The sequence below is a fragment of the Loxodonta africana genome, chromosome 15, assembly GCF_030014295.1.
Source record: "Loxodonta africana isolate mLoxAfr1 chromosome 15, mLoxAfr1.hap2, whole genome shotgun sequence".
Classification (NCBI taxonomy): Eukaryota; Metazoa; Chordata; class Mammalia; order Proboscidea; family Elephantidae; genus Loxodonta; species Loxodonta africana.
The window spans coordinates 68380024-68524202 of NC_087356.1; the positions used below are offsets into that span (position 1 = coordinate 68380024).

The 144179-nt window shown below is 39.0% G+C and overlaps 1 protein-coding gene and 1 pseudogene across 1 annotated transcript; both read right to left on the reverse strand.

The window, feature by feature from the left end:
* Positions 1 to 14079: 14079 nt before the first annotated feature.
* Positions 14080 to 15181, reverse strand: LOC135227748 (olfactory receptor 8G50-like). Its single transcript, XM_064268356.1, has one exon. The coding sequence runs from the start codon at positions 15070 to 15072 to the stop codon at positions 14122 to 14124; it is 951 nt and encodes a 316-aa protein (XP_064124426.1). The 5' UTR covers positions 15073 to 15181; the 3' UTR covers positions 14080 to 14121.
* Positions 15182 to 35555: 20374 nt separating this feature from the next.
* Positions 35556 to 88451, reverse strand: LOC135227820 (olfactory receptor 8G50-like; annotated as a pseudogene).
* Between the last annotated feature and the right edge of the window lie 55728 nt (positions 88452 to 144179).

A 144179-nucleotide genomic window follows, 5' to 3' on the forward strand; every position in this document is an offset into this window, starting at 1 on the left:
TTCCTGGGTTTTTTGTAACTGCTTCTCTCAGGCCAGGAGAATGGGTTAGGAAAAGACCAAAAAAAAAAAAAAGAAAGAAAGAAAGAAAAACCACAGTGCAGTTCACTGTCTGGCTCAGGAAATTCCAATGTTAGTGAAGCCGCCTGGTAAGGGGAGGGGAGGGTTCAGATAAATAGGAGAGAGTAGCACCCCGGAATATAGACAAAGTTACTTATGTTGCTTGGGATGACTTTTTCATCTGAGATTTCCGAGAGGCGCGTTGACCGTGTGTGTTGGCTGGATAGAGATTGCCACCGAGGGTCAGGCCTGCATCCCGTGCTTGTGCAGTCTCAGAAGCCACAGTTAGTTCCTCTGCTCCCAGTCCAAAGCCCAGCGCCAAGGTTCCCCAGCTAGGACACCGCACTCCTGACTCCAAAACCAGTCACTGCCTCCCGGTGACTTCTCCTCCTGTCAGCCACGTCGCTGTGCTGCCTGCGTGCACTGGCTGGGCTTCCCCTAAGATCAGTTCAGGGGGCTAGGGCTGCACCCTGTGTTTGCGCCATCACAGGATGCCGTGCTCAGCTCCCCTGTTCCCAGTCCAAGCCCGGCACCAAGGTTTCCTGACTGGGACGCTGCCTCCAGGCTCCGAAAACAGTTGCTGCTTCCCCGTGGTTGTTCGTTCTCAGTCTCTGTCACTCAGGTCAACTCTTTAGATCTGTGTTTGATGGTCAGGGTTCGTAGATTGTCATGTATGTGATCGATTCACTTGTTTTTCCAAGTCTTTGTTGCAAGAGGGATCCGAGGTAGCTTCTACCTAGTCAGCCATCTTGGCCCCGCCTTCAATTTCCTATTTCTTAATTGGCTGATAGATTCTGTGTCCTCATCTTGAATTGTTTCCTGATATTTTTAGTTCTCTAACCAGAGGTCTCCCTTTAATATTTATTGTAATTTTGGTCTGATTTTTAAAAATTCCCTTTATTTCTGTTTATCTAGAAATGAACTAATTTCACCATAGTATTTGAGAGACAATTTTGATGAATATATAATTCTTAGCTGACATTTTCTGCTTTTTTGTTTTTCCTTCAAGGTTTTCTATGTGTTATTCCATTGCTTTCTTGCTTGCATGGTTTCTGCTGAGTAGTCAGAGTTTAGTCTTATTGGTTCTCCTTTGCAGGTGACTTTTTGTTTATCCCTAGCCACTCTCAAGATTCTTTTTGTTTGGTTTTGGTAAGTTTGATTGTTATGTCTTGGTGATTTTCTTTCGGGGCCAACCCTATATATTGTCCTTGAGCTTCTTGGATAGATAGGGAAGTTTTCTGCCAGCAAGTCTTCAGCAATTGTCTTTGAGTTTTCTGTTATCCTCCCCTGTTCTGGTACCCCAACTTCTTGATAGTGTCCTACATAATTGTTAGGCTTTGTCCACTTTTTTTTTAAATTCTTTTTTCTGATTTTTCCTCAAACAAGTGGTGTTGAGGTATTTATCTTAAGTCTTACTAATTCTGACTTCCTTGCCTCAACTCTGCTCCTATGACATCGTATTGAGTCTTCTAATTCTGAAATTCAGTTGTTAATCTTTTGGATTTCTAGTTTCTGTCTCTGTATGGTTTCTAGCAACATGTTTATTCTGTTATTTTGTTCTTGTATTGCTTCCCTGAATTCTTCTATTGCTTTGTCTTTGTGTCCCTTGTCTTTGTTTTACCTGATCGCCTTCCTGGTCTTTGGAAAGCTCTGTATATTAGTCTTTTGAATTCATTATGAGGTAGTTCCATTGCCTTATCTTCATCTGGATAGTTTTCTGGTTCTTTATTTTGGTTGCTTCCTGGACCATGTTGTCCTGCTTCTTTATGTGGTTTGATATTGTCTGTTGTCTCTGCAGAAACCCTGGAGGCTTAGTGGTTAAGTGCCACAGCTGCTAAACAAAAGATTAGCAGATCAAAGTGTATGAACATATTTATTATTCTCAATTCTTTTCTAAAATTATTTTTCTAAAGAATGCACCAATATATTTTAAGACCTTGAGTGAATCATTCTACTTTATTCCTCTGTGCTTTCATTCACCTTGCTCACAGTGAAGTTTAATATTAATTTAAAGTTTCTCTCATTGTAATTTTTTTCCTAGTATAGCCCCTATTTTGATATAAATACCACTCTTCAATGCTCTCATAAAACCTGCCTGTTCCTATATCATTGCAATAATCTCCTTGAGGGCATAGCCACAATCTAATTCAATTCAAGACTCCAGTTCCTGTCACTATGCCTATTATAGAATAGATAATAAATAAAAGCTGAATGAATGCATGAATAAAGAAATGCTTCCAGGATTTATGAATGTCACAGGATTTCTGGAGCCTTTTTAATATGTATTTTGATCACTTAATATTATTTTGCTAATTGAGTAGTTATAAAATGGTACCATAGTATCACATTGTTCAGTATATTTAAAAAATATTAACAGTGAAGTTGAGCATCTATGTGCATTAACTATTTGAGTTTTCTCTTGTGTGAACTACATTATATTTCATTATATATTTGAAATTATTATATTGGTATGTTGCTTTTTTCTATTCAATTTTATCTATATGTAATTTTTATATTATCATCTGAAAAATTTGAAACATATTAAATTTTGTCTGCTTTTTTTTCTCCCACTATTCAATTCCTCTTCCTCCAATTATTGAGTTCCTTCTGTGAACCCAGCACATATTGTGAAGAGTAACATTCAGAAATCAGAAGCACACCTTTGACCCTCAGGAAACTCAGAAAGCACAATATAATGTACCATAAGTAATAGCATGGTATTCACCATCTACAATTAGAGCACAAAGGAAACACAGCCTGTGTATCTTGTGGGAAACAGGGCAGACAGGCTTTCTGCAGAGGAATTTTGACAGATGAAAATAGAGTAAATTGCATTCCAGAGATGGGGGCAGCATATCCAAAGACACTGACATGTGATAGATTCTGTTCTGGGGGAATGACAAATAAATTGGTAATTTAGGAGTGTAAGGAGGAAAGGAAAAATATAAAATGAGGTTGCCGTTTAGATTACATGCCACTCAGATTATAAAAATCATTGTATGTGTATTAGAATTTAGTTTTTACTCTAAAGGTAATAGGAAGACAGTGAAAGATTCTACAGCAAGGGAGTAACATCATATGTGCTTTGAAACGAATTGGTAAAACTGATTTTTAAAAACATATAACTTTATTCAGTAGCTTTAACACTCAAAGAAATAAAATTAATTTTATCAGATTACAAAAACAATCACACATAGTAATTATAAGCAATTCATTAAGTAATGTATATTAGAAGAAATGCCCACAATCCAACTAATTAGATATAACTGTTTTTTGTCATAAAGCCCTGAGGGCACAGTGGTTAAAGTGCTCCCCTGCTAACCAAAAGGTCGGTGGTTGGAACCCACCAGCTTCTCCAAGGAAGCAGTTAGCTTCCATAGAGATTTACACCCTTGGAAATCCAATGGGACATTTCTACTCTGTCCTGTGTTGTCGCTATGAGTAGGAATCCACTCCATGGCAGTGACTTTTTTTTAATATCATTGTTCAGTATTTCTATTGTTTCCTATTGTACAAATCTAATAAGTAACATAGTGATAAATGTCTGTGTACATAAATTTCTATGAAGATATTGTCATCTCTTCCAAATTCTCAAGTACCTTGCAAAACAAATTTCCTCCCCTACCCCCACCCATCCAAACACAAACACCGCCATGATCTCTAAAGCCAGGGCGAATCCTTACTCCTGGTGGCCTAGTGGTTAAGGGCTATGGCTGCTAACCAAAAGGTCGGCAGTTCAAATCCACCAGGTGCTGCTTCAAACTGTATGGGGCAGTGCTACTCTGTCCTATAGGGTCACTATGATTTGAAATCCACTCCACAGCAGTAGGTCCTGGTATGTACTAAGACTGAAGGTGATTTTACTTCCACCAGGGGGCAATACAGCACAGTTTGCAGATTACGAATAGTTGGAAGGAGAACTTTATTTTCACGCATCACTGACATAATTAGACTATACCACAGATCCAATATGCTGCCTCAATCTTTACTATTTGTAGAGCTGATATAGGCTAGGAAGAAGAAGAAGACAACCACACTGGCCATCTTAGTGCAGAGAAACAGATCAGAAGGGACAGACAGGGGAGATTTGAAGAGCCAAAAGAGATGTCCGTACACCTCGTTCTTTTAAAGTACAAGCCCAGAAAGCAAGACAATAAAAGTGAGTTCCTCATTCTTGGTCAGTCCTCCTTCCACCCTCCAGTCAGGTCAGGGCTTGCAATGGGGACTGCATGCACTGATTTGCTTTCGGTTTGGTGGTGTAGTTCACAAGTGGAGTCACTGTGACCATCCAGGCATCCACCTTTTCATTCCACAGTCACCTGTTGTGATAAAAAAAGGTTTATCTACATGCAGCCTGGAGGCACAGGGCCCAATGCAGTCATCGTCTTTCTCATATTACAGGAACCTGAGAAGCTAAAGAGAAAGAATCGGATTCCGTGACTGACACATCTGCCCGAGGGAAATTCTGTGTTCTCCAGCTCCTAGGGCTGCTAAAAATGGAAACATAAGAAAATGCTTTTATGACCACGGCTTGAAATTTAGTATAAATCTATCTCAGATTCAATATAAAATTAAAGTGTACTGTCTAAAATCTAAGATATTCCATATTTGTTACTTCTTTTACCTAAATACACAATCGTCAATGGAAAGTTAAGAAAACGCATGAGGCATTCAGTTTAGCCACACTGAATACAAACACTTTCCCGTGATGATCATTGGTTCCAAAATTGTCATGAACACTTTGTGCCAGTTACCAATAGTTTTCATGGCATCCTAAGTATAACCGCTTATCGGAACTTGTAGTGTAGCTCAAACTCTTCTCACAACTTGCTGAAGTTGAACATCAGATATACTGCTATAAGGGCCATTCTGATCTTATCTTAAATGAACTTCTTGATCTTAGTAGTACTTGGTTCCATTGTATATGGTAGAGATGATACCAAGACCCAGAGTCAACAGGGTCTTGGATCAGGCATAATGTGTGACACATAGACTAACATAGCAACAGAATATTTTAAGATAGAATTGTCCTGGGGAATCCAAGCTATATTGTTAAATTATTTTGGAGAATTATAAAGTAGTTTGGGTTGATCTGTGGAAAAGTCAAGTATGAAAAGGAAAATTTGTTTTTGCTATTAGATGCTGTTAAGTCGGTTCTGACTCATAGATACCCTATGTACAACAGTAAGGAAACACTGCCTGGCCCTGCATCATCCTCACAATCTTTGTTATGTTTGAGCCCATTGTTCCAGCCACTGTGTCAGTCCATCTAGTTGAGGGTTTTCCTCTTCCACTGACCCTCTACTTTACAAAGCATGATGTCCTTCTGCAGGGAATGGTCCCTGCTGATATCATGTCCAAAGTAGGTGAGACTAAGTCTAGCCATCCTGGCTTCGAAGGAGCATTCTTCAAAGACAAATTCATTTTCTTTGTTCTTCAGGGAGTCCCTGGTATATTCAGTGTTCTTTGCCAACTCCAAAACTCAAAGGCATCAATTCTTCTTCAGCCTTCTGTATTCATTGTCCAGCTTTTCCATACATATAAGGCAATTGAAAATACCATGGCTTTGTTCAGTCTCACTTTCTTAGCCCTCCCAGTGACACCTTTGCTTTTTTAAACACTTTAAAGAGGTCTTTTGTAGTAGATTAGCCCAATGCAACAAGTCAACTGATTTCTTGATTGCTGCTTCCCTGGGCATTGATTGTGGAACCAAGTTAAAAAAAAAAATCCTTGACAATTTCAATTTTTTCTCTCTTTATCATGATGTTGCTTATCGGTCCAGAAGTGAGGATTTTTCTGTCTTTATGCTAAGGTACAATCGCTACTGAAGGCTGTGATCTCTGATCTTTGTCAGTAAGTGTTTCCAGTCGTCTTCACTTTTAGAGAGTGAGGTTGTGCCACTGGATATCACAGGTTGTTAATGAATCTTCCTCCAATCCTAATGCCTCATTATTCTTCATATAGGCCAGCTTCTGGGGTTATTTGCTCAGCATACAGATGGAATAAGTATGGCGAAAGAATACAACACTGATGCATGCCTTTCCTGATTTTAAACCAGGCAGTTTCCCCTTATCCTGTTTGAAAGATTGCATCTTGGTCTATGTACAGGTTTCTTATTAGCACAATTAAGTATTCTGGAATTCTCATTATTTGCAATGTTATCCATAATTATTATCATCCACACAGTTGAATGCCTTTTCATAATCAATAAAACACAGATAAACCCCTTTCTGGTATTCTCTGCTTTCAGCCAGGATCCATCTCACATTAGCAATGATAACCGTGGTTCCACATGCTCTTCTGAATTCAACTTGAATTTCTGGTAGTTCCCTGTCAATGTACTGCTGAAGCCAGTTTTCAATGATCATCAGCAAGATTGATAATTTCTGCATTTGATTGGATCATCTTTCTTTGGAACAGGCACATATATGGATCGCTTTCTGCCAGCTGGCCAGGTAGCTCTCTTCCAAATTACTTGGCATAGATGAATGAGTACTTCCAGAGCTCCGTCTGCTTTTCGAAATGTCTCTAGTGGTATTTCGTCAATGCCTGGAGACTTGTTTTTTGCCAGTGTTTTCAGTGCAGCTTGAATTTCTTCCTTTGGTGCCATAGGTTCTTGATATATGCTACCTCGTGAAATGGTTGAGTGTTGACCAGTTCTTTTTGGTATAGTGACTCTGTGTATTCCTTCCATCTTCTCTTGATGTGTCCTGCATCATTCAGTATTTTGCCCATAAACACTCTCACTGTTGCAACTCAAGGCTTAAATTTTTTCCTCAGGTCTTTCATTTGAGAAATGCTACCCATGTTCTTTCCTTTTGGTTTTCAAACTCCAGGTCTTCACACATGTCATTATATTTCACTTTGTCTTCTTGAGCTGCCCTTTGAAATCTTCTGTTCAGCTCTTTTACTTCATCATTTCTTCCTTTTGCTTTAGCTACTCAATGTTCAAAAGCAAGTTTCAGAGTCTTTTCTAACATCCATTTTGGCCTTTTCTTTCTTTCTTGTCTTTTTAATGACCTCCAGGTATCATGTCCTTGGAGTCAGTCCTCAGCTTGTCTGATCCTCAGTCATTAGTGTTCAGTGCATCAAATCTATTCCTGAGATGGTCTCCAGATTCAGGTGGGATGTACTCAAGGTTGTGCTTTGGCTCTCCTGGACTTGCTCTAATTTTCTTCAGCTTCACCTTGAACTTGCATATGAGCAATTGATAGTCTATTCTGCAGTTGGCCCCTCACCTTGTTCTGACTGGTGATATTGAGCTTTTCCTTCTCCTCTTTCCGAAATGTAGCAGATTTGATTCCTCTGTATTCTGTCCAGCCAGGTCCGAATGTAGAGTCACCCTTTATGTTCCTCAAAAAAGGTATTTTCATTGAAGAAGTTGCTGGTCTTACAAAATTCTATCATGTGATTTCCAGCATCATTTCTATAACCAAGGCCATATTTCCCAACTACTGATCCTTCTTTGTTTCCAACTGTCAAATTCCAATCACCAGTAATTATTTGTGAATCCTGATTGCCTGTTTGATAAATTTCATATTGCAGAGCTTGGTAAAAATCTTCATTTCTTCATTTTTGGCCTTAGTGATTGGTGCATAAATTTGAAGAATAGCCTTATTAACTGGTCTTCCTTGTAGGCCTTTGAATACTATTGTATTACTGACAGCATTGTACTTCAGGATAGATCTCAAAATGTTCTTTTTCACAATGAAGTGAATGCTATTTTTCTTTGTCATCCTTGGCATAGCAGACCATATGATTGTGTGACTCAAAATGGCTAATACCAGTTCATTTCAGCTCACTAGTGCCTAGGATATTGATATTTATTTATCCCATTTCATTTTTAAATTTCTAATTTACAAAAGAAAGACCATAATCACAACATTGAACCTAATCACGAAAGTCTGTGTGATTATGAGAACTTTTTGCTTTCTTCCTTATGATTTCTCTATTTTCAAATTTCATGCATTAGTTTTCCCAACATAAATATAGAATAAAATTTGGAATTTGACAAAATATCAATTTTAGGTACAATATGATTATTTCCTATTTTTAAGAAAAATATAAAGAAGGGGGAAAAAACTACCGTTTTTCCATCACTACAATAAAACTCTTTTAAATATCCTTTCAGTATAATTTTAATTTTTCCATAATAAAAGAATTCAATTGTGAATCATATATTTCCCTTAATACAATATTATACATATGTATATCTTTTCTATATCCTGATACATTATTTCAATTCCTTAGTTAATGATATTGTTGCATATTTAATGTCCTTTTACTTTTCTATTGAATAAATAAATATGAATGCAACATCATTCACCCTGTAAGTCTGACTTGCACACCAAATGACATGGCAAGCCAAGCAGTATTTAATTCTGTTTATGGAAAACTTTCTTGAGCATTTTTACTTGCTACAGCACTGCTCCCATTCCATTCCTGTCATTGGTGGTTTCAGACTTTTGAATGTGGCAATTGACTCTGTACAGATTACAGCCTTGGAAACCCTATGGGGCACTTGTATTCTGTCATATAGTGTCACTAGGTGTCAAAATCGACTCTACAACAATTGACTTTTTGGTTTTTTGGACTTTTTTTTTTTACATGTCTTAAAAAGGTTGAAGTGAAACTAACTGCTGGAAACCATGGAGAGATAAATTTTGTTTCAACACAAGTGAGAACATTCTGGCAGTGAGACACACCCAGAAATACAATCAGATGCCTTAGTGTGCAGCCATGTACTCACAATTAGAACTGTTCAAGCATAGCCTGAGTTATCAGTTAGCACTTATATTGTTCAAGGACAAAAGCACTAGATGGAACATTAGATATATCATCTTCAATACCTCTTTCGATTCCAGTATTTCATGATTGTATAAATTTAATCTGACTATTGTTAGACGTACAACGGTTAAGAGCTCAGCTGCTAACCAAAAGGTCAGCAGTTTGAATCCAATGCAATCCCAACCCTTGGAAACCAGTTCTACTCTGTACTATACCGTTGCTATGACTTGGAATTGAATTGACAGCAACGGGTTATTGTTAGACAGTCTTGCATTCAAATCTCAGCATGTGCTTGCTCTGTAACCTTGGGCAAAGTATTATCACTCTCCAAACCTTTAGGAAAAAAAAAAGTAGATGTTAATATCTATGTCCTGGATGTGATGTGAAAGCTATATAAAGTGACACCTGGAAGATACTTAATACAGTTCCTGGCTATTGGCAAGAACTTCATAAATGTTAGCATTGTTTTAATTGCAATCTATTGAGTTTCTCTCTAAAACAGCTTTCATTTGCCCAACATTTTCGTTTCTGTAATCATGGTCATAATTTATTTTCTTAGCATCACTTTCCTGTTGGTCCTTTGTACACTAATACACATAATAATACAGAGATTTACAATTAATTTACTGATTATTAAACTCTTAAAAGTCATCAATATTCTCCATGGTCTATAAATAAAGTTCAGATCAATTTTCATGCCATTCAAAGATTACTTTTATTATAAACTTTTTATTTTATTTCCCAACAATATTGCATATTTTGGCTCTTCCACAAAAGGGTGTTTGGTAGGCTCTTGGTTTTGACTCATCATGGTTCCTTGACTTTCTTCTTCTTCCAACTCTTCTCCCTATAAAAACTAAAATAATATTTAAGGCACAGCAGAAGAACAGACTTAATAAGACCATTTTCTATATCGCCATGAATTTGTTTACATTTACAGTTAGCACTTAATCATTTAATTCTGTATTACTTACCATGATTTATTTACTGGTTTTTCTTCTTCTCTAGACTGTAAACTAAAAAAGTGCCTAGCACGATGACTTGCATATAAGCCTCAACAAAAATGTGCTAAATGAAATCTCTGAAAGAAGGTTAGAAGTAAGTTAACACAGACTAAGTATCAGTAAACAGAGATATATCTGTGCCTGAACTTAAATGTGCAAACAAAGAAATGTTTGCCATAATTTTATAATGGAGAGGACAGGGAGATGATAAGGAAACCTGTGTGTGAATATTAGAGTGAGGATGCCATGGATTGAACTATATCCTCCCAAAATACGTGTTATAACTCCTCACATCTATGTCTGTGGTTATAATCCTAGTCGGGGATGGATGGTCTTTGTTATGTTAATGAGGCAGGATTAGGGCAAGTTTATGTTGAATCAATCTCTTTTGAGATATAAAAGACATTAAACAAGCCAGAGGAGCAGAGATGGGGGGAGAGAGATGCCAAGTCTGAAGAAGACCGCCCTGGAGCAGAAGATCAGAAAAGACAAGAACAAAAGACAGAAAAAACCTTCCCCTAGGGCTGCCAGCCTGAATTTGGACTTTTAGCCTCTTAAACTGTGAGGAAATAAATTTCTGTTTGAATGAAATACCATCCATTTGTTCTATTTCTGTTATGCCAGCACTAGATAACTAAGACAGAGGACAAGTAGAGATACATAATTAGTTATGTTCATCATTAAGTGCATCGGGACGAAGGCTAGAGCAGAGGAATCTAATATTCTGAAAGTCAAAGACTGGGATTCAACATAAACCTCCTTCTTCCTAAAGAGTTCTGCTCTGTACATTTTTCTCCTCCTTTGTTCTGGAGAGGAAAATAATTCTGATGATCCTGTTGGATAGTTCTGAATACTAACCTTGCAGTACTCATTGATGATGTGTGACACATAACCTAATAAAGTCTCCTTTGGCAATTATTATGAGTCACTAGTCTTGATTTCACAATACTGATGCCCAAGGCCCTTTGCATTGGTTGGTTGATATAAGAGAGAGAATTTATTCTCTGGGTATAGATGCTATGTGTCTGATTAGAAATAAACAATCATAATGACCTCCCACTAGATTCATATCTCACAGGTATCAAATCTTGGGAAACTAAACAAGTAGAATTTCCCCTTTTGCCCATTGGCTCTCAAGTATTTAATATTCTCACATAAGTGTAATTTATTGTTCTTGTTTCATTCTGGATTTTAAAGATGTGACAGACATTGTTAGAGCTCCAGTGAGCTTCATGATAATCTATTTGTATTTTTAAACATTTAAAATTTCAGGAAATGTCGAAGACATGGATGAAATATATTTTCTAGATGGATTTCCCACCGAGAAAAGAAAACAACCTAAGATATAAGTTTTAAAAGACCTCCCCCATGATCTCTACTAACACTATTTAAACTTTAAGATGTACACATCAAACAATAATACTTGGAATATTTTAATTTGGAGGCTGAATGAAAGCATCTTGCATATATTGCTTTGAGTTCCTAACATGCCTACCATGGAGAGATAATGCTTTTTTTTATTTTAAAAGTAAAAGAAAATTGTTGTAAAAAACTGGAAACGTATGCATTATAAAGATTATTTAAATTATCTATAAAGACTGAATTACATTGCTAGGTATAAAATCTATATTTTTAAATATTCTTCAAAAGATTTATTAAGTGTTATCATATAATAATTACAATAAACAATAATAAATAGAGTGAATAATTTGCTTAATTGAGTTTAAATGTTTTAATTAATGATTGATGTGGCCTTTAATCTGCTTATTTTTATGTCATTTTTAAAAATTAGAGTGGGAAGGGCACACATTTAGTAACAATGTAATACATAAAACCGTGGAAAATTTTGCTATTAATAATTATACAAGGAGACTTGGTGGCACAATGGGTAAAGCACCAGACTACTAACAGAAAGGTCAGGGGTTTGAAGCCACTAAACATGAATAACTTATTCATATGATTTCAATGCACAGTCAAAAAATGTCATTTCTACATGTCTGATTCTATAATATGGACAAAAAGAAAAATATTTTAGAAACAGGGGAAAAAGAATACAGGAATCTCAGGGAAATGGAGGTGGCAGTAAAATACTAAAACTGTGTAGAAAAGCATGTTGTATAAAAACAAGTAAAAATACACATAACGTATTCAGCCCTGATTAGTCTATCAATCTCTTCCATCATAGAGTTACCATCTTGTTGGCAGGAATTATGTCTTATTATCTATCATCTGCTTCCATATTTCTTTTTTCTTTTTTTTGATATGTTGTTGAATTCTATGGGCTAGAATTTTGTTGAGGATTTTTGCATCTATGTTCATGAGGGATATAGGTCTGTAATTTTCTTTTTTTGTGGTGTCTTTACTCGGTTTTGGTATCAGGGATATGCTGGCATCATAGAATGAGTTTGGTAGTGTTCCATCCTTTTCTATGCTCTGAAATACCTTTAGTAGTAGTGGTGTTAACGCTTTTCTGAAAGTTTGGTAGAACTCTGAAGTGAAGCCATCAGGGCCAGGGCTTTTTGTTGTTGTTGTTGTTGGGAGTTTTTGGATTACCTTTTCAAACTCTTTTTTTGTTATGGGTCTATTTAGTTGTTCTACTTCTGATTGTGTTAGTTTAGGTAGGTAGTGTTTTTCTAGGAATTCATCCATTTCTTCTAGGTTTACAAATTTGTTAGAGTACAATTTTTTGTAATAATCTGATACGATTCTTTTGATTTCACTTGGGTCTGTTATGATATGGCCCATATCGTTTCTTATTCAGGTTATTTGTTTCCTTTCCCATATTTCTTTAGTCAGTCTGGCCAATGGTTTATCAATTCTGTTAATTTTTGCAAAGAAGCAACTTTTGGCTTTATTAATTCTTTCAATTTTTTTCTGTTCTCTAATTCATTTAGCTCAGCTCTAACTTTTATTATGTGTTTTCTTCTGGTGCCTAATGGATTCTTTTGTTGCTCGCTTTCTATTTGTTGAAGTTGTAGGGACAGTTCTCTGATTTTGGCTTTCTTCTTTATGTATGCGTGCATTTATCGATATAAATTGACCTCTGAGCACTGCTTTTGCTGTGTCCCAGAGGTTTTGATAGGAAGTGTTTGCATTGTCATTGCATTCTATGAATTTCTTTATTCCCTCTTTAATGTCTTCTATAACTCAGTCTTTTTTCAGCAGGGTATTGTTCAGTTTCCAAGTATTTGATTTCTATTTCCCGATTTTTCTGTTATTGATTTCCACTTTTATGGCCTTGTGGTCTGAGAAGATGCTTTGTAATATTTCGATGTTTTGGATTCTGCAAAGGTTTGTTTTATGACCTAATATGTGATCTATTCTACAGAATGTTCCATGTGCACTAGAAAAAAAAAGTATACTTTGCAGCTGTTGGATGGAGTGTTCTGTGTAAGTCTATGAGGTCAAGTTGGTTCATTGTAGCAAATTAGGTCTTCCGTATCTCTATTGAGCTTCTTAATGGAAGTCATATCCTTCTCCGAAAACAGTTGCTGCTTCCCCATGATTGGTTGTTCTCTCGTTAGCCCCGTCAGTGTGCAGCCTGCTTGTGCTGGCTCAGTCTCTGCCGAGGTTACCCCAGGGAGCTAGGGGTTAGGGCTGTGTCCCGTGCATGCCCCACTGCAGCAAGATGCAATCAGACCTGCCACTCGGCACTAGGGAACTCCGAGGGCTCAAGGCTGTGGCACCAGATGCCAGTTCCAGAGGCTGTTGCTGCTTCAGGATGCAGCTTTTCCTCACCTGTCACTCAGGTCAACTATTTAGACCTGTCTACCCCCATATTTCATAACACAGTTTTCTGCACTTAGTCATTAGTAGGTAATGAACTTTGTAGATTTGAAATGGTTAAGAATTATTTACCTTGGAGATCAATTTTTTCCTGAAAATTTTATTCGTACACTTATTAGAAACAAGGGCCAAAACACAAGCTATTCAGAAAATCAAAGGATATAGACCAAAGAGATCATTCTATGAATTATGATAGCTAAGCCTTACCAAAGTGCCAAATCCCATGTACGTAAATTATAGCCTCCCCACATGAAGGCCTTTGAAGATTAAAAAAAAAAAAGATTAGAGGTAATATGGATTACTAGGGGTGACATCCGGGCCTTCCTAGAATTGACATTGCCTGCCATGTGACAGACAGCTGTCCATATGACACTATGAATCCAGTCTTATCCTTGGGAACTGCCTTCCAAATAATCAAGTGATGGCAATATTTCTGTATCTATGTTGCAGTGTCTGGGCTTCTTTCATACTGAATATTTACCAAGATTTATAAACCTTTGTTAATGCAAAACAGCCTTTTCTCAATGATTTTATTGAGAGCAACTTTGACATCCTTATTCCTCAGGCTGTAGATCAGGGGGTTCAGCATTGGCACAATAATGGTGTAAAACAGAGAAGACACTTTACTTTGGTCCATGGAGCTGACATTTGATGGCTGCAGGTACATGAATGCTACAGAACCATAGAAGATTGTAACAGCCAAAATGTGGGAGCTACATGTCCTGAAGGCTTTGGACCTGCCTTCAGTGGAGCTAATTTGCAGGATGCTGGCAATGATGGAGGCATAGGAGCCAAGGACAGTCAAGGTCGGTGCAAGAGTATTAAACACACTGAAGCACAAAAGTACCACTACATTGATATAAGTGCTGGAGCAGGAGAGCTCCAGTAGTGGGAGAACATCACAGAAGTAATGGTTGATTATTTTAGCCTTGCAGAAAACCACTCTTAGCATGCAACCTGTGTGAGCTGCGGCACTAATCAAGCCCATCATGTATACCTCAACTACCAACCGGGAGCAGACCTGATAAGACATGGTGACTCTGTAAAGCAATGGATTACAGATGGCAACATAAGGATCATAAGCCATAACACCTAACATATGACATTCTGATACAATAAAAAAAATGAAGAAGTAGAGCTGAGTCAGGCATTCAGGGTAGGAGATTGTGTTCTTCTCGGTCACAAAGTTCACCAGCATTTTGGGGGTAATGACAGTGGAATAGCAGAGATCAATGAAGGACAAACTGCTGAGGAAATAGTACATGGGAGTGTGCAGGTGAGAACTGAGCCCAATCAGTGTAATCATGCCCAGGTTCCCCACCACTGTGACCACATAGGCTCCTAGGAAGAAAAGAAAGAGGGGCAGCTGGAGCTCTGGTTTGTCTGTTAGCCCAGCAAGGATGAACTCGGTCACTGTGGAGTGATTTCCTGCTGCCATTTTTCTCTGGGAAATCTACGCAGGAAGAGAAGAAGAAATTTGAGTTAGGTGTTTATTTATGCAGCATGAAACAGATGCAAGTCTTATCAATTAGGTATCTCCAGTTCTCTCTCCCTGTCCCTGCTCTATGCTAGAAGTTAAATACTCTGGGATTATGGGTCATGCACATAAACACCAGATGGAATTACATCTTTTTGCTTGTTTGTTTTTATTTCTGAACAGTCCCTGAACATCCAAAGACCTGTTCTGATAACTTAGAATATTGCGTGTTCTGACCCAGGTGGTACAATGGTTTAGCATTGGATTACTAACTGGAAGGCTGGCAGTTCAAAGCCACCCAGTAGCTCTGCTGGCGAAAGACCTGAAAATCTGCTAATGTACAGATTACACCCTAGAAGACTATACGGAGTAGTTCTACTCTGTCACATGGGATCGATAGGAGTTGAAAATGGACTCAGTGGCACCTAACAACAGCGACAACAACAAAGTACCTTCCATGCCTTATTTGAAATCCTCTCAACTCTTCTGCAGAACAATGCTACCAGGAAACAAGTACCTGTTACCATGAAGTTGATTCTGACTCATGTGGACCTCGTGTGTATCAGAGCAGAACTATGCTCCACAAGGTTTTCAAAGACTGATTTTTTGGAAGTAGATCAGCAGGACTTACTTCTGAGGCTCATTAACCATTTGCACTATGCAGGGATTCCACAACAATTACTAGTATACTTATTTTATATATTTGGCTCATGGTGACCACTAAAAAAAAAAAAAAAAATTTTTTTTAGAGGTCAAATATTTGCCCATAGGCATATTATAAACAAGTGATCGCTATATGATGGAAGACTTTTGTGGCTGTCTATGGGACCTTCACCATTTCACCTTCTGTTTCTTCTTTTAGCTAGTCATGTCTGCTCTCCAGTCTTATCTCTTTATCATTTCAGAGAAACACTTACTGCAATTAATGTGAGGTGAATATTAAAGTATAAAAATAATGTACTGATCACTGATGTAGGCTGGTTTCCCTTTAAAGAGTACCTTGTCTACTGGCAACAATTTAAAACTATAGAAATAGAGGCTCTGGGAAGTAACTGAATGGCTAGCATTAAGTATATTTCCAAACTGAGGCCCACATCCAGGAAGGAAGTGTGTTTTCTAATGAGGAGAAGTCAGAAGTTCCTATGACTGAAGGTAAAACTCATTCTTTCCCAAAACACCACGTGCTACATACTCTCGTGTAACCTGGCGTGGTCCATGACCCTTGGAGGTTTTGTTCCAGGGGACCATGGCTACAGGATGGAAAACTTACCTGGTGGTATTTTGACCATGTTGTCTTTGCATGTCATATGCATGTTGCATTGTATTTCACACTCACCTTTAGATCAGATCTTTTATCACTTCCTCAAGGGCATTAAAAAGCAGAAACAGTGTCTATATCTCTGAGACGTGAGTTTTGAAGGGAGTTGATAAGTCCCTGGATTGGGATACCATGATGACAGTTCTATGTTCAAAACAAAAAGATGATAAAGATATCATAAAAGATTGATGATTTATCAGAAACAAGGAAAAGAGTGTGGAGATAAGAATGAATGTGAGGATTATATTACTATTTATTATTTATATTAAATATTTTATAAAAAAATTTTTTTTAGGGTGGTATTATTCAGTGCTTACCATGTGATTAGAACTGTCTAGGCACTTCATAAATATTATTTAATATATTTTCCCCAGCAACCCTATATATTATAAGCTTATGATTCCCATTCCATAGATGAAAAAACTGAAACTTGAGAGTCTTATGTGAGTTATTCTAGGAGACAGTGGATTTTCAGTATAGTTGTGGATGGTGGTTTCCTAATAAAAAAAAAAAAAATTTCCTAATAGTACAGATAAATTTCACATAACTATGGGAAATAAAAGTAATAGTAAAAGACCTGTACTAACACTTATATCTCCTGGAAATACCAATTGGCTAAAAGCAAAGCATGTGCAAAATACACGCGACATTCAAAGAACATAAGAGCTGGAAAAATTATGATATTAATAATTAACATTCTTGTGTGATTCTAATTAGACAAGCATGTAGACTGAATCCCACAGTGGTGAATCTTACACTTGTCATCTATCCATGCTCAGATTGCTCAACGAACAGTGAATGGATAAAGGGACATAACTAAGTTCACAACTTGTAATTAATCAAAAAGCCATTATCTTTCTCAAATTGTCAATTTGGCAATAAATGTTTGCTGGAGGTATTTGTGCTTCCACTGTGCAAGTGATACATGAAAACAAGCAAATATAAAGCCAAAATTACATCTTCTGTGGACTCCTCTGCTTTCATGTTCCAAGATTATTCAAGTAAAACACTAATGACCAAGGTTATTACAATCTCAGTCTTTGCTATTAGAAATTTTCACGTTTACTACTTTGTGGATTATGATTAAAACTAAAGTCCTTGAAAATTTTAAATACATAGACTTTGAAAGTTTTTTTTTGTTTGTTAATAAGAAATAGTTTTGTTGTTGAAGCTTCTTATCTATAGGAGTAAAGTTTACCTATGATTGTGAAGGAAACTTTCTAGAGTGAAAGATTGTTAGTTTTAGATAATATCAGAACACTGCAAAATTATGATTTAAAAGTGATTTGTCCAGAGTTTTGAAATAGTACCAGGAAAAAATGTTTACCTTCTCAGGAACACAATTATTTGACTTGTTTTTGAAAAATAAAATGTGATTTGCTACCATTAAAAATGTTGCTAGCTTATCAGATGTGCTTCTGAGAACAATAAAAAATGATGTTAATTCTCCAATTAAAATGCCTTAGGGATTGGTAAATGTCTTTTATGGAGTTGTATCACTGCAGAGCTTCTCTTTGATACAATGAAGGCACTGATATGATGAATATATCATTATTTATAATCCTTAAGCTATCCTTAGATATGTCATACCTTAAACAGTATAATAAATTTAACATCAAATAATAATGCTTTTAAGACAAAAAATAAACTGTTTTATGGACTACAAAATTCTCAAAGCCACGTTTTTTTTTTTCTCTCTTTTTTAAATTCTATTTTAGATGAAGGTTTACAGAACGAACTAGCTTTTCATTAAACAATTAATGCAATATTGTTTTATGACTTTGCTTAACAATCCCACAGCTTGTCACCACTCTCCCTTCTTGACCTTGGGTTCTCTATTACCAGCTTCCCTGTCCCCTCTTGCTTTCTAGTCTTTGAGCCTGGGCCGCTGTGTCCCTTTCGTCTCATTTTGTTTCATGGGCCCATCTAATCTTTGGCTGAAGCGTGAACCTCAGGAGTGACCTCATTACTGAGTTAAAAGGGTATTTGGGGGCCATATTCTTGGGTTTCTCCAGTCTCTGTCAGGCCAGAAAGTCTGGTCTTTTTTTGAGTTAGAGTTTTGTTCTACATTTTTCTCCAGCTCTGTCTGGGACCCTCTATTGTAATTCCTGTCAGAGCAGTCAGTAGTGGTAGCCAGGTTCCACCTAGATGTACTGGACTCAGTCTGGTGGAGGCTGCAGTAGAGGTGGTCTATTAATCCTTTGGACTAATCTTTCCTTTGTGTCTTTAATTTTCTTTATGCTCCCTTGCTCCTGAAGGGGTCAGACCAATGGAGTATCTTAGATGGCCACTCACCAGCTTTTAAGACCCCAGATGCTACTCACCAAAAGAGAATGTAGAACATTTTCTTTATAAACTATGTTATGCCAATTGAGCTAGATGTTCCCCGAGGTCATCTCAAAGCCACTTTAGACTTAAAAATTGTAACTGTCATATTGCCAAATGTATCCTTAAAATAGTGGTAATGAAGTAGTAGATAACTTTCCAAAGAAAATGAATAAGTTAATTTCATTTCAAAATCATATACATGAGATAGTGCCGGTATACATAACATACAGTCCAAGCAATATTAAAGATTTAGTGTTTTGTTTTTTTGTCTTTCTAGATCCTGTAGTAAAACTTGAGTTTCTGTATTGTATATTAAATATGTAGCGTCTAAAAACCATGTGAAATTAAAATAATGCCTTTTGTAGTTTTTTTCACAAAGTCTTAAATCACTTGAATCATTTTTTACAAATTAATGCATTACATTTTAGATATTTCAGAATTCCATTTTGTTTTCAAAAAGATTTTTTAAAAATTCCAATAGCTAAGGAAAAATAAGCTTAAAAATTAGGAAGAATATGTGCTAAATAAATCTGAGCGGAGCAGAGCTTGAATTTTAAACAAAAAATGTGTGTACAATATACAACCCAAAACCTAAACCTACTGCCATCTAGTCAATTTTGACTCATACACAGTAAATAAATAAATAAATAGTCACTGTCAAATTTACTCTGACTCATGGCAACCCGATGTGTGTCAGAGTAGAACAGTGCTTCACAGGGTTTTCGATGTCTGACTTTTTAGAAATACATCACCAGGCCTTTCTTCTGAGGCATCTCTGAGAAGATTTAAACCTCAAATCTTTTAATTAGCAGCTGAATAGTTTCATCATTTGCATCACCCAGGGACACCAGGCACCCAGTAAAAAAAGCAAATCAAACCCTTCACTCTCAGGTCGATTCTGACACATAATGACCCTATAGAATAAAGCAGAACTGCTCCATATTGTTTCCAAGGAGCATCTGGTAGATTTGAACTGCTAACCTTTTGGTTAGTAACCGAGGTCTTTAAGCACATATACCCAGTAGTTACACTAAATTACTATTATATTGCATCATAAATAAATTTCAAAATGATTTTCAGATATTTTCAGTATGATAATGTAACTCACATGTCTCCAGAGCAGGTAATATCCTGGGAACCATTAAGAAAGATATTCAAATAAGATGAATCAAGTACAATTACACATATTAGCAGCATTTTGATCCTATGCTCCCTTCCACCTGGGCCATTATTCTTAAAACTGAGGAAAGGGTGCTTGGCTTATATCCTCTCCCGAGTCATTTCACACTACAGCCTGCTTCTCTGCTGTTACCTGGCACCTATCGTGGATAATAGCTCTATTGGTTCTTTCACACCTTGGATACTCACTATTTCCTGGAAGTACTAGGACTGCTTCTGCTATCCTTTGTTTTTTTCAGGCACCATTAACACATGACTGATGAATATAATGCAATTTTATTAAATGTTCCAGTATAAAAAGTTATTATACCATAGGCAGAATGCAACTGCTAACCAAGTGTTAGAAAGCCATGGCCATGAGGAATGTATCACTAACACTGTTGCTCCAGCAGTCTGAGTTTAGCTGCCATGTTCTCTTATCTTTCTACATCAACAATTGTAAACCACCGAACTTGGGAAGAAGTAGTCCAGTAGATATATATATATATATATATCCCCAACCCCATCCCTATAGATATTTTGGTAAAAGTCCTTTAGAAATGTATTTCAATTTAGAACCTTTCACAAAACAGGCACTTTTCAAATGAATAATCTCTGTCTTAACCCTTTATATATTTCTGTTACCTCCTTGATCCATATGGCATTCAAGTTTGTGACTCCTTGCTAGACCTTTTGTCTTGGATTGAATTGTGTCCCCCCAAAATATCTACCAGCTTGGCTAGGTCGTGATTCCCTTGTATGATTTCGTGATTGTCTACCATTTTATCATCTGATGTGATTTCCCTATGTGTTGTAAATCCTATCATTTTGATGTAATAAAGTGGATTAGCAGTAGTTATATTGATGAGATCTATAAGATTAGACACTGTCTTAAGCCAATCTCTTTGAGATATAAAAGAGAGAAGCTAGCAGAGAGACACGGGGACCTCATACCACCAAGAAAGCAGGGCTGTGAGCAGAGCAGATCCTTTGGACCTGAGGTTCCTGTGCTGAGATGTTCCCAGACCAAGGCAAGATTGATAACAAAGAACTTCCTCCAGAGCCGACAGAGACAGAAAGCCTTCCCCTGGAGCTAATGCTCTGAATTTGGACTTGTAGCCTACTAGACAGTGAGAGAATAAATTTCTCTTTGTTAAATCCATCCACTTGTGGAGTTTCTGTTAAAGCAGCACTAGATGACTAAGATAACTTTCTTCTAATTCTCTTGGAAACCAACTCCTCCTTGATGTGACAAATGGCAACCCTAAAATCCCCTTTTCTTAACATACTGCAAACTAACTTTTATTTTCGACAAGATTCCTCAAATATAAATGATTTTAAGTGTAAGCTAGATACAAGAAATTAGAATTTGATGATACAATATGATGTGTACATGCCCTGCTGAAAAACCTTTTATTCATAAAAACAAAAAACCCACAGCTAACATCATACATAATGCTGAAAGAATGAATACTTTCCTCCAAATATCAAGAATAAGAGAACAATGTTCTCTCTAGCCATTTCTATTGAATATTATAGTGGAGATTCAGGGCAGAGCAATCAGTCAGACAATGAAATAAAAGGTAACCATGTTGGAAAGGAAGAGATAAAACTATTCAAAGATTATATAAATTTGTGTATGGAAAATCCATAAAAAATATATTAGAGCTAACGTAAAGTTTCAGCAAAGTTGCAGCTTAACAATCAGCACAAAAAATTCAATTGCATTTCTATATATTAGCAATGTCGTTATGTGCAGTTCAGTCGGTTCCAACTCATAGCAACCCTATGTCTGACAAAACAAAACACTGCCTTGTCCTGTGCCATCCTCATAATTGTTGCTATGTTTGAGCCCATTGTTGCAGCCACTGTGTGACTCCATCTCACTGAGGGTCTTCCTCTATTTTGCTGACCCTCTGCTTTACCAAGCATGATGTCCTTCTCCAGGCACTGGTCCCACGTGATAACATGTCCAAAGCATCTCAGATGAAGTCTTGCCATTCACCCTTCTTAGGAGCATGCAAGACAGATTTGTTTGTTCTTCTGTCAATCCATGGTATATTAAATATTCTTCAACAAAGCCATAATTCAAATGCATCAATTCTTCTTTGGTCTCCCTTATTCATTGTCCAGCTTCCACATGCATATGAGGCAAATGAAAAGAAAATGGCTTGGGTTCACACCAGAAAATCTGCTTCCTTCTAGTTGATCCCAACTCATAGTGACCCTATAGGACAGAGTAAAACTTCCTTATCCAAGGAGCAGCTGGTGGGTTCAAACTGCCAGCCTCTATGATTAGCAGCCTAGCTCTTAACCACTGTACCACCAGGGCCTCAAGGTGACAGTTTTACTTTTTAACACCTTAAAGAGGCCTATTGGAGCAAATTTGCCCAATGCAGTATTTGGTTTGATTTCTGGTATTGGTCATTTTGAATTGAACTACCATATGGCATACTATGCCAGGAATGACAAATTGAAGAGGACTGGTATTGTGTTTGTCTTCAAAAAGAACATCTCAAGATCTATGCTGAAATAGAATGATGTCAGTGATGTTATCCTTATCTGTACAAGGAAGACCAGTTAATACACTATTATTCAAATTTATAAACCAACTACTAATATCAAAGATAAAAAAAAGTGAAGATTTTAACTAAGTTCTGCAGTCTGAAATGATCAAACTTGCAATCAAGATGCATTAATAATTTCTAGTGATTGGAAAGCAAAATTTGGAAACAAAGATGAAGGATTGTTAGTTGGAAAATATGGCCTTGGTATTAGAAACCACATGGGAGATCCCATGATATAATTTTACAAGACTAACAACTTACTCATTGGAAATACCTTTTTACAACAACGTAAACGGTGACTAAACAAATGGACCTCAAAAGATGGAATGCAGAGAAATGAAATCCTCTACATCTGTGGAAAGAGATGATGGAGAAGCTCAATATCATCAGTCAGAAAAAGGCCAGGGGTCGACTCCAGAACAGACCATCATTTGCTCATATGCAAGTTCAAACTGAAGCTGAAGAAAATTAAAACAAGTTCACGAGAGCCAAAGAATAACCTTGAGTGTATCCCACCTGAATTTAGAGACTGCCTCAAGAATAGATTTGATGTATTGAACAATAATGACTGGACTAGATGGCACCTAACCACAACAACATCTAGAATATGTTAAGAATTCTTACAAGTGACAACAAAAAGACAAACACACAACACAAATATGAGCAAGAGACTTGAACAGGCATTTGTCTAAAGAAAGTATATAAATGGCCTATAAACACATTAAAAGATACACAACATCACTAGTCAATAGAAGAATGGAAATCAAAATCACAACAAGACACCTTTTTACACCCACTAGGTTGACTATAATTCAAAAGACAGGCAATAACAAGGTTTGACAAGGATGAGGAGAAACTGGAATTATCATACATTGCTATGGCCTAAAGGGTCAAGAAGAGTCAGAATCAACTCCATGGCAATGGTTTGGTCTTGTTTTATTAATCATGAATTATTAATAAATTACATATATGGGGCAGGCATATATTCTATTTAAAACTTCCTCCTATATCTTTTATCAGAGAAAAAAATTGAGCAAATATAAAAATAAAATAAACATTACTTCAAACCAAACCAAACACACTGTCGTCGAGTCAGTTCCAACTCATAGTGATGCTGCAGGACAGGGTAGAACTGCCCCATAGGGTTTCTAAGGCTGTAAATCTTTACAGAAGCAGACTGCTGCATCTTTCTCCCCTTGGGCAGCTGGTGGGTTCAAACTGCCAACTCCCAGCAGACGTAAGTGAGGTATCCAGTAATGTGTTGCCTGACATCGGCTTTCCTCTGACTGCAAGATATTTTGCCATGTGCAGACAGCAACACTCCCAAGCTTTGGGTCGATTCTATACTTTCCTATGAGGAATATAAAAATGTCTAGAGGACAAGCAGTTTGTATTTGGTTATCAACTGAAAGGCTGGTGATTTAAACCCACTAAGTGGTGCCGTGGAAGAAGTGCTTGGCAATCTGTGTCCATAAAGATTATAGCCAGAAAAGTCTATGTACCTCAGTTCTATTCTGTAACACAGAGGGTTACCACAAAACACAATCAAATTGAGGGCAACAGGTTTACAGCATAAAACTGTCCATTCATGATCAAGTCCAGCTTGCTGCTGCTCTTTTAAACCCCTAAATTATGACTTACCAGTTACCCTTAATAAAATCTCAATTTTTTTTTTTTTTTTTGAATCAGTTCCTTTTTTTGACCTCTATTAAAGGAGCTGAGCTGCAGTATCCTCCCATTTCCCTGACTCTAATTCTTTGGCCAGTCGACTGTTTTTCCTGTATTCTTTGCCTCATGAGAACCCAGAAAACCAGTGCCATTGAGTCGGGCTGACCCATTAATAACAGCCCGCATCAGAGAAGCCCCAGTATCTATTGTGCAGTCTTGGTAACTCTCACTGCAGATGTGGGGCTGTGATCTATTCTCATATTTTTACATAAATAACAGGCACCTTCTACATTTTTTTGCCACCCATACCCTCCCCACCTCGAGGTATTTTAGTAACTATGTTACGCAAATTGACATGGAGGCACTTATGAAAATACCTTGGGGAAAGAGAGTGGCTGACAAACAAACATAAAAGGCACAAGTTATTTGTGTAAAAATACGGTACATGTGACCAGACCACTTGAGAACTGACCCTGGTACATGCTTTCAATTTCTGTTGCTTTCTGTTCTGCTGCCCTGTTTTTCACCACCTGTCTATTGGAATGCCCTGTGACTGCTATTTGTGGAGGATTCACCAAATCACCTACCCTGTGTCAGTGGTCTTAGCCTACGTTGACTTACTCACCTAGAGATCAATGAATCCTGAGCAAAATAGTTGAAATATGAAAAAAAAAAAAGATAGTTTTCTACCTTTGAATGCATTACAGGAAAAAATGAGTAACCATTGGACAGGTATCTTTATGAAATTCCAATATGGTTATAAGAAGCCTGAGACTTCATGAAGATTAAAAAGTTCTAGGACAGATGGGATTCAGATACCTTTTCCTGTGTGGAATGTTTAGCCAGGGTGCTCTGTATGCTCTAGACCTAGTGCCCTCTGAAGGAAATAGCTCTTAGTAATGTTGGGGGTGGCAGTTCAAAATAGAGACCCCTTGGTTCTCTTTTACTGAGGGCTCAGAATGCAGATGTCCGCTTCTGAGTTTCTCATGTAAATATTATGAATCAAAGTTGTGATTCCCTAGTGTAATTCCCTCATAGTGCTCCCTAAGACACTTGCCAAAGTGGCACGCTTTTATCTAGGGTTTCAATATACAAGAGGTCTCATCAAAAACATACAGATAGAAGGTCCCCCAAGATTTCTGTTCACCAGGGATGAGCTACTGGGAAAAAGGAGCAATTAAAACTTTCTTTTCTCATCTTTCTTATGATGCTCTCATTGGCTCCCTAGTGTATAATATTCTCTCTCGGTGTTGAAATAGTAGACAGTCGGTACCTTATTGACTCAAAATTAAGGTCTGGCAGACATTGTTCTAGGAGGTCCTTATGACAACAGCTTCCAAAATGAATATATTTTCTGAACTATTTGAAACCATAGTTTTAATTCTTTTTCTATTTGTTTAAGGTTCAGAGAAATGTTCACTGGATTTGTTGGTGTTGCTCTCTGTAGTTTTGAAGACTATCTTTTTGTGCATAAACTTTTGTTTATAATACCCAGGATTTACTGAACACTTACTATGAACCACACACACAATTCTAAACCTGTTACATTTAGTAATTTAATCCTCACACAGCCCAATGGGGAAGACAGTATTATATTGAATCAAGTAGCAATTTCATATGATTTAACTTCATATATTATGCCTAATTAAAGAACAATGGAACTGAGGCACAGAAAGGTAACTTGCATACACTTACCCAGATAGTCAGATGAACTTCAATTTTCTCATAAAATGATTACATTTAGTATGCTACATCTTTTTTAATAATTTTTATTGTGGTTTAAGTGAAAGTTTACAAATCAAGTCAGTCTGTCACATATAAACTTACATACACCTTACTACATACTCCCATTTACATTCGCCCTAATGAGTCAGCCCGCTCTCTCCTTCCAGTCTCCTTTCATGACCATTTTGTCAGTTTCTAGCCCTCTCTACCCTCCCATTTCCCCTCCGGACAGGAGATGCCAATACAGTATCAAGCGTCCACCTGATACAAGTAGCTCACTCTTCATCAGCATCTCTCTCCAACTCATTGTCCAGTCCCTTCCATTTCTGATAAGTTTTCTTTGGGAATGGTTCCAGTCCTGGGCCAACAGAAGGTATGGGGACCATGACCGCTGGGATTCTTCTAGTCTCAGTCAGACCATTAAGTCTGGTCTTTTTATGAGAATTTGGGGTCTGTGTCCCACTGTTCTCCTGCTCCCTCAGGGGTTCTCTGTTGTGCTCCCTGTCAGGGCAGTCATCGGTTGTGGCTGGGCACCATCTAGTTCTTCTGGTCTCAGGATGATGTAAGTCTCTAGTTCATGTGGCCTTTTCTGTCTCTTGGGCTCATAGTTATCATGTGACCTTGGTGTTTTACATTCTCCTTTGATCCAGGTGGGCTTAGACCAATTGATGCATCTTAGATGGCCACTTGTTAGCATTTAAGACCCCAGACGCCACACTTCAAAGTGGGATGTAGAATGTTTTCTTAAAAGAATTTTTTTTGCCAATTGACTTAGAAGTCCCCTTAAGCCATAGTCCCCAAACCCCCGCCTTTGCTCTGCTGACCTTTGAAGCATTCAGTCTATCCCGGAAACTTTTTTGCTTTCGGTCCAGTCCAGCTGAGCTAACCTTCCATGTATTGAGTATTATCCTTTCCTTCACCTAAAGTAGTTCTTATCTACTATCTAATCAGTCAATAACCCTCTCCCACCCTCCCTCCCTTCCCCCTCTTGTAACCACAAAAGAATGTGTTCTTCTCAGTTTATACTATTTCTCAAGAACTTATAATAGTGGTCTTATACAGTATTTGTCCTTTTCCATCTGACTAATTTCACTCAGCGTAATGCCTTCCACGTTCCTTCATGTTATGAAATGTTTCACAGATTTGTCACTGTTCTTTATCGATGCATAGTATTCCATTGTGTGAATATACCATAATTTATTTAACCATTCAACCGTTGATGGACACCTTGGTTGCTTCCAAGTATGCTACATTTTTAAAGCATTCATTCATTTAACAAATGGGCAAAACATCATTTTGCATGTTAGAATATCAAAAACCAGTTGCCGTCGAGTAGATGATCACTCATAGTGACCCTATGGGACAGAGTAGAACTGCCCCATATGGTTTCCGAGGAACAGCTGGTGGATTCGGACTGCCAAACTTTGGTTAGCAGCTGAGCTCTTGACCCCTATGCCATCAGGGCTCAGTGTGTTAGAATATACACTTAGAATACAAAACTGTATTTTTAAACAAATTTGTCTTCAGCTGAGCTTAATACATATTTGGGAAACAGTTACATAGCACTTACCCTGGTGGTGCAGTGGTTAAAGCAACCAACCGCTAACCAAAAGGTCAGTAGTTCTAAACCACCAGTTTCCAAGGGAGATAGATGTGACAGTCTGCTTCCTCAGAGATTAGGGCCATGAAAGAACTATGAGTCAGATCTACTTGATAGCAGTGAGTTTGGTTATATTGGTTTTATACATCAAATAATGTTTGAAGCACTCTACAGCTTTAGTCCTCACATGTTTATCTATCCTCTTTCATGAATGAGGAAAATGAAGCACAAAAAGGTTAATCAACTTTTCAGATTGTAGGCACTATCAATCAGTATTTTAAGACAACGGGTATAAACCAAAATTATGCATAATAAGCTGAGATACATGGTTCCCTATTTAGAAAAAGGAAACCCTGGTGGCGTAGTGTTTAAGAATTCAGTTGCCAACCAAAAAGGCAGTAGTTCTACTCCACCAGGTGTTCCTTGGAAGCCCTGTGGGGCAGTTCTACTCTATCTTATAGGGTCGCTATGAATCAGAATCGTCTCAATGGCAACAGATTTTATTTAGGAAAAAAAAGAAAATGAATTTATGTTATAGCTCAAAACTCATGAAATCATTCATTCATTTCCCCATTAAAATTATTTATTTTCCTTTTATGCACAAAGCTTTGTGATAGGTGCTAAAGTGATAATGGCAAAAAAACTAAACACAATATTTGTCCAGTACTGTGTGCTCTCCAATATGGCAACCACTAACTACGTGTGGCTATTTAAAATTTAACTAAATTAAATTAGGCTAAATATTTACTCTCACAGTCACACTAGCACAGTCTCAGGTGCTCAACAGCCACACATGACCAGTGGCTACTGTATCGGGAAATGCAGAGAGAACATTGCCATCACTGCTGGAAGTTCTATTGGTCAATGCTAGTCTAGTGGAAGAGAGAGAAATGATGAAATAATCAATTTAACATAAAATCATAACAGTGGTACTTGCTGTAGAAGACAGGTTCATTTTGGAATGAGACCCTACCATTTTTGGCTTCAAGCATCCAAGCATAGCTAGAGGACATCATTCAATTGATAGAACTCAGAAATTTTTTTAATTGTGCTTTACATGAAGGTTTTCAAAGCAAATTAATTTCTCTTCAAATGGTTAATGCACATATTGTTTTATGACCTTGGGTGCGATCCCAGAGACCTGTCAATACTCTCCCCTTCACGACCTTGAGTTCTCCATTCCTATTTGTCCAGCTTTCCTGTCCCTTTTTGCCTTCTCATCTTTTTCCCTGGCTGATGGACCCATCGAGTCTTGTGTGAATGGTTGAGCTATCTGTATTATTGTTTGTTTTACAGGCCTGTCTGATCTTTGGCTGACAGAAACCTGGTGGCGCAGTGGCTAAGAGCTCAGGCTGTTAACCAAAATCGGCAGTTCAAATCTATCAGGCGCTCAGTGGAAACCCTGTAAGGGCAGTTCTGTCCTGTAGGGTCACTATGATTCTAAATCAACTGGATCACAAGGGGTTTAGTTTTTGGTTTTGGTAATCTTTGTCTGAAGGGTAAACCACGGAAGTGACTTCAGTACTCAGTTAAGATGGTTTCTGGGGGCCATAATCTCAGCGTTTCTCTTGTCTCTGTTAGACGAGTCAGTCTGTTTGTGTGTGTGTGTGTCTGTGTGTGTTTGAAATTTTGTACTTTATTCTACATCTTTCTCCAGCTCTGTCCAAGGTCCCTTTATTGTGATTCTTGTCAGAGCAGTCAGTGGTAGTAGCCTAGATGTGCTAGACTCAGTCCAGTGCAGGCTGTGTTAGTTGTGGTTCATTAGCCCTTTGGCCTAATCTTTCCTTCGTGTCTTTGGTTTTCTTCATTCTCCCTTGCTCCAGGCTGGGTGGGACCAGTAGAGTATCTTAGATGGTCCCCATGAGCTTTAAAGAACCCGGATGCTACTCACTGAAGTAGGATGTAGAACATTTTCTTTATAAACTATGTTATGTCAATTGACCTAGGTGTCCAATGAGACTACTGTCCCCAGGCCCAAGCCCCAGCTACTCAGTCCCTCAAAGTGTTTAAATGTGTCTAGGAAACGTCTATCCTTTTGCTTTGGTCCAGTTGTGCTGGCTTGCCCTGTATTGTGTATTGTCCTTCACTTTGCCAAAATTGACACGTCTAATAAATCTAGTTAGTGATTTCCTGTCTCCTTCCCTCTCCACCCTCGTAACAATCAAAGAATGCTTTTTTCTGTGTGTAAACCTTTTCTTGAGTTCTTAGAATAGTGGTGTCACACAATATTTGTCATTTTGTGACAGACTTATTTCACTCAGTGTATTTTCCTCCGGATTCATCTATGTTGTGAGATGTTTCACAGATTCATCACTGTTCTTTATCATTGCTTAGTATTCCTTTGTGTGTATGTACCATAATTTTTTATCCATTCATATGTTGATGGGCATTTAGGTTGTTTCCATCTTTCTGATATTATGAATAGTGCTTCAGTGAACAGGGGTGTGAATATGTCTATTTGTGTGACGGCTCTTATTTCTCTGGGATGTATTCCTGGGAATGGGATAGCTGAATTGTTTGGTATTTCTGCTTTTAGCTTTTTAAGGAAGTGCCATATCGTTTTCCAAATTGGATGTACCATTTTACGTACGCACCAGCAGTGCGTAAGACTTCAAATCTGCCCACAACATTTCCCACATTTGTTACTTTATGTTTTTTGGATTAGTGTCAATATTGTTGGGGTGAGTTGGTATTTCAATATAGTTTTGATTTGTACTTTTATAATTGCTAACAATTGCAAGCAACTCCTCATGTATCTGTTTTCCACCAGAATGTCTTCCTTGGTGAAGTGCCTGTTCATATCATTTGACCAATTTTTAGTCAGATCGTTTGTCTTTTTGTTGTTGAGGTGTTGCAGTATCATGTAGATTTTAGAGATTAGACCCTTGTCAGATATATCATAGCCAAAAAATTATTCCCAGTGTAGGTTTTCATTTTACTCTTTTGGTGACTACTTTCGATGAGCGTAAGTGTTTGATTTTTAGGAGCTCTGACTTATCTAGTTTCTCTTTTGGTGTTTGTCCATTTTTAGTTATGGTTCGTGTACTGTTTATACCTTGTATTGGAGCCCCTAGCTTTGTCCTCATTTTTTCTTCCTTGATCTTTATTGTTTTAGTTTTTATATTTAGATCCTTGATCCATTTTGAGATAGTTTTTGTGTACAGTGTGAAGTATGGGTCCTGTTTCATTTTTTTGTAGATGTATATCCAGTTATGCCAGAACCATTTGTTAAAGAGACTGTCTTTTCCCCATGTAACAGACATCAGCCCTATGTCAAACATCAGCTACTCACAGATAGATGGATTTATGTCTGGGTTCTCAATTCTGTTCCACTGGTCTATGTGTCTGTTCTTGTAACAGTATCAAGCTGTTTTGACTACCATCATTGCATGACATGCTGTAAAATCAGGTAGTGTGAGCTCTCCCACTTTGTTCTTCTTCTTCAGTAATGGTTAAATTATCTGAGACCTCTTCCCTTTCCATATAAAGTTTGTGATTTGTTTCTCCATCTTCTTAAAAAGTACTATTGGAATTTGGAACGGTATTGCATTGTATCTGTAGATAGCTTTGAGCAGAACTGTCATTTTCACAATGTTGGGTCTTCCTATCCATGAACATGATATGGTTTTCCACTTACGTAGGTCTCTTTTGATTTCTTTCAGTAGTGTTTTGTACTTTTCTTTATATAGGATTTTTATGTCCCTGGTTAGAATCATCCCTAAGTACTTTATTTTCTTGGGGGTTTTTGTAACTGTATTGATTTGGAGATTTCCTTTTCGAAGTTCTCTTTGTTAATGTAGAAGAATCTTACTGACTTTTCTCTGTTAATCTTGTATCCTGCTTCTTTGCTCAAATCTTCTATTTGTTGCAGTAGTTTTCTTGTAGATTCTTTGGGGTTTTCTGTGTATAAGATCCTATCATCTTCAAATGGGAATATTTTTACCTCTTCATTGCCAATTTGGATGCCCTTTATTTCCTTTGCTTGCTTTATTGCTCTAGCTAGGACCTCCAGAACAATATTGAATAAGAGTAGTGATAAAGGCCATCCTTGTCTGGTTCCCATTCTCAAGGGGACTGTCTTCAGTCTCTCTCTGTTTACAGTGATATTGGCTTTGGCTTTATACAAATGTCCTCTATTTTGTTGAGGAATTTCCCTCTGTTCCTATTTTGCTGAGAGTTTTTATCAGGAGTCGGTGTTGGTCTTTGTCACAGGCGTTTTCTGTATCAATTAATAAGATCGTGTGGCTCTTTTGTCTTATTTATGTGGGTGATTATGTTGATTGATTTTCTAGTGTTGAACAGTCCCTGCATACCTGGTATTAATTCCCTTTGGTCATGATCTATGATTTTTTTTTTGATATGCTGTTGAATTGTATTTTCTAGAATTTTGTTGAGAGTTTTTGCATTGATATACCCAAGGTACATTGACCTGTAATTTTCTTTCTTTCTCTCTCTCTTTTTTTTTTTTTTTTTGAAGTGTCTTTGCCTGGCTTTGGTATCAGGGTTATACTGGCTTCAGAAAATGAGTTCGGGAGTCTTCCTTCCTTTTCTGTCCTCTGACATAGTAGTCTTGGTGTTTGCTCTTCTCTGAAAGTTTGGTAGAATTCTCCAGTGAAGCTGTCTGGGTCAAGATTTTTTTTGTTGTTTTGGTAATTTTTTTTTTCTTTAATCCCTTCCTTTCTTATAGGTTTGTTTAGTTTTCCTGCCTCAGTTTGTGTTAGTTTAGGTTGATAGTGTAATTCCAGAAATTTGTCCGTTTCCTCTAAAATGGGATCTATCCTGGAGAATGTTCCATGTGAGTTGAAAAAAATGTATAATTTGCTGCTGTTGAGTAGACAGTTCTGTATATGTCTATGGGTCAATTTGGTTGATTACAGCATTTAGATTTTCCATATTTTTATTGAATTTATTTCTAGATGTTCTGTCTTTCACTGAAAAGGGCACATTGGAAGTCTCCTACTGCTGTTATGGAACTGTTTATTCCTTTTGTAAGTGCTGTTAGAGTTTATGTATTTTGGAGCACTGTCATTGGGTGCTTGTATATTTATTATGGTTACGTCCTCCTGGTGTACTGACCCTTTAATGATTATATAGTGTCCTTCTTTACCTTTATGGAAGATTTTGCTTTAAAGTCCATTTTATCAGAGATTAATATTGCCATTGATGCTCTTTTTTGGTCGTTGTTTGCTTCATATATATTTTTTCCATCCATTCAGTTTTAGTTTGTGTCTAAACCGTGTCTCTTGTAGTCAGCATATAGACAGTGTTTTGTTTTTAACATATACATACATTCTGCCACTCTCTGTCTCCTTACTGGTGCATCTGAGGTATTTATATTTAGTATAATCATTGATAGGTATGAGTTTACTGCTGTCATGTTGATGGTTTTTTCTTTGGTGTTGACAGTTTTTTTGTCCTGCTTAATTTTCTGTGCTGAATTCTGTTTATGTATTTTCTTTTCATCTCTTTCATTATTGTTAATCTTGTGTTTGCTGAGTCTTTCTGTTTTTCTTCTTTTTTATTTTGGTGGTTAGGTTTGTTAGCTTCCTCTGTGGTTACCTTGAAGTTTACCCTTTCTTAAGTTTAAATCAGTCTTTTATTTCTTAATATCACCTTAACTTCCTCTCCACATAGAAGTTCTGTGACTACACTGTTTATTCCCCCTCTTTTTTTTGACATTGTCGTTGATTACATACTGATGTCTCTGGTTGCCTCTTTACAGTCTTTTAGCTTTGATTTGATTTTGTGATTTCCCTATCTTGGCTGATAACTGGATGATCTTCCTGTGTCCTGGTCTTGAATTGTTTCTTGATGTTGTTATTTCTCTAACCAGGGGATTCCACACTCTTGGCCCTGCCTTAAATGTTTTAATAATTCATAGATTGGGGGCTTTAATCTGCTTATTTTTAATTTTTTTTTTTCTTCTTGCAATTTGGAGTGAGAAGGGCACCAACTTAGAAACAGAATGATCCATAATCCCTGTGGAGAATTTTGCTGATCAATAATTATATAAGGAAACGTAGTAGCAAATTGGGTAAAGTGCTAGGCTGCTAACTGAAAGGTCAGCAGTTCAAATCCACCAGCCACTACAAGGGAGGAAAGGCCTTTCAGTCTGCTTCCATAAAGCTTACAGCCTGGGAAACTACATTGGGATAGAGTTCTACTCTGTCCTGTAGGGTCACTATGAGTCAGAATCTACTATATGGCACACACAACAACCATTATATAACTATAGACCAAGAAATCTGAAATAATGTAAAACATAGTTTTCTGTTCTCATGAATTTGATAATCTTCATAGAGATATCTACAAGCATTCATTAATAGTAAACAGTACCAGAAAGGACATTATTACCATAGAATGTGTGATGACCTAGAAAAGGGCCTAATGATACCCTGGAGTGGTCAAAAATGCATGGAGAAATAGACAGTTGACTTTTTCATTGAAAGGTGTGTACAATTTGGAAAGGCAAGATGGAATCAAGAGGCCATTTCAGGACCGAGAAGCAGCATGAATGAAGGCAAGGCCTAAGAAATAAGCTTTGTTGAGATTTCTATTAGCTACCCCATCCAGCATATTTTATACCTTTCTGGCAGATCTTAATAGCTATTAAAATATTAATACATTTTATTTATGCATTATGCATTTTATTTTAATCACACTATTTTATTATTCTTCTTAGACACAATGCTTAATCCAACTGTTAAACTCTTGAGAGATCACCAGAGTTTTCTGTGACTAAACACAAATTTTGTAAGGTGGGGCTGCAACTGCTAAATATCATTTATATTTATTCTTTCTTCCTCAATAATCAATGCCCTGGATCTTAGTTTGGCACATGGCCATATAGAATAATCATGGCATTTCTCAGGCTCCCTTGCATCTGATTCTTAACCACTGTGCCACAAGGGTTCCAATCCTAACTGATACAGAAGGTGAACATAAGCTCTGTCCCTGTAACACACTGGTGGTCCATGAAAATGCTAATTATTAATGAGGAATTGTTTTCTTTTACACAATAAAATATACTTGTGTCAGAAGGAATGAGAGACAAACTGAGTATGAGAACATTATCCAAGTCCATCATAGGGCTTAGTGGTTGAATTTATTTAATATATCATGTTCTTTCTTATTATTAAAACTTTCGATTACATGTACCCTTCTGTAATGGTACTGGGAGCTGTGGTTGTGCAGTGGTTAAGAGCCTGGCTGCTAACCAAAAGGTTGGCACTTCAAATCCACTAGGAAGCTGCTTCTTGGAAACCCTATTGGGCAGTTCTACTCTGTCCTATAGGGTCACTATGAGTCAAAATTGACTAGGTGGCAACAGGTTTGGTTTTGGTTTAGTAAGGGTACTTGACAAGCCCATGAATTTTTTCCTTTCTAATTTGTAAATTTTTTTTTCTCCTTCTCTCCCTCTGTGTTGTGGTAGAGCTTTATTTCCATTTTGGCATCTGTCTAATATCTACCCTAATATTTAAATAACATATTGTCTACCAGTCCTCAGAATAACTAGAGATGGCTCAAACACTTTTATCTAATTAACACCTTTAAGAACTTTTAATATATAAATAAATCCCCTTAAATACGAACAATTCTTATACACAGTCATTTCAACCTATCACTCATCAGGGCAAAAAAAATTTCCCAGTGGGTGTTGTTTGTTCAGTGCCTACATTAATACAATAAAAATTGCATATAACATAGCCCTTGTGAAACATATCCAAGCAGTATACGTATATGAATATAATTCACATACATATACATATATGTTACACATAAATATATACAAATATATGGAATCACATACATATAGAGATATACATATTTCTTTTTGCAGGATTAAGACATGAGATACGTAGATAAAGACTGATTAGTAAGTATGTAGAAGGCCAAGAAAGAAGTTTCTTTTTAGTTTCCAAAGAGGGAAATACCTTCACCTCTCTCATTACAACTTGTGATTTTATGTGGTGACGTAAGGGGTGATATCACATCAGTGTATTAATGTTTCCTATTTGATGGCAAGTTGTAAAGCAAGCACAGTTTTAGGCATGCCAGTCCAGTCAGATGATTTTAAAAATACACTTTAACCAGATGTAAATGTTCACGTTTGGTCTAAAAAGACCCAGTAGCCCTGTGCTCTGCATCTGGGCACAGCATTATAGAGATGAGCAGTCAAGAGGATCATGTTATTTGGAGATGTCCATGCTTGTTTCTCCTTAATACAATTGTTTCCGAAGCTTTGAATCTTAGAAGCATTAGAAAAAACACACCAATAGCTCTTATCTAGAAGTGGCTCTAAAAATAAAGTGAAATATCTGGTCTTTAAGAGTCTGAAGAAACTTTCTAGGGAGATATGGGGAAATATATCCAGATGCTCTACCACCAGCAAGAGAAGATGTGGGAGCTCAGCAACTGGCCAGAGGAGCTGGTGGTAACTGAGGCAACAAAAGCTACTGAGAGTTATTAATAGGAATCACACCATGGTAATGGGTTTATTTTTTGTTTGTTTTTAGTTTATTGCCTCTCAAGAGGATGAAAAAGAGTTTTCTGATTGCTATTCTAAAAAAGACCAATGGGATCTTATTTGGGAAAGGGGAAGAGGAGTCAATTTATTGATTAGAAGTCTTTGCAATATATCCTCTGAGTCACATTTTCTATTTTACACTCCTTCTTTGACAAGTAAGGAGTGAGATTACCAAATTTGTACTTGAAGCCTCAACAATTATTGAGTGTCCACAAAACAATTCTCCCAAATTTGTTTTCCTGAATAAACATTTAGTTTTGGGGGACGAAGGGCACAAGTAATTAGTCAGAAAACAAATTTTTCCAATTTTAACTTTTGCATGTGAATAAGTAATCCATCTGAGTTCAGTGCATAGTCAAAGAATGTCACTACTACATCTGTGATTCTCTAATATGGGTGCAAAGAAAAATCTATAGAAATAGTTGAAAATGAATATAGGATTCATAGGGAAATGGAGGTGACAGCGCAATACTAAAACTGGAAAAATAGAATGTTGCATAACCCTAATGAAAAATGGGCAAAGGATGTGAACAGGCACTTCACCAAAGAAGGCATTCAGGCAACTAACAGATACATGAGGAAATGTTCTCGATCATTAGCCATCAGAGAAATGCGAATCAAAACTACAGTGAGGTACCATCTCACCCCAACAAGGCTAGCATTAATGCAAAATAATAAACGTTGGAGAGGTTGTGGAGAGACCGGAACACTTATACACTGCTGGTGGGGATGTAAAATGCTACAACCACTTTGGAAATCAATTTGGTGCTTCCTTAAAAGACTAGAAATAGAACTACCATATGATCCAGCAATTGCACTCCTTGGAATATAGCCTAGAGAAATAAGAGCCTTTACATGAACATATGTGCACACCCCTGTTCATTGCAGCACTGTTTACAATAGCAAAAAGATGGAAGCAACCAAGGAGCCCATCAAAGGATGAATGGATAAACAAATTATGGCATATTCACACACAATGGAATACTACACAATGATAAAGAACAATGAATCCTTGAAACATCTCATAACATGGATGAATCTAGAAGGCATTATGCTGAGTGAAATTAGTTGAAAAGGAAAAATATTCTATGAGAACACTATTATAAGAACTCAAGAAAAGGTTTACGCACAGAAGAAAACATTCTATGGTGGTTACAAAGGTAGAAGGGAAAAAAGGGAGGGGGGTATTCACTAATTAGATAGTAGGCAAGAATTATTTTAGGTGATGGGAAGGACAAAACACAATACAGGGGAAGTCAGCACAACTGGACTAAGCCAAAAGCTAAGTAGTTTCCTGAATACGACCAAACACTTCAAAGGACAGAGTAACTGGGGTGGAGGTCTGGGGATCATGGTTTCAGGGGACATCTATGTCAATTGGCGTAACAAAGTATATTAAGAAAACGTTCTGCATCCCACTTTGGTGAGTGGCGTTTGGGGTCTTAAAAGCTATCAACTGGCCATCTAAGACACATCAATTGGTCTCAACCCACCTGGAGCAAATGAGAATGAAGAGCACCAAAGACAAGGAAAATGTTAGCCCAAGAGACAGAAAGGGCCACATAAACCAGAGACTCCATCAGCCTGAGATCAGAAGAACTAGATGGTGCCTGGCTACCTCTGACTACCCTGACAGGGAACACAACAGGGAATCCCCGATGGAGCAGGAGAAAAGTAGGATGCAGATCTCAAGTGCCAGTAAAAATATCATGGTTAATGGTCTTACTGAGATGTAAGAACCCCAGAGGACAGGGCCCCCAGGCTCTCTGTTAGCCCAAACTAAAACCATTCCCGAAGGCAAGTCTTCAGACAAAGATTGAACTGTACTATAAGCCATAAAGTGATACTCATTAGGAGTGTGCTTCTGAGCTCAAGTAGACACAGACTATGTGGGCAGCTCCTCTCCAGAGGTGAGACGAGAAGGCAGAAGGAGATAGGAGATGGCTGAATGGACATGGGAAATATGAGGTGGAGTGGAGGAGTGTGCTGTCACATTAGGGGGCGAGCAACTAAGGACACATAACAATGTGTGTATAAATTTTTGTATGAAAAACTGACTTGAAATGTACACTTTCACTTAAAGCACAGTAAAAAAAAGTTGCATAAAGAAATAAGTACAAATACATATAATGTATTTAGCCATGATTATTCTACCAGTCTCTTCCACCATATTGTTATAATCTTATGGGGAGTAATTATGTCTTGTAATTCACCATCTGCCCCATATTCCTTAATACAGTTCTCTGTACATAGTAGCTAGTAGGAATTGAATTTTGTAGATTTCAAATGATTAAAAATTATTTTGAGATCACTTTTCTCCAGAAGAGTGTGTTTGCACATTTATTAGTAATAAAGGTCAGATACACAAATTGTTAAGAAGATCAAAAGATACAATCCAAACAGATTATTCTATGAATTGAGATAAATAAATCTTTTTTAAACAAAGTGCTAAGTCCCATGTATATAAATTATAATATCCCCACCTGAAGTTCTTTGTAGATTTTTACAAAAGTGATTAGAGGTAATATGGGTTACTATGGGTGACGTCTGGGACTTCCTAGAATTGACCCTGTCCTCCATGTGACCCTATGAATCTAGTCTTATGCTTTAGATATTTCCTCCAAATAAGTAATGCAATAATCTCACTACTTCTGTATATATGTTGCTATCTCTACAATTCTTACTTACTAAATCTTCTCCAAGAATTAGAGGTCTTTGCCATTGCAAAATAGTCTTTTCTCAATGATTTTATTTAGAGCAACTTTGACATCCTTATTCCTCAGGCTGTAGATCAGCGAATTCAGCATTGGCACAACAATGGTATAAAATATAATAATAAAACATAAAATAAAAAAATAAAATATAAAATAAAAATAATGGTATAAAACTTTGCCTTGGTTCAGGGAGCAAACACTTGATGGCTGCAGGTGCATGAATGCTGCAGAACCATAGAAGATTGTAACAGCTGTGATGTGGGAGCTGCATGTGCTGAAGGCTTTGGACCTGCCCACAGTGGAGCAGATGAGCAGAATGCTGGCAATGATGGAGACATAGGAGGCAAGGATGGTCAAGATTGATGCAAGAATATTAAATGTACTGAAGCAAAAAATTACCACTTCATTGATATAAGTGCTGGAGCAGGACAGCTCCAGTAGTGGAAAAAGATCACAAAAGTAATGGTTGATTATTTTAGCCTTGCAGAAAACCACTTTAAGCATGCAAAATGTATGAGCTGTGGCACCAATCAAACCCATCATATATACCTCAACTACCAGCCAGGAGCAGACCTGATAAGACATAGTGACATTGTAAAGCAATAGACTACAGATGGCAACATAGCGATCATATGCCATCACAGCCAGCATACAGCCTTCTGATATAATAAAAAAATGCAAATAGGTAGAGCTGAGTCATGCATTCAAGGTAGGAGATGCTGTTCTTCTCTGTCACAAAGTTCACCAGCATTTTGGGGGTAATGACAGTGGAACAGCAGAGATCAGTGAAGGACAGACTGCTGAGGAAATAGTACATGGGGGTGTGCAGGTGAGAACTGAGCCCAATCAGTGTGATCATGCCCAGATTCGCCAGTGCTGTGACCACATAGACTCCTAGGAAGAAAAGAAAGAGAGACAACTGGAGCTCTTGCTTTTCTGTTAGCCCAGCGAGGAGGAACTCAGTCACTGTGGAGTCATTTCCTGCTGCCATTTTCCTCTGGGCAGTTTCTGGAGGAAGAGAAGAAGAAATTTGAGGTAGGTGTTTGTTTAAGCAGTATGAAAAAGATGCAAGTCTTATTCAGGTATCTCTGATTCTCTCTTCTGTCCCTGCTTTATGTTGGAAGTTAAGGACCCTGGGGTTCAAGTGTTATGGACCATGCAAATAAACATCAGGTGGAATTATATCTTCTTTTATTTCTGTGCTTTAAGAGTGGGTCATAGTACTGACCGGCCTCTGAACATTCAAAGAACTATTCTGATGACTTAGAATATTGAGTGTTCTGATCCCTGGTGGTACAATTGCTTAGCACTGGGCTGCTAACCAGAAGGTTGTCAGTGCAAACCCACCCAGTGACTCTGCTGGCAAAAGACCTGGAAGTCTGATTCTGTAAAGATTACAGCCTAGAAAACCATGTGGCTTGTTCTACTTTGTCACATGGGATCGATACAAGTTGAAAATTTACTCATTGGCACCTAACAGCAGTGACAACAACAAAGCACTTTCCATGCCTTATTTGCAATTCTCTCAACTCTTCTGTAGAACAAATCCTACCAGGAAACAGACAGGTTACCATCAAGTTGATTTTGACTAATTTCGACCCTATGCGTATCAGAGTAGAACTGTGCTCCACAGGATTTTCAACAGTTGATTTTTTGCAAGTAGATCAACAGGACTTTGTTCCAAGGCACATTAACCATTTGCACTATCCAGGGATTCCACAACAATTACTAGTATACTGATTTTATATATTAGTCTCATAGTGGTTAAATAATGCCCATAGTTAGGCATATTATAAACAAGTGATTGTGTATGAGAGAAGGCCTACTGTCTCTACATGGGTCCATCCCCTTTTCACCATCTGTTTCTTCTTTTAGCTCCTCATGTCTGCTCTCCTGTCTTATCTTTTTGTCATATCAGAGAAACCATTCACTTCAATTAATATAAGGAAAATATTAATTTAAAGTACAAAAATAATGTACTGACCACTCATGTAAGCTGGTTTCCCTTTAGAGAGAACCTTGTTTACTGGTAACAATTCAAAAGAATACAAAGAGTGGGTCTGGGAAGTAACTGAATGGCTAACATTATGTATATCACTCAAATTCAGCTGCACATTCTAGAAGGAAGTGCATTTTCTAATGAGGAGAATCTGGGCATGATCACCCTGGTTGGACTCACCTGCACACACCCATGTACTATTTCCTCAGTTTGTCCTTCATTGGTCTCTGTTATTTCACTGTCATTACCTCCAAAATGCTGGTGAACTTTGTGACAGAGAAGAATAGAATCTCCTACCCTGAATGCATGCCTCAGCTCTACCTCTTTGCCTTTTTTATTATATCAGAAAGTCATATGTTGGCTGTGATGGCATATTTAGTTCTCTATGACTAAATGTAAAACTCAGTCATTCCCCAAACACTATGTGCTGCATACTATTGCATAACTTGTCATGGTCCATGATCTTGGGGCTTTTGTTCTGGAGGAGCAAGGCTGGAAAATGGAAATCTTGCATGGTATTTAGACTGTGTTGTCCTTGCATGTCTTAGGCAGGTTTTCTTAGTGTATTTTGCACTCACTTTCAAACAGATCTTTTATCACTCCAACAATGCCTTAAGGAAACCCTAGTGGTGCAGTGGTTAAGTGCTACGTCTGTTAACCAAAAGGTCGGTAGTTCAAATATGCCAGGTGCTCCATGGAAACTCTATGGGGCAGTTCTACCCTGTTTCATAGGGTCGCTATGAGTTGGAATCGACTGGATGGCAGCAGGTTTTGTTTTGTTTGTTTGATGGCATTAAAGACCAAAGCAAAAAGAATGTGCGCATCTCTGAGATGCAAGTTGTGAAAAAAGTTGATGAGTTCCTGACACGGGATACTGTGATGACTGTTCAGTATTCAAAAGAAAGAGATCTAAAAGATATCATCAAAGATTGATGGTGTATCAAAAGCAAGGAAACGTGTTTGAGAAAAGAACTAATATGAGGGTGATATTACTAGTTATTATAGAATGATATTATTCAGTGTTTACCATGTGATTAGAACTGTCCAGGTACCTCATAAATAACATTTGATATATTTTCCCAGCAACCCTATATGGTATAAGCTTATTATTCTCACTTTGCAGATGAAAAAATTGAAACTGGAGAGACTTAAGTGAATTGTTCATGGTGACTCTGTGGATTTTTAATATAAAAGTCAAGGATGGTTTGCTAATAAAAAAAATAGTACAGATAAATTTGATATACTGATAGGAAATTAAAGTAATAATAAAAGACTTGGACTAATATTGATAACTCCTGGGGGTACCATTCTCCTAAAAGAAAAGCCTGTTGCAAAATACACGCTAGATTCAAAGAACATAAGAGCTGGAAAAATTGGGATAGCAGTAATTAATATTTTTGTGTTATTCCATTTAGACTAGCATCTGCCTAGATCCTACAGAGATGAGTCCTGCGCTTTTCATTTATCCCTGCTGAGATTGCTGTATGAATGGTGGATGGATAAAGGGACATAACGAAGTTCACAATTTGAAATAAGTCAAAGTCATTATCTTTCCCAAATCGTCAATTCCATCTAAAATTCTCCTATTATAAGAGCAAGGTGTCATTTTGCCACTAAAATGTTCACTGAAGGTATTTGTGCTCACACTCTGTGATAACTGAAAACAGTAAAAATAAAGCCAACTTTGCACCTTTTGTGGAGTCGTCTGCTTTCATGTTCCAAGATGTTTCAAGTACAATACTAAGGCAAAGGTTATTATAAAGTAATCACATGCTTTCTACTTTGTGGATTATTGCTCAAATTAAAGTCATCTAAAATTTTAAATAATTATATTTTGAAAGTTCTTTTTTTTGTATGTTAACAGGAAATCATTTCCTCTTGTTGAAGCTTCTTATCTATAGGAGTAGAGTTTACCCATGATTGTGAAGGAATCCTTCTAGAGTGAGGGCCTGCTAGTCTCTGGATAACATAAGAATGTTGCAAAATCATGATTTTAAAAGTGATTTGTCTAGAGTTTAGTCACAGTACCAAGAAAAACTGCTTACCTTCTCAGCTACACAATTCCTTGACTTGTTCTGAAAAATAAAGTGAGATTTGCAATCATTAAAAATGTTGCTAGCTTATTAGATATGCTTCTGAAAAAAACTAAAAAATGTCTTAAAAAAAATGTCTTAGGGATTGGTAAATGCTACAATTTCAACCTTTTATGGTGTTTATGTTTACTGGGTTTAAGGTGTTGTATCCCTGCAGAGCTTCATTTTGAGATACCATGAAGGCATTGACATGATGAACACAATATTATTTGTACATTTTAAGCTGTCCTTAGATATATCATACCTTAAACAGTATAATAAATGTAACATCAAATAATAAGATTTTTAGGGCTGAAAACAAACTGTTTTATGGATTACAAAATTCTCAAAGCCACTTTACATTGAAAAATTGTTAGCTATCACATTGCAAAATGAATACTGTCATAGTAATGAAGTATGGTAAACATTCAAAAGAAAATAATAATTCATTTCATTTCAAACACACACACATAAGATAGTGCAGGTACAACATAACATACAAATATTTTGAGCACTATTAAAATTTAAGTTTTTTAATCATTCTAGATCCTGTAGTAAAATTTGAGTTCTTTCTTATATATTATATCCTAGTGTATAAAAACCATCTAAAGTTAAAATAACATCTTTTGTAGATTATTTTTTCACAAAGAAAGTCCTAAATTAAGTCACTTGAATCATTTTTTAGAAATAAATAAATTATATTTTAGATATTTCAGAACTTCGTTTTGTTTTCAAAAAGATTTAAAAATCTACTAGCTAAGAAAAAGAAAGTTCTGAAATCAAGGAAAAACAAGTTTAAAAAGTTAAAACAATACCTCCTTAAGAAATCTGAGTGGTGCAGGGCATGAATTTTAAACAAAAAATGTGTTTACAATATAAAACCAAAAAACCTAACCTACAGTCAATACTGACTCAAATCTATTAAAAAAAAAAAAAAGTAGTAACTGTCGAGTTCACTCTGACTCATGGCAACCCCATGTGTGTCAGAGTAGAACAGTGCTCCACAGGGAATTCAATGGCTGACTTTTTTGGTAATAGATCTCCAGAAAACGTGGTGCCAAGATGACAGAGTAGTCAGAGGCTCACGGTGGTCCCTCTTACAAGAAAGACCCCCCCAAAAACAAGTGAATCAATTATATACGACAGTCCGGGAGTGCTGAACATAAAGCATGAAGTTGAGGCATTGTACTGAGCAGCAGGAGAAGGAAGAGACATTTTACAAGCAGTGTGGAGATGCCAGACCTGACCCTGCAAAAACCAGCACACTGCAGGCCAGATCCATTGGTGAGAATGTGGGGATGTGAGCAGTGGCATTCGGGACATGTTTTCCACAGTGGGAGAGACTGAGCGATGGAGAGTCCACTGATGCCTTCAGAGTCTGTGAAAGGCGGTACTCAAAGAGCAAAAGATAAGTATGTGTGTCTAATCTACTGTGTGGATAAAAAACACCCCTTTGGGAAAAAATTCTCCCATTTAACTGACCTCTCCCCAAACTGCATCAGGTCCCAAGCTGCCTTCAGTGATAGCTGCTTTCCCTGGGATGGAAGTAAGACCTGTCAAGTATCCTGAGCCATTCTTCTGCCTTGGAGAAGGAAACAATTAGCAAACAGGGAAAAAATAATTTGCTGTCTCCCCTAAACTGGGAACTCAGGGCAGAAGTAGCTCCTTTGCCTAGACACAGGCATAAGGGGCCCACAGATTCTGAATGCCTTTCACCACTACATAGACCTCTGTGGGGCCATTTCAACAGCATACATCCTCATTAGCACAGTATAACAGGGTATATACCTGAAATCCAACTTCAACTATTTCAGTTATATGGTGGAGAGGCAGGCATATGACATCTGACACTGCTGTACCTAGTAATCAGAGTCCTCAGCTATCCACACCAGGGGCCTGAGGACTGGTGGCTCCACCCATTCCACCTAGCCACCCAAGACAGAGTCCAAAGATAAGTGGTGCCTCCTAGTCCTTACAGTCAACAGCATTGAGTGTCCACATTCCAGCTGCAAAACCCATCCACCTACACACTCTAGGGAACAGGGACACCTGTTCCTCACAGACACACAAGGGCAGCTGTCAGATCCCTGCTTTGCTCTGCATGTGTCCCCCTACTGCAGCCAGATACCTGTGCCTGCACCAATCACACCTGCTTGTCTAAGAGTGTAGGTGAGATTATGCATTACACACTTGGTGTCTGACTACCTGGACAACTGAGCTGAATCCATACAAGAAAAGTAAACAGATTCCTGGGCTAATATACCTATAACAACTCTAACTACCTAGTAACAGGACATTACAGCTTCAAAGGCATTAATAAACAAACTAGCCCACAGGAGCAGCCTGTCTGGGCACATCAAAACAAAACAAAGCAAGAAGTTGGACATAGTAAGCATTCCAGAGGGTGGGGGCAGCATATCCAAAGACACTAACATGTGATAGATTCTGTTCTGGAGGAATAACAAATAAATTGGTAATCTGAGAGTGCAAGGAGGAAAGGAAAACTAGATAGAAAGTGAGGTTGCCATTTAGATATGATCAGATTATAAAAATCATTGTATATATATTAGAATTTAGACTTTAAAGTTAATAGGAAGTCAGTGAAAGATTTTACAGCAAGGGAGTAACATCATATTTGCTATCAAATAAATGGATAAAACTGATTTTTAAAAATATTTGACTTTATTCAGTGGCTTTACTACTCAAAGAAATAAAATTAATTTTAGAGATTCCAAAAATAATCACCCATATTAATTCCATATTAATTATAAGGAATTCATTAAAAACGCATATTAGAAGAAATGCTCACAATCCAACTAATTAGATGTTAACTATTTTTAACATACTGCCCTGGTGGCACAGTGGTTAACATGCTCAGCTGCCAAATAAAATGTTAGTGATTTGAGATATGAACCCCACCAGGTGCTCTGCAGGACAAAGATGTGGCTGTCTGCTTCCACAGAGATTTTACAGCCTTGGAAACCCTATGGGACATTTCTACTCTGTCTTATAGGGCGGCTATGATGCAGAATTCACTTGATGGCAGTGGGTTTGATTTTTTTTGTAAACATTTTTCAATATTTCTAAATCTTGTCAGTAACATAATGAAAAACATCTCTGTACATAAATATTTATGCAGATATTAATATCTCTTCCGAATTCTCAAGTACCTGGAAAAACAATTTTTCTTTCCCTTTCCCCACCCATCCAAACACAAACACCATCATGATCCTTAAAACCAGGGAGAATCCTTATTCCCATGTGCTAAGAATGAAGATGGCTTTACTTCCACCAGGGGGAAAACAGCACAGCTTCCAGACTACGAATAGGTGGAAGGAGAAATTTATTTTCACTAAAAAAAAAAAAAAATCCAAACACAAACACCATCATGATCCTTAAAACCAGGGAGAATCCTTATTCCCATGTGCTAAGAATGAAGATGGCTTTACTTCCACCAGGGGGAAAACAGCACAGCTTCCAGACTACGAATAGGTGGAAGGAGAAATTTATTTTCACTAGTTACTGACATATTAGGCTGTATCATGTGTCCCATATGCTGCCTGAATCTTTACTATCTGTAGAGCTAATATAGGCTAAGGTGGAGAAGAAGGCGACCATACTGGCCATCTTAGTGCAGGGAAACAGACCACAAGGGGCAAGGAAGATTTAGAGAACCAAAAGAGATGTCTGTATGTCTCATTTTTTAAAGTACAAGCCCAGAAAGCAAGAAGATAAAAGTGAGTTCCTCATCTTGATCAGTTCTCCTTCCACCCTCCAGTCAGCTCAGGGCTTGCAATGGGGACTGCACACACTGATTTGCTTTCAGTTTGGTGCGGTAGGTCACAAGTAGGGTAACCGTGACCATCCAGACATACATCCTTTTCATTCTTCATTCCCCTGTTGTGACAAAACAAAAAAAAAAAGGTTTTTCTAAATGCAACCTGAAGGCATGAAGCCCAATGTGGTCATCCTTTCTCTCATATTACAGGATCCTAAGACTCTAAAGACGAGGGATTAGATCCCATGACTGACATATCTGCCCATGGGAAGGTCCAAATTCCCCAGCTCCTAGCGTTCCTAGAAGCAAAACATAAGGAATATTTTTGTGATCAGGGCTTGAAGATTAGTACAAATCTTAGATTCAATATAAATTTAAAGTGTACTGTCTAAAATCTATCATATTCTGTATTTGTTACTTCCCTTTTTTTTTTAACTAAGTGGATAATCATAAATAGAACTTTAAGAAAACTTACGAAGGCTTTCTGTTCTCTAAAATGAGGCATTCAGTTTAGCCACAATGAATACAAGTACTTTCCAGTGATGACCACTGGTTCCGTAATTGTCATGAACACTGTGGGTCAGTTACCAACACATATCTTTAGTTTTCATGGCATCCTAAATATATAACTGCTTGTCAGAGTTTGTAGTGTACTTTAAACTCTTCTTACAATTTGCCAAAACTGAGCATCAGACATTCTGCTATAAGCACCATTCTGGTCTTACTTTATATGAACTTCTCGAACTTAGTAGAACTTGATTCCATTGTATATGGTAGGGATAATACCAAGACCCAGAATCACCATGGCGTTGGATCAAGCATAATGTGTGAAACATGGACTAACATAGCAACAGAATATTTTAAGTTAGGATTGTCATGGAGGATCCAAGCTATATTGTTACATTATTTTGGAGAATTTTAAAGTAGTTTGGGTTGACTTGTAGAAAAGTCAAGTATAAAAGGGGAATATTGTCATTGTTATTGTTAGGTGTCTTTGAGTCTGTTCTGACTCATAGGTACCCTATGTACAACACAATGAAACACTGCCTGGTCCTGTGCCATCCTCACAATCTTTGTTATGTTTGTTGTAGCCACCATGTCAATCCACCTCACTGAGGGCCTTCCTTTTGTCGTTAACCCTCTACTTTACCAAGCATGATGTCCTTCTCCAGAGACTTGTCCCTCCTGATAACATATCCAAAGTATGTGAGATGAAGTCTCGCCATCTTTGCTTCTAAGGAACACTCTGATAGTACTTCTTCCAAGACAGATTTGTTCATCCTTCTGGCAGTTCATGTATATTCAATGTTCTTTGTCAACACCATATTTCTAAGGTGCCAATTCTTCCTTGATCTTCCTTGTTCATTGTCCAGCTTTCACATGCATGTGAGGCAATTGAAAACATCATGGTTCTGTTCAGGCACACCTTAGTCCTCAAAGCGATATCTTTGCTTTTCAACACTTTAAATATGTCTTTTGCCGCTGATTTGCCCAATGCAATACATCATCTGATTTCTTGATTTCTGCTTCCATGGGTGTTGATTGTAGAGCCAAGTAAAATGAAGTTCTTGATAACTTCAATATTTTCTCTGTTTACCATGATATTGCTTATTGGTCTGGTTGTTTTTTTTTTTCTTTATGTTGAGGTGCAATTCATACTGAAGGCTATAGTCTTTGATCTTCCTCAGTAAGTACTTCAAGTTCCTCTTTGTAAAACACTATAATCCCAAGAAGGATGAAAAGAAAAATCTCACACATATCAGAGGGGAACTACTAAAAAAAGGAAAAAAAAAAAAACAGAGAAAATCATAAATGCACTAAGGAAATGATTATTTCATTTCTTAAATGATAAAGTCAGAAGACAATGGGAAAATATTTCTAAAGTGTTAAACAAAATAACAACCAACCTAAAATTCTACAGCCACTGCCAATGTACTTCAAAAGTTATGGTTGGAAAATAAAAGCATTTCCAGATGAATAAATATAATAATAATAATAATAATTGTCTCTATTAGGCACAAACTTCAAGAAATGTTAAGAGACATCTTCTGGCAAAAAGCAAACAAACTAAATGGAAATGTCTATGTACACAAAATAATAAAAAATGGCAAATATGTAGGGAAATATAAAAGCAATTTCTATCATCTTAAAAGCTCTTTAAAAGGTAAATACTAATGAATAATAATAAGAGTTTATTATGGATTTTATAACATATGTGGAAGTAAAATGGATAACAACAGTAGTACAGACCATGGGAGGAGCCAATGGAAAGTATACTGTAAATTTCTTACATTATACATGACATGGTATGGTATTATTTGAAGATAGACTGTGGTAACTTAAAGTGGTAAAACCTTTATCATTCACCAAAAATAAAAACAAAGGTATAACTGATAAGCCAATGTTCTATTATTGGTGTTAGGTGCCGTCAAGCTGATTCAACTCATATCAACCCCGTGACAGAGTAAAACAGCCCTACAGGGTTTTCTTGGCTATAATCTTTATGGAAGCATATCACCAGGTCCTTCTCCAGTGAAGCTGCTGGATGGGTTTAGCAGTTTTAAAGCCAAGCACTTAAACATTTGTGCCACCACAGCTCCATGATAAGCCAAAAAAAACAAAGGAAACCCATTGCCATTGAGTCGACTGCAACTCTTAGCGACACTATGGGACAGAGTAGAACTGCCCCATAGTGTCTCAAGGTGCGACTGGTGGATTCAAACTGCCAACCTTTTGGTCAGCAGCTGAGTTCTTAACCACTGGGCCACCAGGGCTCCTGAGAAAAAATGGAATACAAGAAAAATGAAGAAAGATTGTTTATTACAAATAGAAAACAAGCAGCAATGTGGTAAGTTTAAACCTAATCATATCAAAAATTAAATGTAGTCTAAACACTCCAATTAAAAAAAGGAGAATGTCAGGGAAGGAAAAAAAAACAGAAGAAATACATGTGGTCTAAAAAATAAAATAACCAACCAAAACAAAGAAACAAGCAAAAAAAAAAAAACCCACAAACTTCAAATGTAAAGGTACGGAGGTTAAAAAGTAAAAAGATAAAAACAAAAAAGACAAAGTTAAAAAAACAAAGCTAGAATAGCTATATTAATACCAGTGAAACTAGATATCAGAAAAAAGAAATCTACCAGGGGCAAAGAGTAATATTTTATGATGACAAAAGGTCGATTCATCAGTAATACATGAAAACTCACATATGTATTTACCTCATAACAGGGTTTCATGATAGACATGTCTATGTCTGTGAGGTCTCGCTCTTCAGATAGGCACGGCTATCATACTTTGTTTGAACACCAGCTTGCTACCTTGGAGTCAGGAAATTGTGTCCTGGCAGAGAACAAACAAGGTTGTGAGACCTAGATCACGAGTTTTTCTTTACTCAGTAATCATGGTTTTTGCAATACTTGTCCATTGCCTACAAACAGTTTATATATTTTGTCCAGTTTTTTGTATTGCCTTAGCAATCTAGTACCAATAACAGTGTCAAGATCCAAGTATATTTTAAACTTCCCAATTCCTATTATCTTCCCTCAATTTCAATCTAAAATGATGTAAGCCATCAGATCTAGAATGGTGAAAAAATCATCTTAAATTCCCTCAATATGCTGTCACACATTTTTAAAATGTTTTTCTTTCCTGCTTTTTTGAATCTGCTCCACTGAGGGTAAGGCCAGTCTTGAAAATCTTTGTCTCTCACCTTGCAGTCCTTTGTCTGTTTGGATGGCTCAAGCATCTTCCTGTATTTTTGACAGAACCCAACCCACCACCCAGGAGAAGACAGCCTGTGCTTTCCACCAGGGTGATCTTCATGCTCATTTCCCAGTTCTACAGTCTGAGGACAACAATGCTTCCAGTGCCCGAGACCACGCTGCAAACAGCCTAATTAAATACGGCTGTGATTTATTTCTGAGTCACTGGTTACTTTTAAGACAGTGTTTTATTAAAAAAAAAAAAATAGACATTATTAAATGTGTGTGTAAAAAGCTTTTGGTTGACCTTTATGCCTATTCCAACAGCCCAGTGCCTTCTCAGATCCCTAGCTTCCTAGAAGAAACAAAAAAAAATTTTTTTTAGAAGCCCCTGATAATTCAGTTCTTCTGACCCACTAATCCAGAGCAAGCTTCTCTGACCTATGTCCTGGAGTCAGTTCTGAAGGGTAAAACAAAAACAAACAAAACACGGGTCTGCACATTCACATTTAAAAAAGAAAGACTATTAACACAACATTGAACCTAATCATGAATGTCTATGGTGGGATTATGAGAACTTTTCCCTTTCTTCCTTATGATTTACCTCTTTTCAAACTTCATTCATTAGCTATACAATCATAAATTGCAATTTAAACACAAGACAAATTTTAGAGAAAATATAATCATTATTTTTGAAAAAAAATTTAAAGAAAAAAACTACCTTTTTACTATCACTACGTTAACTCTTTCAAATATCCTTTGAGTATAATGTTAGTTTTTCCATAAGTGAATTCAATTAATTGTGAATCATATATTTCCCTTAATATATTATATGTGTGTATTTCCTATATCCTGATACATTGCTCCAATTTCTTACTTAATGATTTTTTGCATATTTAATGTCCTTGGAGATTTCTATTGAATAAATAAATGTGAATATAACATCATTCACCTTGTAAGTCTGACTTGCATGCCAAGTGACTTAGCAAGCCAAGCAGTAGGCATTTAATTCTATTTATGCCAAAGTTTCTTGATCCATTTCTACTTGCTACAAAACTGCCCCATTCCATTACTGCCATTGTTGGTTCCAGACTTTGGAATGTGGCAGTCGACTCTGTGCAGATTACAGCCTTGGAAACCCCTATGGGGCACTTCTACTTTGACATATAGAGTCACTAGGAGATGAAATAGGCTCGACAGCAATGAAATTTTTCGATTATTTTTTTACTTTTTTTTTTTTTTTTTAATATGTCTTTAAGAGATTGAAGTAAAACTAACTGCTGGAAACCATGGAGCGACATATTTTGTTTCAAGACAAACAAGAACATTTTAGCAGTCAGACATCCAGAAATGAAACTAGCTGCCTTACTGTGCAGCCACATACCCAAATTAGAACTGTTCAAGCATAGCCTGAAAATCACTTAGCATTTATATTGTTCAAGGACAAAAGAACTGGATGGAACATTGGATATGTCATCTTTAATACCTCTCTCAATTCTAGCATTTCAAGATTTTATACATTTAATTGGACTACTGTTAGACACCTCAGTGGTTAACAGCTCAGCCGCTAACCAAAATGTCTGCAGTTCGAATTTACCAGGGGCTTCTTTAAAAAAAAAAAAAAATTTTTTTTTTTTTTTTCTTAGAAACCCTATGGGGCAGTTCTGTTCTGTCCTACAGGGTCTCTGTGAGTTGTAACTGACTCAGTGGAAAGGGGTTCTTGTTAGACAGTCCTGCATTCAAATCTCAGCTCAACACATACTTGCTGTGTGACCTTGGGCAAAGTATTATTACTCTCCAGACTTCTGGAAAAAAAAAAAAAAACAGAGATGTTAGTATCTATGCTCTGGAGGTGGTATGGAAAGAAACAATTAGAATTTCCCCTTTTCCTCATTGGTTCTCAAGTATTTACTACTCTCATATAAGTGTAATTTATTGCTCATATGTCACTGTAGATTTCAAACAAAGATGTGACAGATATCGTTGCAGCACCAGTGGGCTTCATGCTATTCTATTTAAATTTGTAAACATTCAAAATTTCAGGAAATTTTGAAGACATAGACGAAATACATTTTCTAAAGTGATTCCCCAACCTTGCTTGCTGAAAGTGAAGAGGACTTGAAGCACTTACTAATCAAGATTAAAGACCACAAAGATCATCACAAATGGACCAATGAGCAACATCATGATAAACGGAGAAAAGATTGAAGTTGTCAAGGAGTTCATTTTACTTGGATCCACAATCAACAGCCATGGAAGCAGCAGTCAAGAAATCAAAAGACACGTTGCATTGGGTAAATCTGCTGCAAAGGACCTCTTCAAAAGTGTTGAAGAGCTAAGATGTCACCTTGAAGACTAAGGTGTGCCTGACCTAAGCCATGTTATTTTCAATCGCATCATATGCATGTGAAAGCTGGAAAATGAATAAGGAAGACTGAAGAAGAATTGACACCTTTGAATTGTGGTGCTGGCGAAGAATATTAAATATACCATGGACTGCCAAAAGAACCAACAAATCTGTCTTCGAAGAAGTACAGCCAGAATGCTCCTTAGAGGCAAGGATGGCGAAACTGCGTCTTACATACTTTGGACGTGTTGTCAGCAGGGATCAGTCCCTGGAGAAGGACATCATGCTTGGCAGAGTACAGGGTCAGTAGAAAAGAGGAAGACCCTCAACGAGGTAGATTGACACAGTGGCTGCAACAATGAGCTCAAGCTTAACAACGATTGTAAGGATGGCTCAGGACCAGGCAGTGTTTCATTCTGCTGTGCATAGGGTCGCTATGAGTCGGAACCAACTCGACGGCACCTAACAACAAGAACAACAACAACAACAAAGCTATTCCCCATGGGGAAAATAAACAACCTAAAATATAAGACTTAAAAGTTTTTTTTTTTTTTCCAGTGATCTCTACTAACGCTATTTAGTCATTAAGATGTACATATAACAAGAGTACTTGGAATATTTTAATTTAATATTTTAATTTCAGTCAGCATATCTGCAAGATTCTGAATGAAAGCATCTTGCAAATATTGCCATTGAGTTCCTAACAAGCCTACCATAGAGAGATAATACCTTTTTTCTTTTAAAAGTAAAAGAGAATTGTATTTAAAAACCGGACATATATGCATTATAGAGATTATTTTAATTCTTTATAAAGACTGAACTACATTGTTATGTATAAAATTTATATTTTTAAATACCAATTAAAGTATTTGTTAAATATTATCTCATTATCATATAGTAATTACAATTAGTAAGTGCAATAATTGCAATAATTTGCTTAGTTGAGTTTACCTTAAATGTTTTAATTACTGATTGATGCAGGCTTTAATCTATTTATTTATTTATTTATATTGAACTTCAGATGAAGGTTTACAGAACAAACTAGCTTCTTATTAAATAGTACACATATTGTTTTATGTTGTTGCTTAACAACCTCAGGACATCTCAACACTCCCCTTCTCGACCTTGGGTTCCCTATTTCCTGTCCCCTCCTGCTTTCTAGTCCTTGCACCTGGGCTGTTGTGTCCCTTTAGTCTTGTTTCGTTTTACGAGCCTGTCTAATCTTTGGGCAAAGGATGAACCTTGTCCATGGAGCTTCCATGACCTTACCCTGAACAAGTTGTGCTGGCCTCCCCAGTATTGCATACTGTCTTACCCTTCCAACTTACCACTTATCTATTTGTTTATTTAGTGTTTTACATCCCTGCCCCTCCCCTCCTTCATACCCATCAAAGATTGTTTCTTTTTGTGTGTAAACCTATTCTGGGGTTTTTATAGTAGTGGTCTCATACAATATTTATCCTTTTGTGATTGACTTATTCCACTCAGCCCTCCAGATTCATCCATGTTGTGAGATGCTTCACAGATTCATTATTGTTATTTATCGTTGCATAATGTTCCATTGTGTGTATACCATGGTTTGTTTATCCATTCATCTGTTGATGAGCACCCAGGTTATTTCCACCATATTGTATTGCTATTGTGAAAAATGCGGCAATGAACATGGGTGTGCACAGGTGTCTATTCATGAAACAGCTTTTATTTCCCTAGGGTATATTCCTAGAAGTGGGATTGCTGGATCATATGGTGTTTCTATTTCTAGCTTTCTGAGGATGCACCATATCATTTTCCAAAATGGTTGTGCCATTTTGCATTTCCACCAGCAGTGCTAAGAGTTCCAATCTCCCTGCAGGCTCTCCAACATTTGTTATTTTCTGTTTTTTTTTTTTTTTGATTCTTGACAGTAATGCTGGAGTGATATGGTATCTCATTGTGGTTTAGATTTGCATTTGTTTAATGCCTAGTAATTGCAACCATTTCTTCATATGTCTGTTAGCCGCTTGAATGTCTTCTTTGCTGAAGTATCTGTTCGTTTCCTTTGCACATATTTAATTGAAATATTTGCCTTTTTATTGTAGAGGTGTCGGATTTTCCTGTAGATTTTAGAAATTAGACTTTTGTTGGATTCGTAATAGCCAATTTTTTTTCCTATCTGTAGGTTCTCTTTTTACTCTTTTGGTGAAGTCTTTTGATGGCATAAGTGTTTAGTTTTTAGAAGATCCCAGTTATCTAGCTTATCTTCTGGAGTTTGTATGTTGTCAGTTATGGTTTGTATCCTGTTAATGTCGTGTCATAGGATCTCTAGTGTTGATTGTTTTTTCTTCTATGATCTTTATAGTTTTTGATTTTATATTTAGGTCTTTGATCCATTTGGAATTAGTTTTTGGGTATGGTGTGAGGTATGGGCTCTGTTTCATTTTTTTTTTTTTTTGCAGATGGACATCCAATTTTGCCAGCACTATTTGTTAAAAAGACTGTCTTTCCCCATTTGATGGACTTTGGACCCTTGTGTCCATAGGTGGGTGGATTTACATCTGGGTTCTCGATTCTGTTCCATTGTTTGATGTATCTGTTTTACCAGTACCAGGCTGTTTGGACTACTATAGCTGTATACTAGGTTCTGAGATCCGGTAGTGCGAGTCCTTTTACTTTCTTCTTCTTCAGTAATGATCTACTTATACGCGGCCTCTGGCCTTTTTGTATAAAGTTAATGATTGTTTTTTTCATCTCTTTAAAGAATGTTGTTGTATTTGGATCAGGATTGCATTACATTTGTAGATTACTTTGGGTAGAATTGTCATTTTCAGAATGTTGAGTCTACCTATCCAGAGCCCGGTATGTTTTTCCTTTTTTGTAGATCTCTTTTGGTTTCTTGCAGTAGTGTTTTCTAGTTTCCTTTCTATATGTCTTTTACATCACTGGTTAGATTTATTCCTAAGTATTTTATTTTTTAGGGGCTGTTATAAATGGTATTGTTTTCCTGATTTCCTTTTCATCAGTCTCTTTAATGGTGTATAGGAATCCAACTGATTTTTTGTATATTTGTCTTGTATCATGCTAATCTGCTGAATCTTTCTATTAGTTCCAGCAGTTTTCTTGTGGAGTCTTTTCGGTTTTCTCTATATAGTATATATCATCTGCAAATAGGGACAGGTGTATTTCTTCATTATCAATTTGGATGCCCTTTATTTCTTTTTCTTGCCTTATTGCTCTAGCTAAGACTTCCAACACAACGTTAAATATGAGTGATGATGAAGGACATCCTTGTCTTCTTCCTGTTCTCAGGGGGAATGTTTTCAGCCTCTCTCTCTTAAGAATGATGTTGGCTGTTTGTTTTGTATCCGTGCCCTTTATTATGTTGAGAAATTTCCCTTTATACCTATTTAGTTGAGAGTTTTATCAGAAATGGTGTTGGAATTTGTTGAATGCCTTTTTTGTGTCCATTGAGGTGATCATGTGACTCTTTGTGTGGTGTATCACGTTGATTAACTTTCTAATATTGAACCATCCTTGCATGCCTGGTATGAATTCTACTTGGTCATGGAGTATTATTTTTTAGATATGATGCTGAATTCTATTAGAATTTTGTGGAGAATTTTTGCATCTATGTTCATGAGAGATATTGGTCTGCAATTTTCTTTTTTTGTGGTGTCTTTGCCTGGTTTTGGTATCAGGGTTTTGCTGGCTTCATCAGATGAATTTGGAAGTATCCTTCCTTTTCTCTGTTCTGAAATAATTTGAGTAGTATTGGTGTAAGTTCTCTGAATGTTTGGTAGAATTCTTCAGTGAAGCCATCTGGGCCAGGGCTTTGTTTGTATTTTTTTTTTTTTTTTAACCTTTTTGATCTCTTCTGTTGATATGGGTCTGTTCAGATTTTCAACATAGATTTGTGATAGTTTGGGTAAACAGTGTGTTTCTAGAAATTTGTCCATTTACTCTAGATTTTCAAATTTGTTGGAGTATGGTTTTTCATAATACTCTGTTAAAATTCTTTTAATTTCATTTGGGTCTGTTGTAATGTCCCCTGTTTCATTTCTTATTTGGGTTATTTGCATCCTCTCCTGTTTTTCTTTTGTCAGTTTGGCCAGTGGTTTGTTGATTTTGTTGTTCCTTTTGAAGAGCGAACTTCTAGTTTTGTTGATTCTTTCTATTGTTTTTCCATTCTCTATTTCATTTATTTCTGCTCTGATCTTTATTATTTCCTTACTTCTGGCTTCTTTGGCTGTCCTCTTTCTATTTGTTCAAGTTGTGTAGCTAATGCTTTGATTTTCTCCCTTTCTTCTTTTTTGTGATGTGTGCTCCTATTGCTATAAATTGACCTCTGATCACGGCCAAAGGTTTTCGTATGATGTGTTATCATTCTCATTTAATTCTAGAATTTTTTTATTCCATCTTTGACTTCTTCTATTACCAGTGGTTTTTAAGCACCTTGTTATTTAGTTTCCATGTAATGGATTTCTTTTACTTGATCTTCACGTTGTTACTTTCTACTTTGATGAAATTGCAATCTAAGAAGATACTTTGTATTATCTCAATGTTTTAGATTTTGTTGAGGGTTGTTCTGTGGTCTATTATGTTGTCTATTCTGAAGAATGTTCCATGTACGTTGGAAAAGAGTGTGTATTTTGCAGCTGATGGGTGGGCTGTTCTGTATATGTCTATGAGTTCAAGTTGGCTGATTGCAGCCTTTAGATCTTCTGTATCTTTGAGTGTCTTTCTAGATGTTCTGTTCTTTACCAAGATTGGTGTGTTGAAGTCTTCTGCTACTATAGTGGAACTGCTAAATTCTCTTTTCAATGATATTAGTTTGTTTTATGTATTTTGAAGCCCAGTCATTGAGTGTGTAGACATTTATTATGATTATGTTTTCATGATGGTTTGTCCGTTTAATCATTATATAGGGCCCTTATTTGCCTTCTGTGGTAGATTTTGTTTTAAAGTCTATTTTATCTGAGATTAGTATTGTACTCCTGCTCTTTTTTGGTGGCTCTTTGCTTGGTATATATTTTTTTCCAACCTTCATTTGTAATACATTTATGTCTTTGTTTCTACGGCATCTCTCTTGTAGACAGTATACAGATGGATGCTGGTTTATTTATTTATTTATTTAAATCCATTCTGTCACTCTCCATCTCCTTATGGGTGAATTTAGGCCATTTGGAAACCCTGATGGCATAGTGGTTAAGAGCTATGGCTGCTAATGAAAAGGTTAGCAGTTCAAATCCACCAGGTGGTCCTTAGAAACCCCATGAGGCAGTTCTATTCTGTCCTATAAGGTCGCTGTGAGTCGGAATCAACTTGACAGCAAAGAGTTTGGTTTGTTTTTAGGCCATTTATGTTCAGTGTAATAATTGATAGGTGTGAGTTTATTGTTGTCAGTTTGTAGTACTTTCTTTGTGGTGCTGAGGATTTCTTTGTTCCTCTCACACTCCTGCACTAAATTCCTTTTGTTTTTTTTTATTATTATTTTTATTGTGCTTTAAGTGAAAGTTTACAAATCAAGTCAGTCTCTCACAAAAAACTTACATACACCTTGCTACATACTCCCAATTGTTCTCCCCCAATGAGACAGCCTGCTCCCTCCCTCCACTCTCTCTTTATGTCCATTTCGCCAGCTTCTAACCCTCTCTGCTCTCTCATCTCCCCTCCAGGCAGGAGATGCCAACATAGTCTCAAGTGTCCACCTGACCCAAGAAGCTCACTCTTCACCAGCATCCCTCTCCAACCAAATGTCCAGTCTGATCCATGTCCGAACAGTTGGCTTTGGGAATGGTTCCTGTACTGGACCAACAGAAGGTCTGGGGGCCATGACCACCAGGGTCCTTCTAGTCTCAGCCAGACCATTAAGTCTGGTCTTTTTACAAGAATTTGGGGTCTGCATTCCACTGCTCTCCTGCTCCCTCAGGGCTTCTCTGTTTTGTTCCCTGTCAGGGCAGTCATCGGTTGTAGCCAGGCAACATCTAGTTCTTCTGGTCTCAGGCTGATGGAGTCTCTGGTTTATGTGGCCGTTTCTGTCTCTTGGGATTGTAATTAACTTGTGTCCTTGGTGTTCTTCATTCTCCTTTGATCCAGGTGGCTTGAGATCAATTGATGCATCTTAGATGGCTGCTTGCTAGCGTTTAAGACCCCAGACGACACTCTCCAAAGTGGGATGTAGAATGTTTTCTTAATAGATCATTCTGCCCAGTATTTTAGTCTTGGGATGATACCTGATATTATTGATTTTCTAACCAAAGAACTCCCTTAAGTATTTCTCGTAGTTTTGGTTTGGTTTTTAAGAATTCCCTAAACTCCTACTTATCTGGAAATATCCTAATTTCACCTTCATATTTGAGAGACAGTTTTGCTGGGTATAAGATTCTTGGTTGGCAATGTTTTTCATTCAGTTTTTTAGATAAGTCATCCCATTGCCTTCTTGCCTGCATGGTTTCTGCCAAGTAGTCCAAGCTTATTCTTAATGTTCTCCTTTGTAGGTAACTTTTCCTTTATCCCTAGCTGCTCTTAAAATTCTGTCTTTATCTTTGGTTTTGGCAAGTTTGATTATGATATGTCTTGGTGACTTTCTTTAAAATCTACCTTATGTGGAATTCAGTGAGCACCTTGGATAGATATTTTCTCCTCTTTCACGATATCAGGGATGTTTTCTGCCAACAAGTCATCAACAATTCTCTCTGTACTTTCTGTTCTCCCTCTCTGTTCTGCTACTCCAATCACCCGTAGGTTATTTCTCTTGATAGACTCCCACAAGATTCTTAAGGTTTCTTCAATTTTTCAAATTGTTTTATCTGATTTTTCTTCAAATATATTAGTGCCAAGTGCTTTATCTCCAAGTTCAGGAATTCTGCCTTCCACTTGCTCAATTCTGCTCCTCTGACCTCTATTGAGTTGTCTACTTCTGTAATTTTATTCTTAATCTTCTGAATTTCTGATTGCTATCTGTCTGTGGATTTTTCCAGCTTATTAAATTTTTCATTATGTTCCTGAATAACCTTTTTAATTTCTTCAATTGCTTGATCTGTGTGTTCCTTGGCTTGTTCTGTGTATTGCCTCATTTCCTTCCTGATGTCTTGAATGGTTCTGTATATTAATCTTTTGTATTCTGCCTCTGGTAATCCCAGGAAGGCACTTTCAGCTAGAAGATCCCTTGATTCTTTGTTTGTAGAGCTTGTTGAGGCGATCATGGTCTGTTTCTTTATGTGACTTGATATTGACTGTTGTCTCTGAGCCATCTATAAGTTATTGTATTAGTTTATTTTGTTTGCTTATGGTGTTGTAGCTTCCTGCTTTGTTTTGTTTTGATATGCCCAAATGGGTTGCTTGAGTGAGCTAGCTTGATTGTTTTCACCTTTGGCACTTTGATGTCCTGTTCCCAGATGGCTAGAGCTCTTATCAGGTGTATCAGTCTAGGAATCCATTCACTTTTCTTGTATGAATTCAGCTCAAGTGTCCAGGTAGCTGATCAACAAGTGTGTGGTACAGGCTCTGTCCTATAGACTTTAGAGGGGCAGGGGTGATTTGCATAGGTACCAGTATCTGGTTGTAGCAGGGGGACACACTCTGAAAAAGGCAGGGGGCTGAGAATCATCTCCCATATGTCTCTGAGCAAAATGTGTCTCTGTTCCCTAAAGCATGCAAATGGGTGGGTTCTGCAGATGGGTCACAGGCACACAAAATTTTTGGTTGTAAGCACTGGGAGGTACCAGTTATCCTTGGACCCCTGTCGCAGGTGACTGGGTGACCTGAGTGGAGCCACCAGGTCTTAGGCCCCTGAAGTGGGTAGGTGAGGACGCTGTTTAATAGGCAAAGTAACGTCAAACATCAAACACCCACCTCTCGGCCGCATAGCTGAAGTGGTTGGAGCCTGCCAACAAGGGCCTAGTCTCCTGAAATAGGCCCACACAGGTCCATGCAAGGGGAAAGGTACTCAAAGTCCACGGATCATTTATGCCTGGATCGGAGATGCTTCTGTCCTGAGCTCACCTGGTTAGTGGAGCGGACAAATTATCTTTTCCCTCAATTGAAATTTATTCCTTCTCCAAGGCCAGGAGGATGACTCTAGGCACTCAACAGGGCCTATCTCAGGCCTAGGGAAATCACCCCCTGACTCCGGCCTAGGAGCGGGGGGTGGGGAGTCATGGTAAAATATATGCATGTACTTAGCTTTTGCCAGGAGCGCCGTTCTTCTCTGGTTCCGGAGGTGTGAGTGGGCTGTGTGGCTGGCTGCTTCTGCCTGAGGAAACTGCAGCCAAATGCTAGTACCAGCCTGCTGCTGCCTCTCCCAGGAATGTTGACTGAGGGCACCCAGCAATTCAGGTCCAGTAAGTCCTCCCCCGCCCTTCAGCTCGTTTTCTACGCTTGCCTTTGATGTTCAGGGTTCCTAGCTTTTCATAAATATACTCATTTCACTTGTTTTTTTGGGTCTTTGTTGTAAGAGGGCTCTCCAGAAGCATCTGTCTATTCTGCCATCTTGGCTCCGCTTCTTGTATAGGTCTTTTACATCCCTGGATAGATTTATTCCTAAGTATTTTATTTTATCTTCTTGGGGGCTATTGTAGATGGTATTGATTTGGTGATTTCCTCTTCAACGTTCTCATTGTTGGTGTAGAGGAATCCAACTGACTTTTGTATGTTTATCTTGTATCCTAATACTCTCCTGAAATCTTTGTTTAGTTTCAGTAGTTTTCTTGAGGATTCCTTAGGGTTTTCTGTGTATAAGATCATATCATTTGCAAAAAGAGATACTTTTACTTCTTCCTTAACAATTTGGATGCCCTTTATTGCTTTTTCTAGCCTAATTGCTCTAGCTAGGACCTCCAGCACAATGTTGAATAAGAGTGGTGATACCAGCCTTCCTTGTCTGTTTCCCGTTCTCAAGGAGAATGCTTTCTCCATTTAGGATGATGCTGGCTGTTGTCTTTGCATAAATGCCCTTTATTACGTTGAGGAATTTCCCTTCTCTTCCTATTTTGCTGAGAGTTTTTATCATGCATGGGTGTTGGACTTTGTCAAATATCTGCTCTCTGCATCAATTGATAAGATCATGTGGTTTTTGGCTTTTGTTTTATTTATGTGATGGATCACATTGATTGTTTTTCTAATGCTAAACTATTCCTGCATACCTGGTATGAATTCCAATTGGTTATGGTGAATTTTTTTTTGATACATTGTTGAATTCTATTGGCTAGAATTTTGTTGACGATTTTTGTATCTAAGTTCATCAGGCATATCGGTCTGTAATTTTTTTTTTTTGTGGTGTCTTTCCTGGTTTTGGTGTCAGGGTTATGCTGTCTTCATAGATTGAGTTTGGGAGTATTCCATCCTTTTCTACGCTCTGAAATACCTTTAGTAGTAGTGGTGTTAAATCTTCTCTGAAATTTTGGTAGAATTCTCCAGAGAAGCTGTCAGGGCCAGGGCTTTTTCTGTTGTTGTTGTTGGGAGTTTTTTAATTACCTTTTCAATCTCTTCTTTCGTTATAGGTTTATTTTGTTGTTCTACCTGTTTGTGTTAATTTAGATAGGTATTGTGTTTCTAGAAATTTGTCCATTCCTTCTAGGTTTTCAGATTTGTCAGAGTAGAATTTTTCATACTATTCTGTTATACCAAAACCAAACCAAACCCATTGCCATCAAGTCATTTCTGACTCATAGCGACTCTATAGGATAGAACCACCCCACGGGGTTTCCAAGGAGCGCCTGGTGGATTTATACTGCCAACCTATTGGTTAGCAGCTGTAGCACTTAACCACTACGCCACAAGGGTTCCTACTATTCTGATTCTTTTCATTTCAGTTGTGTCTGTTGTGATATTGCCCATCTCATTTCTTCTTTGCATTATTTACTTCCTCTCCTGTTTTCTTTTGTCGGTTTGGCCAATGGTTTACTGGTTTTGTTGATCTTTTAAAAAAGAATCAGCTTTTGTTCTTGCTAATGCTTTCAATTGTTTTCTGTTCTCTGTTTCATTTAATTCTGCTCTAGATTTTATTATTTGCTTTCTTTTGGTGCCTGAGGGCTTCTTTTGCTGTTCTTTTTCTATTTGTTCGAGTTGTAGGGATAACTCTTTGATTTTGGCCAGTTCTCCTTTTGGATGTGTGCATTTATTGCTATAAATTGAGCTCTGAGCACTGCTTTTGCTGCGTCCAAAATGTTCTGGGAGGAAGTGTTTTCATTCTCATTTGATTCTATGAATTCCTTTATTCCATCCTTAATTTCTTCTATAAGCCAGTAGTTTTTGAGCAAAGTGTTTTTCAGTTTCCATGTGTTTGATTTTTTTTCCTTGCTTTTTCTATTATTGATTTCTACTTTTATGGCTTTATGTTCAGAGAAGATGCTTTGTAATATTTCCATTTTTTGAATTCTGTTAAGGCTTGCTTTGTGTCCTAATACGTGGTCCTTTTTGCAGAATGTTCCATGTGAGTTGGAAAAGAAAGTAAACTTGGCTGCTGTTGGGTGGAGTGTTCTGTATATATCTATGAGGTCAAGTTGGTTGATTGTGGCATTTAGATCTTCCATGTCTTTATTGAGCTTCTTTCTGGCTGTTCTGTCCTGCACCGAAAGTGGTGTGTTGACGTCTCCTACTATTATTGTGGAACTGTTGATCTCTCTTGTCAATGTGGTTAGTTTTTTTTTTTTTTTTTTAATGCAGTTTGGAGCCTTGTCATTGGGTGTGTAAATGTTTATTATGGTTATATCCTCCTGGTACATTGACTCTTTAATCATTCTATAGTGTCCTTCCTTATCCTTTGTGGTGGATTTTACTTTAAAGTCTATTTTGTCAGGAATTCATATTGCCATTCCTGCTCTTTTTTGATTGTTGTTTGCTTGATATATATTTTTTCCATCCTTTGAGTTTTTGTTTGTTTGTGTCTTTAAGACTAAGGTGTGCCTCTTGTAGGCAGCATATAAATGGATCGTGTTTTTATATACATTCTGCCACTCTCTGTCTCTTGATTGGTGCATTTAGTCCATTTATATTCAGCATACCTATTGATAGCTATGAGTTTGGTGCTGTCATTTTGATGTCTTTTGTGTGTGTGTGTGTTGTTGACAGTTTCTTTGTTCCGCTTAATGTTCTGTGCTGAGTAGTTCTTCATATATTGTCTTTTCTTCTTTTTCATTGTTGTTGCTTTTGTATTTGCTGAGTCTTTACGTTTTTCTTGTTTTTTATTTTTATCTGCAAGATTGTTAGTTTCCTTTGTGGTTACCTTAACATTTACCCCTATTTTTCTAAGTTTAAATCTAACTTTTATTTCTTTATATCACCTTGACTTCTTCTGCATATGGAAGATCTATGCCTACATTTCTCAGTCCCTCTTTATTGTTTTAATGCTGTCATCTCTTCATAATGACATCTCTGTTTTCTTGTTTTCAGCATTTTAGCTTTGATTTATTTTTGTGATTTCCCTATCTGGGTTGAGATCTGGTGGCTCTGTCCTGTGTTCTAGTCTTGTGTTGTTGTCTGATGTTATTGATTTTCTAACCAGGGGACTTGCCTTGTATTTCTTGTAATTTTGATTTGGTTTTTGCAAATTCCCTAAACTTCTCTTTATCTGCAAATGTCCTAATTTCACCTGCATATTTCCGAGACAGTTTTGCTGGATATATAACACTTGGCTGGCAATTTTTTCCTTCAAGGCTTTATGTATCTCATCTATTGCTTTCTTGCCTACATGGTTTCTGCTGAGTAGTCCAAGCTTAGTCTTAGTGACTCTCCTTTGTAGGTGACTTTTTGTTTATCCCTTGCTGCTCTTAAAATTTTCTCTTTCTCTTTGGTTTTGGCAAGGGTGATTATAATATCTCTTGGTGACTCTGCCTTGGTATTTACCTTGTGTGGGGTTCAATGAGCATCTTGGATAGGTATCTTCAATCATTCATGGTATCAGGGATGTTTTCTGCCAACATATCTCCAACAATTCTGTATAATCTATTGTCTCAACTCCCTGCCCCCCACCCATTCACTGATTCCAATCACTCATAGGTTGTTTCTCTTGATAAAATCCCACAAAATTCTTAGGGTTTCTTCATTTTAATTCTTTTATCTAGTTTTTCCTCCAATAAGTTGTTGTCAAGTGCTTTGTCTTCAGTCTCACTAATCTGACTTCCATTTCCTCAATTCTGCTCTTATGACTTCCTATTGAGTTGTCTAATCCTGAAATTTTATTGTTAATCTTCTGAATTTCTATTTGATGTCTCTCTATGGATTCTTGCTGCCTGTTAATTTGTCATTATGCTCTTCCCTAATCTTCTTCAATTCCTCTAATGCTATGTCCGTGTGTTCCTTGGCTTGTTCTGCATTTTGCTTGGTCTCCTTCCTGATCTCTTGAAGAGGTCTGTGTATTAATCTTCTGTGTTCTACCTCTGCTAGTCCCAGGAAGTTCTCTTCTTCCAGAATATTTCTTGATTCTTTGTGTTGGGAGCTTACTGAAGCCATCATGGTCTGCCTCTTTATGTGTTTTGATATTGACTGTTGTCTCCAAGCCATCAATAAGTTATCGTATTTACTTTATGTTTGCTTACTGAGTCCTAGCTTCATATGTTGTTTTGATAGGCCAAATAGGCTGCTCGAGTGAGTTAGTATGATTATTGGCACCTTTGAAGCTCTAATGTCCTGTCATCAGATGGTTAGAGCCATTACTATGTATATGAGCCCAGGAGTCCATTTACTTTTCTTGTATGGATTCAGCTCAGGTGTTGAGGTAGTTGGTATCAAATGTGTGGTGCAGGCTCTAACCTACAGTCTTAGACGAGTGAGGGTGATTGGTAAGGCACAGGTATGTGGCTTCAGTAGGGGGCCATGTACTGAGAAAGGCAGGGGACTGACAACCACCCCTGAGTGTGAGGAAAGCATGTCCCCGTTCCCTACAGCACCTAGGTGGGTGGGTTTGGCAAGCAATTATGGACACCCAATGCTGTTGGCTGTAAGGACTGGGAGTCACCACTTATCCTTGGATGACCCCTTTTGAGGGGGGCTAGGTGGCATGGGTGAAGCCACCAGTCCTCAGGCCCCTGATGTGGGAAGGTGAGGACCCTGCTTAACAGGCAGAGTGGTGTCAAACATCACAAATCTGCCTCTCCACCATATAGCTGAAACAGCTGACATTAGACTTCAGATATATACCCTGTTGTACTGTGCTAATGAAGGCCTACACTGTTGAAATGAGCCCACAGAGGTCTATGCAGGTGTGAGAGGCATTCAAAGTCTGTGGACCACTTATGCCTGTGCCTAGGCAAAGAAGCTATTTTGGCACTAAGTTCCCAGCTTAGGCGAGCTAACAGATTATTTTTTCCTGTTTGTAAATTTCTTCCATCTCCAAGGCTGGGAGGATGCCTCATGGCACACCATGGGTCCTACTTCCAGCACAGGGAAAGTGGTTATCATGGAAGCTGGATCAGGACCCAGTGCAGAGTGGGGAAGGGTCAGAAAATGGGGAACTTTTTCCAAAGGGGTGTTTTTTGGATTGCGCAGTAGATTAGACACTACTACTTATCCTATGTGGAGAGCACCGCTTTTCATTGATTTTGGAGGCCTGAGTGAAGTCTCTGTCACTTGCTCTGTTTCTCCTGATGTGGAAAACACGTCCCAAATGCCACTGCTTTTCTCATCATGCTCTCACCAGTGAATCCGGTCTGAGGGGTGCCAGCTCCTGCCAGGTCAGGTCTTGCAACTCCTCACCACTTCTGAACTGTCTCTTCCTCCCCCTGCTGCTCAGTCCAATTCTTTAACTTTGTCTTTGATGTTCACGGCTCCTAGATTGTCCTATATAATCGATGCACCTCTTTTTTGGGATCTTTGTTTTAAGAGGGACTAAGAGTCTGACTACTCCATAGTCTTGGCCCTGCTCCCCCAGGACTAGTTTTCTTAATATTTTAATTACCTTTAAAAGATAATCTTCTGTTTAAAGAAAAAATAACATAGCACTGTGGAATTTATAACATACGTAGATGTCAAAATATGGCAACAGTACCAAAAGGCTGGCACGAAGGTTCTTACATATGTGAAGTGGCATAATATCCCTTGAAGGTAAACAGTGATAGCTGGAACACACATCCAATGCATTCTCTAAAGCCAAAATCACCTGGATACTAAAACCAGACAAAGACATCACAAGAAAACTACAGACCGATATCCCTCACGTATATAGATGCAAAAATTCTTTTTCTAATTTATTTTGCTTTTGTCATTGTTAATGTACACAGCAGAACATACAGGAATTCAACAATTTCTACACGTACAATTCAGTGACACTGATTGCATTTTTCAGGTTGTGAAACCATTCTCTCTCTCTTTTCCAAGTTGTTTCTCCTCCATTAACATAAATTCAGTGCCCCCTAAGTATCCCACGTAATCTTTTGAGTTGCTGTTGTCAGTTTGATACCAGTGCTCAAGGCAGACATTCTTTACTATTGCTTGGTTTTAAGAATGCTTCAGGGGATATTTTTTGTTTTAGGTTTAAGGTCTAAAGATTATCTCAGGGCAAGAGTTTCAGGGGTCCATCCAGCCTTCATGGCTCCAAAAACTATGGATTCTATGAAAACTTGAAATGCTACCCTGCATTTCCGCCCCTTTGATCAAGATTCTTCTACAGAATATTTGATCAAAATGTTCAGTGATGGGGCGGGACCAAGACGGCTGACTAGGTAGAAGCTTCCGCTTATACCTCTCACAACAAAGACTCGAAGAAACAAGTGAATCGATTACATACAGGACAGTCTACGAACTCTGACCATCAAACACAGAACTAAGGAGTTGACATGAGTGACAGGAGAGCAAGATGCCACATGCTGAAGCAGCGACCACTTCCGGAGCTAGTGTGCCATGCCACAGCCTTGAGTCCTCGCAGTTCTCTGCTGCCAGAGTGGTGGGGCTGATTGTGGCTTACTGCGACGGGCACGCACGGATGCAGGCCTAACCCCTGGGAACAACCTCGGAGGAGACCCAGCCAGCGTACGCAGGCTGCACACCGATTCACCTGACAGGCAAACAAAAAACCATGGGGAAGCAGCATTTGTTTTGGAGCCTGGAGCACAGCGTCCCAGACAGTAAACCTTGGCACTGGGCTTGGACTAAGCGTGGAGGAGGTGATTGTGGCTTCCTGAGATGGTGCAAGCACAGGAAGCAGCCCTAACTCTCAGGGGCAGTCTCAGCAGGGATCCAGCCAGTGCACACAGGCTATAAACCCCTCTGGAATCTCAGGGAAAACAGTCCTCACCAAACAAGCTAAGTAACTTTGTCTATCTTGCCACATTACTCTCTACTGTCTATCTGATCCCTTCCCTCCCTGCCCCACCCGGCTTCATTAACATTGGAATTCCCTGGGCCAGAGAGTGAAGTGCACTGCTGTTTTTTTTTTTTCTTCTTCTTCTTTCTTTTCTAACCCATTCTCCTGCCCTGAGAAAAGCAGCATTTAACAATCAAAGGAAAAATCCTTCCCTGACTTCGTAAACTGGAATAACAATACAGAACCAGCTCCATCTAGGCATAAGAGACCCACAGTCTTTGGCTTTCATCCCTACAGGGAACTAGGTGGCTAGTATAATGCAAAGGCAATTCTGATAGAAATCTGACTGTAATTGTAATAGGTGAGCAGAGGAAAGGCAAGTTTTGGAGGTCAGATACCTCTCTACCTATTAAACAGAGCTCTCACTGATCCACATGAGGGAACTTAGGGCTGAGGCTCCACCCACACCACCTAGCCACCTTCTAAAGGAGGCTGAGGCTAGTGACGCCTACCAATCTATAGAGGTACAAGCATTGGGTGCCTAAGGTAGAGCTGCAGAGCCCACACACCAGAGCGCTCTAGAGAATAAAGCCACTCCTACCTCACTGACACTTGGGGGAAGGCTGTGAGCATCCTACCCTCCTTGGAATGTGACCCCTTCTGCTACTAGAAACTGGCACATACAACCATCAACACTACTCCTCTAAGTTAATAGGTGAGAGCCTACACCACACACTAGGTGACCTGCTATCAGGACACCTGAGCTAATTTTATTCAAGAACAGTGAATGGACTCATAGGCTTATATACCTGGTACCAGCACAGACCAGCTGATAACAGGACATAGGGATGCAAAAGCTACAGCAATCAAGATAATGCAATCTAGTAGCCCATCTGGGTGTACTGTAACAAAAGAAAACAAGAAGATAAGACTCAGTGAGCAAATAGAAAAGAAAATATTATAATATCTTATTGATGGCTCAGAGACAGCAGCCGGTATCAAATCAAATAAAGCAGCAGACCATGCTTCCTTCTACATACCTCCAAATCAAAGAATCAAATCATTCCCAGATGTAGATACATTCCTGGAATTGCCAGATGTAGAATACAAAAACTAATATGCAGAATGCTTCAAGACATCAGGGATGACCTCAGAAATGAAATAAGCCAATCTACAGAAAAAGCCAAGGAACACACAGATAAAGCAGTTGAAGAAATCAAAAAGATTACTGAAGAACATAGTGAAAAATTTAATAAGTTGCACGAATCCACAGAGAGGCAGCATTCAGAAATTCAAAAGATTAACAAATTACAGAATGAGACAACTCAATAGGATGTCAGAGGAGCAGAATCAAGCAATTGGAATGCAGAGTAGGGGAGACAGAGGATAAGGCCAATGTTACCAATACATTTGAAGATAAATCGGATAAAAGAGTTTTAAAAAAAGATGAAACCCTAACAATCATGTGGGACTCTATCAAGAAAAATATAACTCACGTGTGACTGGAGTTCCAGAACTGGAAGGGATAACAGAAAATACAGAGAGAATAGTTGAAGAGCTGTTGGCACTAAACTTCCCTGGCATTGCGAAAAATGAAAGGATATCTATCCAAGATGTTCATCAAACCCCATACAAGATAGATCCCTAAAGAAAATCACCAAGACATATTATCATCAAACTTGCCAAAACCAAAGATAAAGAGAATTTTCAAAGCAGCCAAGGATAAAGAAAAAGTCACCTACGAAGGACAGTCAATAAGTTCAGACTACTCAGCAGAAACCATGCAGGCAAGAAGGCAACGGGATGACCTATATAGAGCACTGAAAGAGAAAAGCTGCCAGCCAGGAATCATATATCCAGCAAAACTCTTAAACATGAGGGTGAAATTAAGACATTTAGAGATAAACACAAGCTTAGAGAATTTGCAAACACCAAACCAAAACTGCAAGAATTACTAAAGGAAATTCTATCGTCAGAAAATCAATAATATCATATACCAACATAACACAAGGTCACAGAACAAAACATCCTGATATCCACTCAGAAAGGGAAATCACAAAAACAAAATAAGATTAATTAAAAAAAAAAAATTGCTCAAAACAGGGAATCATTGATGTCATTATGTAAAAGATTATAGTAATCAAAAAAGAGGGACTAAATAGAGGAGGCATTGATTTTACGTATGGAGAAGAAACCAAGGCAATATAGGGAGATACAAGTTAGGTTTTTACTTAGTCAACTAAGGGTAAGTATTAAGGTAACCACAAAGAGGTCTAACGGTTCCATAATTCAAAATAAAAACCAAGATAAACATAACGATTCAGCAAAAATAAATTCAACTACTGTGAAAAGGAGGAACACACATTCTACAACGAAAAACTTCTCAGCACAAAAAAGTGGAAAATGAAATTGTCAACAACACACATAAAAAGGCATCAAAATGACAGCACTAAACTCATATTTATCTATAACTACACTGAATGTAAATGGATTAAATGCACCAGTACAGAGACAGAGAGTTGCAGACTAGATAAAAAAAACATGATCTGTCTATATGCTGCCTGCAAGAGACACACCTTAAACTTAGAGACACAAATAAACTAAAACTCAAACGATGGAAAACAATATACCAAGCAAACAACAATCAAAAAAGAGCAGGAGTGGCAATACTAATTTCTGACAAAATAGATTTTAAATTTAAATCCACCACAAAGGATAAAGAAGGACACTACATAATGATTAAGGGGACAATTTACTAGGAAGATATAACCATATTAAATATTTATGCACCCAATGACAGGGCTGCAAGATACATAAAACAAACTTTAACAGAATTGAAAAGTGAGATAGACACCTCCACAGTTATAGTAGGAGACTTCAACACACCACTTTCGGTGAAGGATACGACATCCAGTAAGAAGCTCAATAGAGACTTGGAAGACCTAATTGCTACAATCAACCAACTTGACCTCATAGACTTATACAGAACAATCCACCCAATAGCTGTAAAGTGTACTTTCTTTTCTAGTGCACATGGAACATTCTCTAGACTAGATCACATATTAGGTCATAAAACAAGCCTTGGCAGAATCCAAGACATCGAAATATTACAAAGCATCATCTCAGACCATAAGGCCGTAAAAGTAGAAATCAATAACAGAAAAACTAGGGAAAAGAAATCAAATACTTGGAAACTGAACAATATCCTGCTCAAAAAAGACTGGGTTATAGAAGACATGAAGGAGGAAATAAAGAAATTCATAGAATTCAACGAGATTGAAAACACTTTCCATCAAAACCTTTAGGACACAGCGAAATCAGTGCTCAGAGGTGAATCTATACCAATAAATGCACACATACCTAAAGAAAGAGCCAAAATCAAAGACCTGTCCCTACAACTTGAACAAAGAGAAAGAGAGCAACAAAAGACACCGTCAGGCACCAGAAAGAAACAAATAATACAAATTAGAGCAGAATTAAATGAATTAGAAAACAGAAAACAATTGAAAGAGTTAACAAGGCCAAAAGCTGATTCTTTGAAAAAATTAACAAAATTGATAAACCATTGGCCAGACTGACTAAAGAAATACAGGAAAAGAAACAGATAACCCGAATAAGAAATGAGATGGGCCATATCACAACAGATCCAACTGAAATTAAAAGAATTATATCACATTATAATGAAAAATTGTACTCGAACAAATTTGAAAACTAGAATTAGATGAATTCCTAGAAACACACTACCTACCTAAACTAACACAAACACAGGTAGAACAACGAAATAGACCCATAACAAAAAAAGAGATTGAAAAGGTAATCCAAAAACTCTCAACAAAAATAAAGCCCTGGCCCTGACGGCTTCACTGCAGAGTTCTACCAAACTTTCAGAGAAGAGTTAACATCACTACTACTGAAGATATTTCAAAGCATAGAAAAGGACGGTATGCTACCTAACTCATTCTATGAAGCCAGCATAACCTTGATACCAAAACCAGCTAAAGACAACACAAAAAAAGAAAATTACAGACCTATATCACTCATGAACATAGATGCAAAAATCCTCAACAAAATTCTAGCCAACAGAATTCCACAATGTAGCAAAAAAATAATCCACCATGACCAAGTGGGATTCATACCAGCTATGCAAGGATGGTTCAGTATTAGAAAAACAATTAAAGTAATCCACCACATAAATAAAACAAAAGACAGGAACCACATGATTTTATCCATTGATGCAGAAAAGGCATGTGACAAAGTCCAACACCCACTCATGATAAAAACTCTCAGCAAAACAGGAATAGAAGGAAAATTCCTCAACATAATAAATGGCATTTATACAAAGCCAACAGCGAACATCATCCTAAATGTTGAGAGAGTGAAAGCAGTCCCCTTGAGAACGGGAACCAGACAGGGATGCCCTTTATCCCCGCCCTTATTCAACATCGTGCTGGAAGTCTTAGCCAGAGCAATTAGGCTAGAAAAAGAAATAAAGGGCATCCGGATTGGCAAGGAAGAAGTCAAATTATCTCTATTTGCAGATGACATGATCTTATACACAGAAAACCCTAAGGAATCCTCCAGAAAACTACTGAAACTAATAGAAGACTTCAGCAGAGTTTCAGGTTACAAGATAAACATACAAAAACCACTTGGGTTCCTCTACATCAACAAAAAGAACATCGAAGAGGAAATCACCAAATCAATACCATTTACAGTAGCCCCCAAGAGATAAAATACTTAGGAATAAATCTTACCAAAGATGTAAAACACCTATACAAAGAAAACTGCAAGGTACTACTGCAAAAAAGCAAAAGGGACCTACATAAGTGGAAAAACATACCTTGCTCATGCATAGGAAGACTTAACATTGTAAAAATATCTATTCTACCAAAAGCCATCTATATATACAATGCACTTCTGATCCAAATTCGAACGACATTCTTTAATGAGATGGAGAAACAAATCACCAACTTCATATGGAAGAGAAAGAATCCCCAGATAAGTAAAGCATTACTAAAAAAGAACAACAAAGTGCGAGGACTCACTCTACCTGATTTTAGAACCTATTATACCGCCACAGTAGTCAAAACACCCTGGTACTGGTACAACAACAGACATAGAGACCAATGGAACAGAACTGAGAATCAAGATATAAATCCATCCACATATGTACAGATGATATTTGACAAAGGCCCAGTGCCAGTTAATTGGGGAAAAGATATTCTTTTCAACAAATGGCAGTGGCATAACTGGATATCCACCTGCAAAAAAAGGAAACAGGACCCATACCTCACACCATGCACAAAAATTAACTCCAAATTGATCAAAGACCTAAACATAAAATCTAAAAAAATAAAGATCATGGAAGAAAAAATAGGGACAACGTTAGGAGCCCTGATACGTGGCATAAACAGAATAAAAAATATTACTAAAAATGCCAAAGAGAAAGCAGATAACTGGGAGCTCCTAAAAATCAAACACCTAAGCTCATCTAAAGACTTCACCAAAAGAGTAAAAAGACCACCTAGAGACTGGAAAAAATTTCCAGCTACAACATCTGCGACCAGCGCCTGATCTCTAAAATCTACATGAATCTGCTAAAACTCAACCACAAAAAGACAAGCAAACCAATTGAAAAATGGGCAAAGGATATGAACAGGCATTGCACTAAAGAAGACATTTAGGTGGCTAACAGATACACGAGGAAATGCTCTCTATCATTAGCCATTAAAAAAAAATGCCATTAGAGAAAAGCAAATCAAAACTACAGTGAGATTCCATCTCACTCCAACAAGGCTGGCACTAATCCAAAAAACACAAAATAATAAATGTTGGAGAGGATGTGGAGCGATTGGAACACTTACACCCTGCTAGTGGGAATGTAAAATGGTACAACCACTTTGGAAATCAATTTGGTGCTTCCTTAAAATGCTAGAAATAGAACTTCCATAAGACCCAGCAATCCCACTCCTCTGAATATATCCTAGAGAAATAAGAGCCTTTACACGAACAGATATATGCACAACCATGTTTACCGCAGCAGTGTTTACAATAGCAAAAAGATGGAAAACAAGGTGCCCATCAATCGACGAATGGATAAATAAAATATGGTATATTCACACAATGGAATAATATGCATTGAAAAAGAACAGTGATGAATCTGTGAAACATTTCATAACATGGAGAAACATGGAAGGCATTATTCAGAGTGAAATTACTTAGTTGCAAAAGGACAAATATTGTATAAGACCACTATTATAAGATCTTGAGAAACAGTTTCAATTGAGAAGAACACTCTCTTTTGTGGTTATAACAGTGGGGAGGGAGGGAAGATGGGAGCAGGTATTTACTAAACAGATAGTAGACAAGGCCTGCTTTAGGTGAAGGGAAGGACAACACTCAACACAGTGGAGATCAGCACAACTGGACTAAACCAAAGCAAAGAAGTTTCCTGAATAAACTGAATGCTTCCGAGGTCAACGAAACAGGGGCAGAGGTTTGGGGACCGTGGTTTCAGGGGATATCTAAGTCAATTAGCATAATAAAATCTATTAAAAAACATTCCGCATCCCACTTTGAAGAGTGGCGTCTGGGGTCTTAAATGCTAGCAAGCGGCCATCTAAGATGCATCAATGAGTCTCAACCCACCTGGATCAAAGGAGAATGAACACCAACAACACAAGATAATAACGAGCCCAAGAGACAGAAAGGGCTACATGAACCAGAGACTACATCCTGAGACTATATCATCCAGAAGAACTAGTTGGTGCCTGGCCACAACTGATGACTGCCGTGACAGGGAACACAACAGAGAAGCCCTGAGGGAGCAGGAGAACAGTGTGGTGCAGACCCCAAATTCTCATAAAAAGACCAGACTTAATGGTCTGACTGAGGCTAGAAGGGCCGGGTGATCATGGCCCCTAGACCTTCTGTTGGCCCACGACAGTAACCACCCCCGAAGCCAACTCGTCAGACATGGATTGGACTGGACAATGGGTTGGAGAGGGATGCTGGTGAGCAGTGAGCTTCTTGGATCAGGTGGACACTTGAGACTATGTTGGCATGTCCTGCCTCGAGGGGAGATGGGAGAGTAGAGGGGCTTAGAAGCTAGCAAAAGGGTCACGAAAAGAGAAAGTGGAAGGAGCGAGCCGGTTGTCTCATGGTGGGGGTAGAGTAATTGGGAATATGTGCAAGTTGTATATAACTTTTTATGTGAGAGACTGGCTTGATTTGTAAACTTCCACTTGAAGCACAATAAAAATTATTTAAAAAAAAATGTTCAGTGATGGTAGCCAGACACCATCCAGTTCTTCTGATCTCATGGCAAAGGCGGCAGCTGTTGGACCTTATATGACTGATTGCAAGCTTTTAAGACTACAGGCACTATTCAGTGAACTTGGAAGTGCAACAGAAGCACTAACCACGTTATCAGGCCAATTAACTGAAATGTCCCATGAAACCAGGACCCTAAACCTCCAAACCAAGGAACCAAATCCCATGAGGTATATGGTTGTACCTAAGCAGCTCCAGCAGCTATACTTTTTTTTTTTTTTCCTGGTCATTGTTATAAATATATCTATCACTCAATTTTTGCCAATTTTACTTTTAACAGGTGTACAACTTAGTGATAGCAATTGCATTAATAGGTTGTGCAACCCGACTGTTGATGCAAAAATTTTTGACAAAATTTTAGCAAGTAAAATTATGACTAAACAAGTGTCTTAGGCTGTGTTCTCTAGGGAAGCTTTATACAAATAAAACATAAATACATACAGAGTGAGATTTTTATCAATTCACGTAGCCACATGGGCTGATGAATCCAAGACCGGCAGGTCAGAGAGAAGGGCTCTTGCTCACAAACGGCAAAGATAGACAAATCCCAAGACCAAAAGACAAGGCAGCAGAAAAGCAGCTAGCTCAAGTCCAGGAACCGAGGTCAGAAGAACAGGTGCCAGCTGCAGGATACAGAGCAAGCAAAAGCCCACGAGCTCCACCAGAATGTCTATGCAGGTCACAGGCCGAATGAACCTCCCTTTCAACTGACTGGCTACTCACAACAGATCCCATCAGATGTGATCACATTCTATCAACTCTCATCATGGAAGTCATCACAACATCATACAGCTGCCAAATCACTGAGAATCATGGCCTAGCCTAGTTGACACACAGCCTTAACCATCAAGACAAGGTTTATTGCAGAAATGCAGGTTGTTTTAACATTTGAAAATAAGCACTCACCATACCTGCTGGTGGAGGACTGGAGGCTAGAGGTAGAACAAATACCCTCTTCAGAGATTATCAGCCCAAGAATTGTTTGGCTGTCAGACCAGTCTCACTGAAAGGCCTTTTCAAGGAAACACAGAAATCCTGGGGTGTTACAAGCATATCACAATATCGAAAGAAGCCAAGCAGGTAACGTAAATGTGTAAAATAAGGGTAGACGGTAGAAACGCTGGGTCCTGGGACTGAATTGGAAAATGCCTACCTTGCCTAAAGATTTCCAGAATCCAGGTTGAAAAGAAAACAGCACAAAAAACTTCTCCAGTCAAACAGCATGCATCCAGAGTAGATGAGTAGATCTAACCACCAGCAACTAGGTTGTGGCCCTTAGTTGAAAGTGGCCACCAAGCCATCTCTGCAGGTGGTCATCTCCCTGAGGAGGCAAAGGCTGGAACATCTGTAAGGGCAGCTCTGGGAAACCAGGCCTTGGACAGGCCTCCAGAGGTGAGGCTCATTCCTCCGCCTCCATAGAAGTAGTGTTTACAATCTCTTCTCAGGCACACAGCCTGGAGGCATCCCTTTCTTGTTCCCACAATGTCATTTAAAGATACTGCTGCTTTGGTCTTTTCCTGTCACCTCAGCCTTGGTCCCCTTCCTGCACCTCTGATTACCAATCACCCATTACTTGTAACATCAAAGCTCTCCATTTCCAAGCCTTAACCTGACTCTGCCTGCCCTAACCTCTTGTGTACTTTCAGGTAAGTTTCTAGGACAAGTGAAGGAGCTGGTGGAGGGTCCTCTGCCCTGGCTACTCTTTCTTATAAGGGGCCCTGTGTGCTTAAACACTCAGTTTCTGGAGAGTTTCAGACTGTTGTAACAGAGAGAGCTGAGTCATCAGGCTGGTGTAAAGTGTGAACAGTGGAGAGAGAAGGGGAGCGTAGACACTGCCTGTGGCCTGGCCATGGCATCTTTAGTTGCAAGCTCTGAGACCCTCAGAGGTAACCCGATGCCCTCATCTACAGACTGAATCACCACATAAACTTCCCTAAGACAGCTACAGGGCTTTGATGCCACACCTGCTTTATGACACGGGAGGCCTTTGTGATGCAGTCGATGACAGTGAGGTGGAGCTGACAACGCCCAGTGCTGAGAATCATTAGGCACCAGTATCCTGGATGCCTAGATAGAGGGAGGACTGGTCTCCTCAATGTATTGAGGCAAGACCATGTTGTGCCCTACTTTCCTTTGGTGGCATGCTGGATATCCCTTATATAAATATGTCTCTGTTTTCTGCCTTATAATAAATATTTGGCAAATAAAAAAGAAATACCATGGATTCAGACTGGAATCTAACAGGAGTGCCCATGAGGTAGGGAAACACCTGAACACTATTGATCTGTTAAGTCTCAGACAAGAAGCTTTTAACCCCCAGTTTCTCTCCTTAGCCCTGCTTGAGAGTTTTTTTTTTTTTTTTTTAATCAAACCTTCAGTTATTCTTGTATAGTCATTTACTTCTTAGAGCCTAGAACAATCCCTTGCCAGCCCTCCATGTAATGTACTCTAATTGAAACGCCAAGGATATTAGCTGATTTAGGTTGAGGGGTCAAAGATATAAAGTCTACCTTACTGGACCTCCCAGTTTGGGTGATTTTTCTAGTTGGTGGTTCTTTAAGGCCTTTGTAAGCTGAAGCTTTTGGCTACTGGAGCCATTCGCCCTTTAATCTGTTCCACTCTTCCTCCTGTGTCATCCTAAGCCGCCCACAGAACTCCTAGAAATGGGGTATAAGGCATGGGGTCTGGAAGAGCCTAGAAGTGAGTCAAATAAGCAGAAAAGAGAAATGTTGGGGTAAAAAAGGGGGACTAAGGAAAGGAAATGTAGTAAAAGTATAAAATATAGAAAGGTATATAAAAGGGATTAGAAAATGTTTATTGGTTTTATCCCATTTTGGGCATGAAAAGAAATTTGTGTCAAAGCTTCACATTCTAACGCTTTTTGTCTTTAAGCAACACCAAAGGGTCAGCCAAAGGGCCAGAGATGCTCCAAAAAGAGGTAAGGTCCCAGTCTCTCCTCTGATTCCCCTTCACCGTGAGCGAGGTTCTCACGGATACTAACCCTATCCCTTGGTGCCAGGAGCAAGCTACTCTAACCACTAAAGGCTGAAGTTCCCCAAATTGACAATTTCTTATAGAAACTTCCTTGGATATGAAATCAGAGCCTGGACATGTCCAGATTTCTCTACCTTAACCTGCTGGGAATGAGGAAATAGGACAGAGGTCCTTAACTGTGTTATTTACTAGTTTTTATGACACTGTGGAAGTCATTCCATGTCTCAGTCTTATTATCCATAAAACAGGCATAACACTGATGATCTTGCTGCACTCACACTGTGATTGTGAACATCAAATGAGATTAGGAATGAGATACATAGTGTAAATGTTTAAGCTATACACACACATGCCTTGGAGCCTGACTCTTGAAGCCTTTAGTCTCCTTTACTGAGAGTCCAAGGCCTCACTACTAGCTTCCTATAGAATGCCCCTACCCTCTCCTGTCCATGTAACACTGTTTCCTGGTTCTTCAGCTAGGAGACCTTCCAAGGAAGAAGCTGAAAAGCTCCAAAAGGGTCTCGCTGTCCCAAAAAGGTGATCTCTTGCTCTCTGTCCTTTGTTGTCTCCCAAGTCCCAGCCTGGGCTGTGATGATTTCTCAGTTTGGCCAGGGACAAGGAAGAGGAGAGGGACAATGCATGGGAGGGAACCATACATGAGACAGGCTGGTTCACTGGTTGAGACAGTTGCCAGGACAAAAGTGGTCAGACATCACAGGAGAGAACAGTCTCCCAATCTGCTCTGTGCTAGAGTCACATTATTCCTGGATTTCAGGTCTGACTAGTAAGTAATTTATGAAAGATTCTACATGAAGTGGAACTCAGCAAGGAGACACGTTATTCGGCCTAGAGTCTGGATTTTGCATAATTAAGTCATCACTGTCATATTCCTTCGGCTTCTACATCCTTTCAAAGGCAGACTCCTCTGAGTCTGTCTTGGCCTGGAATCATAGGGAGGTCACTCACTAGGACAGTCTTCAGACAGAAGCCTGTCATCTTATCCTCCTAATAAGATCTCCAGAGGACAGGACTAGTCCCCAAGAGATGCTGTATATAGCACCAGGGACAATCCACAGTCCCTAGAATACAGTATTCGCACAAAGATGTCATTATCCACAAATATGGATAACAGACATTGTTTTCATAGCCCCAAATGAGACTGACTCTAGGTTATACTTGGTGATGTGCCTGGTGATGGCCATTCTGCTAACCACCTGACATCCTCACCTGCTTTGTTCCCTTCTAGTTCAGCTTCTCAACAGAGTTCAGCAGAGAATTCACCCTACCTCCCAGTCCTATCTGAGGGCCCTGCCCACCCAGCAGCTGTCTGAGACCTTGCCCAACAAGACCAAGAGCCTCAGCTCAGCCAGGCCTAACAAGCAAAGTGGGAGATTCCCAGGGGTAGGCCCAGGGCTTACAGGCCTAGGGGAAAGGAAAGGCCAATCCCCCAGACCGCACTCTTCCAAGGAGGCAGATGACACTGCATCAGTAACGGTTGCCATGCGTCCCTTTCCAGGCAGGCCTGGCTTCCTCGAGAAGGACGTGTGTTGCAGCTCCTATATGCAGACCTCTACTATCCGGTCTCCAATGCCATGGCTCTGGACATTCAACAATTGGTGACAGGTAAAAACACCCTGATCACCCTTACTTTGGCAGGGAACTCACAACACTCTTCTTGCCTAGAAATTCTGTCCATCTCTGGAGTGTCTAAGCAGAGTCTGCAACTGCGTTCCAGGAACTCCAGAGAACTTTTACCTGCATCCGTAACCTCCACACTGTTACAATTAATGGATCAGAAATCCTTAACCCAGACGGCTGCCCCAACAACCAGTGTGGTCATCATCCAAGATCACTGGGATGAACACCTGCAGCTAGGGAACGGATTTCAACTGCCAGATGTGCCCAGGAACCCAGGAACTATACCTTCTTCAAGCCTTGGGGAGACCAGAGTTCCTGTGAACCAGCAAGAGATGCTGTATAGAAACCACAAATTTTTCCATGGGAACCAAGGCCAGCAGCCCTTGAGATCCCATGTCTCTCTGCTGTTCCTGACCACAGGCCTCACGAATCTGACACATGCTATAGCCATGCATACAGTCACTATCTTTCCCGCCCACCTCCCATTACTCAGTCCTGAACTTCTCAGGTTTCTTGAGGTCCATGTAAAAAAATGGATGCATTTCCAGAGGTGGGGATGCCCCAGGCATCTGGAAGAGCCCCTGAGGCAGCTTATGAATGATAATTTGAATGCTTGTGTTGAAACAACTGGAACCATTTCCCACAAGACTTGGGGTTCCTGTATGCTCAGCCAGCCTACTCAGGCCTTCTGGCTTTTTAAATGCTCCATCAGGGACCAAGACCAAAGCTGCCACTGCCAGAAAACCCCAAGCTCTCTGGCTCTGGCCTTGCCCTCTCCAGCCCTTAAAGTTCTAAACAGCCTCTATCCACAGCCTGAGAGACAGGCTGAAGACTCAGGTGATCATCTGAAGCAGAAGCACAGCCAGCAATTCTGCAGCTTCTCTTGTCTAACCAGTGAGTCCCTGCTTGTCACTGACATTGATCGTCTGAAGCAGAAGCACAGCCAGCAATTCTGTAGCTTCTCTTGTCTAACCAGTGAGTCCCTGCTTGTCACTGACACTGAGTTTCGAGGGATTTCCACAAACAGGTACATACCCCAATTTCCCTTGAATGTTCTTTTTTTCTTCAATGAGCACTCCTTCCTCCCGCTCTTGCCTAATAATCCACCCCAGTCAGCTTCACCTTCTTCCACATCTGTCCCAAATTTGGTGTCTCCAACTGACCATCAACGAAACCAGATCAATATCCCATTTCGGGCTCTGGCCAAGTTCAAAGTGTTGGAGTGGAACCTGCTGCAGAGGCAGCTCCAGGTTAGGTGGGAATTGCCAGCTGCTTTCGAGAGATCTCAGTATGCCCAGAGTCTCATGCAATATAAGACCGGTGACACAACCCAGTCTCCAGAGACCCTGAGATCTTCCTGGTCCAGGAAGCCCATCTCACTCCTCAGGGGGGAACTACCCTTCTTCCCGGACCATGCCCAGAGGCTGCTGGAGTTCCACCTCCAAAAGCAGTTAATTCCCCAGCACGGTGGCATATCTCAGAGGATCAAGCTGTCCACTGCATTGCTCCTGTTCCCTGCTGACCAACAGCCTCTGCTCTTGAGCAGTGAAGCCTTGGACAATGTGAATGTTCCCTGGTCTGCAGCCCCAGAGGTCAGTGGGGTTAGTGACATGACCTCACTCACATTGGCCCCAGTGTTAGACTCCATGCCACGCTTGCTCACCCAGACCAAAGCAATACGGCAGAACCACATCGATTCCAAATGTTGGCAGACCCTCCAGGGCACTGTCACTGCCCATATATTTATCTGCCAGGACCGTGGAATTCTGGGGAGTATGGAGGTAGCTCAGTACCCCTGCATTCCAGAAAACAAGCTCTTAGAGCTGAAGGCAGCAACTGATCCTGAGATATATCAGAAAGTTATGCCCTCACAGACCTCACCAGGTGCTGTCATTGACCACACTAAGCTGTCCAGATCCCTGCCCAAGGGACCAATGGAGAAGCTGGGAACTAATTTACAGGACAAACATCTAGCCTTCCTGTCAGGGCTGCCTGATCTCTATTATTTGGCTCCCTCCAAGGCCACAGGCCTGCCAATCACTAGCCAATCTGAAATTGTGAGCTTTGATATTACAGCCCCCTGTCAACAGAGTGTGAGCTTTGATATTACAGCCCCCTGTCAACAGAGTCCTCAGTACTGTCCTCCGTTTAAGCTCCCAAAACTACCTCCAGGGGCTCTTGGAGGGAAAGATTCTGAGAAGAATGATGTGGAGGACAGTGAAAGCAACCTGAATGTCATTAAGGAACCAGGCAGGATTCCTGGGACTGCCCAGCCTGTGGTGCCCCAGGCTTCACAGGGCCGGTCTTCGCTGGGCCCACTAATTCAGGGTAAGCCTTTGCAGGACAAACCTTTGTGGAATGAGATTCCAGAGGAGGGAATGAGCCTAGCCCATACTCAGAAGAGCTCTGGCCTTCCAGAACCTGGCTTAAGAAATAAGGTGAAGTGCATTTTTAGCTGTATTCATTCCAAGACAGTAGATGAGAAATCCATGTTTTCCTCAGAGGAGAAAGTGACCAAAACGCGAAAAAATCGTCTTAAGAAGAGCCTGGCCCCAGCCAAAGGCCTGTGGGACAAGCTAAGACAGAGAAGACAACAAAGGATCCGAAGCCCAATTTCTCCCCACTGAGAAACAGGTGAGCCTGGCCTTCTCGGATGGCCTGGAGGCCCCAGACAATCAGCTCTGGCACTACTCTCATCATCTTTGCTCTGGCTCTATGCTGGGCCACCTCCACAGCTGCTTGGCACCATCCTCGAGAGGCTTGTGCCACCCAACCTGAGAACCCACCGTACGTCCTAACCCTTACTTCAGAGAAAAACACTGCTTTCTTCAAGAAGATCCAGTTCATTCAAATAGTCTGTAGGGTATCAAATCCCTGTATTGTCATTTTCTTTAATGTACAGGTTGTGCAAAGCATAGCCCAAATATATCCCTAGGCAAAGATACATGCCTGCTTGTTCCTTCTTGTCTCCTTGTGATATGTTAAAGGTTGAGCGGGAGGTATACAGTCTTTTCTATCAGAGAATAACCTTCAACCCACAGTTCAGATGTGTTAGCATTCCACGTAACTCCTCCCAGCCCTATCCTAGACTGTGGATAAAGGGACTTGAGTAGAGAAGGCAAGGCCCTTGTCTAAGGTACACTGAGGGTAAAGGTCAGGGTGGAGTTCAGTCAAAGCTTCCCATGATAATCTTGAACCCCATGACAACAGTACTGACAAGAAGGAGTGGTCTGGAAATCAATGCATTGTTTGCCCACCCATAGGCAAAAATCATTAATTGATGGCTGATATATATATATATGCCTGCAATCTGGAAGGTTTTTAGGAGAGTGCCACAGTGCTTCCTCCTTGAAGATGTGCTTTTGTGATTCGAAAAAGCAGTTTCTATGACAGAGGTCAAAACCAAAATACAGAATCTCCCCTCTCTGCTCCCTGGTTGGTACTAACAAGATCTTTCAAACAATCTGGGAGCCTGCTGTGGCCCTGTTGCCTGTTTCCCATCTCCAGTGCCTCTCAGCTACATGGAAGGAATGCCTCCTAGAATGAAGACCAGAGTAGAAGGTAGAGAGGTTTGTCCCCCAGCCCTAAGGCTGCCAGGGAAGGAAGCCAGTAGGGAAAGAATGTAAATGGTAGTATGAATACCTGGGACAGCACACCATGCTCCTGACCAGGGCATGATAATGGAGAAAAGCTGGGTTTTTCGGAATGAAAAAAAGTCCAGAGCCAGAAAGTCAACCCAAAGCCTAAGTGCTCTTGGTGGAGGGAGGTAAGCAAACTCTGAGATTTATGAGCCTGACAAAGAACATGGGCCTAGAGATGCAGAAAGAGGGCAGATGTGGCATCCTAGCCTTCAGTGACCAGTGAGGTTTGGGGCCAGGAAGAAAGAACTGGGAAACAAAAAGACAAAGAGGTTGCCCTAAGCATGTGGGATAAAGACTACTATTTTGGCCACCACCTAGTAGCCTTCAAAAGGTACCATCCCTGTGTCCTCCTCTGACCTACCACAGAGAAGCCAAGAGCTGGAGAAAGAGCAGGAAATGTGGCTTCTTGATGATGTGGTACAGGGGACTGTGGGATACCCCTGCCTCACTGGTTCCTAAGGAAAGCCAGGATCACTCACCATCCCATCAAACCAGGAGGAGGTGGTGGCTGCACTCACTTCCTCTATAGGATTCCAGTGCTTAGCACAAAGTGTCCACTGAGAGGATGCAGAAAAACCAGGATGGGAAGAAGCATGGATGTATCCCTGTTGAGAATGGTGATTCTGTGCCTAAAGCATGGGGACCCAGCTCCTATTGTGGCCACCAGAGGAGGCAGGCACAAGCCCTAGGCCCGCCATGCCAACATTTTCTACGTGTTTTACTAATGCATCCCCGAAGGAGATCAAAGGAGGTCTTGTGGCAGGTACATCCTCCCTGCCTGGTGGGAGTTGGATAGAGAGCCATGGAACAGAGAGAGAAACAGAGGAAGGCAAGAGTGAAGGGAAGTGACTCAAAAGGGTCAAAACAGCGTCAGGTGGGAAGCAAGGGTTAGTGTGCACACATCCTGACATACGGTGGAGCAGGTCCTTCCCGTGGTCCCCGCGGGCTCCTACCTGCCCCACCCCAGCATGGGCTCATGATGCTGACCAAAGTCCTGTGCCAAAGGGCTGGGCCAGAGAGATGAGCTGGAACCAATACCTGCAGGATTATGAGCTCTCAGCAAAACCAAGAGCTGAGAAGAGACAGGGTGAGAGCCTATGAACTCATGCAGGATGTTGTTGAGTGGATGTAGCTTTGCTCATCATATCCCACAACCCTTGCACAGCCCTTACCTTCCTCCTCCCCCCAGAGCTCGGGAGACTTAAAATAAGAGCAAAATAAATGCTTTAGGGCAGGGCACAAACTCCAAAAATGTAATATACCCCAGAAGGGGTGGTAGATGCTTGGAATACATCACTGCTTGCTCGGGATCTTTGGAGTTCACCACTGGGCCTTTGACGTACCATGGCATGGTGAACAGCCCTGACCTTCTACAGCCCTTCCTTTGGGCTTTCTGGGGGTCTGGGTGAGTACTTGAGAATTCTATAAATGTAACTTAGGGTACTGAGTAACAGCAGTAAGAGAAGTATGTCTTCTCCAAACATCATTCTGCCTGTGAATCACTGAGTCCTTGAGGACAGGGACCATGCCTGACTCATTTTGTACATGCTCACCCTGTCCCATCCAGGGAAGGACAAAAACACACAGCACAGGAGTGAGAGGGTAAGACCCCACTGAGATGCTATTTTCTGCACCATGAGAGAGGTCACTGGGCCTCTGCTCTTTTACTGGCCATCAAGCCCTAATGCTCTACCTGTGCTCAGGGGCCTATGGCATTAGCCAGGGCTATCATGAAAGAAAGGCCAAGAAGGTTCCTGTGTCCACCGTAGGGATAGGAAAGGAGGAAGGACAATCTTGAGCTAGAGTGGACAGATGGAGAAAGGGCACCATGCAGACAGGTAAGGTGCTGGGAGACAGTACCGAATCCCTGACACACCTGGCTGGGCTTGCAAAGAGATGTCCATTCCCATCCCCAGAGACACTGAGGTCAGGACCCTGAATACTTGGTCTGTATGTGAGCACAGGGGAAGAAGGGGCCCTGAGAAGGAGACAGAGAAAGATATCCATTCCAAGAAGGAGGGATAGGTTCTGCCAACAGCCTCCCTTCCCCGATTTGTATCTGTCCTCCACAGTAACTTCTCTGGGTCCATGGCCAGGCAAGGGGCATGCTGGGGGCTTTCCAGAATGTTTTACTTCCAAGGTCAAGCCTATACAGAGGCCACAGGGTCAGGACCCTGGGCAGACAGTCTTACCCGTGGGAATCCAGACCACGGAAAGGGAAACCTATCTTTGAGGTAAATATTACTGGCAGCTGCGGTACACTGGGGGGTGGGAAGGATGATTAAAGACACGTCAGACTAGGATCTCACTACACACAGTGAATAACACGTGGACACACAGACATCCAGTCACACATGTACATAAAGAGAAAGACACAGATTCAAAGATGCCACACAGAAATACTACAGAGTACGAAGAAACTTTGACTAGAAATACACATCTACACAGACCAGGGAACCCCCTGGGTCGGAAATACTCAAGTAGACACAGGCAGAAATTCACAAGCACATACAAAGCTGACTTGCACACATAACAAAAAGATACAGCCCATCTTGTAGACTCACAAACACATATGCAGTCCAAATTCATCCTTCAAAGCCCTTTTCCTCTATAAAGCCTCCTAGGCCACCTCAGAACCAGGCCTGCCTATCCCTCCTCTAAACTCTCCTTTGTAATTTCTGTTTCACTGCTTGTTCTTTAATAGAGACAGCAGTGAATTCACATGCATACCCCTGGTCTCACCAACTTCTCTGTGTGCTCTTAAAAAAATGTCAAGGGCTTGCAGTAGATCTACTGCCCTCATCCTTCACCTATGCACCCATCTCCACAAGGGCCAACAATTTACCACTGCCTCCATCCCTGCAGGGCCCTGCCCTCCAGCCCCTTCAACACAGCAGATAGACACACCTGCCAAGGGCACTCTCAAGGCACCATGAAGATGCAGGCCTTGGTTGCCCAGGAGGGAGGCCATGACACATGGCATGACTACATGTGTAGTTCTAACCCAAATTTTAATGTTAACCAGGATTCCACACCTGTCAACCCTACCCCCTACTCCAAACATATTTCCAGGGACAACTCTAAACCCGCAGTGCTTTTAAGTGCAAACTTTGGAACAACTGTACCTCAGGAAGGTAAGAAATGAATTCTTCCAAAAGCCTAAGTGAGCTTGGAAGTGGATTCTTCCACCTTCAAGCCTCCAGATGAGAACACATCCTAGTGAACACCTTGATTGCAGTCTTGTGAGACCATAAGCAAAGGACTAAGCTAAGCCCTGCCTATACTCCCGACTGCAAAAAATATGGCATAATAAATGGGTGTGGTTTTAAGCCACCAAGTTTGTGGTACGTTCTTACGCAGCAGGAGATAGGGAAAAAATAGGGAAAGAGAAGGCATCTAGGGAACCCTTCTCCTTCAGCTCTCTATAAAAATAAGTAGCTCTGGAGGGTCCACAGCCTTCCTAATAAGCCATGGCTCCCTTGTCCTGCATGTTAAATGGAAAGTAACCTTGAGTGCCTTCACCTGATAATTGATATGAGAGTGGCATATGTTGGAAAAAGCTAAAAACAACAGCAACAACAAAACTGACAGTGATCTTGCAGAAGAAGGTGGGAAGGTTTTCCCCAGCAGCAATAAAGGAACGAAAACTTGAAAAAAAAACAGTAGGTTTAACAGGTAGCTCCAGATTTTCTTTGAGCTCGGAAGGGAGGAACAATCTAAATGGGATCACAAGGAGAAAATGTTCAATAAATATTTGTTGAATAAATTTTGCAAAGATGATTGGAGAAAACAAAGTGCTTACTTGAGATCATAGTGCCAGTATCCCCAAAGGGGCTCATCAGACCAAATCTTCAGAACTTGTTTCTAGAAACTACACAGTCACCAGCTCATCATATGCACTCTGCTTCCTCAGAGGTGGAACCTAAGTTGTGAATCAAGGCTAGGAAGGATGAGAACAGGTAACCCATATGGGAGCTATAGGTGATTTCTCTGAGCATAGGAAGAGCTGCTAAGTTTTGGGATTTAGCCAGTTTCCACAACCACAATGATAAGAAGAGGTCAACATCACCTGCATTTATGCGATATCCTGTAGCACTCTGTCCTGGCACACAGAAAAGCAGCTGACCTAAAGGCACTGTTAGGGATTGAATTGTGTCCCCCAAAAATGTGCATCAACTTGGCTAGGCCATGATTCCCCGTATTGTGTGGTTGTCCTCCATTGCGTGATCTGATGTAATTACCTCTGTATGTGTTATAAATCCTAACCTCCATGATATTAATGAGGTAGGACACAATCTATAGGACTTGATCGTATCTTGAGTCAATCTCTTTTGAGATATAAAAGAGAGAAGCAAGCCCAGAGGAGGGGGACCTCATCACCATCAAGCAAGAAGAGCAGGAGGGAAGCACGTTCCTTGCATTTTTTTTTAGAAGGGTGCTTCTGACTTCCATGAGGCTGCAGTTCAGACATCCGCCAGGGCAGCAGTCATCTGAAAGCTTGACTGGAGCTACAGGGTCTGCTTCCAAGTTCACTCACATGGCTGAGGGCCAAAGGTTTTAGGACCCCAACACGTGAGCCTATCCATTGAGCAGATTGAATATCCTCACAACAGGGCACTCTCTTCCACAGAGGCAAGTCCAGAGGCCGCCCTTGGGGGTCCGTAGTTACACTGAGGAGCCCAGGGGGACAAATACAGAGAGACTCCTGGGGAGGCTCCGTTCACACAGGGGTGCTCCATGGGGGCGGCTCTCCAACCCTCCTCAGGAACTCTCTCGAGGGGCCAGAAGCAGCAGACACATAGGATCATTCTCCTACACAGGGGCACCTTGGGGGCGGCCCTCATACAAACACCTCAGAGTCCCCGGAGGGCCGCCCGCAGCCCTACCCCTTGGGGTGCCCGCCAGGTCCCGGTGTCCTCGCTCCCGCTTACCGGGATGGCCGGGTGCGGGACGCGGCTCCGGGGCTGACCGTCTCTACACCGCGGGCCCTCCGCCTTCATTGGCCGCTCGGCCGGCCTGCGCACTGGGTACCAACGCCGGGAGCAGAGGGCGCAGGCGGAGCTGCAGACTAAGTAGGCGGTGGCGTCAGGGCGCGCGCCCGCAGCACACCCACCCACCCCGCCCCCCGCCGCCAGCCGCTGCGGCGCGCGCGCCCGCCCCTCCCCGCCCAGCTGGCCACCGGCGCTGGGGAGCGAGGTGCTAAGGGACCGCTGGAGGGCGGCGGCCTGGCCGGGACTCGGCGTCGGGCTCCCATGAGCCCTCGGCCCAGGTGCCGATGGGCGTCCCCAGCCTGCGCCTGGCACTGCGGCGGGGGCACTGAGCCAGCCTGGCCGCCTGGGGCAAGGTCGGTGTGGGTCCCAAGGAGGCGGCCCAGGAGGGGGGCGCCGCAGGGGGCCGAGGCCGCTCACAACTCCTGCCCACGCCAAGGCTAGGGCCGGGGTCCGGTGTGTCCTGCCGCGGGCATCTGCCTGGGGGGAAAATGACTCTGTCAGCCGCCCAGGCCGGTGCCCTATTTCCCCCCCAGACTCTGCTGCCCACCCAGGCTTCTGGGCCACTGGTCATCGGGCGCTTATCTTCCAGAATGCCATCCGCCCCCCCATCCCGAATGCCAGTGCCCAAGAGTTCGCTGTTTTCTGAGACTGTTGGTCTTCCATCTCCAGCAATAAACCCATACCCTATTGTAACCCACTTTTTGCTGCAGCAACCTTGCCCCTCTGCAGTTCTGAGAGCTATAAAGTGCATTGCATTAAACTAGATGCTTTGAAAAAACTGAGAGTAAAAAAAAGGATGTTAAAAGTCTTAAGCCCCTAACACAAACTATAAAGCAGTAATTGAAGAAATACAAATATGCTGAGGACCTTTTTATTAAATTTATATTTTATGTATATTTAAAAAAAAATTGTTGTGCTTTAAGTGAAAGTTTACAAATCCAATCAGTCTCTCACGGAAAAACTTATGTACACCATGCTGTACAGACTCCCAATTGCTCTCCCCCTAATGAGACATCCCACTCCCTCCCTCCACTCTCTTTTGGTGTCCATTTTGCCAGCTTCTAAGTGCCTCTACCCTCTCATCTCCCCTCCAGGCAGGACATGCCAACATAGTCTCAAGTGTCCACCTGATCCAAGAAGCTCGCTCCTCACCGGCATCCTTCTCCAACCGACTGTCTAGTTCAATCCATGTCTGAAGAGTTGGCTTTGGGAATGGTTCCTGTCCTGGGCCAACAGGTCTGGGTGCCATGACCACCGGGATCCTTCTAGTCTCAGACCATTAAGTCTGATCTTTTCATGACAATTTGGGGTCTGCGTCCCACAGTTCTCCTGCTCCCTCAGGGGTTCTCTGTTGGGTTCCCTGTCAGGGCATTCATTGGTTGTAGTCTGGCACCATCTAGTTTTTCTGGTCTCAGGATGATATCGTCTCTGGTTTATGTGGCCTTTTCTGCCTCACAGGGTCGTAATTACCTCATGTCCTTGGTGTTCTTCATTCTCGTTTGATGGAGGTGGGTTGAAACCAATTGATGCATCTTAGATGGTGGCTTGCTAGTGTTTAAGACCCCAGAGGCCACACTCCAAAGTGGGATGCAGGATGTTTTCTTAATAGATTTTATTATGCCAATTGACTTAGATGTCCCCTGAAACCTTGGTCCCCAAACCCCGCCCTTGCCATGCTGACTTTCGAAGCACTCAGTTTATTCAGGGTACTTCTTTGCTTTTGGCTTAGTCCAGTTGTGCTGACCCCACCTGTATTGTGTGTTGTCCTTCCTGCCACCTAAAGTAGCTCTCATCTACCATCTAATTAGTACATGCTGCTCTCCCGTCCTCCCTTCTGCCCCCCTCTCATAACCATCAAACGATATTTTCTTCTCTGTTTAAACTATTTCTCGAGCTCTTATACTAATGGTCTTATACAATATTTGTCCTTTTGCAGCTGACTAATTTCACTCATCATTATACCTTCCAGATTCCTCCATGTTATGTAATGTTTCACAGATTCATCACTCTTCTGTATCGATGGTAATATTCCCTTCTGTGAATGTACCACAATTTATTTATCCATTCATCCGACGATGGGCACCCTGGTTGCTTCCATCTTTTTGCTATTGTAAACAGCGCTGTAATAAGCATGGGTGTGCATGTATCTGTTCGTGTAAAGGCTCTTATTTCTCTAGGATATATTCTAAGGAGTGGGATTGCTGGATCCCATGGTAGTTCTATTTCTAGCTTTTTAAGGAATCACCAAATCAGTTTCCAAAGTGGTTGTACCTTTTTACATCCCCACCAAAAAAAAAAAAACCACCAGGAGTGTATAAATGTACCAATCCCTCCACAGCCTCTCTAACATTTATTATTTTGTGTTTTTTAGATTTGCGCCAGCCTTGGAGTGAGGTGAAATTTCATTGTAGTTTTGGTTTGCTTTTCTCTAATGGCTAATGATCATGAGCATTTCCTCATGTGTCTGTTAGCTACCTGAATGTCTTCTTTAGTGAAGTGTCTGTTCATATCTTTTGCCCATTTTTTAGTTGGTTGTTTGTCTTTCTGTAGTTGAGTTTTTGCAGTATCATATAGATTTTAGACATCGAGTGTTGATTGGAAATGTCATAGCTAAAAACTTTTTCCCAGTCTGTAGGTAACCTTTTTACTTTTTTTGGTGAAGTCTTTTGATGAGCATAGGTGTTTGATTTTGAGGAGCTCCCAGTTGTCTAGTTTTTCTTCTACATTGTAAGGAATGTTTTGTGTACTGTTTATGCCATGTATTAGGGCTCTTAACGTTGTCCCTATTTTTTCTTCCATGATCTTTATTGTTTTAGATTTTACATTTAGGACTTTGATCCGTTTTGAGCTCGTTTTTTTGCATGGTGTGAGGTATGGGTCTTGTCTCATTTTTTTGCAGATGGATATCCAATTATGCCAGCACCATTGATTTAAAAGACTGTCTTTTCCCCCATTTAACTGTTCTGGGGCCTTTGTCAAATATCAGTTGCTCATATGTGGAATGATTTATATCTGAATTCTCAATTCTGTTCCATTGGTCTATGTGTCTGTTGTTGTACTAGTACCAGGCCGTTTTGACTACTGTGGCTGTATAATAGGTTCTAAAATCCGGTAGAATAAGGCCTCCCACTTCGTTCTTTTTCAGTAATGCTTTACTTATCAGGGGCCTCTTTTCCTTCGATATGAAGTTGGTGATTTGTTTCTCCATCTCATTAAAGAATGTTGTTGGAATTTGGATCAGAAGTGCATTAAATGTATAGATCGCTTTTGGTAGAATGGACATTATTATAATGTTAAGTTTTCCTATTCATGAGCAAGATACGTTTTTCCACTTATGTGCATCTCTTTTGGTTTCTGGCAGAAGTGTATTGTAGTTTTCTTTGTATAAGACTTTTACATCTCGGGTAAGATTTATTCCTAAGTATTTTATCTTCTTGGGGACTACTGTAAATGGTATTGATTTGGTGATTTCATCTTCGATGCTCTTTTTGTTGGTGTAGAGGAATCCAACTGATTTTTGTATTTTTATTTTGTATCCCCGATACTCTAGCTGAACTCTTCTATTAGTTTCAGTAGTTTTCTTGAGGATTCCTTAGGGTTTTCTGTGTCTAAGAGCATGTCATCTGCAAATAGAGATAATTTTACTTCTTCCTTGCCAATCTGGATGCCCTTATTTCTTTATCTAGCCTAATTGCTCTGGCTAGGACCTCCAGACCAATGTTGAATAAGAGTCATGATAAAGGGCATCCTTGTCTCATTCCCATTCTCAAGGGGAGTGCTTTCAGGCTCTCTCCATTTAGGATGATGTTGGTTGTTGCCTTCATATAAATGCCCTTTAATATGTTGAGGAAATTTCCTTCTATTCCTATTTTGCTGAGAGTTTTTATCAGGAATGTGTTGAACCTTTCCAAATGCCTTTTCTGCATCAATTGATAAAATCATGTGATTCTTGTCTTTTAATTCTGTGATGGATTACATTAATTGTTTCCGAATGTTGAGCCATCCCTGCATACCTGGTATGAATCTCACTTGGTCATGGTGATTTTTTTTTTTTTTTGATATGTTGTTGAATTCTATTGGCTAGAATTCTGTTGAGGATTTTTGCATTTAAGTTCATGAGGGATATAGGTCTGCAATTTTCTTTTTTTGTGGTGTCTTTACCTGGCCTTGGTTTCAGGGATATGCTGGCTTCATAGAATGAGTTTGGGAGTATTCCGTCCTTTTCTGTGCTCTGAAATACCATTAGCAGTAGTAGTGTTAACACTTCTCTGAAAGTTTTGTAGAACTCTGCAGTGAAGCCATCTGGGCCAGGGCTTTTTTTTTGTTGTTGGGAGTTCTTTGATTACCTTTTCAATCTCTTCTTTTGGTATGGGCCTATTTAGTTGTTCTACCTCTGTTTGTGTTAGTTTAGGTAGGTAGTGTGTTTCTAGGAAATCATCCATTTCTTCTAGGTTTTCAAATTTGTTAGAGTACAATTTTTCATAGTAATCTGATGCCATAGTTTTTCTTTCAGTTGACTCTGTTGTGATATTGCCCATCTCATTTCTTATTTGAGTTCTTTGCTTTCTCTCCTGTTTTTCTTTTGTCAGTTTGGCCAATGGTTTATCAATTTTGTTGATTATTTCATAGAACCAGCTTTTGGCCTTGTTAATTCTTTCAATTGTTTTTCTGTTTTCCATTTCATTTAGTTCTGCTCTATTTTTTATTATTTGTTTTCTTCTGGTGCCTGAGGGTTTCTTTTGTTGCTCTCTCTCTCTTTTTTTTTTTTATTTGTTCATGTGGTAGGGATAATTCTTTGATTTCGGCCCTTCTTTTTGGATGTGTGCATTTATTGGTATAAATTGACCTCTGAGCACTGCTTTTGCCATGTCCCAAAAGTTCTGATAGTAAGTGTTTTCATTCTCATTGGATTCTATGAATTTCTTTATCCCATCCGTAATGTCTTCTCTAATCCAGTCTTTTTTGAGCAGGGTATTGTTCATTTTCCAAGTGTTTCATTTCTTTTCCCTGCTTTTTATGTTATTTCCACTTTTATGGCCTCATGGTCAGAGAAGATGCTTTGTAATATTTCATTGTTTTGGATTCTGCTAAGGCTTACTTTATGACCTAATATGTGGTCTATTCTAGAGAATGTTCCATGTGCACTAGAAAAGAAAGTATAGTTGCTTGCTGTTGGGTGGAGTGTTGTGTATATGTCTATGAAGTTAGGTTGGTTTATTGTGGCATTTAGATCTTCTGCATCTTTATTGAGCTTCTTTCTGGATGTCCTGTCCTTCACTGGAAGTGGTGTGTTGAAGTCTCCTACTATTATTTTGGAGCTGTCTATCTCACTTTTCAATGCTGATAGAGTTTGTTTTATGTATCTTGCAGCTCTATCATTGGTGCATAAATATTTAACACCATTATATCTTCTTGGTGTATTGTCCCTTTAATCATTATACAGTGTCCTTCCTTATCCTTTCTGATGGATTTAACTTTAAAGTCTATTTTGTCAGAAATTAATATTGCCACTCCTGCTCTTTTTTGATTGTTGTTTACTTGATATATTTTTTTCCATCCTTTGAGTTTTAGTTTCTTTCTGTCTCTAAGCCTATGGCATGTCTCTTTTAGGCAGCATATAGATCGATCCTGTTTTTTTTACCCATTCTGCCATTCTCTGTCTCTTTATTGGTGCATTTAGTCCATTTATATTTAGTGTAATTTTAGATAGGTATGAACTTTGTGCTGTCATTTTGATGTCTTTTTTTGTGTGTTGTTGACAGTTTCTTTTTCCCACTTAATTTTTAGTGCTAAGTAGTTTATATATTGTCTTCTCCTCATATTTGTTATTGATTTTGTTTCTGCCGAGTCTCTAGTTTTTGTCTTCTATTTTATTTTGATATGTAGAATAGTTTGTCTCCTTTGTGGTTACCTTAATATTTACTCCCATTTTTTCTAAACTTAAACCCAGCTGTTGTTTCTTTATATCACGTTGTCTTCCTCTCCATATGAAAGATCTACAACTACATTTCTTAGTCCCTCTTTATTGTTTTAATGTTGTCTTCTTTTACATAATAACATTGCTATTTCCCAGTTTTGAGCTTTTTTTTTTTCTTATCTTGATTCATTTTTGTGATTTCCCCGTCTGGGTTGACATCTCATTGCTCTGTCCAATGTCCTAGTCTTGGGTTCATACCTGATATTGATTTTCAAAACAAAGAAGTATTCCTTGTAGTTTTGGTTTGGTTTTTATGAATCCCCTAATCTTCTTTTTCTGGGTTTGGGTAATCTTTTTATCTGGAAATGTCCTAATTTCACCTTCATATTTGAGAGACAGTTTTGCTGGATATATGATTCTTGGTTGGCAGTTTTTTTCCTTCAATGCTTTATATAAGTCATCCCATTGCTTTCTTGTCTACATGGTTTCTGCTGAGTAGTCAGAGCTTATTCTTATTTATTCTCTTTTGTAGGAGATTTTTCATTTATCCCTAAAAAAAAAAAAAGAAAAATACCTGTTCTTAAAATTCTCCCTTTAGCTTTGCTTTTGGCAAGTTTGACTATAATATGTCTTGGTGACTTTCCTTTAAAACCTGCCTTATGTTGGGTTCAATGAGCATCTTGGAAAAATATCTTCCCATCTTCCATGATATCAGGAAATTTTTCTGTCACCAAATCTTCAACAATTCTCTCTGTATTTTCTGTTCCCTGTTCTGGTACTCCAATCACTCATAGGTTATTTTCTTGATAGAGCCCCACAAGATTCTTAAGTTTTCTTCTTTTTTTTAAATTCTTTTATCTGATTTTTCTTCATATATATTAGTGCCAAGTGCTTTATCTTCAAGTTCAGAAATACTGCCTTGCACTTGACCAATTCTGCTTCTCTGGCTTCCTATGGAATTGTCTAATTCTGTAATTTTATTGCTAATCTGCGTTTCTGATTGCTGTGTGTCTATGGATTTTTCCAGCTTGTTAAATTTTTCATTATGTTTCTGAATAACCTTTTTAATTTCTTCAACTGGTTTAGCTTTGAGTTCCTTGGTTTGTTCTGCATATTGCCTGATCTCCTTCCTGATATTTTGAAGTGTTCTGTATATTAATCTTTTGTATTCTTCCTCTGGTAATTCCAGGAAGGCACCTTCCTCTGGAAGGTTTCCTGATTCATTGTTTTGAGAGCTGGTTGAAATGATCATCGCCTGTTTTTTTATGTGATTTGATATTGACTGTTGTCTTCGAGCCATCTCTAAGTTATTTTATTAGTTTTTTTTATGTTTGCTTACTGTGTCGTAGCTTCTTGCTTTGCTTTATTTTGTATTGGTATACCCCAATGCGTTGCTTGAGTGAGCTAGCTTGATTATTTTCACTTTTAAAGCTCTGATGTTCTGTCTCCAGATGGCTAGAGCTGTTATCAGGTATGTCAGTCTAGGAGTCCGTTCACTTTTCTTGTATGGATTCAGCTTAGGTGTCCAGGCAGCTGGTCATCAAGTGTGCGGTACGGACTCTGTCCTACAGTCTTAGAGGGTCAGGGGTGATTGGTGAAGGTACCAGTACCTGGTTGCAGCAGGGGTTCACGCTCTGAATAAGGCTGGGGACTGAGCATCATCCCCCATGTCTCTGAGGAAAGCGTGCCCCTCTTCCCTATAGCATACAGGTGGGTGGGCTCTGCAGGCAGACTGTGGGCACCCAATGTTTTGGTTGTAAGGACTGGGAGGTACCAGTTATCCTTGGACCCCTGTCACGGGTGGCTGTGTGGCCTGTGTGGAGCCACCAGCCCTTAGGCCCCTGATGTGAGTAGGTGAGGACTCTGTTTCATAGGCAAAGTGGTGTCAAACATCAAATACCAATCTCTCCACTGCACAGCTGAAACAATTGTAGTCTGCCAACAGGGGCCTACTCTCCTAAAATAGGCCCACACAGGTCCATGAAGGGGGGAAAGGTACTAGAAGTCCATGGACCATATATGCCTGGACAAGAGCTTCTTCTGTCCTGAGCTCCCCCAGTTAGTGGATCTGGCACTTTATTTTTTTCCCCAGCTGAGAATTTATTCGTTCTCCAAGGTTGGAAGGATAGATCTCGGTGCTCACCAGGGCCTATCTCAGGCCCAGGGAAATCAACAGTCCCTGAAGTCGGCTTGGCAGCGTGGTACGCGGTAAAATATATGCAAGTACTTAGCCTTTGCCAAGAGTGCTGTTCTTCTTTGGTTCCAGACATGTGAGTAGGCTGTGTGGCGGGCTGCTTCTCCCTGGGGAAACTGCAGCCAAAAGCTAGTATCAGCCTACCTCAGCTGGTCCTGGGAATGGAGCCTGAGGGCTCCCAGCAATTCAGGTGCAGTAACTCCTCTCTACTTCTGAACCGTCTGTTCCTCCCCCTGCTGCTTAATTCATTTTCTAACTTTTCCTTTGATGTTCAGGGCTTCTATGTTGTCATAAATATACACGTTTCACTTGTTTTTCCAGGTGTTTGTTGTAAGAGGTCTCACCAGAAGTGTCTGTTTATTCTGCCATCTTGGTCTGGCCTCTATGTTTTTCCTCCTTTTTATTTTGATGGGTAGATTTGGTAGCTTCCTTTAGTTTACCTTGAAATTTACGTTTACTTTTCTAAGTTTAAACCAGTCTTTTATTTCCTAATATCACCTTAACTTTCTCACATATTGAAGTTCTGTGATTACACTGCTTATTCCCTCTTTTTAGATTTGACATTGTCATTGTTTACATATTGACGCCTCTGGTTCCCTATTTTCAGTCTTTTAGCTTTGATTTTTATTGTGAATCCTCCGTCTGGGTTGATAAGTGGCTGATCTGTCCTGTGTTCTAGTTTTGGATTTTTTTCTGATGCTACTTCTCTAACTGGAAGGCTCCCTTTAATATGTCTTGTAATTTTGGCATGGTCTTTTCAAATTCTCTTAATTTCTGTTTATCTGGAAATTACTTAATGTAATCATTATATTTGAGAGACAATTTTACTGACTATATAATTCTTAGCTGGCATTTCTTTTTCCTCCAAGGCTTTCTATATGTCAACCCATTGCCTTCTTGCCTGTGTGGTTTCTACTGTGCAGTCAGAGTTTTGTCTTATTGGTTCTCCTTTGTAGGTGACTTTTTGTTTATCCCTAGCCACTCTCAAGGTTCTTTCTTTTTCTTTGGTTTTAGAAAGTTTGGTGACTTTCTTTTGGGGTCTAAGCCGTATGGTGTTCGTTAAGCCTCTTGGATAGGTATTTTCTTGTCTTTCATGATATTAGGGATGTTTTCTGACAGCAAATCTTCAACATTTCTCTCTGTGTTTTCTGTTACTCTCCCCTGTTCTGGTACTCAGATTACTCAGTGGTTTTTCCTCTGGATAGTATCCCACATAATCCTTAGGCTTTCTTCACTTTTTGTTTTTATATTTTTCCTCAGACAAATTGGTGTCAAGGGATTTATCTTAAATCTCACTAATTCTGTCTTCCCTTGTCTATACTCTGTTCTTACAACCTTCTACGGAATTGTCTAATTCTAAAATTTGATTATTACTCTTTTGAATTTCTGTTTTCTGTTTCTGTATGCTTTCTAGCAGCGTGATTATTCTGTCGTTTTTTTCTTGTATTGTTTTCCTGAATCCTTCTATTGATGAACAAAGAATAAAGAAGATCGAAGAAGAATCGATGCCTTTGAATTATGGTGTTGGCCAAGAACATTTAATATACCACAAACTGCCAGAAGAATGAATAAATCTGTCCTGGAAGAAGTACAGCCACAATGCTCCTTAGACGCAGTGATGGCAAGACTTTGCGTACTTTCAACATGTTATCAGGAGGGATGAGTCCCTGGAGAAGGACATCCTGCTTGGTGGAATAGAGTGTCAGAGAAAAAGAGGAAGACCCTTGGTGAAATGAATTGACACAGTGGCTGCAACAGTGGACTCAAGCCTAACAAAGATTGTGAGAATGGCACAGGACCAGGCCGTGTTTTGTTCTGTTGTACATAGGGTCTCTGTGAGTGGGAACAGACTCGAGGGCACCTAACAATGACAACAACAACAAAATTTCTCTCTCATACTGGAGTTTTCCACAAGTCAACCCAAACTACATTTTAATTCCCAAAATAATATAGCAATATATCTTGGATTCTCCAGGAGAATCCTAAATTCAAATATTCTGTTGCTACCTTAGCCCATGATTCACACGTTATGTTTAAAGCAGGACTCTGCTGACTCTAGGTCTGAAGGCAGATTTGTTTGTTATTCTGGCAGTCTATTGTATATTTAATATTCTTCACCAACAGCATAATTCAAAGGCATCAATTCTTCTTTGCTCTTCCTTATTCATTATCCAGCTTTGGAATGCGTATGAGGCTCTGAAAAATACCATGCCTTGGTGCAGGCACACCTTAGTCCTCTACTCGACCCCTTTGCTTTTTAACACTTTAAAGAGGTCTTTTGTAGCAAATTTGCCAATGGAATAAGTCATCTGATTTCTTAATTGCTGCTTCCCTGGGCATTCATTGTGGATCCAAAGTGAAATGAAATCCTTGACAAATTCAGTATTTTCTCTGTTTATCATGATGCTCTTTGTTGGTCCAGTTGTGAGGATTTTTGTCTTCTTTATATTGAGGTGCAATCTGTACTGAAGGCTGTAGTCTTTGATCTTCAGCAGTAAGTGCTTCAAATCCTCTTCACAAACCACTGTAAATCCCAAGAATGATGAAAAGAAAAACTGCACTTAAGCATATCAGAGGGGAGCTACTAAAAAAGTAAAGGCAAAGAGAAAATTATAAATGTGGCAAAGAAATGGCTATTATTTTTAAAGGAACAACAATTTGATATCTTTATTCTTAAAAGATAAAAGAACAAAATGAGAAAAATTAAAATTTTTTTTTTTTTTTGTATTTTAGATGGTTTACAGAGCAAATTAGATTCTCATTAAACATTTAATATACATCTTGTTTGGTGACATTGGTTGCCAACCCCACAACATGTCAACCCTCTCCCCTTCTTGAACTTGGGTTCCCCATTACCAGCTTTTTTGTTCCCTCCTGCCTTCTTGTCCATGCCCCTGGGCTGTGTGCGCATTTAGTCTTGTTTTGTTTTACAGGCCTGTCTAATCTTTGGCTGAAGAGTGAACCTCAGGAGTGACTTCGTTACTGAGCTATAAGGGTGTCTGGTGGTCAGACTCTCAGAGTTTCTCCAGTCTCTGTCAGACCAGTAAGTTTAGTCATTTTTGTGTGTGTGTGTGTGTGTGTGTGTGAGTTAGAATTGTGTGCTGCATTTTTCTCCAGCTCTGATTGGGGCCCCCTATTGTGATTGCTGTCAGAGCAGTCAGTGGGAAAACATTTTTGAAGTACTACACAAAATAATAATCAACCTAAAATTTTATGCAAACTGTCAATATACTTAAAAAGTGATTTTTGGAAAATAAAAATATTTCTACATGAATAAAAAAGTAATAATTGCCTCTATTAGGCACGAACTTCAAGAAATATTCAAGGACGTCTTCTCACTTTCTCACACAAAGAAAATAAACAGAATGGAAATTTCTGTCTACACAATATAATAAAGAATAGCAAATTTATAGGGACATTTAAAAGGCATTTTTATCAACTTAAAAGTTCTTTGAAAGGTTAATACTATTGAATAATAATAACAATGTATTATAAATATTGTAACTTAAGTAGAAGTAAAATGGTTAACAACTGTAGTACAGATCAAGGGAGGAGATAAGTGGAAGTATACTATAAATTTCCTACGTTATACATGACATGGTGTGATATTACTTGAAAATATAATAAACTAAAGTTGTAAAACCTTTATCAGTCATCAAAAATAAAAACAAAGGCATAACTGATAAGTCAATGTTTTTAATGTTGTTGTTAGATGCCGTCAAGCTGATCTCAACTCCTATCAATCCCATGTGGCAGAATAAAACAGCCCCAAAGGTTTTCTTGACTGTAATCTTTACAGAAGCATATCACCAGATCTTTCTCTTGTGAAGCTGCTGGATGAGTTTAGCAGTTCAGAAGCAGATCCTTTAACCATTTTCGTCTCCAGGTCACCAGGACTCTTTGATAAGCCAATAAAACCAAAACCAAACTCTTTGCAATGGAGTCAATTCTGACTCGTAGCAACCCTATAAGACAGAGTAGAACTGTCCCACAGGGTTTTGAAGGCATGGCTGGTAGATTCAAACTGCCAACCTTTGATTAGAAGCCGAGTTTGTAACCTCTGCACCACTGTGCTCCTAACAAGCCAATAGGAGAGAGAAAACAGAATACAAAAAAAAAAAAAGATTTTTGTTACCAATAGAAAACAAGTAGCAATATGGTAAGTTTAAACGTAATCGTATCAAAATTACTTTAAATATAATCTAAACACTCCAATTCAAAAGCAGAGAATGTCGGGGAGAAAAAAAATAGAAGTACATGTGTTCTAAAAAAATAAAATAACCAACCAGAAACCACACACACACATGCACACACACAGACATTTTAAATGTAAAGTTACTGAGGTTAAAAAGTAAAAAAGATGGAAAAAAAGACAATGTAAAAACAAAGCTAAAATAGCTATATCAATATCAGTGAAACTAGATATCAGAAAAAGAAATCTACCAGGGGCAAAGAAGAATATTTTTCGATGGCAAAATGGTCAACTCACCAGTAATACATGAAAACACAAATGCATATGCACCTGATAAGAGGGTTTCATAATAGATACGTCTGTGTCAGGGAGGTCTTGGTCTTCAGATAGGTGGGACTGCCATACTTTGAACACCAGTTTGCCGCTTTGCAGTCAGGAAATTGTCTCCTAGCAGAGAGCAAACATGGTTGTGAGGCTTAGATGATGAGTTTTTCTCTACTCAGTAATCATAGTTTTGTAATACTCGTCCGTGGCCTACAAACAGTTAACTTATATATTTTGTCCAGTTTTTTAAAAATTGTTTTCAGTCTAAAATGATGTCATCTATGAGATCTAGAGTGCCAATATACTGATTAAAAAAAAAAAAATTTAGTGACTGGCTAATAAAAAAAAAAAAAAAACTCTCAAATTTCTTCAATATGCTGTAACACGTTTTTTTTTTTTTTTTCCGTCTTAATTTCCTCTTTGAATTTGCTCAACTGATAGTGAGCCCAGCTCTCAAAATCTTTGTCTCTCATCTTGCAGTTGTTTGTTTGGATGGTTCAAGCGTCCTCCTGTATTTTTGTCAGAATCCCAACCTGTCATCTCAGGAGAAGATAGCCTGTGTTTTCCAAGGCAAAGATCCTCATGCTCATTTCCCTGTTCTACAGTCTGAGGACAAAAATGCCCCAGTGTCCAAGACCATGTAGCAAACAGCCCAATTAAATGTGGCTGTAATTTATGTCTGCTTTCCTGAGTCACTGATTACTTTCAAGACAAATGTTTTATTAGAAATTTTTAAATGTGTGTGTAGAAAACTTTTGGTTGACCTTTAAGCCTATGCCAGCTGCCCAGTGCTTTATCAGACCCCTACTTTCCGGGAGACCCCTTATAATTCAGTTCCTCTGACCTACTCTTTCCTCATCCATTCGTCCTGGGCAAGCTTCTCTGACCTATGTCCTAGAGTCAGTTCTCAATGTTAAAACAAAAACATAAAAAAACAGTCTGCACATTCACATTTATAAACCAAAGATCATTAACAGGACACTGAAGCTTGTCATGAATGATCTGTGGGATTATGAGATCTTTTTGCTTTCTTATGACTTCTGTATCTTTAAGTTTCATGAATTAGTTTTACAATCTTAAACAGATAAAAGTTCCAGTTTAAACACGAGATAAATTTTAGAGAAAATATAATTATTTTCTATTTTTTAAAATTATAAAAAAGGAAAAAAAATTACCCTTTTTTCCACCACTACAAAAAAACTCTTAAATATCCTTCAGTTTAATGTTAATTTTTCCATAAGTGAGTTCAATTAGTTGTGAATCTTATATTTCCCTTAATATGATTTTAAATGTATGTATATTTTCTATATCCTGATACGTTATTTCAATTTCTTACTTAATCAATTTTTTACATAATTACTGTCCTTGTGGATTTCTGTTGAATAAACAAATATGACTATAACATCATTACTACTGTAATTCTGACTTGCCTACCAAATGACTTAGCAAGCCAAGTAGTAGGTATTATTCCAATTTATGCCAAACATTCTTGATCCATTTCCAGTTGCCACAACACTGCCCGCCTCCCATTCCTGTCATTGTTGTGTCCAGACTTTTGGATGTGGCAGTCAGCTCTGTACAGATGACAGCCTTGGAAACCCTATGCGGGCACTTCTACTCTGTCCTATAGGGTGGCTAGCAGCCTGAATCCACTCAACAACAATGGCTTTTTTGATTTTTTTTTGGACTCTTTTTGTGTGTCTTCAAGAGATTGAAGTAAAACAAACTGCTGGAAACCATGGAGAGACATATTTTGTTTCACAAGAAGTAAGAACATTCTAGCAGTCAGACGTAACCAGGAATGAAATCAGCTGCCTTAGTATGCAGCCAAGTACTCACAATTAGTCCTGTTTAAGCATAGCCTGCATAACCACTTAACACTTGTATTGTTCAAGGACAAACACACTGCAGAAAGCACTGGATATGTCATCTTTATTACCTCTTTCAAGTCCAGCATTTCATGATTTTATAAATTTAATTGGACTGTTATATACACAGTGATTAACTGCTAGGCTGCTAACCAAAGTGTGGGCAATTCAAATCCATCATCTGCTTCTTGGAAACTCTATAGGGCAGTTCTACTCTGTACTGTACGATCACTATGAGTAGGAATCAACTCGACGGCAATAGGCTATTGTTACGCAGTCTTGCATTCAAATCTCTGCTCAACCACATACTTGCTGTGTGACCTTGGGCAAACAAATTTTAATCTCCAAGCCTCTAAAAAAAACAGATGTTAATATTTATCTCTTGGTAGTGGTGTGAAACACACTTAAAATAACACCTGGAAAGTGTTTAGTACCGTTATTGGCTGTTGACCAGAACTTAATAAAACTTAATAAATGTTGTGTTGTTGTTTTTGTCACAGCTTATTGAGTTTCTGGAAAACCTGGTGATGTAGTGTTTAAGTGCTACGGCTGCTAACCAAGAGGTCAGCAGTTCAAATCTGCCAGGCACTCCTTGGAAACTCTATGGGACAGTACTACTCTGTCCTATAGGGTCGCTATGAGTCGGAATCGACTCGAGGGCAGTGGGTTTGGTGTGGTTTTTTTATTGAATTTCTCTCTAAAATGTCTTTCATTTGCTCAACATGTTCATTCCCATAATGATGGCCATAATTTCCTTCCTTAGCTTCACTTTCTTTTTGGTCTTTTTTCATTAACACACATAGTAATACAGAGATTCAAAATAATTTTACTGATATTAAACTCTTAAAAGTCCTCAATATTCCCCATGGTCTATAAATGAAGTTCAGACTGATTTTCATGTCATTCAAAGATTTGTATCATCTAACAAAAAATTATTTTTTATTATAATTTCTTTAAAAAGTTTTACTATATAAATATAAATAAATCCTCTGAAACATACAATTTTTATAAAGTTATTTCAATTTATCACCCATCCTGTGGAAAAAAAAAGCTTTTCACTGGATGTCTTCGTTCAATGCCAGGAATAATACAATAAAAATTACTCACACATGGATTTCAAGCGATTAAAAATTATTTGTTTTACAGATCTTTTTTTTCCAGATGAGTTTGTTTGTACACTTATTGGTAAACAAGGGATAATACGTGAAGTATTAAGATCAAAGGACACAGACCACACAGATCATTCTATGTATTATGATAGGTAAATCTTATCTAACAAAGTGCCAAATTCCATGTATATAAATTATAATCCCACCACACGAAGGCCTTTGAAGATGTTTAAAAATGATTAGAGGCAATATGGATTACTCCTGGAATTAAAAAATAAATAAATAAGCCCATTGCCATCCAGTTGATTGGCAGTTCCAGAGTAGAACTGCCCCATAGGGTTTCTAAGGAGCAGCTGGTAGATTCAAACTGCCAACCTTTTTGGTTAGCAGCCAAATGCTTAACCACTGTGCCACCAGGGGTCCCTGGAATATTCAGAGGATGCTAAATTTGTCAATCATTGAGGAAAACTATCTGAGTCTTTATCAGCCATAAGCATCACAGACTTTAATTCTTTCAGGTATAAGTCAAAATTCAGAAAACAAATATTTACACTAAGTCTAAATTATCAAAATCGTTTATCATTATACAGCAATGGTGCCTTTATATTGACTACTTTTCTATATCTTGAGAGGTCATCGTAAGTCAGTTCCATTTGTAGCCATCTACTATAATCTCTACATTTAGAACAAACAGCAGCATACGCATGCAGTGACACCAGATTCACTCTTTCTTGCTCTTGGACCCACTTGTTTCTTTGTTATGGATGGAAAGGGAATGTCTCTAATTCTCTGTTATTCCCTTTTTAGTTGGGTAGATGCCCAGCTGGAGGAGGGAAGAGTTTGCTTTTCCAGCCAACTTTAGCCCGCAGGTTGACCTCTATCACCCTGTACACATTGATTATATAGGAAAGGTCTCTTAGTAAGAAGAAAGAAGAAAATACATTCCTGTCATGACATAAATAGTTTATACACTCAAGCTCTAAGTGTCTTTTACTTGTACCAAAAGGCTGTGCATAGGTGGTGGGCTCTTCAGTTATGTACTTCCCCTGCATTGTCTAGGGATTTTAAAAACACATTGACATTCATCATCCCGTTTCAATCAATCCCTGTAAAGATTTGGTGCAAATTATGATGGTTAAGATTATGTATTAACTTTGCTGGGCCATGATGCTCATGGTTTGGCAATTATGATGTAGTTTGGCAGCTATGTAATGATATAATTACCTCCATAATGAGATCTGGGATAATGTAATCACCTCCATGATGAAATCTGTTATGAGACGCCAATCAGCTGAAAGGGAGTTTCTTTTGGGGTGCACCTGCATTCAATATGGGTGGACTTTCCAGGAAAGCTCCAGGGCTTTTCTTTGCTGTGGATACTACAGCTATCTCCTGTTCATCTGACCTCTGGTTCTTGGAACTTGAGCTAGTTGCTTACCTGGCCATCTTGGTATTCTTCAGCCTTCATAGTCTCTGAGCCAGAGTTCTGCCAGCTCACCTGCTAATCTTGGGTTCACCAACCCCTGAAGCTACATGGGTAAGGAGAAGCCTACAGCCTGACCCAGGGATTTGGAACTTACTAGCCTCTACAACCACATGAGCCATTTCTTTCTCTCCATATATGTACATATATATGTTGTCAGCTGCTGTCAAGTCTGTTCTTACTCGTAGTGACACTATGTACAACAGAAAGAAAAACTGCCTGGTCCTGCGCCATTCTCACAGTCATGGTTATGATTGAGCCCATTGTTGTAGCCACTGTGTCAATCCATCTAGTTGAGGGTCTTCCTCTTTTTCACTGACACTCTAATTTATCACCCATGATGTCCTTCTCCAGGGACTAATACCTTCTGATAACATGCCCAAAGTATGTGAGATGAAGTCTCGCTATCTTTACTTCTAAGAAGCATTCTGGCTGTACTTCTTCCAAGACAGATTTGTTCATTGTTTTGGTTATCAGCCAAACTCTTTCAACACTGTGCTACCAGGGCTTCTTAACAATAACTATAATCTATAATAATAAAAATTAATTTTGATATCACGCAGAGAATAGAAAACACAGAATTGTGTTCCAGGGAATCACAGTATCTATTCTGCACACATGGGGCAGGCTGCTACCTTCTTGAGGGTAAGAAATTCTTTCTTTAATTCACATTTTCTATACATGCCTCTTTGATTTTGTCATGAATGCTGTTATGAGTTTTAAGGTATAATTGCCCCTGCCTTTGTATAATTAGTATTTACCAAAGCAATGACCCTGGAATGATTCTTCTGTTGAAGAGAACAGATTAGCAAATACTTGATTCCTACTTGAAAGGACTTAGGGAAAAAAAAATCCAATTTTTCATTGCATGACTGTAATTACAGAATATTGTAAAGTAAAAATTCTAATTTATTTCCTAAAGATGCAGTTTTGTTGGTAGCACCCCCCCACCCAAGATACATATTTTATATCATCCAAACCCAGAAAACCAAGCCCACTGCTGTTGAGTTGATTCCCACTCATAGAAACCCAAAAGGAAAGTAGTACTCTCCTGTATGGTTTCTTAGACTGTACATCTTCACAGAAGCAGACTGCCATGTCTTTCTCCTGTGGATCGGGGTGGTGGATTCCAACCAACGACCTTTTGGTTAGTGGCCAAGCTCTTTAACCACTGTACCACCAGGGCTCCACTTCATATATCGGGTTATTAAACTATGTGGCTTTAAGATATGTTGAATATAATATTATTCACCATTACTTTTCAGAGATGAGGTAGTTAACATTTTGATCTAATGACTCTTCTGAAGTCAATATTTGTTGAATAATTGAATATTCCACACAAACATATATCTACATATCTATTAAAAGTTTCTCAAAGTAAGAAGACTTTACACATAACTGATTCACTGAAATTAAGCTCTCTATTTGGTATTTTTTTGGTATAGTTCAAGAGTGGGGGCAGGCCTGTCCAGTTAGGTTTTGTTCGTTTTAATTTCCACCACCCCTGGCTTAAATAATTAAATTAGCCAATCTTGCTCTTCACCTCAGGGGTTGCAGTATTTTATTTTCTAAACTATTATTATCTAATTAATAAGTATTTCTGAAAAGAACTAATAAATGTTCGCATTATTCAATTATGCTTTCATTTCTGTTTGTTCACTTACTTTTTTTTTTTTTACTGTTGTCAGAATTTTACTTTATAAAATATTGAGATAAACCTTTTTTCCCCTTACTGAAAATTTCTACAGTATGTTTTCATTTTCTACTGCCCTCAAGACTAATTATGTTGAGTCTGACATTCAGAGCTTTCTGCCTCTGCTTCTAATCTATTATGCCCATTTAATTCCTCTATTTTCCTTTCCAACTGAGATGTTTCAAGAAACAGATGCAGCACTGGAGGTGTCCAATCATCTCTGTCAAGAAATTTGGAAGACAACTTCCTGGTGAACTGACTGGAAGAGATGCATATTTGTGCCCATTCCAAAGAAAGGTGATGAAACAGAGTGCTTGATATAATGGAATAATATCATTTTTATCACACATATGTAAAATTTATGCTGAGGATCATTAAAAAACAGTTGCAGCAGTGCATCAAAAGGGAACTGTCAGAAGTTGAAGCCAAACTCAGAAAAGGACGTGGAATGAGGGATATCATTGCTGAATGTCAAATGGATCTTGGCTGAAAGTAGAGAGTGCAAGTTAACCTTTGTTTTAGGGACTATGCATAGACATTCGACTGTGTGGGTCGTAACAGTTTATGGATAACACCACAAAGAATCGGTATTGCAGAACACTTAATTGTGCTCATTAGGAATCTGTACATAGATCAAGAGGCAGTCGTTTGAACAGAGGAAGGGGATACTGTGTTGTTTAAAGTCAGGAAATGTGTGCGTCAGGGTGGTATCCTTTCACCATACTTATTCAATCTGTATGCTGAGCAAATAATCCAAGAAGTTGATCTATATGAAGAAGAATGCAGTATCAGGATAGGAGAAGACACTTTAACAACCGTGTTATACAGATGAAAAATGATGCAATTTTGCTCTGCTGCAAGTGAAGAGGACTTGAAACACAAAGTTATGAAGATCAAAGACTATATAGCCTTCAGTATGGACAGCACTTCAACATAAAGAAAACCAAAATCTTCACGACTGGACCAATAAGCAACAAAATGATAAACTGAGAAAATATTGAAGTTGTCAAGGATTTTATTTTACTTGAATCCACAATCAACACCCATGGAAACAACAATCAAGAAATCAAATATCTTATGGCATTGGGCAAATCCGCTGCAAAAGATCTCTTTAAACTGTTCAAAAACAAAGATGTCACTTGGAGGACTAAGGTGCACCTGACTCAAGCCACGGTGTTTTCAATTGCCTCATATGCATTCAAAAGCTGCACAATGAACAAGGAAGACCGAAGAATTGACATCTTTGAATTATGATGTTGGCAAAGAATATTGAATGTACCATGGACTGTCAAAATAACAAACAAATCTGCCTTGAAGAGGTACTGCCAGAAAGCTCTGTAGAAGCCTGATGGCAAAACTTTATCTCAAATACTTTGGATATGTTATCAGGAGGGATTAGTCCCTGGGAAAGGACATCATGCTTGGTGAAGTAGACGGTCAGCACAAAAGAGGAAGACCCTCAGTGGGATGGACTGACACAGTGGCTGCAACAATGGGCTCAAGCATAATTAAGATCATGAGGATGGTTCAGACCCAGGCAGTGTTTGTTTCTGTTGCACGTAGGGTCCCTGAGTCGGAACTGGCTCCACGGCACCTAACAACAACACATTCAGTGGGGAGAAGCACAGTCATAGAGGAAGCTAGTGACGCTTGGTGTGTAGAGAATCCCTAGGGAGTCCTTTGACCTCCTACAGTTACCTTTGGCCTAAGTAGCACTTCAAGTAAAATCATGAATCTTGGAGTCAAATTTCTCAAGTGTGTTTCCAGAATTAACTGCTTTTTGTTTGAAACTTAAGACAGGTTATGCAAACTTTTTAAGATTTCATTTCTTTGTCTTTGAAAGGAGAATAGTACTAGAACTTGCCCTGGGGGAATATTGTAAATATTAAATAAAGTGATGCACTTGGTTGTTTGGTACAGGGTTTGACATCTTATAAAATCTCAGTAATGTATGTTACCCTCATTATCATTATCATCATCATAGTCCTTTTTTGTTTGCATATTATTTAAAAATGAAACTATAGTTCTTGTAATTCTAGACAGTTTTTGTTTTTATTCTCCATATTTCTGTATATATAGTCGTTGTAATATAGGCTTGAAGAAAGAGGTAGCGTGAAGGGGAATTTTTCACATGTATGGGGAAAGAAGTGTCAATGAACCCATAAATTTCAAGCATTAACCGAACAAATTACATATATCAGCAAACCAAAGACCTGTTTCTGATAGGACACTGTAGCACAGATTCCATTCATGAGCATGCTTTATTTTCTAGAATTTCCTTCAGGACAAATTTGACATTCTTGTCACTATGAGTCAGAATCAACTCAATAGCAGTGGGTTTGGTTTTTGGTTGGTATTCTTGTGACTGTAGATCATAGGGTTCAGCATTGGTACGATAGTACAGAGCACAGAGGACACTTTGCCTTGGTCCATGGAGCTGACATTTGATGGCTATAGGTACATAAATGCTACAGAACCTTAAAACATTGTAACAGCCAAGATGAGGCAAGTAAAGTGCTAGAGGCTTTGGACCTTCCCTCAGTGGAGGTAAGGTGGAGAATGCTACTAATGATGAAGATGTGGGAGGCAAGGATGGTTAACGAAGGAGTCAATATGTTAAATGCACCCAGATCCAAAACCAGTAATTCATTGATATAGATACTGGAGCAGGATAGCTCCAGGAGAGGAAAGAGGTCACAGAAATAATGTTTAACCACATTGGTCTTACAGAAAAAGAGTTCCAACATAAAGCCTGTATGAATTGTAGACCCAGTAATGCACAAAATATGAACTCCCACTGTGAGCCAGAAGCAGATGTGATAAGACATAATAGTAACATTATAAACAAAGGATTACAGATGGCAGCATAGCAGTCATATGCCATTGCAGACAGCATGTGACATTCTGCAACAGCAAAAATAATAAAGTAGAGCTGCACTGAGTCCTGCATTCAGGGTAGGAAATGGCGTTCTTCTGTCACAAAGTTGACTAGCATTTTGGGGGTAATGACAGTGGACTGGCAGAGATCAGTGAAGGACAAACTGCTGAGAAAACAGTACATGGGGGTGTGCAGGTGAGAACTGAGTCCAGTCAGTGTGATCATGCCCAGGTTCCCCAGCACCAAGACCACATAGATTCCTAGGAAGACGAAGACGAGGGGCAGCTGGAGTTCAGTTTGTTCTGTTAGCCTAGAGAGGATGAACTCAGTTCCTGAGGAATCACTTCTGAGGTCCATTATCCTCTCATTCTCAGTAGGTTCTAAAACAGAGAAAATAAGTTCACTTTGTATGTGTGTGTGTGTGAGTGTATGCACATGTGTGTAATTCTGTGGAGGTCCTTAATTTCACCCTCATCAGAAAAGATTAATATTCCAGGGATCTCTTGAGCATCTCGTGTGCATCTGGAAAATCCATTGATGATGGTTGAGCACACGAGGAATTATGTATGGACTTTAAGGATCTTATAATTAAGATATTTTATAAATTTTTAAAACACAAACGTGTATTTTTTTTGGTCAGTCAGAAGGAATGGTACTAGTGTTTTATTTTTTTTCAAGATGTTTTTCTTTTGCCCCCATATTCTATATATATATATATATATAAATGTCATACATATTAAAAGGAATAATAATTAAATTTTCATTTGACAGAATAAGGAATAGTGGTGAATACTTTTTATAATTAATAAACATAAGTCTCATAAACCTGTGAAATCTACTAATTCTTTTCTGAGTTATTTTTCTTACTAGCGTCCTAACTCACAATAGCTGAAGGACTGGACAGCTGCCAAGAACTTTTCATCCTGAGACTTTGTGGCTCTTTGTCCCAGCTTCCTTCACACAGACTACAAGGCAGAGATATACCTGCCTGGCTGATCCCGTACTCAATGTCAACAGCTTCACCAAGAGTGAGGTATTGTTTTCTACTGTTTCTAGTTGAACAATCCCAGGGACATAATAAATATAATGACATAAATTTACATCCCGTGTTCCACCACTGTGGCCTGGGGAGCAGTAGATAAGATTGGTCTACACTTAACTTGACTTCCTGACTGAAGTGGTGGAGGTTAGAAGGCTACCCATATTACTGAAACATATGAAGGGTTTTGAAAGACAGGCACAGGAAATTTTCTATGGTGGTCAGAATTTATAATCATGTATTCTACAGGTGTTTACTACAGAAGTTAAAGATTGCGGGGATGTGGCTTAGCAGAGCACATGCAACATACAATTATGGATTCCAGTCTAAGTACCATACTGGTCACCAGTGTGATGTAGAATTCTACAAAGACACATATCTTTAGTCTACATTTGCAAAGAAAACAAACAGATTCTACAAAACAGAAATTGTTAGCCCTACTTAAGACTCAAGTGAAAACAGTTCAGCTGGGATACAATACATGGAATAAAGAGAAACTGGAAAATTTCAGGAAAATATTTAGAAACCTTGCATTTTGAGGAATAGCTGAAAGAACTGGGGATACATAAAGAGCAAAAAAAAAAAAAAAGATGCATGTAGCATCTGATAATTATCTTCAAATGGTTACAATTTTGCTATGTTTAAGAGGTACTAGACTCTTTTTAAAGGCATCCTTGGTGGTGAAGTGGTGAAGAGCTTTGCTGCTAACCAAAAGGATGGTGGTTTAAACCCACCAGCCTCTGCTTGGTAGAAAGATGTGGCAGTCTTCTCTGCACAGATTACAGCATTGGAAATCCTGATGGGCAGTTCTACTCTGTACTATAGGGTAGCTAGGAGTTTCAATTGACTAGACAGCAATGGGTTTTTTGGACTTTTTTTATGTGTCTTCAAGAGACTGAAGTAAAACAAACTGCTGGAAACCATGGAGAGACATATTCTGTTTCACAAGAAGAAAGAACATTCTAGCAGTCAGACATATCCAGAAATGGAATCAGCTCCCTTAGTGTGCAACCACCTACTCACAATTAGAACTGTTCAAGCATAGCCTGTATAACCACTTAGGATTTATATTGTTCAAGGACAAAAGCACTGCATGGAACATTGGATATATCATCTTTAATACCTCTCAAATCCAGTTTTTCATGATTTTATCAATTTAATGGGCACGGTTGTTAGACGATCCTGCGTTCACATCTCAGCTCAGTCACATACTTGCTCTGTGACCTTGGGTAAACTACTTTTACTCTCCAAGCCTCTGGAAAAGAAATAAATGGAGATGTTAATATCTATCTCTTGGTAGTAGTATGAAAACTAACTAAAATGATACCTGGAAGGTGCTTAGTACAATTACCGGGTATTGGCAAGAACTTCATAAGTGATAGTGTTGTTTTAATCACAATCTATTGGGTTTCTCTCTAAAATATCTTTCATTTACCCAGCATGTTCATTCCCATAATGATGACCGTAATTCATTTTCTTAGCCTATCTTTCCTGTTCGTCCTTTTTACATTAATACACATAGTACAGAGATTCACAATCATTTTGCTGAACATCAATTTCTTAAATGACATCAATATTCTCCATGGTCTATAAATAAAGCTCAGACCAATTTTCAAGTCATTCAAAGATTTGTATCATCTAACATTTTTTTTTTTAACAACAAATTAGTTTTCTTATAATTTCTTCTTTTTTTTCCTTACAAGTAGTAGTTAAGAGTTCAGCTGTTCACCAAAAAGTCAAAACAGTTCAAATCCACCAGCTGCTCCTTGGAAACACTATGGGGCAGTTCTACTCAGTCCTATGGGGTCACGGTGAGTCAGAAGAATCAATTGGACTGCAAATAATAGCAAGAATCACATACTTTGGCTCTTCCACAAAAGGGCTTTTTGTAGGCTTTTGGTTTTGACCCATCATGTTTCCTTAATTTTCTTCTTCTTCCAATTCCTGTCCCCTGAAATCTAATATTTAAGGTATAGAAGAAAACTCAAGTTCATGAGACAATTTTATGTATATCCATGAATATGTTCATGTTGACATTTAGCTCTTAATCATTTAATTCTCTATTACTTTTCATGATTTATTTACTGGTTTTTCTACTTCCCTACACTTAAACTCAAAAAAGCATCTAGCATAGTGGCTGTCAAGTATGTGTTAGATGAAATTTTTAGAGATAAGTTAACATAGACTACACATAAGTGAATAAAGATATCTGTATGCCTGAATTGAAATGAATAAAGAGCGTTTGCTCTAATTTTATAACACAGGGGACAGGGAGATGATAAAGAAATTGTGTGTGTAAATATCAGAGTGAGGTTGTTATAGATTGAATTATGTCGCCCCGTAATGTGTGTTGTAAATCCTGACCGATGTGTCTGTTTATATAACCCCAGTTGGGAATGGGTTGTCTCTGTTGCAAGATTAGTGTGGGGTGTATCTTAAGTCAATTTCTTTTTTTTTTTAAAATAACTTTTATTGTGCTTTAAGTGAAAGTTCACAAATCAAGTCAGTCTCTCACATATAAACTTACATACACCTTACTATATACTCCCACTTACTCTCCCCCAATGAGTCAGCCTGCTCCCTACTTCCAGTTTCTCCTTTCGTGACATTGTTGCCAGTTTCTAACCCCCTCTACCCTCCCATCTCCCCTCCTGACAGGAGATGGCAACATAGTCTCAAGTGTCCACCTGATGCAAGTAGCTTACTCCTCATCGGCATCTCTCTCCAACCCATTGTCCAGTCCAATCCATGACTGGTGAGTTGGCTTCTGGAACAGTTCCTGTCGTGGGCCAACAGAAGGTTTGGGGATCATGACTGCAGGGATTCTTCTAGTCTTAGCCAGATCATTAAATCTGGTCTTCTTATGAGAATTTGGGGTCTGCATCCCACTGTTCTCCTGCTCCCTTAGGGGTTCTCTGTTGTGCTCCCTGTCAGGGCAGTCATCGGTTGTGGCTGGGCACCAACTAGTTCTTCTGGTCTCAGGATGAGGTAGTCTGTAGTTCATGTGGCCCTTTCTGTCTCTTGAGCTCATAATTACCTTCAGACCTTGGTGTTCTTCATTCTGCTTTGATCCAGGTGGGTTGAGACTCATTGATGCATCTTAGATGGCTGCTTGCTAGCGTTTAAGACCCCAGATGCCACACTTCAAAGTGGGATGCAGAATGTTTTCTTAGTAGAGTTTATTTTGCCAGTTGACTTAGATGTCCCATGAAGCCATAGTCCCCAAACACCCACCCCTGCTCCGCTGACCTTCAAAGGATTCGGTTTATTCAGGAATCTTCTTTGCTTTTGGTCCAGTCCATTTGTGCTGACCTCCCTTGTATTGAGTATTGTACTTCACCTAAAGTAGTTCTTATCTACTATCTAATCAGTAAATAACCCTCTCCCACCTTCCTTCCCTCCCCCCTTTCGTAACCACAAACGAATGTGTTCTTCTCAGTTTAAACTGTTTCTGAGGGACCGAATTACTGGCTGAGGGCTCTGGGGACCATGGTCCCCTGGAATATCTAGCTCAACAAGCATAACATAATTTATAAAGAATATGTTCTACATTCTATTTTGGTGAGTAGCATCTGGAGTCTTAAAAGCCTGTGAGAAGCCATTTAAACATACTTCGGTGGTCTCACACCTTCAGAAGCAAAGAAGAATAAAGAAAACTAAAGATACAAGGGAAAGATTAGTCCAAAGAACTAAGGGACTGCAAGTACCACAGCCACCACCAGACTGAATCGAGTACAACTAGGTGGTGCCCAGCTACGACCACTGACTACTCTGACAGGGATCATACTAGAGGGTCCCAGACAGAGCTGGAGAAAAATGTAGAACAAAATTCTAACTCACAAAAAAAAGACTGAGCTTACTAGCCTGACAGAGACTGGAAAAACCCTGAAAGCATGATCCCTGGACACTTTTTAGCTCAGAAATGAAGTCACCCCCAAGGTTCACACTTCATCCAAAGATTAGCTAGGCCCATAAAACAAAAGGAGACTAAAGGGACACACCAGCCCAGGGCAAGGACTAGAAGGCAGGAGGGGACAGGAAAGCTGGTAATAGGAAACCCAAGGTTGAGAAGGGAGAGTGTTGATGTGTCGTGGGGTTGTCATAAAATAATATGTGTACTAACTACTTAATGAGAAACTAGTTTGCTCTGTAAACCTTCTAAAAGGCAATTAAAAAAAAAATGAAACAAGACCCATACCTCACAGCACGCACAAAGACTAACTCAAAATGGATCAAAAACTTAAATATAAAATCTAAAACAATAGAGATCATGGAAGAAAACGTAGGGACACTGCTAGGAACCCTAATACATGGCATAAACAGAATACAAAACATAAATAACAAGCAAAAACACCAGAAGAGAAACCAGATAGCTGGTAGTCTTGAAAATCAAACACTTATGCTCGTCAGAAAACTTCGCTAAAAGAGTAAAAAGACAACCTACAGACTGGGAAAAATTTTACGGCTACAATATATCTGATCAGGGTCTAATCTCTGAATCTTCAAGGTACTGCAAACTTTCAATGACAAAAAAGGCAAATAATCCAATTAAAAGTGGGCAAGGAATAAGAAGAGTCACTTCACCAAAGAAGACATTCAGGAGGCTGACAGATACATGAGGAAATGCTCAGGATCTTTAGCCATTAGAGAAATGCAAATCAAAACTTCAATGAGATACACTTATACACTGCTGGTGGGAATGTAAAATGGTATAACCACTTTGGAAATTGATTTGGTGCTTCCTTAAAAAGCTAAAAATAGAACTTGCACACGATCCAGCAATCCCATACCTTGGAATACATCCTAGAGAAGTAATAGCCCTCAAATGAATAGATATATGCATACCCATGTTCATTGCAGCACTGTTCACAATAGCAAAAAAAATAATAGATTATGTTATATTCATACAATGGAATACTAAAAAAAAACAAAAAAGAAACAAACAGAATGAAGAACACCAAGAGACAAAAGGCGCCACATGAACTGGATATTCCATCAGTCTGCGGCCAGAAGAACTAGATGGTGCCTGGCTACCACCGACGACTGCCCTGACAGGGAACACAAAAGAGAGTCCCTGACTGAGCAGGAGAAAAGTGAGGTGCAGAACTCAAATTCTCATAGAACTACCAGGCTTAATACTCTGACTAAGATTGGAGGAGCCCCAGAACACACGGCCTCCCCAGACTCTCTGTTAACCCAGAACTAAAACCATTCCTGAAGAAAAGTCTTCAGACAAAGAATAGACTAGACTGTAAGACAAAAAATGACAGCTCGTGAAGAGCGTGCTTCTTAGTTCAAGTAGATACACGAGACTAAATGGGCAGCTCTTGTCAAGAGGTGAGATGAGAAAGCAGAAAGGGACAGGAGCTGCTTGAATGGACGGACACAGGAAATCTAAGTTGGAAAGGAGGAATGTGCAGTCACATTAAAGGGATAGCAACCAGGATCGCATAATAACGTGTGGATACATTTTTATATGAGAAACTAATTTGAGCTGTAAAAGTTCACCTAAAGCACACAGACACACACAAAAGTGGAAGATCCGAAGCACCGGTCCAGTAAAAAAAGGGGACTTGATAGAAAAAGAAGTTCTTTATTTTTAGAAAATAGCTACAGAAAGTTATTAAAGATGCATCTAGAATATTTTTTTTCTTGAAATGACATTAAATTCATGTAAGGAAAACTTTCAGGCATATATTTTAAGTTATTCAATTCATATAGTAAATTCATGATAGTGTAATTCTGAAGGTAAGGAAAATGATTTTACATAAATTAAGTCTCTTTTCCTGTGTCATGCTGTCAGTAAAGGGCAGGAAAAGGACCTCAGGTACAATTCATGTGACTCCAAAGTTCGTGTTCTTAACTAGCACTGTCTCCCAAAAAACAGAAACATATTTCTAGACAAAATCCTATGATTGATATACATGACCAAAGACTTTTCAGATCAGAGAAGGCCTAAAGGCATCAATTGATAGATAAAATGTGAATCCCTAGTCAGAGTACATATGTTATATTTTAATAATTTCTGGACAATAATTTTTGAAAAGAATATTGACAAACTAACAGGGCCCACCTACGTGGCCAGAATGTTGAGGGCTTGAGAAATATTACATGAACTATGACGAGAGAAGTATTTGACAGAAGGAGATACTTTAGTGCTGTGGGGACCAGAAATTCTCCATACCTCTTCCACTTTGCTGTCAAGATGGATATAACAAAACTTTGGTGCAGAACTTCTGGGTTCTATCATGTGAGTGATTTTCTCTAGTTATGCAAATGATTAGATGCCTGAGGCCAAAAATGGCAAGGTCTCATTGTAAAATATACCTGTCCTCCACAGCAAGTTTCACTGTTATGATTTTATGTTAAATTGATTATTTCATCACTTCTCTGTTCTTCACTAGACTAGCCCTGTCCCAGAGAACTTTCATCCATAATGGTAACGTTCTTAGTGCATTTCCCAATATAGTAGTCACTGGTCACATGTGGCTATTGTGCACTTGAAATGTGCTAGTGTGAATCTGAAAGTAAATATGCCACCTAATTTAATTTAGTTAAATTTTACATAGCCAAATGTGGCTAGTGGCTGCTGTACTGGGGAGCACAGCACAGTACTGGACAATCATCTCCCTAAGAAAAGGTGCTACTTTTAGTTTCTTTACCATTATAACTTTAGCACCCAGCAAAATCTTTCTGCAAAACAGGAAATAAGTACTTTTAATAGACAAATGAATGATTTTAGGAGTCTTTAGCCATAAAACATAAACTCAGTTTCTGTTTTGTTTTGTTTTGCTTTCATAACAGATAACCACATATTTTAGCTTACCACGCACAATTTTGGTTTATACCTGTTGTCTTTGCGTAATTATTGATAGTGGCTATCTGCTCAAAAGTTGATTACCTTTCTGTGCTTCAGTTCCTCATTCATAAAAGGTGATAATGCTGATAGATTAAACATGGGAGGACTAAATCTGTAAAGTGCTTCAAACATTACTTGATATATAAAACCAGAATAACCCAACCCACTGCTGTCAAGTGGATTCTGACTCATAGAGGCAGTTTAGGGTTTCCATGGTCCTAAATCTCTAAGAAAGCTGACTGTCATATCGTTTTCCCTTGGAAACACTGGTGATTTAGAACCATCGACATTTTGGACAGCAGTTGATCTCTTTAACAACTGCTCCACCAGGGTAAGCACTATGTAACTGCTTATAAAATATGCATTAAGCTCAGTTGAAGACAACTTTGTTTTAAAATACAGTTCTGTATTTCTAAGTGTATATTCTAACATATGGAGCCCTGGTGACACAGTGGTTAAGAGCTCGGTTGCTAACCAAAAGTTTGGCTGTTCAAATCCATCAGCCCCTCCTTGAAAACCCTATGGGGCAGTTCCATTCTGTCGTATAGGGCTGCTAAGAGTCGACCTCTACTGGACAGCAACAGGTTTTTGGTATTCTAGTACACAAAATGATATTTTGCCCATGTGTTAAATGAATGAATGATTTAAAAATATAGCATACTAAATGTAATCATTTTATGAGCAGACTAAAGTTCATCTGACTATCTTGGTAAGTGTAGGCAAATTAACTCCTTGTGCCTCAGCTCCATCACTTTTTAAATGGGCATAATATTTTAAATTAAATCATAGGAAATTGCTCCTTGATTCAATCTAATATTGTCTTCCACATTGGACTGTGTGAGGATTAAATGTGTTAATAAATGTAACAAGTTTAGAATTGTATGTGGCACATAGTTTTCAATAAAAATAGCCTTCAAAACCACAAGGAGAACACTAACAAATATAATGAATTATTTCTCTAAGCCCAAATGAATAGAAAAAGATTAAAATCATGGTTTCAAATATTTCAGAAATTATATTCATGTTGGAAGATGTTGGCATGAGGACCTCCTAGAACAATGTCTGCCAGACGTTAATTTCCAGTCAATAACGCAATGACTGTCTATTATTTCAACACTGAGAGAGAATATTATAGACAAGGGAGCTAATGAGAGCATCATACAAAGGACAAGAAAAGAAAATTTTAATTGCTCCTTTCTCCCATTAGCTCATCTCTGGTGAACAGAAATCTCGAGGGAACTTCTATCTGTATGTTTTTGATGAGACCTCTTATATATCCAAACCCTGGTTAAAAACATGCCACTTTGGCAAGTGATTCAGGCAGCACTGTGAGGAAGCTAGCATAGGGAATCTTGACTTTTGAGTCATAATATTTACATGAGTGACTCAGAAACTGAGATCTGTATTCTGAGCCCTCAGGAAAAGAGAACCAAGAGGTCTGTACTTTGAACTTCCACCACCAACATTACTAAGAGCTATTCCCTCTAGAGGGTACTTGGTCTAAAGCATACAGAGCACCCTGGCTCTGTATCTCAGTTCCATGTGTCCTAGAAACTTTCAATCTTCATGAAGTCTAAGCCTCCTTACAATACAGGAATTTCCGAAAGCTGCCTGTCAAATGGTTACTCATTTTTTCCTGTAATGCATTCAAAGACAGAAAATTCTTTTTTTTCATATTTCAACCTATCCTACTTCCAAACACTTTCATTTTTATGTTCCAATAAAACTTTATTTATAAGAAGTAGGCAATAACTTGATTTGGTCTAAAGGCTGCTTTTTGCCCATCTTTGATTTTTTTTTTTTAATTTAAAGGAGAAAAATTACAGAGTCATTTAAATAGATGCAAAAACCATCTGATAAAGTTCAACACTAATACATGATTATAAAAAAAAAGACTCTCAGAAAAATAGGAGATTTCTTAACTTGATAAAGACTAGCTAACAAAACCCTTCAGCAAACATCATACAAGTATCGTTAGAAGAAATTTTGATGTTATTCTTATTGTAGTGCTACAGGCTTCTCTTTATATATGGCCTTTCTGGCCCTGGGTTTATAGTTCCACCAATTTTATTTGTTAGGCCACAGTCTTACAAAGGGACTGAACGGTTTACTATGCAAATAAGGTGTGTAAAACCCTTACAGGGATTCAACAATTACTGGGTAAATGAGGTGTGTAAACCCACCCAATAGGACTGAGTGATTTGCTTATGTAAGGAGCCAGCTGAACAGAGATTTGGGGAGAGAGAAATAGGGAGACAGAGAGAGAGAGAAGAAGCATCAGAGTCCAGGCCCGAGCTAAGGGCCTGCCTGTGGTCATGGCTGAGAAGAAGCTGAGAGCTGTCTTGGTTGGAAGATGTCCTGACTGAAGAACTATATCCTGTCTCCTGAGTTGTCTCCAGTTATTTCCAAGTTGGTTCTGACTCTGAGTTGTAAGCTGTTACTTCCCCGGCTCATAACAACAACTTATGAGTTCTGTGAAACATTGCAGCGAATTACTGAACCCAAAGACGGGACCAAGAGTGCTAAGGGGAGAGGGATTAATTGATGTTTGAGATGATGGGGTGGTACAGCAGCCTGGAGAAGTTGGACATTTGGGACATCTTTAACTTCCACCTCATAGGAATCAGCTTGTGCTGATTCTTTGTTTTATTTTTTTAATTGTACTTTACATGAAGGTTTACAGATCAAACTAGTTTCTCATCAAACAGTAAGGACACACATTGTTCTACGACATTGGTTAACAACGCCACGACATGCCAAAGTCTCCCTTTTCAATCCTGGGTTCCCTATTACGAGCATTCCTCTTTTGTCCTGCCTTCCAGCCCCTGCCCCAGGGCTGGTGCACCCCTTTAGTTTGTTTTGTTCCATGGTCCTGATCAATCTTTGGCTGAAGGGTGAGCCTCAGGAGTGACCTCATTACTGAGCTGAAAGGGTGTCCCGGGGTCATACTCTCAGGGTTTCTCCAGTCTCTTTCTATCAGGACAGTAAGTCAGGTCTTTATTTTTGAGTTAGAATTTCGTTCTACATTTTTTCCAACGCTATCCAGGGCCCTCTATTATAATCCCTGTTAGAGCAGTCAGTGGTGGTAGCCAGGCAGCATCTCGCTGTCCTGGACTCTGTCTGGTGGAGGCCATGGTAGAGGTGGTTCATTAGTCCTTTGGACTAATCTTTCCTTCGTATCTTTAGTTTTCTTCATTCTTCCTTGTTCCCAAAGAGGTGAGACCAGTGGAGTATCCTAGACGGCTGTTCACATAAACTCTGTTATGCCAATTGAGGTAGATATTCCCCGAGATCACGGTCCCCACAGCCCTCAGCCCAGCAATTCGGCCCCTCAGGGAGTTTGGATGTGTCTGTGGAGCTCCCATGACCTTGCCTTCTACAAGTTGTGCTGGCTTCTCCAGTATTATGTACTGTCTTACCCTTCACCAAAGTTACCACTTAGGGATCTTCCACTTCTTGATTTCATTTTTTTTGTTTCTTTGTTTTGAATCTGAAGAGTGCCCAAAAATCACCAGTACTTCCCAGTGCATTGACCATGATGCTAACAAATAGTACTGTACAGTACTATCCATGAAGCTGACAGATCAATTGCCTGAGCTATGGGGGATGAGGCTGTGGCAGTCTGATGCTCTTGAAATAACCTCATACTGTCTGCTGCAGGGACTGTTTTATTAGAATCATCTTGCTAATTTTAATCCCAGACTTATTTCCTTCACACGTAAGAACAAAATTATAAGTAATCCAACATGATGGTTGGGATCAGAACTCTGAAAAAGATTGGCTTTATACATTGAAATATACATTGCAATGTAAATATGTGGTGCCCTTGACATAAACTAAAGTTATCCTTTCACTCAGGCTATCCTTGCTTTGGAGCCCTGGTGGTGTGGTGGTTAAGAGTTCCGCTGCTAACCAAAAAGGTCAACAGATTGAATCCACCAGCTGCTCCTTGGAAACGCATAGAGCAGTTCCACTCTCTCCTATAGGGTTGCTATGAGTCACAATCGACGCGACGTCAATGGTTCTTCTTTTATCCTTTCTTTATACCTCTACACTTATAGGAATTATACTCAGTCACAGAAACATTGATTAAACAACTAAAATGAGATTTGACTTGAAATGATACAGGAAAGGCTTATGCCTTCGTGGAGTTCAGTTAGAAAGCTAGGCTAAAATGTTACAAAACAGTAAACAATGCAAGGCTGAAATGTATACTTGAGTGAGAAGCTGAATGTCAGGGCTCTTTAGAAGTCAGAGAAAACAGCATGCAGAAAGCTATTATCAAGTACGTCTTGAAGACAAAGAAATAAAAGCTAGATAGGATATAGAAATCTCAATTTTAAGAAAAAGGGATAAAATGATCATAAATAGGACATGGGATGAAGCAGTGTGCTTGTGGAATATGGAGGCTGTTCTGAGGAGAATGAATTTTTTTTTTTCTTTTTCTGTAGAATAGTAAGAGGTGAAGTGGGTGGCATTAGGTAGATAGGACTTTGAAAGTCATACGGAGTAATTTTGAGATAAAATTAATTAATTCATTTATTTTCACTGGTAAAAACCAAATTCCCATTATATATCAAACAATAAGCTGGGTGTCATGAGAGACACATAAATGAGATAGACATGGACCCTATTGCCAAGATGTTTACTCTCCTAGGCTGGAAGAAGACATTTACTTATTTTTCTTTTCTAATTCTGTCCTTGTCGTTCCCTCCATGGTGCCTGGGTTTACTATCCCCTAACTCTATTTTAGACTGTGTAAATTCTCTAAAACTAATTGCTTCTTTACAAGACCATGAAGAATAAATATAACCATAGTTAGTTGTTTCCATTTTATTTTCTAGATGTGATACCAAAATCTACATTGGTTGTTGGAAATCAGGAATGAATCGAGTTGGATAGAGAAGCATTTCTGAATGATGAGTCCTAAATATGTGTGGGGATAAGCTTACCTACACGTTCAGTTACTATTGTAGTTTGTGGACTCAGTAGCCTATTTTCTTTCAATGGTGTTTAATTCAGTGTGAAGTCACAATATAAAAGTATTCAATTTATGTGACCTCAGGCACATCATCACCGTTGTTACCTCATTTCCAAAGAAAAAGACTTGAACTCTATTGCCTCCAAGGTCCCTTCCATTTTTACCAAGCTTTGAGAGAAATAGAATCCACAGAACAAGGGATCGAAGAGCTATGACACATTGGTGTAGATGACTAAGAATATGATAAATGCCTTTCTTGGAAATCTTAAAAATACCGTAATGGTTTACAATCATTTTTCCCTAGACGCAAAGAACTTAGTGATTACCTCTTTCTGTTTTTGTGCTTCTGAGGCTTTTTCTCACATTTAAAAATTGAAACCTTTCATTATCCTTCCTCCATAGTGTTTGCCATATTCATTTTCAGATCTGTTATTTCCTTGTACTGAACATAGACGATATCCTGAAACCCAAATTCATCTGCAAGGCCCATGTTTCAGGGAATTCACAGCACAGCTTTACCTTGGACTTCCAAGAGACAAGGAACCGTGACATTAATCTGAATGTTGTTTTGTTTTTCTGGAATACTTAAAACAACCAACCTGTTGCTATTGAGTCGATTCCAACTCATAGAGACCCTATAAGACAGAGTAGATCTATCTCACAGGGTTTCCAAGGAGTGGCTGGCAGATTAGAACTGCCAACCTTTTTGGTTAGCAGCTAAATGCTTAACCACTGTGCCACCAGTGTTCCTTGCAATACATAAAAAACCCGTTGCCGTTGAGTTGATTCCGACTCATAGCGACCCTGTACATAGAGAATTATGTATTAAGTTAGAATTAGAATGAATTGAAATAGAGAATTGGAATAAATAGAGGATGCTAAATTAGTCAATCACTGAGGAAAAATATCTCTGAGTCCACAAACAGCACAGATTTTAATTCTCTCAGGTATGAGTTAAAATTCAAGAAAGAAATGTTTTTACTGAGTCTAAAGTATTAACAGGATTTATTGTTATACAGCGACAATTCCTTTATTTTGACTACTCTTCTGTATCTTGAGAGGTCATTGTTGAGTCAGTTCCATTTGCAGCCATCTACTATAATCTGTACGTTTAGAATGAACACCAACATACTCACCCAGTGATACCAGATTCACTCTTTCTTGTTCTTGGGCCCACTTGTTTCCTTGTTACGAATGGAAAGGAAATCTCTTCAATTCTCTGTTTTTCCCTGTTTTAGGTGGATTATAGCACATGAGTCAGAACTGACTTGATGGCACTAGGTTTGGTATTTTCATTTTTGGTGGACGCAAGAGTTTCTCTTTCCTGTGAACTTTAGCCTACATGTTGACCACTACGTATTGAGTTTTCAGGAAAGGTCTTTCTGTAAGAGGAAAGAAGAAAATAAATTCCTGTCATGACATAAATGGTTTATACTCTCAATCTCTGAGTCAATTCTGCTTCTACCAAAAAGCTGTGCATATGTTGTGGGCTATTCAGTTATGTACTTCCTCTCATTTATCTAGTGATGCACCATTTATAAAAATATATATGCTTCTTTTCCTGTCTCCTGAATACCTGGCTCTGTATGCCATCTCCACCACTCCTAGATGGACAGTGCAGTGCCTAGTGGCTTGGGAGCCACTTCCCTGGCCTGAGCTGCCAAGCCAGTGGGCTCCCTTGGGGATTTTTTTTTTCTCAATTTCTTGCCTCTCTCCACCATCCTTCCCTTCTTTTCCCCTGAACACCGGGTGCCGTGTGCCATCTCTGCTCCTTCTAGATGGGCTGCACAGTACCACTCAGCTGGGAAGCCACTTGCCCTGTGTACGCCACCATGCCAGTGGGCTCACTCAGTGCTTTTTTTCTCTCTCTCTTCTTTTCTTTTCTGGATTTCTTGTCTCCTTCTACTTTCCTTCTTTACCCTTCTCCTGAATACCTAGAGCCATTTGCCCTATCTGTTCTTTCTTAATTGTCTGTGCAGTACCACTCAGCTGGGGATCTGTTTCTGGTGGGCTCCCTTGGGCATTTTTTCCCTTTATTTTCTTCTTTTCCTCAGGTTTTTTTTCTTTCTACGTATTTTTCTTACCCTTTGTCTTTGTCATTTAGTGCTGCTATAACAGAAACACCACAAGTGAATGGCTTTAGCAAAGAGAAGTTTATTTCTCACAGTAAAGTAGGCTATAAGCCCAAATTCAAGTAATCATCTCCAGGGGAAGGCTTTCTCTCTCTCTGTCGGCCTTCTCATCAATCTTCTCCCAGGCTAGGAGCTTCTCCATGGAGGGACCATGGGTTCAAAGGATGCGCTCTGCTCCCATTGCTGCTTTCTAGGTAGAATGAGGTACACCCTCTCTGCTCACTTCCCTTTCCTTTTTATCTCTTGAGAGATAATTGGTGGTGCAGACCACACCCCAGGGTAACTCCCTTTGCATTTGATCAGGGATGTGACCTGGTCAGGATATTACAATCTTACTCTAATCCTCTTTAACATAAAATAACAATCACAAAATTGAGGACAACCACGAGAAGACTGTGAATCATGACCTAACCAAGTTGACACATATTTTTTGGTGACACAATTCAATCCATAACACCCTTCTCCTGAACTCCTGGTGCCATGTGCCATCTCTGCTCCTTCTTGACAGGAAGTGTACTGTCACTCAGCTGGGAAACCACTTTGTTTCTGGTGGGCTCCCTTGGGGCATTTTTCTTTTCTCTCCTTTTTTTCCTTATCTTTCTCTACCTTCTTTCTTTACCCTTCTCTTGAATACCTAGTGCTGTGTGCCATTTCCACTTCTGGGCAGCCTGTATAGCTCTGCTCATCTAGGAACCCACATCCCGTTGACTCTTTGGTGCATTTTATTTTTTTCCTTGGTTTCTTGTTTCAGTTTGTACTCCTATTCCTTTTTCCCAATCACCCAACCACATAAACCTCTCTCATTCCTTTATTATTTTTTTAAATCTAGTTTCTTATCTCTCTCATCCTTTCTTTACTTTCCCCCACCCACCTAGCTACATATGCCATATCTGCCCCTTCTTGATGGGCTGTGCCTCACTACCTGGATTGAATGCCACCACCACATGACTTCCTGGGTCTGTGCCACTCCAACAACAGGCTCCTTCAGCACTTTTTTTTTTACTCCTGTTTCTTTCTCTTCTTTTCCACACGCAATTAGCTTCACGCATCACAACCCCACCCCACCCCACCCCACCCCACCTATCTGCACTGTGCACTGACCATCACACACCTGAACAGCACAGGCATGGGACCTGCCCTGCACTGACACCAGTCCTTGTCCTTTCGGCCACTGTACCAACACAAACAACCCATCAGCCACCCACCTTCCACTGGACCTGCCCTGCCACACCACAGTTGAGCAACAGGCCCTGCCCACTGGACGAGGTGGCAAGAAGTGTCATGGCCACAGATGAGCAAACAACAAAGAACGCCCAGCCAAACTACTCAGTCACAACCAAATAAAAGAAAAAGCAGGTCAAAACAAACAAATGTAAAATCAATAAATGAAGAAATTAATAGCTGAATGTACCAAAGACAACAGACAATATCAAAACATATAAAAATACAGGACAGAATGGATCCAGTAGGCATCCAAAATCAAACACCAGATGACCTTCTGGAAGGAAAAGAGGCACTGGAACTACCTGACAGGAAATTCAAATCTCTAATAGTAAGAGCTATCCAAGAGTTGAAGGAAAAAACAGATCAAAATGAAGAAAAAAAAGACAAAATTATGGAAAAGGCAGACAAAATTATGGAAAATACAGATAAAACAATGAAAGAATTCAGGAAAATAATACAAGAACAAAATGTCAAAATAAATTCAGAATTAGAAACCATACAAAAACAGCAGGTAGAAATCCAAAAGATAAACAACAAAATTTCAGAAATGGACAATGTCATAGAAGGTCAGAGGAGGAAGTTTGAAACTATGGAAGACAGGATGAGCTAAATGTAAGACAAATCCTTGGATACTGCTTTGTTTGAGGAAAAATCAGAGAAAAGAACAAAGAAAAATGAACAAACCTGAAAATGACGCAGGGTACAATCTAAAGCAAAAATTTGCAAGGGATCAGAATTCCAGAAGGGGGGAAGGAGGATGGAAAACACAGAGAGGATCATTGAAGAATTGTGGACAAAAACTTCCCTAATATCATTAAGATGAAAAGCTGCCTATCCAAGAAGCTCAATGAACCCCATATAAGATAGAACTCAAAAGAAAATCACCAAGGCATATCATAATCTCACTTGCTAAAACCAAAGACAAAGAAAGAATACTGAGAGCAGCTCAAGAAAAAGGAAAATTCACTTACACAGTGGAAACAATAAGACTAAGCTCTTATTACTTGACAGAAATCATGCAGGCAAGAAGGCAATGGGATAATATACATAAAACTTTGACGGAAAGAAATTACCAACCAAGAATAAAGTATCCTGCAAAACACCCACTCAAATATGATGATGAAATTAGGAAAACAGATCAGAAGGGACAGGAAAGATCTAAAGACGAAAGAGAATCTGTATGCTTCATTCTTTTAAAGTACAAGCCCAGGAAGCAAAAAGATAAAAGTGAGCTCCTCATTCTTGAACAGTACTCCTTCCACCCTCTTGTCAATTGAGGGCTTGCAATAAAGACAGCGTGCACGGATTTTTTCTGTTTGGAAGGCTATGTCACAAATGGGGTCACTGTGACCACACAGGCATCCATCGTTTTGTATTTTGCATCCCTCTTTTTTTTTTTTTTTAATGTGATTAAAAAAAAAAAAAGGTTTATCTACATGCAACTTGGACGCATGGGGCCCAGTGCAGCCACCCTTTTTTTCACATTACAGGAAACTGAGACTCTCAAGACAAGGGGATAAGATCCCATGACTGGCTTACCTGTCCACGGGAAGTTCTGAATTCTCCAGCTCCTATGGTTGCTAAGAATCAAAATACAAGAAAACATTTTTGTGACGATGGTTTGAAGATTAGTATAAATTTATCTCAGATTCAATATAAATTTTAAGTGTACTAGCTAAAATCTTTCACATTCAGCACTAGTTACTTCTCTTTTACCTAAGTACACAATCAGAAATAGAATTTTAAGAAAACTTATGAAGGTTTACTGTTCTCTGAAATGAGGCATTCAATTTAGCCACACTGAATAAAAGCACTTTCCAGTGGTGGCCACTGATTATGTTCCATAATTGTCATGAACACTATGGGTCAGTTGCCAATACATGCCTTTGTTTTCATGGCATCTTAACTATAACTGCATATCAGAGTTTGTAGTGTCCTTCAAAGTCTTCTTATAATTTGCCAGAACTGAACATCAGATATCATACTGTGTAAGGGCCATTTTGGTCTTATTTTAGATGAACGTCTTGACCTTAGCAGAATGTGATTTCATCGTATCATGCATGGACAATACTAAGACATAGAGTCACCAGGGTCTTGGATCAAGCATAATGTGTGAAACATGCATAGCAACAGAATATTTGAGGTTAGGATTGTTCTGGAGAATCCAAGCTATATTGTTACATTATTTTGGAAATTAAAAAGTAGTTTGGGTTTACTTGTGGAACAGTCAAATATCAAAGAGAAATTTTGTTGTCGTTGTCTTTCTTAGGTGCCCTCAACTCCATTCTGACTCACAGCGACCCTATATACAACAGAGCCAAACACCGCCTGGTCCTGCTCCATCCTCAGAATCCCTGTTATGCTCGAGCCCATTGTTGTAGTCACTGTGTCAGTCCATCTCATTGAGTGTCTTCCTTTTTTCCTGACACTGTACTCCACCAAACATGACGTCCTTCTCCAGGAACTGGTTCCTCCTGATAACATGTCCAAAGTATGTGAGACGAATTCTTGCTGTCTTCACTTCTAAGGAGCTTTCTGGCTGTACTTCTTCCAAGACGGATTTGTTCATTGTTCTGGCAGTCTGTGGTATAGCCAGTATTCTTCACCAACACTGTAATTCAGAGGCATCAATTCTTCTTCCATTTCCCTTGTTCATTGTCCAACTTTGGAATGCATATGAGGCAATTGAAAATACCATGGTTTAGCTCAGGTGCACCTTAGTCCTCCATGTGACATCTTTGCTTTTTAACACTTCAAAAAGATATTTACAGCAGATTTGTCCAATGCAGTACATCACCTGATTTCTTGATTGTTGCTTTCTTGGGCGTTGATTATGGGTCCAAGTAAAATAAAATTCTTGACAAATTCAGTATTTCCTCCCTTTATCTTCTTGTTCCTTATTGGTCTGGTTTTGAGGATATTTGTTTATTTTATGTTGAGGTGCAATCCATACTGAAGGCTGCAGTATGATCTTCATCAGCAAGTGCTTCAGGTCCGCTTCAGAAAGCATTATAAATCCCAAGAAAGTTGAAAAGAAAAACCACAATTAGGCATATCAAAGGGGAACTACTAAAAAAAGTAAAGAGAAAGAGAAAATCATAAATACGCTAAAGAAATGGTTGTTACCTTTAAAGGAACAGCAATTTGATAATTTCAGTTCTTAAATGATGAAAGTCAGAAGACAATGAGAAAACCTTTTTAAAGTTCTAAACAAAATAACAGTGTACCTAAAATTTTACACTCACTCTTAATATACTTAAAAAGTGAGGTTTCAAAAATGAAAGTATTCCAGATGAATAAATAATAACAATAATTGTCTCTATTGGACAACTTCAAGAAATATTAAAGTTCATCTTCTGGCAAAAATAAAATAAACCAAATGGGTATTTGTATCTACACAAAGTAATAAAGACTGGCAAACATGGAGGGAAATACAAAAGGCATTTCTGTCATCTTAAAATTTCCTTGAGATATAAATACTAAGGAATAATAATAGCAATGTGTCTTAGACTGGGTTATCTAGAGAAGCAAAACCAGTAAAGCGTATGTATGTATATATGTATATATAGAGAGAGAGACATAGAAAAAGATCCATAACAAGGAAATGGCTCATGCAGTTTTTAGAGGATGGAAGTCCCAAAGCTGTGGGGTAAGAAAGAATATCCTCCTGATTCATGTATCTGCAGGGGCTGGCAAAGCCAAGATCAGCAGGCTGGAGTGCAGGGCTATAGCAGGCTGTGAAGATCAACGAATCTCAAGATCCTCAGGCAAGCTGCTAGCTCAAGTCCCAAGAATCAGAGGACGGGACCCAGCTGCAGGATTCAAACAAACAAAAGCCCCAGCAAGGTGAGCAGGAAGTAAGTAGGTGGAGGAGGGTGGAGGGATGAAGGGTGAGGAGTTAGATAGCCGCCACCGGCCCTACCCCAACTGGTACCACTCAGCAGATTCCATCATGGGGGTGATCACATATCAGATTTCAACAGGGAAGTGATCAAAACATTATATAACTGCCAAAACCTTGTGAATCATGGCTCAGCGAAGGTGATATGCAATTTTAACCATCACGTAATGTATTATGGATTTTATACCATGTGTAGAATAAAACAGATAACAACAGTAGTGCAGATGATGGGAAGAGGGAATGGAAAGTATACTGTAAGTTTCCTACATTATACAGGATTTGAAGATGGACTGTGATAAGCTAAAGTGGTAAAACTTTAATGATCATCAAAAATAAAAACAAAGGTTTAAGTGAGAAGTCAATGTTTTTAATATTGTTGTTAGATGCCCTCAAGCTGATCTCGATTCACATTGACCCCACATGACAGAAAAAAAGTAGCCCCATAAGTTTTTCTTGGCTGCTTTCTTTACAGAAGCATATAACCAGGTCTTTCTCCTGTGAAGGGGCTGGATGGGTTTAGCATTTTAGAAGGCAACAGCTTAACCATTTGCACCTCAAGGACCCACTGATAAGCCAAAAAGCCAAAACAAAACTCTTTGCCCTCCAGTCAATTCCAACTCATAGGGAACCCGTAAGACAGAGTAGAACTGCCCCATAGGGTTCTCCAGGCCTGGCTGGTGAATTCAAACTGACAGCCTTTTGCTTAGTAGCAGAGTTCTTAACCACTATGTCACCAGGGCTCCTGATAAGCCAATAAAAAAATAGTAGAGATAAAAAGAATACAAGTTAAATGAAGAAAGATTCATTCTAACAAATAGAAAACAAGTAGCAATATGGTAAGTTTGTAATTAATCATAACAAAAATTACTTTAAATATAATCTAAACACTCTAATTAAAAAGTAGAGAATGTCAGGGGAGAAAAGAAAAAACAAACAAACCAGCAATGCGTGTGTTCTAAAAGAAAAATGAAATAACCAGCTGAGCAACCAACAAAACAAAACAAAACAAAAAAACACACACACTTTAAATATAAAGTGACGGAGGTTAAACAGTAAAAAGACAGAAACAGATGTACGATGTAAAAACAACGCTAAACCTGTAACCAAACCTGTTGCCATCAAGTCAATTCTGACTCATAGCAACCCTATAGGACAGAGTATAACTGCCCCATAGAGTTTCCAAGGAGCGATTAGCTAAATCAATATCAGTGAAACTAGATATAAGGAAAAAGAAATCTACCAGGGGCAAAGAGAAATATTTTATGATGACAAAATACATGAAAACCCAAATGTGTATGCACCTAGTAACAGGTTGTCATAATAGACATGTCTGTCTGTGAGGTCTTGGTCTTCAGAAAGGTGGGACTACCACACATCATTTGAATACCAGTTTGCTACCTAGCAGTCAGGAAATTGTCTCCTGGCAGAGGGCAAACCTGGTTGTGAGGCTTAGATCAGGAGTTTTTCTTTACTCAGCAATCATAGTTTTGTAATACTTGTCCATTGCCTAAAATCAATTAATCTATATACTTTACCCAGTTTTATTTATTGTTTTGGCAAGAGTACCAATGACACTGTCCAGGCTCAAGTATAGTTTAAACTTTCACATTGCTGAAATCTTCCCTCAATTTCAGTCTAAAATGATGTAATCCATCAGAAAAAGAATGGCAATATACTGACAGTATTTGGTTAATCAAAAGAAGGAAAAAAAAATCCTCTCTCAAATTCCCTCAACATGTCGTCACACATTTATTCTTTCCCACCTCTTTGAATCTGCTCAACTGAGGGCAAGGCCAGTATTCAAAAACTTTGTCTTTCACCTTGCAGTCATTTGTTTGTTTGCATGGCTCAAGCATCTTCCCATATTTTTGCCAGGATCCCAACTTGCCAACCCAGGGGAAGACAGCCTGTGTTTTCAACCATGGTGATCCTCAATCTGATTTCCCTGTTCTACAGTCTGAGACAATAAAGCCCCAAATGCCCAAGGCCATGCAGCAAACATTCAAATAAATATGGCCGTAATTTATTTCTACTTTCCTGAGTCAGTGATTACTTTCAAGACAAATATTTTATACAAAATTATTAAATATCTGTGAAAAAAACTTTTGGTTGACGTTTATGCCTATTCCAGCGGCCCAGTGCTTTCTCAGAACCCTAGCTTCCTGGAGGCCCCTGAAAATTTAATTCCTCTGACCTACCCTCTTCTCACCCATTGGTCCTGACCAAGCTTCTCTGACTTTGTACTGGAGTCACTTGTGAATGTTAAAACAAAAAGAAACAGAAAAAAGGGAATGCACATTCACATTTACAAAAGAAAGACACAACATTGAAATTCCTCATGAATGATCGTGAGATTATGAGAATTTTTTGCTTTCTTCCTTATGGATTCTCTATTTTCAAGTTTTGTGAATTAGTTTTACAATCATGAACAGACAATAAAAGTTGCAATTTAAGCACAAGATAAATTTTAGAGAAAATATAATTATTTTCTATTTCTTGAGAAACATAAAGAAAAAAACTAAGATTTTGTCTACCACTACAATAAAATTCTTTCAAATATCCAGTTTAATGTTAATTTTTCCATGAAAAGTGAGTTCAATTAATTGTGACTCATATATTTCCCTTAATATAATATTACATACATATGTATTTATAAAGGAAATGGCTCATGAGGTTGTGGTGGCTTGCAAGTCCCAAATTTGTGGGTTGGGTGTTGGCTTCTCCCGACCCACGTGGCTGCTGAGACTGATGAACCCAAACTGGCAGACCAGGCCACAGTCTCCTGGCTCCAAAGGGTGCCAAAGTAGGTCACACAATAGGCCACTGGCCAGTGGGGCTGTGGAGGCTGGCAAATCCCAGAACCGGCAGGTCAGACAGCAAGCCTCTGGCTTAAGTCCCAAGAACCTGAGGTCAATTGATCACTACCCGGAAGTGGGATCCAGATGGAGAAAGAAAGAGCCTCACCAGGACACAAACATATATCTTAGACGCAGGCCAAACCCCAGAGAAGGGCATAACTTTAGTAAGGGTAGGGCTTGAGTCATGCCCGTCTGCAAGGCTTAGACCCAAGACACAGTCTATACCAGTCCTTTCTCATCAACATGTAGGGGTCAAGACAGACAACACATACAATGGAGGACAGCCATACAATATTGGGATTCATGGACTAGCCAAGTTGACACTTAAACCCAGCCATCACAGATTTTGTATACCTCACTTGCATGAAACTCTGTAGGGGCAGTTCTACTCTGTCCTATAGGGTCGCTATGAGTTGGAATCGACTCGATGGCAATGGTTTGGTTTTTATTTGCATAGTCTGACTCAGTCAATGTGTGTGAGTCACAAAGACCATGACTACAAGGGCCATATTAAGTAATCATTACACTGGAAATATATTTTTAAAAAATCTCTGAAACACATACAATTCTTACACACAATTAATTTAACCTATCACCCTTTAGTCGGAAAAAAAAAAAAACTTCTCACTGTATGTCATTTGTTCAATATATGGAGTAATAAAATAAAAATTATACGTAATCCTTGTAAAACATGTCCAAGCAGTATACATTTATGTGTATAATACAGATACATACACATTTATGTTACACATAAATATATACAAATATAAGGATCACAAACATGTATATATATATATACAGATGAAGACAAAAACACATTTTTTTGTAGGATTAAAACATGAGATGTGGAGATAAGGACTAATTAGTGCATAGATAGCCAAGTAAGAAGTTTCTTCCAGTTTCCAAAGAGGAAAATATCGTCACCTCTCTCATTACAACTTGTGATTTCATGTGGGAGGTGAAGGGTGATATCACATTGGGGTATTAATGTTAACTATTTGCTAATGACAAAGCAAGCAATGCATGTCAGACAGTCAGATGAATTTAAAAATACATTTTAACCAGGTGTAAATGCTCACGCTTGGTCAAAAAAGCCCCTTCCTCTATAGAGGAAGAGAAGAAGAAATTAGAGGTAGATGTAAATTTATGCAGTGTGAACCAGGTACAAGTCTTACCATTCAAGTACCTCCAGCTCTTTCCCCCGTCCCTGTTGTATGTTAAAAGTTAAAGATTCTGGGATCTCAGAATTATGGGTCTTGCAAATACACATCAGATGGAATTGTACATATTTTTTTGTTTCTGTGCTCTAACAGTGAGTCTTAGTATTAACCAGCCTCTGAACATCCAAAGAACTATTCTGATAACTTAGAATAATGAGTGTTCTGAGACTCAGTGGTGCAATGGTGAAGCACTCAGCTGCTAACTACAAGGTTCAAACTCATCTAAGTGGCTCTGTGGAAGAAAGATCTACCAATCTGCTTCTGTAAAGATTACAGCCTAGAAAACCCTACAGGGTAGTTCTACTCTGTCATGCAGCATCAATATGAGTTGAAAACTGACTCAATGACACCTAACTGAAATGACAACAACAAAGTACCTTCCATGTCTTATTTGCAATCCTCTCAATTCTTCTGTAAAGCATATACTACCAGTATACTGGTTGCCATTAAGCTGATTCGGACTCATGGCAACCCCATGTGTGTCAGAGTAGAACTGTTCTCCACAAAATTTTCAGTGGTTGATTTTTGGACATAGATGAGCAGGACTTTCTTTTAAGGCATGTTTACTGTCTAGGAATGCCACAACAATTATTAGTATAATTATTTTATATATTAGGTAACTAAGTCTCATTGTGGTTAAAAATTTGCAGGTAGTTAGACATGTTACAACAAATAATCATATATGACAGAAGGCCTGTCTGTCTCTACGTGGCTGCGTCTCCACTTCATCTTCGGTTTCTTCTTTTAGCTACTCATGTCTGCCATCTTGTTTTTATCTCTTTGTCATATCAGAGAAACAATTCAATGCAATTTATGTGAGGAATGTATTAATGTAAACTACAAAAATAATATACTGACCACAGATGTAGGCTGGTTTCCCCTTAGAGAGTACCTTGATTCCTGGCAACAATTCAAAAGTATTGAAACAGTGGCTCTGGAAAGTAACTAACTGAATGGTTAAGATTAAGTGTAACACTCAAATTGAGCTCCACATCCAGGAAGGAAGTGAGTTTTCTAATGAGGAGAAGGTAAAACCCATTCATTCTCAAAACACCATGTGCTACATGTTCTTGTATAACCTGACGTGTTCCATGACCCTTGGGGCTTTTGTTCTGGAGGACCATGGCAACAGAATGGAAATTTTACTTGGTATTTAGAGCATGCTGTCTTTGCATGTCTTAGGCATGTCGTTTTAGCACATGTTGCACTCACCTTCAAATCGGATCTTTTATCACTCACCCAATGGCATTAAAGACCAAAGCAGAAAGAATGTGTGTATCTCCAAGATGTGAGTTTTGAAGGAAGTTGATGAGTCCTGGCATGGTATATTGTGATGACTGTTCTATGTTCAAAAGAGAGAGATCCAAAATATATCATTAAAGATTGATGGTTTATCAAAAACAAGGAAATGGTGTTGAAAGAAGAATGAAAATGAGGGTGGTATTACTATTTATTTAGTACTTATCATGTGATTAAGGAGTCCTGGTGGTGCAGTGCTTAAGAAATGAGCTGATGACCGAAAGGTTGGCAGTTTCAACCCATCAGTTACAGATGTTCCAGTCTGCATCAGTAAAGATTTACAGCCTTGGGAACCCTATAGCGCAGTTTAACATTGTCCTGTAGGTTTGCTATGAGTCGAAATAGACTGGAAGGACGGCAGTGGTTTCCTTTTTTTTTTTATTTTAACCATGTGATTAAAACTGTCCATGTACTTCATAAATACTATTTGATATATTTTCCCCAGCAACCCTATGTGATATGAACTTATTATTCCCATTTTATAGTTTAAAAAAATGAAATTGGAAAGACTTAAGTGACTTGTTAATGTTGTGCCTGGATGTTCAATATAGATGTGGATGATGGTTTCCTAATAGCACAGGTAAATCTGACATACATATGGGAAAGAAAAGTTATAATAAAAGACTTGAACTAATACTGATATCTTCCAGAAATACCGTTCTGCTAAAAACAATGTGGAAAATGCATGCTAGATTCAAAGAATGTCATAGCTGGAAAAAATTGTGGTAGCAATTATTAACACTTTAGTGTGATTCCATGTAGATCAGCATCTAGATTAGATTCCACAGTGCTGCACCCTGCACCTGTCATTTATCCACAGTCAGGTTGCTCTATAAATACTGGAAGAATAAAGGGATGTAACTAAGTTCGAAACTTGAAAGAAATGAAAAAGCCATTATCTTTCCCAAATTGTCAATTTCTTCTAAAATTCTCCAATTATAAGAGCAAGCTGTCATTCTGCCACTAAAATGTTTGCTGAACGTATCTGTGCTTACACTGCGCAAGTGATACCTGAAAACAAGTAAATATAAAGCCAAAATTTCCCCTTCTGTGGAGTCCTTTGCTTTCATGTTCCAAGATGTTTCAAGTAAAATACTGATGCCAAAGGTTATTACTATCCCAGTCTTTGGTATTGACAATTTTCACATGCTTTCTACTTTGTGGATTATTGTTACAATTAAAGTCCTCTAAATTTTTAAATAATTATATTTTGAAAAATTTTGTTTGTTAATAGGAAAATAGTTTTCTTTTGTTGTTGAAGCTTCTTATCCATAGGAGTAGAGTTTACCCATGATTTTGAAGGAATCTTTCTAGAGCGAGGGCCTGTTAGTCTCTAAATACCATCAGGACACTGCAAAATTAAGATTTTAAAAGTGATTGTCTACAGTTTAGTAATAGTACCAGGAAAAACTGTTTATCTTCTCAGGTACACAATTATTTGACTTGTTTAGAAAAATAAAGTGATATTTTCAACCATGAAAAATGTTGCTTAGCTTATTAGATGTGCTTCTGAAAACACTAAAAAAAATCATGGTAATTCTTCCATTAAAATGTCTTATGGATTGGTAAATACTACAGTTTTAGCCTTTTATGGAGTTGTATCAGTGCAGAACTTCTCCTTAGTACAATGAGGCATTGACATGAGGAAAATGTTATTATTTATACTTCTTCAGCTGTCCTTAGATACCTTAGGCCTTAAACAGTATAATAAATCTGACAAGAGACAATAAGATTTTTAGGGCAGAAAACATAAAATGCTTTAAGGATTACAAAGTTCTGAAAGCCATTTCAGCTTAAAAAATTGTCAAAAGTATGCTTAGTATAACAAACAAAAACAAGGGGGCTGGGCCAAGATGGCTGACTAGGAAGATGCTACCTTGGATCCCTCTTGTGACAAACACTTGGAAAAACATGTGAATTGATGACATACATGACAATCTATGAACCCTGACCATCAAACACAGATCTAAAGAGTTGACCTGAGTGACAGGTGAGCGAAAAGCTGCACCCTGAACCAGCGACCACTTCTGGAACCCACGACCCGCTCCACAGCCTTGAGCCCTTGTGGTTCCCTGGTGCTGAGTGGCAGGGCTGATAGCGGCTTGCTGAGGGAGGCAGGCACAGGATGCAGCCCTAACCCCTAGCCCCCTGGGGTTACCTCCGTAGAGACCAAGCCAGCACAAGCAGCCTGCACACTGACGCAGCTAACGAGAGAATGAGCAACCACGGGGAAGCAGTGACTGTTTTTGGAGCCTGGAGCCAGCATCCCAGCCTGAAAACCTTGGTGCCAGGCTTTGGACGGGGCGCAGAGGAGCTGAGCATGGCATCCTGAGATGGTGCAAACACGAGATGCAGACATAGCCCCCAGAAGTGAACTCGGGGGAAGCCCAGTCAGTGCACGCAGGCAGCACAGCAACACAACTGACAGGAGGAGAAGTCACCGGAAGGCAGTGACTGGTTTTGGAGCCTGGAGTGCGGTGTCCCAGCTGGGGAACCTTGGCACTGGGCTTTGGACTGGGATCGGAGGAACTGACCACTGCTTCTGAGACAGCACATGCACAGGACACGGGCCTGGCCCTTGGGGGCAATCTCAGCCCCTCGGGAATCTCAGATAAAACAGTCCTCACAAACAAGATGAGAAACTTTGTCTATATTCCTGGGTACTACTCTCTCCTATCTATCTGATCCCTCCCCTCCCCTTCCCAGGCAGCTTCATTAACACTGGAATTTCCTAGGCCACACAGTGAAGTTTTGTTTGTTTGTTTTGTCTTTTCCTAACCCATTCTCCTGGCCTGAGGGAAGCAGCTACAAAACCCCAGGAACTAAATACCCTTCCCTGATGTCCCAAAATTGGACAAAAAATACAGAACCAGCCCCAGCCAAGCATATGAGATCCACAGTCTTGGGCTTTCATCCCTACAGGGAACAAGGTGGCTTTTATAATGCAAAGGCAATTCTGATACTGATCTGACTGTAATTGTTTTAGCAGATTACTGGAAAGACAAATTTCCCAGGTCTGATACCTCTGCATATTCAACAGAGCCCTCACTGACCCACAATGGGGAACTTAGGGCTGAAGTTCCACCCAAACCCCCTAACCTCCTGCCATCAGGGTCTGAGGATAGTGACACCTACCAATCTGTAGAGGTACATGCATTGGGTGCCTAAGGTACAGCTGCAGAGCTCACCCACCAAAGTGCTTTAGGAAAAGTGACACACCAACCTCACTGGCACTTGGGAGAAGCCTGTCAGCATCCTGCCCCCCCGGAATGTGACCTGCTGCTACTAGAATCTGAGGCACAACTATCACCACTACTCCTCTAAGCAAATGGGTGACAGTCTACCCCACACACTTGGTGACCCAAAATCAGATTCTACTCAAGAGTAGTGAATGGACACTTAGGCTTATATTTCTGGTACCTGTCCAAACCAGCTGGTAATAGCACATAAGTGATTCAAGGGCTACAACAATCAAGACAGCGCAATCTAGTAGCCCATCTACGTATATTGAAAAAAAACAAAACAAGATAAGACTCAGTGAGCAAATATAAAATAAATCATTACAGTATCTTATAGATGGCTCAGAGAGAGCAGTCGATATCAAACCACATAAAGAAGCAGATCATGATTGCTTCTACAACTCCCCAAATTAGAGAATCAAAATCTTTCCGAAATGAAGACACAATCCTGGAATTGCCAGATGCGGAATATAAAAAACTAATTTACGATATGCTTCAAGACATCAGGGATGACCTCCAGAATGAAATAAGGCAATCTACAGAAAAAGTCAAGGAACACACTGATAAAGCAGTTGAAAAACTCAAAAAGATTATTCAAGAACACAGTGGAAAAATTAATAAGCTGCAAGAATCCATAGAGAGACAGCATTCAGAAATCCAAAAGATTAACAGTAAAATTACAGAATTGAACAACTCAATAGGAAGTCAGAGAAGCAGAAACGAGCAATTGGAATGGCGAGTGGGGGAGGTGGAGGATAAGGCAATTGACACAAATATAGTTGAAGAAAAATCAGATAAAAGAATTAAAAAAAAATGGAGAAACCCTAAGAATCATCTGGGACTCTATCAAGAAGAAAAACTTGCATGTGATTGGAATTCCAGAACCGGGAGGGATAACAGAACATAGAGAGAGAATAGTTGAAGATCTGTTGGCAGAAAACTTCCCTGACATCATGAAAGACGAAAGGATATCTATCCAAGATGCTCATCGAACCCCGTATAAGATTGAGCCAAAAAGAAAATCACCAAGACATATTATCATCCAACTTGCCAAAACCAAAGATAAAGAGAAAATTTTAAAAGCAGCCAGGGATAAAAGAAAGGTCTCCTACAAAGGAGAATCAATAAGTTCAGACTACTCAGCAGAAACCATGCAGTCAAGAAGGTAATGGGATGACACATATAGAGCACTGAAGGAGAAAAACTGCCAGCCAAGGATCATTTATCCAGCAAAACTCTCTAAAATATGAAAGCGAAATTAAAACATTTACAGATAAACATAAGCTTAGAGAATTTGCAAAACCAAACCAAAGCTATAAGAAATACTAAAGGAAATTGTTTGGTCAGAAAACAATAACATCAGAGATCAACACAACAGAAGGTAACAGAACAAAGCATCCTGATATCAACACAAACAGGGAAATCACAAAAACAAATTAAGATTGATTTTAAAAAGTGCTCAAAACAGGGAATCATTGAAGTCAATATGTAAAAGATCACAATAATAAAAAAAAAAAAAAATCAAAAAGAGGGACTAAATACATGAGGCATAGAACTGCCATATGGAAAGGAAAACAAGGTGATATAGGACAATACAAGTTAGGTTTTTACTTAGAAAAATGAGAGTAAATATTAAGGTAACCACAAAGAAGTCTAACAATTCCATAACTTGAACTAAAAACCAAGAAATACATAATGACTCAGGAAACATAAATTTGACTACTATGAAAATGAGGATCTCACAATTTACAAAGAAAAACGTCTCAGCACAAAAAAGTAAGTGGAAAAATGAAATCATCAACAACACACACAAAAAGGCATCAAAATGACAGCACTAAACACATAAACTTATCTATAATTATACTAAATATAAATGCACTAAATGCACCAATAAAGAGGCAGAGAGTCTCAGACTGGATAAAGAAACACGATCCATCTATATGCTGCCTGCAAGAGACACACCTTAGACTTAGAGACACAAACAAACTAAAACTCAAAGGATGGAAAAAAATATCAAGCAAACAACAATCAAAAAAAGCCAGAGTAGCAATATTAATTTCTGACAAAATAGACTTCAAAGTTAAATCTACCACAAAGGATAAAGAAGGACACTATATAATGATTAAAGGGACAATTGACCAGGAAGATATAACCATATTAAATATTCATGCACCCAATGACAGGGCTGCACGATACATAAAACAAAATTGAACAGAACTGAAAAGTGAGATAGACACCTCCACAATTATAGTAGGAGACTTCAACACACCACTTTCGGAGAAGGATAGGACATCCAGTAAGAAGCTCGATAGAAACACGGAAGACGTAATTGCTACAGTCAACCAACTTGACCTCATAGACCTATACAGAACACTCCACTCAACAGCTGTAAAATATACTGTTTTTTCTAGCGCACATGGAACATTCTCTAGAATAAAAAAAATAGACCACATAAAAAAAAATTTTTTTTTCAAGGCCACATATTAGGTCATAACACAAACCTTTGCAGAATCCAAAACATTGAAATATAACAAAGCATCTTCTCAGACCACAAGGCCATAAAAGTGGAAATCAATAACAGAAAAATCAGGGAAGAGAAATCAAATACTTGGAAACAGAACAACACCCTGCTCATAGAAGACATTAAGGAGGGAATAAAGAAATTCATAGAATGCAAAGAGAATGAAAACACTTCCTATCAAAACCTCTGGGACACAGCAAAAGCAGTGCTCAGAGCTCAATTTGTATCAATAAATGCACACATACATAAAGAAGAAAGAGCCAAAATCAGAAAACTGTTACTACAACTTGAATGAATAGAAAGTGAGCAACAAAAGAATCCATCAGGCACCAGAAGAAAACAAATGATAAAAATTAGAACCAAACTAAATGAAATAGAGAATAGAAGAACAATTGAAAGAATTAACAAAGCCAAAAGCTGATTCTCTGAAAAAATTAACACAATTGATAAACCATTGGCCAGACTGACTAAAGAAATACAGGAAAGGAAACAAATAACCCGAATAAGAAATGAGATGGGCCATATCACAACGGACCCAAATGAAATTAAAACAATCATATCAGATTATTATGAAAAATTGTACTCTAACAAATTTGCAAACCTAGAAGAAATGGATGAATTCCTAGAAAAATACAACCTACCTAAACTAACACAATCGGAAGTAGAATAATTAAATAGACCCATAAAAAAAAAGAGAATGAAAAGGTAATCAAAAAACTCCCAACAAAAAAAAGCCCTGGCCCGGATGGCTTTACTGCAGAGTTCTACCAAACTTTCAGAGAAGAGTTAACAGCACTACTACTAAAGGTATTTCAAAGCATAGAAAATGAAGGAATACTTCCTAACTCATTCTATGAAGCCACCATACCGTGATACCAAAACCAGGTAAAGACACCACAAAAAAAGAAAATTACAGACCTATATCCCTCATGAACATAAATGCAAAAATCCTCAACAAAATTCTAGCAATAGAATTCAACAACATATCAAATAAAATAATCCACCACGACCAAGTGGGATTTATACCAGGTATGCAAGGCTGGTTTAATATTAGAAAAACCGTTAATGTAATCCACCATATAAATAAAACAAAAGACAAAAACCACATGATGTTATCAATTGATGCAGAAAAGGCATTTGACCAAGTCCAACACCCATTCATGATAAAAACTCTCAACAAAATAGGAATTGAAGAAAAATTCCTCAACATAATAAAGGGCATCTATACAAAGCCAACAGCCAACATCATTCTAAATGGAGAGAGCCTGAAAGCATTTCGCTTGAGAACGAGAACCAGACAAAAACCCTTTATCACCGCTCTTATTCAACATTGTCCTAGACGTCCTAGCAAGAGCAATTAGGCTAGACAAAGAAATAAAGGGCATACAGATTGGCAAGAAAGAAGTCAAATTATCTCTATTTGCAGATGACATGATCTTATACACAGAAAACCCTAAGGAACCCTCCAGAAAACTACTGAAACTAATAAAAGAGTTCAGCCGAGTCTCAGGTTACAAGATAAACATACAAATATCACTTGGATCCCTCTACATCAACAAAAAGAACATTGAAGAGGAAATCACTGAATCAATACCATTCACAGTAGCCTCCAAGAAGATAAAATCCTTAGGAATAAATCTTACCAAAGATGTAAAAAACCTATACAAAGAAAACTACGAAGTACTAGTACAAGAAACTAAAAGGGACCTACATAAGTGGAAAAACATACCTTGCTCACGGATTGGAAGACTTAACATAGTAAAAATGTCTATTCTACCAAAAGCCATCTATACATACAATGCACTTCCGATCCAAATTTCAATGACATATTTTAATGTGATGGAGAAACAAATCACCAACTTCATATGGAAGGGAAAGAAGCCCCGGATAAGTAAAGCATTAATGAAAAAGAAGAAGAAAGTGGGAGGCCTCACTCTACCTGATTTTAGAACCTATTATACAGCCACAGTAGTCAAAACAGCCTGGTACTGGTACAACGACAGGCACATAGACTAATGGCACAGAATTGAGAATCCAGACATAAGTCCATCCACGTATGAGCAGCTGATATTTGACAAAGGCCCAGTGTCAGTTAATTGGGGAAAAGATAGCCTTTTTAACAAATGGTGCTGGCATAACTGGATATCCATTTGCAAAAAAAATGAAATAGGACCCATACCTCACACCGTGCACAAAAACTAACTCCAAGTGGATCAAAGACCTAAACATAAAGACTAAAACGATAAAGATCATGGAAGAAAAAATAGGGACAACGTTAGGAGACCTAATACAAGGCATAAACAGAGTACAAAACATTACCAAAAATGATGAAGAGAAACCAGATAACTGGGAGCTGCTAAAAATCAAACACCTATGCTCATCTTAAAGACTTCACCAAAAGAGTAAAAAGATCACCTACAAATCGGGAAAAAAATTTCAGCTATGACATCTCTGACCAGTGCCTGATCTCTACAATCTGTATGATTCTGTTAAAACTCAACCACAAAAAGTCAAACAACCCAATCAAAAAGTGGGCAAAGGATATGAACAGGCACTTCACTAAAGAAGATATTCAGACAGCTAACAGACACATGAGAAAATGCTATCGATCTTTAGCCATCAGAGAAATGCAAATTAAAACTACAATGAGATTCCATCTCACTCCAACAAGGCTGACATTAATCCAAAAAACACAAAATAATAAATGTTGGAGGGGCTGCGGAAAGATTGGAACTCTTATACACTGCTGGTGAGAATGTAAAATGGTACAACCACTTTGGAAATCTATCTGGCATTTTCTTGAAAACTTAGAAATAGAACTA

Excerpts from the sequence above, each read along its gene's own strand:
- LOC135227748 (XM_064268356.1), bottom strand. The coding sequence starts at position 15,072 with ATGGCAGCAGGAAATCACTCCACAGTGACCGAGTTCATCCTTGCTGGG.